This window comes from Dreissena polymorpha, chromosome 2 (genome assembly GCF_020536995.1).
Source record: "Dreissena polymorpha isolate Duluth1 chromosome 2, UMN_Dpol_1.0, whole genome shotgun sequence".
Lineage (NCBI taxonomy): Eukaryota > Metazoa > Mollusca > Bivalvia > Myida > Dreissenidae > Dreissena > Dreissena polymorpha.
Genome location: NC_068356.1, coordinates 89,298,185 through 89,442,363, shown reverse-complemented (window position 1 = coordinate 89,442,363; position 144,179 = coordinate 89,298,185). Strand labels below are relative to the sequence as shown.

The window sequence follows — 144,179 nt, the reverse complement described above, 5'->3', positions numbered from 1 at the left end:
TAATTGGCAATGACAATACAGTGATATACGCTTCAGCATTTTTGGTTTTTCATTATAAATGTAGGCATATCCCCAAAATATGTACATTTCATTGCGTTATCCCTATTGATGTCCACTTCGGCGGCTTTGTATTATTGTTATAAATGTATATATATCGACATATAAAAAAAATACCAATGAATATATGGTCAAATATACCATATGCATGAATAGTTTAATAAGTTAATATCGTCACAATGAACTTAAAAAAGCGTTTAGTTTTTGTTCTTTTGTGATTAATTTATATCTTAAATAATTCCGTGTGCCTAAAATCGGCTTTACTTTAGAGTGAATGTAAAAAAACAACAAATTGAGTTGATTTTATTGACTGAATCTTTATTTCTTTATTTGGAAATAAAATCCTGCAAGACCGCGTTTAAATATCATGGCAGCAAAATTGGAAATTTCTCTTTTCATACAATACCAACACAAATGCCGGTCACTGGTTCCCATTGACAATGTTTCATACGCTCATTTGGACGCAGCCGAATCCAAATGAAGCGATTTTGGGCTGCATAATTTGCCCGAAACTAATGTTTTAAATAAAAGTAGGATTGCTAACATGCACAGTTTTTTTATACAAACATGTAACAAACCCAAAATTGAGTTCACAGATGCGTGTCTTTATATACACAGCTATATAACCACATGATATCAATTCAAATGCAAGTATCCTATAAATTTGAAGAACTAAAGCATTCGTTTAAATAACAGTTGAAACTCCCAACGTAGTCCTGAATTTGTTCTTATATTCGGCAGATTTGCTATGCAGAATAAAAACACGTGTCATGGGTTTACACATTTGATTTAAGTACATGCACTTACCACGAGGTGTCCTGACGTTACCAGATTTCCGTTCTTAACGTTACAATTAAGTTACGATTCTTAAGTATACGGTGTCTACATCATTACGGAACGATAGTTAGCTGGACGCTTTGCATGAATGCACCATGGAGTTAATTAACTTGTAATTAACATATTTTTTGACTGTTATTACTGTTGCATAAAGACATCACGTACTAAAATAGGTCTATGCAACGCAACGCACTCAAAATTTTAAATCTAATAACCATGCTTCGAATTTTTCGGTTAAAAGCCACGTTGCAATGGAGTTGATCTCGTGGTTGTTGGTTGTAATGGAACTCGCCGCCTGTGTCGATAGCAACAAGGTGCTGTTGGTTTCCATGGACGGGTTTCGCTGGGACTATATTCGACAGACCGCGACGCCACATTTCGACGCGTTGGCCGAGAGAGGAACGAGAGCAGACTTCATCAACAACACCTTCATCACTAAGACATTTCCATAGCGACAGGTATTCGTTTTATTAGCGTTTGCAAGACGATTTGTAGGGGGATCGTGCTTTAACTAAAGTAATATTGAAATAGTTTGGACCGTGTTTAAACTGCGGACATATTGTACAACGATTCACTATCAAGCAAGGAACCATTTTACAAGCCATGTAATAAACTTGCCAATAGGAGGAAAAAAAACAAATGATCGTTACTTGATATTGGCCTTTATTCACCTTTTTTTTAACCAGGTCCTAAATTTTAATAAAATCAAATACAACGGCAGGATACATGCCTTTTTAATATAATTTTTTTTAATGGAAAAATATCATGATATATTTTCCATACAGGTCTGTACGAAGAAAGCCACGGCATTATTAATAATGCCATGTACGACTCTATCACGGGGAAACGCTTCAACACGCTTAGTAAGGAGTCCTTCTGGTGGGACGGCGGGGAACCACTATGGGTAACAGTGGAAAAGGCGGGGCTCAAAAGCGCCACCTATTATTGGCCCGGAAGCGAGGCTGAGATAAGGGGACACAGACCGACCGTGTACAGGTTATATTATACTAAATAAGCGATATACTAAATAATCGAGTAATGTAGGCTGCCTACTCTCTTAATAAATCAACATATTTTACTAGAAGGCATGTCGTACACGTTAACAGTTGCCTGGTTTTATCTTTTGGAGATATTGCCATGGTTGGCGTAGGTATACACTACTAAATAACTGAAATAGGACAACGATAGAATATAAATTTAAAAAAATGCACTGAAACGGGTTACATTTCACTAGATAACGACCGAAAAAGAAGATGCAAAAACAGTATATTTTGATTTGTTGTGTCGAGTTCCTTTTTTTTCAAAAAACATGATTGAGCGTTTGTATTGCGTAAAGCAATTACTCGTAGAATAACCTTAAGAAAATATATGGTTTTGTGGTCTGTATTCACAAAATGTTGCATTTATTTTAGCTTAAAGTCGTCGCTAACTACCATTGATTGATATAAGGGAAATATTGTGTATATTGTGACGTAAAGAAGTTATAACAAGAGTGTTGAGTTCAACGCGCGCGTGGACACCGTGGTAGACTGGTTGTCGGACCCGGCAAAAAACATTTGCTTTGCGATGCTGTATTTCCACGAACCAGACAACACCGGTCACGTGTACGGTCCGAATTCGGAGGAGGTTCTAGGTAAGATCACCCTGCTCGCAATTCCCATAGGTTCCAATAATAAAACTGCGTATTTTCAAAGCATTGTTTTTGCCTTTCCTATATATCAAATGCTGCACGCATGGCATCATTATAACCCTATTACCACTGGTAATTGGGGCTATATAGGAGTCACTCTGCCTGTCGGTCTGTCCCGAAAATTTCATTCGATCTTCACCAAACTTGGTCAGAAGTTGTATCTAGATGATGCCTACGTCAAGTTTGAATATGGGTCATGCCGGGTCAAAAATCAAAAACTAGGCCACGGGGTCAATTAGTACGTTTTAAAGTGAACGTTTGTCCGGACCATAACTATGTCATTCATCGTTAAATTTTAAAATGACTTGGTACATTTGTTGACCATCATGGGACGGTGTGTCGTGCGAAAGAAGTACGTTGATATCTCCAAGATCATTGTCAAACTTGGAGTTCAAAGGTCAAATGCTTGTTAGAGACATAACTGTCATTTATTGTCAGACTTTAAAATCATTTGGCACATTTGTTCACCATCATTGGACGGTGTGTCATGCGAAAGAATAACGTCGATAACTGCAATGTCAAGGTCACACTTCAAATGTAAAAAATGGCCATAAATGAGCTTGTCCGGGCAACAACTATGTCGTTCCTTGTGAGATTTTAAAATCATTTGGCACATTTGTTAACCATCATTACACGATGTGTTATGCGAAAGAATTACGTCGATATCTGCAACGTCAAGGTCACGCTTTGAGTTCAAAGGTCAAGAATGGCCATACATGACCTTGTCTGGGCCATAACTATGCCATTCATTGTGCGATTTTAAAATAACTCTGTAAATTGGTTCACAATCACTGGACGGTGTGTCATGCGAAATAATTATGTCGATATCTCCAAGGTCAAGGTTCCCACTTTAAGTTCAAAGGTCAAAAATGGCCATAAATGAGCTTGTCCGGGCCATAACTATTTCGTTCATTGTGAGATTTTTAAATTATTTGGCACATTTATTCACCATCATTGCACGGTGTGTCGCTCAAAGGTCAAAATGGCCATACATGATAATTGCATATTAATTCTTAAAAATCGCCATAAACTGGCTTCTCTTGTTTTGTGAAGACAGCATGCAAATAATTTGGTGTCAATGCAGCATGTGGGGGTATACGTCACGTCTGTGTCAAAGCTCTAGTTTTAAAGATGGATCTGTCCTCTTCTAATCATTGCAATACAAAAGATTCCGTCTCGCAACTTCTTAGAAAGAAAAAAATCAGACATCCTCGGAAAACAGGGTTTCGGCAGTTTGATTTCGATCAAAAGCACAGTAACAGAAAATGAACTTATTAGAAATAGGCATTACTTTCGACAACTGAGGAATACACAATGATTAAGTTGAATGCTACCTTTTTAATTGTAGCTAAAGTTCGAGCGATGGACGAAGTTCTGGGTTACATAGTATCGAGTTTTGACAGCGCTCGCCTCTAGGATATCGTGAATCAGATCGTCACTAGCGATCATGGAATGACGCAAATAGACAGTACGAAGCTGATAGATCTTCTCGATTATGTGAGCAATGATGGATTGATTCAGGTACGTATGCCCATAGGTAATTTGTAATGCAAACCCTGTTTTTGTTGCACACATGTAAAGAATAGGATCTAATTTCTCGATTTTAGTGTAATTCATAATGACATTTGAAGGAAAACCTGGTATACCGGCAAATAACAAAAATGGATGAAACCACGTTGTAATTTAATATACAAATTCTTAAAATAATTATTTACCTTATGGAAAAAGTGATGCAAACAGACTGATATGAAACCAAAATTGCTTCAATGTTCATACGCGAAGAGTGATCGTGTGTAAATATATTTTAACAAAAGCATTGCCCTTTACAGGTACCACCGTCGATGGGTCCCACAGCAAATATCATGGTAGCGGCAGGAAAAGTGGACGAGGTGTTTCGAAACCTTTCCAGGGCGGAACACATGGACGTGTATCGCCGCCACAACGTCCCTGAACGCTTCCACTACAGCAACAATCCTAGGATTCTAGATATAGTGGCGATCGCTCATGAAAACTGGACCATTGTTAGGGTAATGGCTTCAATGTTGAATAAGTATTGATTACGAGATACATGTATTTTCATTTCACATAATGGTGTGTCAAACGTTGAACATTTCAATCTGTGCATATTTAAATGGTCTATTTGTATATATATGTTCTAAAAGTCCATGTTTGTATGGTATATATACCCTTTTAAAATATTTCCCATTATGCAAATTATATAACATATATATGACAATTTAACAACAAATATGTGGAATAAATGCACCCAAATATGAACATTTAGAAAGCACAAATATTTTGAAAATTATACAACACAGATATCAGAATGTCACTATATGTTTATGAAAATATTGCAAAAATATATGATGTCATATCATATATATATGTATAACTATATAGAAATATGGAAACATTGAATGTTCCAACGTTTGACACAACATATCTGATGAGGTATTTTGCAAGCTTTTGTATTGAGACCAAACCAACACGTTTAATGTTTTAAACAGGGGTTTAAAAATGTTTTAAATGTCTGCCATTATTACGAATGTAGCATTATGGAATGCCAAATTTGATTATATAAAAATAAATGCACTACGAGGTGTGCATCGTGTTGCCCTCAGATTACCTGCTATAATATTGCCTGTAGTACATGCACTTGTAACTGAAATTGTCTTTTAACCGTTCGAGCAATCATACAATCATTTCGAATATTTTCAATTTAAAGCGCATAAACCATCAAAATCAACGAATTTTTTTGTACAATATTTCGAAAAAATAAAGTTAACACATACAAACATCAATGTTCCTTATAGCAATTATAGACATTTCGTTGATTTAGAGTATTTGTTGCTTTAAACATCCTACTAAATTACAAATTATGCATGCTGTCATTTGATATCAGTTATGTCCACGGTTCAGTTCGTTCCTCAAGTTTATAACACATTGCGATGGAAAATACTGTTGTAATACGTATCCCTTTTATAATCAGAACGCGTCAACATTTAATGATCGGTCGAAAGGTGCTCACGGTTACGACAACACTCTGATGTCCATGAAACCAATCTTCTACGCCAGGGGTCTCAACATCGCAGCCAATAATGTAACAACCCAGTGCATAGTTCATTATTTAAGTGTTAATCAAAATTTACATTGAAACTAGTTACCTGAATTTCCTTGTCAACAGCATAATTGTTTTCATTGTTCATTCATTCATGTTGCTTTTCCTAGCCTGGTCATATAATTAATAGTGCTGACCAATTTTATATGTTACAGACCAGCCACTAATATCACATGCTTAGGCTAGAATTAGTTTTCCTTCATACTCACGATTTTTACTCCATTGTTATTGTCAAAATGTTCCTACTTCCGGTTTGAAGATGGACATTTGTCTCTTTAAGTTAATGTCATTATTTAAGAATTCATATAAAATAAGTAGCAGCTATCAAATTTTAGTCCTATTGTGCACATTTCTGCCAATTTTTGACAGTTAGAATTGTTTAAATCCATTGCTTTTTGATTTAAAACTCTCACACTTGTTTCTTAGAAATATACGGCAGCCATCTTGATTTTTACCGTGCCCGTTGCTAAGCAACTTCTGTCAAGCCGACTTTTAAAGTCCTTAAACATCATTTTGTGTTTAATAATTTGTTAAAGTGCTGAAATGAATCTAATTCATGGCAGAAAACGTTCCTTTGAGGTATTATTATGTTGTTATATGTTTTTGCATATTTTAAAGTTGTTTTTACATTACAAATAGTCCATACTTATGAACATTCTATTTGAGCACCTGTTAAGAAGGCACATAGAATACTGTGTCAGGCACAATTTTTGTTGTTGCAGACACACTGTGTCATGTGTATGGCACACTGCGTCATGTGCATGACACAGGGCACAGTGTGTTACTGGAAAAGTATAAATACCTAAGATTTTCTGTGCCAAAAATTCCATTCCATTGATAGTACAACTCCATCCTGAATTTTTGTTAATAACTCTGGTGCCAAGTTTAATATTTTAACATATTGTAAGTAAATATGCTCAGTATTACTTTACAGTAAATAATAAAGAATATATTTCATCATATGTGTAACTCTTTTAAGTTCCTTGCTGGACAATATATTAAATCAAATAACTTAAGTCTGGGTTGACTTATTTTTATGGACAAAAATAACCATTATATTGAAAGCGAGCTACTAATTATACCTGATATAAGACATGCGCATACCTAATATAAGACTTGCACCCGAACCAGGGCACAACAATACAGTCGTAGAGCCTTTCAACTCGGTCGACATCTACCCGATGGTGTGCAACATATTGGGGATCCAACCGGCCTCCAATAATGGATCATTTGAGAACATTCGAGGTTTCCTAAAGTTGAGTGCAACCAATGGGGCTTCACAATTGTGTTTGAATTACGCGTTCTTAGTAATGCCTTTATTTTTGCTCTACTTCACATGAGCGATTTTTAGCTAATCCATTAGTCTAATGTTGGCATGGTTGTTATGAATTGGTTTAGCAAATGTATTGATTATTATTATTATTATTATTATTATTATTATTATTATTATTATTATTATTATTATTATTATTATTATTATTATGTTGTTGTTGTTGTTGTTGTTGTTGTTGTTGTTGTTGTTTTTGTATTAAAACCAATATATATAGATTGTCAATGATGTAAACGCCAGAAATTGAACATATTCCAAAAGGCCTACAAGAAGTGGCGTAACTTGTGGCTTGTTTTGATGTCAATGCCTGTATCAAGTAATTAGCAATCGTTATGATTATGTAACGTCTACTTTATTTAACCATTTCCCACTTAGAAGCAAAGTAAACATGGCTATGTGCAAACAAAGTAACTCGCAGTTTGTTAAGGTTTTATGCTGTTTGCTGCACATCAGTATCTAACTAAGAGCCAACGCCTGCGTACGGGCCTGACGATATTTTATCCTTTAGCCGTCCTGAAAATTTAACTTTTTCTGTGTTGTTTACTGTATGACGACATATATCTTGATGACCTGCAAGTAAAGTAATTTTGACATGTCGATATAACTGAAGGAGGGATTGCTTGTTGTATTATTTTCTGAGTCCCGATGACTACGGAAACGTATATGGTACACCCCAATAATGTGGTCATGCCGGAATGATTTATACCGACTTACTGTGAAATAACATGGTATGTCGACATAGTTTTGTAGCTTTTCCCACCTTAATTTTACTCGTCAAAACGACATTAAGTTAAAGTCTCGACGTAAATGTTTCCGGCTTTTCCCGAAAAAATATTTGGTCGACATGATTTAAGTCGACAAATCTACATAATTTTTGAAGTCATGTGAAAATGAATTGCCATCATAGTTTTAGTCGATACGATGAGTTAATTTTTAAGCCATGACACCTTTTTCGATGACAGCTTTCATATAATATGAAGACGAGTCGATATGATTTAAGTTGACAAATATGGAAACGTATATGGTACACCCTGATACTGTGATGATGTCAACATTCTATGACGGCATGATATGAAAAAGGTGTCATGTCGTCAAATATAACTCATCGTGTCGACTATAACTACGATGGCAAGTCGTTTTCAAAAGAGCATGACGCCTAAAACTATGTTGATTTGTCGACATAAGATAAGTTGTCAAGACTTGAACAGCCCGCATGTTGACATATGAGCCTAAATCTCTGACGATATTTTAACCTTTAACCGTCTTGCAAATTTAACTATTTCTGTGTTGTTTACTGTATGACGGCATATATCTTGATGACTTGCAAGAAACATAATGTTGACATTGCGATATAACTGAAGGAGTCGATATAATTTATGTGGACAAAGGTCGTTGTTTAAAAATTATGGAAGCGTATATGGTGCCCAAATAATATGGTCATGCCGGATTAGTTTATATCGGCTTACTGTGAAATAAATTTTTTAGTTCAGTTGTTATTGTGCTATATTGTTTTGTTTTTTTGCTCATCGCAAATGTTCTATTGAGCGTACTTCAGTACTTTCAATACGATTCATCCATACACTAGTGCTGTATGGCTTTTACATAGATAGTGACACTTTTGTTCAGTTCTTTCAGATAAACCAAATTGAGGGACACTTTTTTAAGTTTAAACATGATATGTCTGTTGTTAATCTTGATTTTGTTATCCCCCGTAATAGGCGGAGGGATATTGTTTTGGTGTTGTCCATCCGTCCGTCCTTCGGGCACTTTTGTGTCCGAAGCCATACCTTGGAAGTGCTGTGGCGGATTTTATTGAAACTTGGTATGAGTATATATATATGGATAAGAGGATGATACACGCCAAATGGCATTGTACACCTTCTGTTAATAATGGAGTTATGGCCCTTTATATCTTGAAAAAAAATGCTTTTAAATATAAGCTTAGAGCTTTATCTCCATTAACACATGAGTCAGAGCCATGAAACTTGCCATAGTTGATCTCTTTTCATCTGGGGGTGTTAACATTCAACACGGATAATCATAGGGTCAAAGATCAAGGTCACACATTGAGGGCAAAGGTCACAAATTTGAATCATTATTAGGTTATTCCTTTAATATGCATCAAAGGATTTTGTAATAACTGCATTTTATTGTCTGCAAACCAATCAAATGAGTTATAAAAAATAATTGAGAAAAGGCACAACCCTTCACTTATATCTTTTCTTTTAGTTCTACACCCATCCATAAACACAATTTATTTGGCAGGGATATCAATTCAAGGAATTTGCTTGTCATCTTAATGTTTGTTCGTTTATGATATATTATTCTTCAAATGATGGAGGTCAAATGTTTTTTTTATGCCCCGAAGGAGGGCATATAGTGATCGGACTGTCCGTCATACTTTTTTTTGAAAAATGCTCATTACTTCTATGTCACTTCAGATGTAACCTTCATATTTGGTATGCATGTGTATATGAACAAGGCATTTCCATACGCACACAAATTTTGACCCCTTTGACCTTGACCATTAACTTAGGGTCCGCGTTTGGGTTTTAAAATCTGCGTTAGTGTTTCAAAAAATGCTCATAACTTCTATGTCGCTTCAGATGTAACCTTCATGTTTGGTTCCGCATGCGTATATGAACAAGACCTTACCATACGCACACAATGTTTGACCCCTTTGACCTTGACCTTGAACTTAGGGTCCGCGTTTAGGTTTCAAAATCAGCTTTAAGGTTTCGAAAAATGCTCATAACTTCTATCAAAGCATTTTTCAGGGGCATATGTCATTCCATGGAGACAGCTCTTATTTATTCAATTTTAACCATTTCTATAATTCTCAAAACATTTGAATGAAAGTAAGAACACTGTTGTTCATGCCAATGTAATCATTCTGATTCGATGAGTTATTTCCCGTAATGTTTGTATGTTTATGATATATTTTTCTCCTAATGATGGACGTTCAAATGTTGTTGTTGTTTTTTTTTCAACTTTAACCATTTCTATAATTCTGAAAACATTTGAATGAATCTACAAAACAATGTTATTCATGTCAATGTTAATCATTCTGATTCGATGAGTTATTGCCCGTTGATGCCATAAGCACTATGAGGTATAACCTTTTAGTTTTCTGCACTCAGCAGCCACTTATTGAATTTATATTAAAAATATAGAAGTACCAAGATGCGCATATGGTCACATACACACATACATACATGCATGTATGCATACAAGCATACATACATGCATGCATGCAGCGCTCCGTCCTTCAACAGCTATTGGTCCTTTCAATGCCTATGTCAACAAATAGGCTGCCCAGTGGTTAGCTCACATAAGCACTTAAGTGCTCATGGTGATATTTGATTGACCTGTGTCCGTCGTGAACCTTTGCATCATGAACACTAGAGACCGCATTTCTTGTCCGATCTTCATGAAACTTTGTCAGGACATTTGCCCAAATCATACCTCAACTGAGTTCTAAACAAGTCATGTGGGGTCGAAAACTAGGTCAAAAAAATAAAGACTTTGTGAATACTCTAGAAGTCACATTGACTTTGCAAAAATGTTTGTGTAAAGGATATGTCACTTCTTGAGTTCGAAAATGGTTTTGGTCGGTTGAAAAAACATGGCCGCCAGGGGGCGGGACAGTTTTCCGGACATGGCTATAAAGTGTAGGTTCCAGCTGGTGTCAATGGATTTATGAACACAACAAGAAAATAAGGACTTCCAAAGCCCAAGAAGAAAGTGGTTTATATGGTGAAAACATGTTATTATTTACTTTTTTGAAAGATTTCATTAGAACTGGTTCATGTATCACTGAAGTATATGTTATTTTAATTGTGCACATTGTTCCAAACTTCATAATAGAATGTTAATATATGTAATTACATTACCCCACCCACTTCTGTCCTTTTCATATGTCCTTAACTTTGTTTTCATTTGTCTTACTTTTTCTGAATAAGTACTGAAGAACGGGTTGTAACTCATTAGCTGTTATGTTGTTTTATAACTCATCTTTTTAAATTTGATATTTAGAATAAAAGATTTATTATTTAAATTATCAGCTTCTATGCGAAGATTTGAAGCTCAACTTTTGTTAAATCTGAATAAAGTTTTTATTGAATCGGAGTTTAATGCTCACCATTATAGTATCTGATTGATACTTCACTGTTGCTATTGAAGTGTTATCTTGAACGCGCTTTTCGGTCTTTTAAATGTAAAATGTTTAGTTGTCTCTAGTTGAAAATGTGCATGTTTTTTTGTGAGGAACTAATTTGCATAAAGCCGAATTAAATACCAAAACTAACCTACTTACATCGATGAAGCGAAAAAAGAGCGTTTCAATTCTTATACATGTAATTGCAATATCATTCTGCATGTGCATATTTTTTCAATGGTTTGGCTAAAAGACAATATAATTTGGGATTTATTCGTGCATGAATTTAGTAAGCGCCTCATTTTCCAAGACGCAGTTTCGACTGTGTACATGTCGCAAATGGCAAAATTAATCCAAGTAGTCCCACGCTTGATTTCCTCGTGCGCTTCGTGGAGGCAACTCGCTTCATTGAATAATAAAGCCCAGTCAAATGATATACTATAGCCAATCAGAATAATGTACACCAGTGAAACATAGGGCACTTGTAATAATGTAATCAACTGCAAGAAAAATAAAATGCCATTAAAGTCAAGCGTTACTTTTATATTCGCCGTTCATTTTTGTCGTTTGACAATGATGACTGCACACGTATAATTGGCGATTAAATGCATAATTCGCTTTCAATAACACATTTATAATCCGGTTGAATATATATATATATATATATATATATATATATATATATATATATATATATATATATATATATATATATATATATATATATATATATATATATATATATATGTAGGGTCAGACCATAGACCGATCTAGTCAAAGGGTACGTGTATCACAACTCATACAAAAACTATACCGGCTCGTAAACAAATTTTTCAAATTTTTGAAAATAGTTTAATAAATAATGTGCGATGTGGACATAATATGGAAATAAAAGCAAAATACAACCTTACTAGCTTTAAAGACTATTCATGTTTTGGTATTATTGACACAGCTGAGTAGGTGATTTCGCTTTAGTGAAAATTTTGACGAACGACGAAGAAAGACCGATCACATTAACTAGCCCTAAAATTGATCTACAAATAGCCCAATTTTGTGTCACATTTGAATAATTTTCCATTTCCTCAAAAACGAATTATTTGACCATTCAAAAAAAAGATCGAATTGCAGTATGAACATTTATTTCAAACATGTACATCATACACTAGAGTTTCAGGAACAGCAAATCAAGTAAGAAAATACAAAATAAACATATCATATATCTGCACCCGTGTTAATATTAAATATAAGATTTACAACAGTCGTTTAGTTCAATATATTGAAGTTTGAAATGAAATGTTAATAAATCTTTTGAAAGAACCATATTTTGAAAGGAACATTTCACAATTTATGAGGATTTCATAACTAAATGACCGCCATGTTTTCAAACAATTAGTGACGTTTCATTCATTCTTTTGAAATCTAACAATGAAATGATGAACATGATTAATCTGTTTTTGCCAAGTTCGCAATGTCTGTAAATGTGTACAACAATATGAGTGAATTTATTTTAGCAAAGAAAAAAATCGATTCAGGAATTGGCCGTTGCTCCCGCTGCATTTAACACACATGTTCTAGGACGGGTATGAAGTCATCTTTACATCCAAACTGCGGTTTCTTTACAAAGTATCTGTCTTGAATACGATCAATGGTTTCCAATACGCAAGGAAGCCGAAATGAAAAATCTCGGGTTCCATACGCCTTAGGCTGGTAGGACATTACTATCGGTATCCCATTTCGTGCTTCCACATGTCTTTGCTGCCGAATCCGATGAGAATTCCATAGATGGGTAAAAGATTTCAGATCACGTTGCATTAATGGTATGAAACAGAATCCGAAGCATTCTAAATGCACAGGATCATCAATCCGAAGCAAGCCGCTGTCTACCATATCCTTAAAATAGTTCCTCCAAAACACAGTAAAACTGACTCTTAAATTTACCCAAAAACGTTCAATACTTTGATTGCCAGTGGATCACCCAGTCATGTAACTGTTCATTCAAGACATGTTATCTCTGTCATTAAACCTAAACGCTATCTGCATAGCTCGTACCCAAACGTTTTCTGCCCCTGCATCGCCACGAACCAGACGTAGAAGGCGACCAATACGTTTCACAAAGTTAACAAAGAAGCCCGCGATAAGTCGAGGGTCATTATTCGAATAACATGCCTCCAGCCATAATATGCAATCCATCCACCGCAACGTGTATAGCAATTCCAAAGGCTTTAGCTTATCATACCCATCAATGTGTATAGTAAAGACTAGATAGTATTAGGACATTTATTGGTATAGACTCTGCGTCGCAGGCGATGTGCAGACCTGACAGCAACACCCTCAGGATCAATTACCTTGCATACACACCTTGTTGTTGCTTGGGTTACTTTGACATTTGTGGTTTTGTTCACCAGTTTCCATATAGTTTTATAACCACATACAGCCGTCCCTCTTTTATATACTGAGCGAATAGCTCGTATAACGTCTGGAAGAAGAGATGACGCGTTGCGTCTTTTGAGACCTTCGCAATATCAGTTACAGTTGCTCAAACTGAGAGCAGTGTTGTGTAGGAAAAGCAAAAATCCACATATATCCAGACGCGTATAGCCCTGTTTGTGATAACGTGAAATCCAAACATCCCTTTCTTGATTTGAAAGTACAGCTAACGATGAGTCAACATATATCAGTGCCACTAAGACAAACATCTGCAATATAAAAAAGTTGTGAGTCGTTAAACACACGTTTTGCATGTATTAGTTAAAGAAAAATATCTAAATGAATCAATCGAGATTTAAGCTCTCTAAATGCTCATAAAACCCAACGAACACATTAATATTTATTGTTTGCAAACACTGTATGTTATTTTTACATTTATACCAAGCATTCCTTCTGTAAAAATGGACTGTCTGAGGTCTTGCGTGTTTCGCAAGAATATACCAGAAACTAAAAATCCGTTCGACGCCGGAAGTCATGAATCAATATCGCAATAATGTGATGATGTCAAAGTTCTACAACGACATGATATGAAAAAGGTGTCATGGCGTAAAAAATAACTCATCGTGTCGACTAAAACTATGATAGCAAGTCATTTTCACAAGAGCATGACGCCAAAAGTTATGTAGATTTGTCGACTTAGATCATTTCGACCAAATATATTTTCGGGAAACGCCGGAAACATTTACGTCGAGACTTCAACTTAATGTCGTTATGACGAGTAAAATTAAGGTGGGAAAAGCTACAAAACTATGTCGACATACCATATTATTTAACAGTAAGTCGATATAGATTATTCCGGCATGACCACATTATTGGGGTGTACCATATACGTTTCCGTAGACAAAGGGCTTTGTTTAAAAATGTTTAAATAATATCTGTGTGGATCACTGGATGTCGAAATGAATCATGAAGACATGGATTTAACAAATGGGTATGTCGATATATATATATATATGACGATAAATATCGTCAACATTATATTGGTGAGATACCTAGATTATGTCGACCTAATATTTTTTCGGGCAAAGTCGGAAACATTTACATCGGGATTTCAACTTGATTATGGCGAGTAAAATTAAATGGAAAAACCTACAAAGCTATGATCACATACCTTGTTATTTCGCAGTGAATTGATATAAACTAATCCGGCATGACTATATTACCGGGGTGCACCATATACGTTTCCGTACTTTTAGACTTAACGTAGACAGGTACACTTTATCAATTTTGTAGAATTTATGAAAACAAATGGAATGTTTCCCAAGCTACAGAGAAACGTGTCAAGAATTCATAACAGCTGGCCTGATGTACACGTTATCTGGTAGTTAAGACGTATCTAATTAAATACCCTTGCATAACCATCCACACTTATCTGGCTAGGCGGATTGGAAAGTGGGCATTCGTTCTGGAGGTGTTATTGTTCATGGCTAGCAGGTGACGAAGGGCCATTTTTGCAAAAGATGGTGTGTTCTTGACAGGATTTAAACGGTGAGGATTTCGTTATAGTTTTTAATTGATATATTTTCATGTATAGTTTTTATTTTGTACTCGTCTGTTTGTTTGAACCTGAGTTATATTTACGCTTGCTTAGTTATAGGTTTAAAAAAAGTAAAAGATACACAGTGGTTTCTGCGTTATCAACTAGCTGTACTTTTAATCAAACATTAGTTTAAGTTTAAGATTCGTCATGACTTTCAATCGGCTCAAACCTACATGATTGGCAATGACAATAAAGAGATAAAAGCTTCAGCATTTCTGGGTTTCCATTTTATAATGTAGGCATATTCAAAAAATATGTACATTCTCATTGCGTTATCTCGATTGATGTCTCCATTTCCGTCCAGGAGCTTTTTATTATTGTTAAACATGTATATTTACCGACATATCAACATTTACCAATTAATATAGAGCCAAATATACCTTATATATATAAGTTACTATCGTCAGAATAAACTTCCAAAAAGAGTTTAGTTTTTTATTCTTTTGTAATTAAGGTATATCTTAAATAATTCAGTGTGCCGAAAATCGGCTTCGCTTTAGGTTAACTGTACACAAATATTGAACACTTGAATTTTTAGCTCGACTATTATATATGAAATATATATAGTGGAGCTAACCTACTCACCCCGGCGTCGGCGTGAGCGTCTGCATTATTAGCGTTAGCGTGCAAATGTTAAAGTTTTCGTACTGCCCCAAATATTTTCTTTATCCCTTGACATATTGCTTTCATATTGTGCATACTTGTTAACCAACATGACCCCAACCAATAAACAAGAGCAGACAACTCTATCAAGCATTTTGTCATAATTATGGCCCTTTTTCCACTTAGAATATGCAGCAAATGTTAAAGTTTTCGTATTACCCCATTTATTGTCATTGTCCCTTGACATATTGCTTCATATTTTGCATACTTGTTTACCAACATCACCCCAACCTTTAAACAAGAGCAGACAACTCTATCAAGCATTTTATCATAATTATTGCCCCTTTCATACTTAGAATATGCATATTATTGATAAATCTATGATAAAGTTTGCGTACTACCCCAACTATTTCCTATATCCTTTGACACATTGCTTTTATATGTTGCGTACTTGTTAACCAACATGACCACAACCTATAAACAAGAGCAGACCACTGTATCAAGCACTTTGACATAATTATGGCCCCTTTTACACTTAGATAATTGAACATTTTGCTTAAATTGCCATAACTTCTTTATTTATGACCACATTTTATTATTACTTTGACAAAACAACATTTACCTGAATACCACAATGGATTCCACCCAAACAATACCCCACGCCCCTACACAGAATCCCTCCCCCCCCCAACCCCCCCCCCCCCCCCGAAAAAAAAATAATTATTTTTTAAAAATCATCTAATAAATTACCCCACCCCACATTATACCCGCCTCTCACCCCCTTACCCCCCTACCCCCCCCCCCCCGCAAAAAATAATCTTTTTCCTTTTTCTTTTTTTGAAAGATGGTTATAAATTATTGAATATGAACAATTTCCCCATGATGGCTTAGATTATACTGTCAAGCACTCGAATAGTCGAGCGCGCTGTTCTCTTAATTTAATGATCATGACTATAGTAATTACTTTCTATAGATCTTGTCAGTGCAAGGATATTTCATGAAGATTTGTTGATTTATTTTTGTGCGATTGTGAATAATAAATACTTGTGGTTACTCGACGCAATATACTTCTTAATAAATGAAATAACGTTTTTTGTCTGTAACCTAAGTGTTAAGTTAAATGATTAAAAGATGTAATAAAAAAGAACTATGGAAGTCATCTTTATTGACTGAATCTTTAGTTCTTAATTTGGAAAAAAAACTTGCAAGACCACATTTAAATCCCATGGCAGCAAAATTCGAAATTTCTCTTTTCATATAATACCAACACAAAGTCCGGACTCTGGATCCCATTGACAATGGTTTATACGCTCATTTGGACGCAGCCGAACCCAAATGAAGCGATTTTGGGCTGCACAATTTTCCCGAAACTAATGTTTTAAATTAAAGTAGGATTGCTCGTCGCTAACATGCACAGTTTCTTTATACAAACATGTAACAAACCCAAAATTGAGTTCACAGATGCGTGTCTTTATGTACACAACTATATAACCCCATTATATAAATTTAAATAAAAGTATCTTGTATATTTGAAGCACGAAAGCATTTGTTTATATAACAGTCAAAACTCCCAACGCAGTACTCGATTTGATCTTATGTTTCGCATATTTGCTATGCACAATGCAAACACGTGCCATGGGTTTACAAATTTTATTTAAGTACAGGCATTTACCACAATGTGTCAAAACGTTACCAGATTTCCGTCCGTTGTATTACGATTAAGTTACGATTCTTTAGTGTCCGACGTCTACATTAATACGGAATGATACTTATCTTGAATACTTTTAATTAATGCATGATGGAGTTAATTAACTTGTAATAAACATTTTTTCTGACTGTCATTACTTTTTTCATCACGACTAACATCTAGGTCTATGCAAAGCAACGCACTCACAATTTTAAATCTTATAACCAGGCTTCGAATTCATTGGTTAAAAGCAACGTTGCTATGGAGTTGATCTCGTGGTTGTTGGTTGTAATGGGACTCGCCGCCGGTGTCTATAGCAACAAGGTGCTGTTGGTTTCCATGGACGGGTTTCGCTGGGACTATATTCGACAGACCGCGACGCCACATTTCGACGCGTTGGCCGAGAGAGGAACGAGAGCAGACTTCATCAACAACACCTTCATCACTAAGACCTTTCCATGCCATTATTCCATAGCGACAGGTACTCGTTTCATTAGCGTTTGCAGTGAAGATTTGTAGGAGGTTCGTGCTTTAACTATTTAAATAAATATTGAAAAAGTGTTGACCGTGTTTAAACTAAGGACATATTGTAAAACGATTCACCCTCAAGCAAGGAACCATTTTACGAAGCCATGTAATACACTTGCCAATCGGAAGAAAAAAAACACACACATACATGTCCGTTACTTTATATAAGCCTTTATTCACTTATTTCAACCAGGCCCTTAATTTTAATAAAGTCAAATACACCCGCAGGAAATATGTTTTTTTTTAATTATAAATGGTTGTTTCATTGAGAAATATCATGATATATTTGCCATACAGGTCTGTACGAAGAAAGCCACGGCATTATTAGTAATGCCATGTACGACCCCATCACAGGGCAACGCTTCAACATGGGCAGTAAGGAGACCTTCTGGTGGGACGGCGGGGAACCACTATGGGTTACAGTGGAAAAGGCGGGGCTCAAAAGCGCAACTTACTATTGGCCCGGAAGCGAGTCTGTGATAAGGGGACACAGACCGACCGAGTACAGGTTACATTATACTAAATAATCGAGTATTGTAGGCGCTATACACTCTTAATAAATCAACGTATTTTACTTGAAGGGATGTCTTGCTCGTTAACAGTTTCCTGGTTTTATCTTTTAGAAATATTGTTATGGTTGGCTTAGGTATTCACTACTAAAGAACTGAAATAGGATAACGTTAAAATATATAATAAAAAATGCACTGAAATGGGGTTACATTCCACTAGATAACGACCGAAAAAGAAGGTGCAAATACAGTATATTTTGATGTTTTGTGTCTAGTTCCTTTAAAAAAAACATTATTGAGCGTTTGTATTGCGTAAATAAATTCGGCGTAGAATAGCCTTTAGAAAATGTATGGTTCTGTGGTCTGTATTCGCAAAATGTTGCATTAATTTTAGCTTAAAGTCTTCGCTTACTACCATTGATTGATATAAGGGAAATATTTAGTATATTGTGACTTGCAGGAAATATAACGAGAGTGTTGAGTTCAATGTGCGCGTGGACACCGTTGTAGACTGGTTGACGGACCCGGAAAAAGACATCAGCTTTGCGATGCTGTATTTCCACGAACCAGACCTCACCGGTCACGTGTACGGTCCGGACTCGGAGGAGGTTTTAGGTAAGATTACACTGCTTATAGTTTCCACAGGTTCCATATTTTCCAAACTTTTAGGCTTTCCTATATATCAAATGTTGCACGCATGGTATCGTTTTAGATGGATATGTCCTCTTCTAATAATAGCAATACAACATATATCGTGCAGCAACTTCTAAATAAAGTAAAATTCAAACACCCTCTGAAATCAGGGCTTTGGCAGTAAGATTTCGACAACAGCACAATAAGAGAAAATGAACTTTTAGAAATATGCACTACTTTCGACAACGGAGGGATACACAATGATTAAGTTGAACGTAACCTTAATTGTAGCTAAAGTTCGAGCGATGGACGAAGTTCTGGGTTACATAGTATCGAGTTTTGACAGCGCTCGCCTCTGGGAGAGCGTGAATCTGATCGTCACTAGCGATCATGGAATGACGCAAATCGACAGTTCAAACCTAATAGATCTTCTCCATTATGTGAGCAATGATGTCTTGATTCAGGTACGTATTCCCATAGTTTTTTATGCCAACTCTATATTTGTCACACACCTGTAAAGAATATGAACTAATTTTCACGTTTTAGTGTAATTAATATTGTCATTTGGAAGGAAACCTGGTATGCCGAATATTGACAAAAAATGGATGAAACTACGTTGTAATCAAATATATAAAAATTCGTAAAACAAGTCTTAACCTTGTGGAAAAGGTGATGCAAACAGACTGATATGAAATCGAAAGGACTTTAATGTTAATACGCGAAGAGTGATCGTGAGTAAATATATTTTAACAAAAGCATTGCCCTTTACAGGTACCACCGTCGATGGGTTCCACAGCAAATATCATGGTAGCGGCAGGAAAAGTGGACGAAGTGTTACGAAACCTTTCCAGGGCGGAACACATGGACGTGTATCGCCGCCAAGACGTCCCTGAACGCTTCCACTACAGCAACAATCCTAGGATTCTAGATATAGTGGCGATCGCTGATGAACACTGGACCATTGTTCGGGTAATGGCTTCAATGCTGAATGAGTATTGATTAAATCATAATTTTATTTCCACGTCACAATATTGCGTGTCAAACGTTGAAAAAATCAATCTTTCCATATATATATATATGTTCTTTATTTTCATGTTTTTATGGTATAATATATAGCCATTTAAAATATTTCCCATTATGCAAATTATAAAACATATATATGACTATTTAACAACATATATGTGGATATAATGAACATTTAGAACACACAAATATTTTGAAAAATTATACAACACAAATATCAGAATTGTACCACATGTATATGAAAATATTGCATACATATATGATATATATATAAAGTAATTCTGATGTATTTCACACTGCCGTAAGCATCATAAAAATCTGTGATTTATGGACTAGTTGAAATTTTTAAGAAAAAATGTTAAAAAAATTATTTGAAAAAAAGCTACAATTACCGATGTATTTGCATCCATTAACGTTTAATGTGGATCTTAAAAATGTCAGGTTATCTTGCACCCTGTTACCATACTATATCTAGGGTTGAAATTTCGGCTTTTGTTATAAGCAATATTGATTGTGTATGTGTTAACTTTCTGTTTTCGAAATATTTTACGAAAGGTTCGTTCAATTTGAGTATTTATATTACTTTTAACATCCTACAATAAAAAACAAAAATATGCATGATGTCATTTTATATCAGTAATATCCACGTTTCAGTTGGTTCCTCAAGTTTCTAACACATTGTGATGAAAAATAATGTTGTAATGTGTATCCCTTTTGTTATCAGAACGCGTCAACGTATAAGGATCGGTCGAAAGGGGCTCACGGCTACGACAATACTCTGATGTCTATGAAACCAATCTTCTACGCCAGGGGTCCCAACATCGCAGCCAATACCGTCGTAGAGCCTTTCAACTCGGTCGACATCTACCCGATGGTGTGCAACATATTGGGGATCCAACCGGCCCCCAATAATGGGTCCCTTGAGAACATACGAGGTTTCCTCAAGTTGAGTGCAACCAATGGGGCTTCACAATTGTGTTCGGTGTACGCGTTCTTAGTAATGCCGTTGTTTTTGCACCTGCATATAAGCGCTTTTTTATAAATCCATTAGTCTTATGTTGGTATGGCTGTTATGAATTGGTTTAGCAAGTGTATGATTATTGATTATTGGTTATGTTGTTTTAATTTTAAAAACAACCTACATAAGTTGTCAATTATGACAACGCCAGAAATTGAACATTTCAAAAAAAGTTTACAAGAAGGGGTGTGACTTGTGGTTTGTTTTGATGACAAAGCCTTATCAAGTATTCAGCAATCTTTATGACTTTGTAACGTCTACTTTATTTACAGACCCTGATATAATGTATTCGGTGATGGCTCATTGTGATGCTTATTTTTTATTCTGACGTCGGAGATATTGCTTGGTAACCATTAGTGTATGACTCGCTCTGTGAAAACTTGGCTTCATGAATGTGCGTAAAGTGTCGTCCGATATAAGCCTGTGCAATCCCTTCAAGCTAATCAGAGACGACAATTTCTCGCCTGAACTGGATGTTCGCTTAGAAGAGACTTCATTTAAACAAAAAATACCAGAAAAGAACAACGTGTCGTCCCTGATGAGCGTGGGTTAACAACACTTGGCACCCATACATTAAGTTCCTTTTTTAAGATAACGATTCTCGTATCAATATGTTATTTGAATGCATTTTTGTATTTGAAACTAATTATACATTGTACAACCCATTGTTGCTTTGATGTATCTAAATATAGTATAACTGTGATCTGTTTACGTCATATATTGTCGGAGTCTACGTTGACTAATATACTCTATGCCTCTCGATTGATGTATTGACAACGGAATATATACCGAGGGTTCCGACAATCGTTAGGCATATTGTATAATTGTAATTTATAATGAAATGTTCACCACTTCTAAAAATACCTCAAATTGTAGATATGTTCAGATTGTGCATATTAATTTCCTTAACAGCTATCATAAATTGTAGAATGTGAAATAAACTTTATTATACGGACGTAATCGGATACGCATGTAATATGATATGATGTATACAGTGTGTCTGATGTTAACACAATATTGACACAATTGTCAACCCTATAATTGTGGAAAAATGTGCGCGTTTGCATGTTCATTTCGATCATTAAACGTGCATGTTTGTGTATTGTCAAGAAATAAAGAAATTGAAAAGTACAATGTAATGTTAAGGGCAATCAACGACGCCCGGTGCTTTCGTGAATAGAGAGAGTTTTAGAACAAAATCTCCTTGTAGACGGATACTACGCGTGTTATTTGCCTATTGCGTTCAACGACTTCACTTACTGTCAATGGAACAAGGTATTTATCGTGTCGATGGCTGGGTTCTGATAGGATTACATTGGAAGGGCTGTATCTCCGAATTGTGACGCCCTTGAGCGCTCGGATACCAGAGCGGACTTCGTCAACCTCACTTTAATCCCCAAGACGTTCCCGTCCCATTACTCGATAACCACCGGTAAGATCATATGAGAGATCATATGTCATGCCCATTTTAAAAACCTATCTTTGCGGAAAATGTATGTATCCGCATCAATACATGGATCTGAACAACTATTTACATTTTAAGAATAACATGAAATGTATACTATAAATACATACAAAGCATATACGGGGAGTGCTGAAAGTGTAAGTAGTTTTTACTATCATACATGTTAAATGTTAAATAACTTAACTAACGCCATACTCTGCGAATTCGTAAAAGCTGGGCTAGCTTAACTGTATACGTCAATATCGGAATGGAGTTTAGCTAAAGATGATTTGAAGATACACCACAAATTAAAACTCCCATGCATCAATATTAAGGTTTCACATTATTCTTGTCTAACATTAAATGGCATTAACAGAGTCGCGTTCTGAAAATGATTTACAGTTTGGAACAACCCTATGAAGTTTGGTTATGTCTTTCGATGTTTGAATTTCTCCGAGTATCTCCGAGTATCTACTAATGAGTCTTACAATACGCGAACTATTAAAATAAACATCAAAACGGTTAAGGTTGTGTTTAAAGTTCTGTTCGCGGAAACGCACGGTATTAAGGTTCGTGTAGAGGCTTCATTTTGAAAATGTGGGACCCCTAGCATTGAACTCAAATTTGACTAAATGAAGAGTGCTACATTGAAAATGTATACATATTTGCTTTAAATGATGTTTTTCCTTCAAACTGCTACCAATTTTGTACATCAACGTATCATACCATCCACAAAATCAATCAAAATACAAAGCGATTTTAACACTAAAATATGCATTATTAAAAAAAATCTGAATCATGTTTTTTCCACGTTTTTCGGCGGAAAATTATATAACTAGTGAATAATATCGACATTGACGAGGGCAAGTTACGCTTAAATAGTAAAAAAAGTTTACATATCTAGAAATATCGAAACTCGAACACATGTCATTTCATCACCATGGGGGCAGCCAATTTTAAATTAATAAAATAGAAAGAAACATGCTAAAAACTCACTCATCGCCTAATTGACATTCCAAACGGTTGACAAATGCATTGGATTGTAATCTTTCCGTTGATGTTTGCAAACTGCACGATCAGACCTCATAAACACTCAAAAGAATAAATATATAAGAAGCATTTCACCAATGTTTACAATTGTTGTCGAATCACATGTATTTTATAATTGCGCATAAAATAGTACGCTTACAGACTGACAGAAAGATCGATACGTAACTCCGTTCAATTCATAACGGTATACTATTCTATTGATAAAATTTAATAATAGATCACTTTATCAATCTAAAAGTTGAAATAATTCTTTTAAACGGAGTTTTTAATAACGAAAGTGAAAACAACGGAAGTTGGATGGATATTCTGTGAGATGCACTTCGGCTCCAGAAAAACAATACACATAAACTAAAAAAGACGTGTGGGGGACAATTTTCAGCTGGAAAATATTTGAAATAGGGTAAGTGATGATATCTCTACGTGGTCATTTCTGTTATTTAGTGCGATCTCTTGCTGATTAACGTTAATAGTTGTTTTACTAGTTGCCACCCAGCTGTCAAAATAAGTATGTGTTTTCTCAGGTATGTGTATACACATACCCGGTTTTCTCACCACTGCACGTGGTTTGACCGATTTGTTTTGCACGTTTTTCCACGGAGCACAGCGATGGCCACGCTTTCAAAATGAGTAGAAGGAATCGAAATATAAAATCAATCGGTTGGCCGATTTCTTTATATTCCTTTACAATTTTATATGTCGTCTGCAATCTATTTCAATTTAAGATGGTTTAAAATTTGCAATTTGGTTGAGAGGTAAATAACAAAATTGTTAAGCCTTTGAAATAGAATTGTGACTCTTATTATCCACCATACCTGGATTTTTAAAAAGTAGTTACGTTTTAGTTATTTTTAGAACTTTGTTTAGGAAATTTATCCAAAAAAGGCAGTTTAATAAAAACTCATTTGTTGTTTTATGACAATAATTTTCTGTGAAATGTTGCTAACTTGACCTTGTATATGTATATAGCTTTGTATTTATTCGACTTAAGGTAGTGCATATCCTTCCTAACTTTAGATTGAGATTTTGTAAATTAGTGTAAAAATGTATTGGTTTTAAACCAAAATATGAATAAAGCACACAAATATTGAATGTCAAAAATGTGTTGATATTATTCTATCCGTCTTAAGCTTTAAAATGATATATAGTTTACCATGGTATCGTATTGTACCGCATTGAATGAAGAAAAACCAAAGCGAAGTTTTAATGAATTTTATCCCCCCCCCCATGAACCTTAAGGAAAGAGAGTGTTCGATCCGCTCACAGGGAGGTCATCTAACATGGCCACGACTGACCCAATTTGATGATACGGTGTAGACCCACTATTGGTCATTGTTCAAAGGTTAGAATTGAACAGCGCCGTCTTCTATTTGCCGGGTAGCGAAGCGGAGATCCGAGGACTCCGAGGCCGTATATCTATAGAAAATTCAACGAAAGCGGCGACTTCTCGGTCAGCAGCTGGAGCGTGCGCGTCGCGAACGAGGCGAGAGTCGTCCGCAGAAGATTTTCTCACCTGAGGGGAACTTCTGCGGTGGCTCTGCTAATCCAGCTGAGTCCGTCACCCTCGAGCCGGACGTCTTCCACACTGCTGGGAATGCTGTCTTCTCCAAGATGCAGCTGACTTGTCATCCGCTGTTTATCGTCGAGAGCTCGCTGACCCGGACCTGCCAGAGGTCCCGTCTGTACAGGGACGGGGATAGTGGGACAGCGAGACCACCAGTGTGGGGGAAATACGGGGCGGACCAGAACAGGCTTCTTTCCTGGGGAGGTATTGAAGCATGCCTGGATCTTCGAGGGGGTGGCTTTAAAGAGGGACCCCGGGGCGGCGGGACCTAGTGCGCTCAACGCGCTGGGGACCCGTCTCGAGGATGAAGACGACGGCTGATGACAACAAGTGGGCCATAAAGGCGGAGCTGTGTGCTGCAGCGGTGCTGCGTTCAGACATGAATTTGTCTTTTGAGATTGTCTATCTACCAGTGCACATTAAGGTCTCATTGGCCACCGTGCACTGGTCTATTTGGATCTAAAATTATTTCTTTGGCGAATACCCGGGAAGCCGGGGTAAATTTGACCTACTTTGGCTCTAATTCAATCTTTTTCCCCTGAAAGGTCACAGGGGCAGGGCCATCCCTAATAACTCCGTGAAGGGGCTCGAATGGACCTGTAAATAAACTCTGAACAACAACAAAACAGCGTCGACTTCTACACGCGATTGAACACCGTCTAGGACTGGTTGCGAAATGCATAAAGGGCATTAGCCTTGCCATGATTAATTTTTATGAACCCGACAATACGGATCATTATTACGGACTCCATTCAAAAGAGGTCATATAATAATAATCATAACTTTATTTCACGAAGATAACACATTAAGAAATAACATTTCTTTTTTTATAACGGTAGATATAGCCGAAGAAATGTACAGGAATCTTTCAAGGGCAAACCGTGTGTTTGTTTATCGCAGAGCTGATGTATCCGAACACATTAATTATAACAATAACGCCCGAATTTTAGATAGTTTTTGTAAGATTTGCATTATTGTTTTAATCTAAATCACAGTTAAGAGATTTGAACAGTACGAGTCACATTTCTTTTTTCTAAGCATCTCTTGTAAGCAGATGGGTATATTTAAAAGGATAGTGAGTTTTCAGCCATGATGAATACATGAACATTTGAAGAAACTTTTTAGTTTGGTCATATACATGTTTGTTTGTGGTTCGACCTTAATTGTTTTGCAGTATTGTGTGTGAAAAGTTTTCAGTCGAGTTTGAGTATATTTTCATATGTTTAAGAATAAATGCTGTTGCGAAATACTTGTTATATACCATACACATGCATCTATTTTAAGTTATCCAAATGGGGAATAAAGAGAAGAAAATTACATAATATATAGCTGCGGAACGAAAAACAGACACATATATATGCTCATAACAACGCTGCAACGTACGTCGTCAAGAAAATACAATTTATACCGCCCAAACTGTCAAGAGGTGTTACTCTTAAAATATATTGAATCTAACTCGAGCATATTTATCTCCCTTTCCACAGAGACCTCAATATATCCATTGACAATATCAACCTCCGCGCAGAGATATGACTGGAACCAGCACAGCTGGATCAAATCCCTGCCTTCATAAGCAACCCGTGATGATCGTCAAGCCACGTGGTATAATAATGATACCGTTTTTATTTATTATATTTTTTTAATTTAGGTAATTCATTTTTTATTATGAACCTAAACTACACTATTAAAAAAACACATGAAAATTATACAACTTTTCAAAATAGAAATCTTATACAAAATAACAAAACATCCTATCAAATCTTGTAGGGTTTTCTTGTGATGGCATAGATGGTATGTAAAAGCATGGAACGACAACTCTGCCTGGAGATTGTGACAATTTATTGCAAATAAGAATCAAAGTAAATACACGTCATTTGGATAAAAAAAATGGCGTAGCTGTTTAACCTAGCGTTTTACCTTTGCTGAACTTTGTAACGTCCAATGTAATTTGAATAAAAATACCCCACCCGTAGGCCAGACACTTTTCGAAATCGTAAAAGTGCAATCTACAAACAAATATCACATTTACATTAATAGGTAATTCAATTGGTTTTTAGATGGTCGCTTTAGCGACCGTCTAACATGCTTGATGTAAAATTCAGGCCGGTACGGCCTAGGTATGATTAGCCCAATTCCCGCTTACTACGCGCGAAGAAAGAGTTGTATAATTTATGCAAGAGGTTTGAGTTCTACAATTATGTTTATTCACAAATGGAAACATTATATTAATATCGTGTTAAATGCAATAGTTTCGAATGGTGTTTTATAAAAAAGAATAAAAAAAACAATGATCGTATTGCACGTGTCGCGGAGGAGATTGTTTATGAATGATTAAAATAGTCCACTTTCTGCTGCGTCTGCGTGACGTAGTATTTTCGCTCATCTCATTCATAAATCTGAGGCTGGCGATAAACAAAGGGGAGTCCGGGTGAGAATTACGCACTAGTATGGAATGGGTCAATTAGGTGCTGCGTTTCCTTTGCTTACTTCAGTTAGAGGTCAATTCTTTACGTAAAAGCAATCACAAGGCCCCGGCTTCAGAGGAATTGCGGAGCGTTCTTACATAATTAAAGTCGTAGTCGCATGGTATTTGCGTTTAGCGTCCTATTTGGTCACGTGGTTCTTTTTCGCGGGTGTTTTGGCATTCATGATATGAGGCTATTAATAGATGCGCCTGTCGATAAACAAAGGAAAGTTTACGGGCGATAACAACGCAATAGGTTACGCTCTCACATACAACTCAATGATGTAGTACAGGTCGTAAATTGAGAGATTTGGGAAAAAGTTGACGCTTATTTATATTCTCAATTTATAAAACGTTGAACATAAGTTCAAATAATACGAATGACCTGTTTCATAACCTCGTTCATGCTACTACATCGGGTATTTCTGGAAAGCGTTCTTGGTTCTCAACACATAGCGGCGATCTTTTGTATTTACGGGTGCTAGCAACGCAATAGTAGAAGCTTAGTAGAAGGTTTAGCTTGTTTATATTCACAGTTCTCAATACATTGACAGTTGGATATGAGTTCATCAATTACTCAGGCATACTATAGGCAACCTCGAAAATGCTTTATAATCGCTAAAACCGAAAACAACCAAATATATTATATTAAATATATTTATAACAATACATGTCTTTTAAAAATGTAGTCGGCGTATACGCCGACTTTGAAATAAAGTTAGCAATTTACTTTTCTAAATAATTGAATACAATAAAACAAAAGTTAAACTATTGTGTTGTGTTTTTCACTTGTAAGCTGCATATTCACCGCATGAAATGTGTGTTAGCATTGTCAAACCACACAGTGTGAGTAAATAACAAATATACTACGGGAGAGCACTTCATATGTGTCCTCATATGCCTTGTTATGAGTATCTTTCTTCATTATCGAAATATATCGTATGTTTATATTTGATTTAAACGCAGTTTTCTTTCGTCACATTTAAATCACACGTCAATAGCGCCGTCATGCGAAAATGGGTCTTATGCGTTTCGGCAAGCGTTTGTTAAACCCAACATGTGCTCTTGCGCAGTCAGGCCATAGGCGACGCTGTTCGCTTTAAAATCACTCAATATGTTATGTTTCTCCTTACCAGAAGGAGGGATAGCTGAGTGGGTTATTTATATGATGGGCGCATATGGAATAAGACCCATTTTCGCATGACGAGGGTCATTACAAATCTCATTGCGAATTGAAAATCCCACATTTAAAAACAATGCTTTTTGTTCCAAATAGAATTCAAAATAGCAAACTTGTTAATAATGGCAGCCTATCAACACATTAAGGAATGATTTCCAGACGTGCTGACCAAGTACGGCAAACATTGTGGTATGATATTTAACGATTTTCTCTTATCGTGACACTATACTATTTCGCTAATGATTGTTTTCTCATCTTGGAGGCGAAATTGAAATTCTGCGAGATGGATTGTAACGCGTAATTGTAACAGGGTCACAATTTGTGTCGTTTGAGCATACAGAGAGTAGTCCGGAATTTCTTACACTGAACAGTGCTACATCCTTTGAATTGAGCACATACGCAGTGATGTAGCAAAAATTCAGAGGTTGTATCTCGAATCAGCTTATTAAATATTCGAAAATATTCATGCGTGTCTGTTGGCGTTATGTAAAAGTCACTAAGATGAAAACTGAAACAGCTTCGCCTAAAAGCGCATTAGTGCTCTATACCTATGTTTATGTTAGCGTTGTTGACACCGTGTGAACTGCTCGGGTAACAAGTAAAGCATAAACAGCAATGTTTATATACTTTTATTCCTCCATATACAAGATACGAAGATTATTGTATATTTTGAATTTGTATATGGTGTCAAAAATCAAAAGTTTTGTACACGGAACTTTCATTATGAATTTATATTCTTGGTGAGATAGTCATTTGATATTAGAAAAAATATTCCTTTAATATGATGGTGACTGCAAACCTTCTTTATATTAAGTTCTCATTACCATTTTCATCATACTTTCTTTGCTTTCAGAACTTTCAAAAAAGCATTCTGTTTTTATTTTGTCTTAGTTATTTCAATGAAATAATAAGGATGATAAAAAGTGCGCACAAAACTCGACCCGTGCGCTATGACACACACTTTTTAAAGTTGAATGGCGTGTGTTCATTTCAAACTTGCGATTGATTTTGAAAAATGAATTGCGTGTTAAATTATGCAATAGCGAAGATCTTCAGTGCCTTCAGCGCTTTGATTTATGTTGTGAAGTACACTGCAGTGCGTTTTGCAACGAAGTTAACTGCGTGTTCATAATGATTTAGTTTTTCTCTAATGAACGGGCTTGAAGGATAGAACAGTTTTACACTCAACTCTCGACATCAATACAGTTTGTGTGTGCCAGTTTGTATTTAGAAGATTGTCAGCGCCAAGTCGTTTACAGTACTTACAGGCTCACGTTCTAACATTGAGTAATTACTGCAATATTGCAATATGTGTACTAATTTAATTTAGGTCATAAAAGTATTGGTTTCCCCTATCCTGATATTCGTTTTGACTAAACTATTGTAATTGTTTTCTAAATTTAACGTTAAACATGTAAGTGTAAAGTTTTAATTGAGCCGTCGTTCCAGCAGAGGATATAATTATGGTATGTCCATTATAGATTCTTAATTTGTTTTCAACAAAACATAAATACTATCTTTGATAAATTTAACAATAATTATTCCACCATATTGAACAACCACTAAACCCGGTCTGTTCGTATAAATAATGCAAATAAGTACGGATAATTTTCTTGTGGCCAGTTGACTTAAATGTTTTCATTTCACTTCAATTCTTTTTTTCCTGTTCTGTATCTATAGATATATGATCATAAATATCTAATAATAAGAAATAAGCCACGAAATCTGGCGTAACACCCCGTAATCAATTTGCATGTGATGCAGCTAAGAACTGCGTAGAAAACGACATTCGCTATCATTGATCTCATTGCTATAACTCTTTATCTTTTACCAACACAAACCACAATCAACGCCATATATCTCCATAAATATAGTTCTTGTTTAAATTATAATTTTTCAAGTAAGTCGGATCCAATTTTCACGAACTAAACACGATTGCTCGCTAATAATAGAAATATACGACAAAGTAAAGTGTCTGCACGATAAAGGAAGTATTTTGCTCAAACAATGGAATGATGCATGGAATGATTGTAAATCATACATTGACATGCTATGTGTGTGATATTTTTCTTGACATCGGTTAGAATATTCTTACTATATTCTCATCACAGGACACTTTTATCATCAGGGAATAACTCCACCTACTCACATGGTGTGAACACACAATATGATGCTGATTTTAACCCATGTATGCTTAGTGGACTTTCCCACCCTTCTAAATTGGATCAATTAATTTCCAAAATTAGGAATGTCTAGTATATGTATTTCTACATTAAGAATATTTCTTACAGATATTCCTTTAAGCAAACAGCGCAGACCCAGATGAGACGCCGCATGATGCGGCGTCTCATCTGGGTCTACGCTGTTTGCCAAGGCCTTTTTTCTAGGCGCTAGGCATAAATGGGTTAATTTTGAAAATAAAAATGGCTATGATAGGGTCACCTTTTCAGTGTGCTATGTGTGGAGTACTAGAAAAACGAAATTTAAAATTCTAAAGTCATTTTGATGTACTACGCTTTACAAACGCATATCTAGAGACAAATTTAGGACTAAAAAATTGGTTATTCTGAGCATTTCACATAAAGCCTGTTATTTTTTATCCAGTTTATTTGTACACACTGTATTTTCCATTTAATGTTATTCCGCGCTCAGTTATTTCTGATATTTCCGGCATGAGCGTATAAAATACGACATTATTTGTGGGATTTCTTTTCAGCCTTTTCTATGAGGTCGTAACATTGCGTGGGTCAAATCTCAAAGTGAGGCGTTGAACTGAACAGGGCACAGACAACGTTCTAATTTCATAAAATAATTTTGATTATATTGTTTATCGTTGTGCAACTTGCATTAAAAATCTGCAGCTAGAAGGAACAAATTATTTGAATATCCCTCAATGGCAAACTGCTTTAAATAGCAAACATATGGGACTATAAATAGTGTTGTTCTAAGTATTACACGTCACGCGTTTATACATAAGAGTTCTTTAAGAACATAAACATATTTCAAAATCGCAGAATGACATTTGTACTCAAAAAATACTTAATTGAAAATAACAAAATATGTAGTTGTTAGCAAAATGAGTAAATCACAGAACTTCCATGTTTCACCAGTTCAAATCGGCTACTGGGATTCACTGTTGCCAGTTTAATTCGGAAACTGGGATTCATTGTAACCAGTTAAATTCGGTAACTTTCGGTAACTGGGATTCATTGTAGCCAGTTTGATTCGGTAACTTGGATTAATTATAGCCTCTGTAGCCGCTCTCATTTCCGGAAAACTCAACTGAATTATCCATTCCCAAAGTTAAAAAGCAAACCAAGCAATCTATACATACGAGTTTATTTGAGATAACACTAATCTCTTAACTAAATGTACACAAAGAAACATCTACGCAAGCAACGACGTATAGTCTGCAACATACGAAGTAATTCAAACAAGGACATATATTGTGGGTATTCTCAAATTAATTCAGTATTCATTTACATGATACATAAGTCCGCGTGGCTTAATCAGGTTGCAAGATCAATGGGGTTTTCAGGGGTTAACACACGGATTGGAAAAAATGTAAACGCACCGTTTAGAACTTTATTTTTGCAAATATTTTCAGTTATTGAAATACCTTTACAAATATCATGAGTTCATAACATAAAGTTTTTCTTGCAATTTGTATATATATCTTAAGATTAAATAATAAATCCTTGAATACGTTTAAAATCAGTGCCAACATTTTAAGTTGCGTTCAGCATAACTGTATACATGAATGCAGTATAGATCGAATTTATGGCCAACAACGTAGGCTTATAAAATAAAGTAATTCGGACGTATTTCACATTTTCATAAACAGCTTTAAATACTGTCTTTTATGCACTAGTTGAAATTGTCAAGAAAAATTGTTTTAAAAAGTTATTCAAAATACTGCACCAGTTACCGTTGTGTTTTTTTTCCATTAAAGTTTAATTGTGAACCTCACAAAGTTACGTATTCCTGTACCCTTTTATGGCATCTAATAATAAAGAATAGGTCATGCCCTCGTTTCGATTTTTTACAAAAATATCAATGCATCTGCACTTAGTGAATAAAATAAAAGCAACAAAACATTTCGTTTTGTAAAAAAAATTCAAAACAACATTACAGAGAAAATTTGTTCGTAGGGACGCTTTCTGTCGCCGAATATCTGTATTTAATGTTTAGAGAGCGGAAGTTAAATTTAAAAGGATCAATGAGTTAAAGTTAATACGTTAACCCATTTATGTCTAACGTCTAGAACAAAGGCCTTGGCAAACAGCGTAGATCCAGATGAGACGCCGCATGATGCGTCGTCTCATCTTGGTCTACGCTGTTTGCTTAAATGAATTTCTGTAAGAAATATTCTAAATATAGAAATAAGTTTACTATAAATTCATAATTTTGGAAATAAATTGATCCAATTTAGAAGGATGGGAGAGTCCAATAGGCATACATGGGTTAAAATTTCGATGAGATAACGCGTTTCAGGATACAATATTAAAAAAGAGAAAACACTGTACTAAAAAGCATACCTCCAAGTGGAGCTTAAACAAAAAGACTGGTCGATTTGTCAGAAAAGTACAAGTATGTATGAAGTCAAGGTATATTGATGCAGCGTTTTGTGGAAGCAAAATCGATATAGTTCCTATAATAAACAAATTAACGAGAAAAAACTACACAAATAATACATGTTTATGTAGCTCAAGCATTGACACAAATCTAAAATAGACATCTTCATTGGAAAGAGTTAAAATAACAGCGGGTCATAATTTATTTATGACTGAATTGACGTATCCCTTCTCAACCAGTATGCAACAGCCACGTAACACAACTATGGTCAAATTACCAGTCATTATCATTAAGCTCGTGATCAATTACAATTAAGTTATATTGGCAGGTGTCATCTACGTTGCATCCGTTTCGAGCATATCAATTGCAACCATCAACTGCAAAAACGAAACATCACGGAAGCACACTATGCGGTTTGAACGAGAAGTATTTTGCAACTTTCTAGGAAAATGAAGATAAAAATCACGAACATACATATATCATAATGCCTTTCCCTAAGAATTTGTTTTAAATGCCGACAAAAACAGACACCATTACTGAACGATTTTATAATGATTATAAGCGTTTGCAGTTGCCTTTTATTTTAAGCGTTCCCGACACAAGACATGCAAGCGCATGCGAGAGATAAGATCATCCAGGCTGGTTTTCCTGATATTGCAATTCAATAAAGCCACTAAACATACGTTTGCATAATAATTTGCCACAAGAAAAATGCGTAGATATTTTACTGAAACGATTTGCACATGAGGAACCTTTTTTTGTTTAAATAAAGAAAGTTGCTTTGATGTAAGGTGCGTGTGATATAAGACGGATATATATTGTGAAAATTGAAAATAATATTTGTATCCTTGAAATTTCAACTTTAAGTGAAAATACCTTAAAAATATAATGCGAATTGTTCCGGAATATTAACATTTGCCTGTGACATCAGCAAAAACTTACGAACTGAGAATTATTATATGGATACGTGCCATGAGTGTTTTTACTTGTGTACTTGTGAACTGATCACAAAAGTGATCTACTTACATTCGTTTTAGCTATAAACGACATACATTTCCCGATTAAAGGGATCTTTTCACGGTTTGGTAAATTGACAAAATTGAAAAAAGTTGTTTCAGATTCGCAATTTTTTTTTTAGTTATGATATTTGTGAGGTAACAGTATTACTGAACATTTACCATAGTCCAATATAGCCATTATATGTATCTTTTGACGATTTGAAAACCTAAAAAATATAAAGCGTTGCAGCGCTAAACGATTGAATAATTTGGAGAGTTCTGTTGTTGTCGTTTAAATTTACGAAACTACGAAGATTGCTTATATAACGTATAAAATTATTACATTGTGTAATCACGGCGGAATAGCCAAGAGGGCTAATGCGTTTTTACTTCAGATTAACTCCAGGACTCCGGGGGTCATTGGTTCGAGCCCTGATACCGGCTACTTTTTTTCCTTTGTTAAAATTTTATTCTTGATTTTTTACTGGAGCTTTTAAGATACAATGTTTACATTTATCAATATAAAGCATTTAATGACAAACTTCAAAATATGCCAAAATCTGTGAAAAGGCCACTTTAAAGGGATCTTTTTACGGTTTGATACATTGACAAAATTGAAAAAAGTTGTTTCAGATTCGCAAATTTTCGGTTTAGTTATGATATTTGTGAGGAAACAGTATTACTGAACATTTGCCATGGTCTTATATAGCCATGAGACGCTACTTTTGACGATTTAAAAACCTAAAAAATATAAAGCGTTGCAACGCGAAACGATTGAATAACTTTGAGAGTTCTGTTGTTGTCGTTTAAATTTGTGAAACTACGAAGATTGCTTATAAAACGTATACAATACGCCTCTTATGTATGCTTGGCAGGATAGCTCAGTTTGCTAATGCGTTTTTACTTCATGATTCCGGGGGTCATTGGTTCGAGGCCTGCTGTGGGCTACTTATTTTTTATTTTTTAAATTTTAATTTTGATTTTTTTACTGGAGCTTTAAATTTTAATGTTTACATTAATCAATATAAAGCATTTAATGACAAACTTCAAAACATAACAAAATCTGTGAAAAAGCCCCTTTAATACCTGGTTAGTGACATGAAGGTTTCGTCTTACGTGTTCTGGTGAAAGACCTCTGACTAGAGGCGAAACAAAACATTTGCTGGTCAAATATATTTTCTCGTGAACAATTTACATTTACTGGCGTACGACTTACATTTCCATGTGAACGACTTGCTTTTGCCAGTTAAGTACCTGCATCTACCCGTGGACAAATTTGTCGTCATTATATTGTAAAATAATTGCCTCCGCAGTTTTGTAATAGGTGCATAACAAAAAGAGTCGCTAGCGTATATTTCGAGATTGGGACAAAAAGCTTTTATTTCAAAACCAGACTAACGTAAGTTATTGTACGCGCGTAAAAATGCTGTTGTTCACACCCGAGTTGGTCTATCTCATCGCGGTGGCGTCGCTGGGCAACGCCGATGGTGTCGATGGTAGACGGAGGAATCCAGCCAGGCTGATGCCACGGAATGTATGTAAGAGACTATTTCAGAACCTTTCTGGTAAAATTGGGCTAAAAGGGTGTGCGAAAAGTGACGTCCCAGATTGGCCTGTACTATTCACGGACAGCACTTTCCGTTAAGAACTTGATTCTCCTTTAGAAGAGTTCTCGTTCAGGCGAGAAAATCCTTAAATGCAGATCCCTGATTAGCCACTGCGGACTGCACAGGCTAATATGTGACGACACCTTACGCAAACGAATTAAGCACAATTTTCCCAGAACGCGGCTCATTTAACCCTTTGCATGCTGGGAAATGTGTCGTCTGCTAAAATGTTGTCTGCTGAATTTCTATAATAACCATTTTCTTCGATTTTTTTCAAAGAATACTATCAGAATAGCAAACAGTTTGGATCCTGATGAGACGCCACGTTCTGTGGCGTCTCATCTGGATCCAAACTGTTTGCAAAGGCCTTCAAATTTCGGTTCCAGCACTGAAAGAGTTAAGAAAACAGAAAATCCCACCGAGGCATTACAGTGGCATTACAGGAATTAAAGAACTGAATGTCAATGGAATTATGAAACCTAGTTTCCAGCTGCATGACTGGTCGCTGTAATGCCAGTTTGTTCGAAGTGGTGTTTGCTTTTTATCTTATATCGATACAGTATATGAATGCATGCTTAAAGTAAGTATTGGCACATAAAATATATATTTTGTTAGAACGATAGTAAAATTGGGTAAAAAACTTTATTACCACAACAAAACACTATATTCAATAAGACATTTTCAAAATAAACTCATGTTGAACGTTAGCATTTTGTTTAAATGCTTATGATATGCGATTAATCACAGCGTATTTACCGGTATTGCAATATTAATATATAGCGCATTGATAATATGATTGTCATTCAAATAAAAACGCTGCATGATGTAATTTGTTCCACGTACTAAACAACGTTACAGCCTATATTAATGATTGTCCTATTTCTACCGTGTGCTGTTGGTCTGGTAAAACAGTACACACATAATATTGATAACAAGAACCATATTTTGTATTGGACGTAAACCAAGGCATCAACTGTTTTACTTGTATAACACAATTTTACTATTGAACTTATTTTTACTTGATGAACATATAGAAAAAAGTGAAAAATTCAGTTGTTGTTTTAATAGCTAAGAAAATTATTTATCTTTTGACAAGACGATATTTCTAGCGTTTTATATATTATTATAATTTACGAAGCGCTTACCACCGGAAATAGACGGCCCCTACCGATCGGCGATCGAAGAGAATCACCCAGCTTCCGGCCCCAACCAGGAAGTAGAATCGACAACTCAGCTGACCGGAAACATCTCACATAACGGCATTCAGTCAGACGCAGACCCGGCGCGGGAGTCAGCAGGAAACCAACGGGACCAAGGTAGTCAGGGGCAGCATTTCCTGTTTACAGTTCCTACCATTCCGGCACCACAGGACGTCGACTGTCATATAGAATTACAAACCGTAAGTATCATTAAAAGTGTCCATAACTTTGGATAAATAAATAAATACATATGATATGATTATCTAAGCCTCTGTTACCTAGTGCTTACATGGCAAATCTTGTGTCTCACATGCGTTTTGTTCTAATAGGACACACTATTATATCAGCCTGTTTTTTTTCATACGCTGACATACGTGTTGCCATTAACAATAGTTTAATAGGGTGTTGTGAATGTTGTATGCATGCAGCGAGATGATTGCAACATAACATCAATCATAAACTATATTTTGGTTAATGCAGCAATTTTTACATCAATCGACATATTAATGAGTGTTTTGTGTTGTTAATATATTTTAGAATTTTCCCCGCTTGCCATGACACTACCATATATTTTTTGCATGTCTCAGATTCAGATTCAAGGCGGTAAATGCACGCAGCTGGGCGGCGACAGGAGGCGCCCTTACATCTGTCAGAGTGGCCCGCATATCGTGTTCGAGCCCCGCTGTCGGCAGATCGTCGAAAATCGGCGGCAGCGGAGCCGCCAGCAACTTCCGGTGGAGGGCGCTGATTGACACTCCTTTGATCCTGCGATGATGTGTTTGAAAAGTCAATGACAGAAAACCGAAATGGTGAATGCAGTTGTGGAATAATAATTGAACATAATAAGTTACCAATGTCATTCGTCTGGTTTTAGATCATGTACAATATTTGCTGTATGTAAATGTGTTCTGTAATCTTTAAACCCCAAAATAAATTCAAGCCAAAATTGTATTTAATTATTCGCATTGGATTTTAGCTGATAATGACGAGGTTAAGGGATCGGCATTCGTCCGTCATGCGCTGTCCGTAGTCAACACGTGAACAGACTGCCAACTCTTTTAAATTTTTTCACAAAACATTTTAATCCGTGATGAATTCAAAATTGGGTAATGTGATGTTAAAACCTTGACAGCAAAAGCAATTTAAAGAAACGGTTTGCAACTACCGTAGATGCCAGTTTTTAGTGCCAAACCGATGTTAAACTAGGTAAGCCCTTCGTTTAAGTGGCAATTTTGGCTTTGCGACTCTTTTGCCAAATTAGACACCCAAACTGAACAAAAAAAAATAATACAGCGCCAAGAATATATATGGGCCGTGCTCTGTGAAAAAGGGGTTTAATGCATGTGCGTAAAGTGACGTCCTAGATTAGCCTGTGCACAGTCCGCACAGGCTAATCAGGGACGACACTTTCCGCCTTAACTGGATTGTTGCTAAGAAGATACTTTCTTTCACCATTAAAATATCATTAAAGCGGACTGCACAGGCTAATCTGGGACGACACTTTACGCACATGCAATAAACCCTCTTTTCACAGAGCACTGTCCATACGTAGTCGGATAAGGAATTGTTCATGCATTGTTCATGCATAGGCTCTTATGTCGGACACATGTCGAAATGACGAAATAGCTGCAGGCTAACATATCATGCTTAAATTAACGTAGTTCTTTGAGCGACCGTGTTCAACGAACGTTAAGGTAAACCTAAATAAAAAACACACTAAGTTTTGAATCGCACGTACGAGACTGTATCGAATGTTTTTTGTGAACCTCCTAATGATTTCACAAAACGAGTGAAGTTTACTGTTGAAGAGCATTCATTTGATATTAACATAATATATGTTAATATAATATATGTTTTATATAACATTCACCAAGAACGCATTTATAGTAATGTACTTTAAGGAGAATGGCATAAATCGACGTCGACCAAACGTTATACGTGTAAAGCTTTAATATGAAAGGCTAAAACGTCCTTTGATGAGAGAAACTGATATGCATATTTTTATCCCACTATTACAGCGAATTCGGTTGATTAAAGCCCCGTTTATTAAATTTCATCTATAATCAACGGCAAGGCTATAATCAATGGCACGAAATGACGTCATCAACTGCCGAACCGGGACTACTTTTTCCCACGCACCTCGTCACCTGTGTTTGCCAAGTGCATCAATAATAAAAACAATCTCAAATGTTTGTCAATCTTAATGACCTTAAAACAAAGGAAAGTAGCAAAAAAACGTGTTTTTTTGTCATTTATTTTTATTAAAACCTCAAGTATTAGGTAAATTTAACACTATGCAAATAGTTTCTGTTGATGTTGCTCCCCTTTGAAGAAGTCAGTGCGAGTTGCTCCCCTTTGACCGTAGAAAACAATCGTCTGGACCAAGAAATCCTGTGTTAATTTACAAGCTGTACTCGGATATGCATCCATCTGATTTTTCTTCAAAGCATCTTTTCTACCTGGCAATACGCACAAATGACACTGCATCCCGGTGATTCTTGCGTCAAGCCGTCAACAATTGGGTGTCAACAAGTTAGGTCAGATGCTGAAGGCCATGGCAAAAGACTCCGGCTTTCTCAAGCACAAGAGAATAACGAACCACTCAGTTCGTAAATTCCTGGTCCAAAAATTTCGAAATACAAATATCCACCCACTGAAACCATGGCAATAACAGGGCACAAAAATGTCCAGTCCTTAACCAATCATTCCAACATATCTGTTGAACAGCTGCAAAAGTGTTCATTCTTGCTCAGTCCAGTAAATGTAACAATCCAACAGTTCCTCTTGTACACCTTCACGCACCGAAACTATGGCCGAAATGCAGCCTAGACAACCACTGTCTACCGTCGAACAAGTTGATCTTGATGTTCGCCCCACCCAGTCACTTCACGGTTCACCAGCGTTCGAACAACTTTGCCTCACAATTCTTTGGTGCCACTTTCAACATTCAAAATGTTAATGTATATAATTAGCTTAAATCCAAGTAATCTTTGTTATTTCGTCACGAAATAACCACATATTATAACAAAGAAGCAAATAATGTGCACCTCGTGATCGACTCGATAGTTTGATATCGAAAGTGAATTGTGTGTGGTGTTAGGCTACGTTGTAAACAAATGTAGTTCCTTGTATATAACAACTTAATGTCATATTGATATCATAAAACTTAAAGATTTGCAATTCAATATGATTAAAATTGTAATTAATAACGCTCGACACTTTGTTACAGAACGATATTCTGATTTAAAAAAATGATTATTTGATCAGCGGTTATTTTTGGAACGCGGAGTAATACACTGACCTTGGTTACACTACAGTCATTATCAAAGTACGACAAACACTCGTGAAAACTTATTTTGTTTAAATAAAAAAAGTTTACTGAATAAAAAGTGGGATAAATAGAATAATAGGTCAGTGTTGATTATAGATCAGGTTTATCATGCTCGGCACGAAAACGAAAAAGCACTCGCCAAGGCTCGTGCTTTTTGTTTTCTAAGCCTCGCATGATAAACCTGATCTATAATCAACACTAACCTATTATTCTCTATGTTTAGAATTACGTCGATTTATCGGCTTCATGTTGAGTAAAGATGGCATTAAGTGGAGTCAACGTCGGTTAAAACTGAGTCATGTTGACTTTCTTTTGAGTTGAGTTAATTTGAATTAAGTTTTGGTAAAACACTGATGATGGATGGAAATCGCATTATGTAACGTGAAGATGACTTTAAGTTAGTCAAATTGGTATGTAAACTACGGAAGCGTATGTGGTACACCGCAATAATAAGACAAGCTGAATTAGTTTATATTGACTTGCTGTGAAATAACATGGTATGTCGTCATAGTAAAATAGGAAACGTATATGGTACACTCTGAGGCTGTGATGATGTCAAAATTCTATGACGGCATGATATGAAAAAGGTATCATGGCGTAAAAAATAACTCAACGTGTCCACTAAAACTACGATGATATACACCTCGATAATATGGTCCTGCCGGGTTAGTTTATATCTTCTTATTGTGAAATAACAAGGCATGTCGTCATAGTTTTGTAGGTTTTCCCCACTTAATTTTACTCGCCATAACGGCATTAAGTTAAAGTCTCGACGTACATGTTTCCAGCTTTTCCCGAAAAAATATTTGGTCGACATAATCTAGGTAAAATCTAGGTAAAATATTTTAAAATAACACCCTTTGTCCACTTAAATTATATCGACTTGTCTTCATATGGTATAAAAGCTGTCATCGGGACGCAGACAATAATACAATAAGCAATTCCTCCTTCAGTTATATCTACATGTTAACATTTCGTTACTTGCAAGTCATCAAGATATAGGTCGTCATACAGTAAACAACGCAGAAATAGTTAATATATATACAGGGCGGCTAAAGGATAAAATATCGTTATTGATTTATTTTCTGTTTTACCCAACACAACGCTAATTTAAATAAATGTAATTTCAAATAGACTAAATTTAATGTATAAAAGACGCAATAATATATAAACTGGACTCAACATTATGCCAATTCGACTTATCGTGTTTTCACATTAACTGAACATATAACGCCATCTTTACCCACTATTGTGACGAATCAACTACGCATGATGCCGATTTGACACAACACAATCCCAACTTGACTAAATGTAATACCAACTTGACTCAACATAATGAAGACTGGGCTAAACTTAAATCAAACTTAAATTCTAAAGTTGACACTTTATAATGACAACTTGACTCATACAATACCGGCTCGTCTCAACAAAATGCCTTATAATCAAACATAGTAATTTCTTTCAACAAAAAGCAGTTTTGGCCTTCCATACTGAAACATCAAATCAAACTGCGATCAAATCGGGACAGTTGTTTGAATTTCTGTGATTAATGATTCGCATTCGTATTATACTCGAATTTCAGTGTTCGGCCATTATTAGTAATTAAAATAAATGATAGAGTAGTGTTTACGGCTCCAACTGTGTTTAGCCTTTGGTTACAACGGAAATAGTTACCGCGGTACGCTTGTGGGTGTGCAATAAAAGGTGGCGTTCGCTTATTATTTGGCAAACATTCACAATTCTAAAATATCTGTTGATATCGTGAAACAGGCCAATTGTAAAATTTGTGAATTTATTTTCATTCCACTGAAAAGATAGAGAGATAATTTAGATATGACGTGGACAAAAACTACACATGAAGTTTAACCAAAATAATATTCACGTCATTTATTTTATTTGTGAAAATACACTAAAATCAACTACTTCATCATAACACTATAACTGAACTGCATTTGCTGCTCAACAGTCTAAAGTTTTGATAAAACGAGACAATGCAGATCTCATGAAAGAAAATACAAAGCGCTACTCAGTCATCGATGTCTGCACTGACAACAGGAACGCTGGAATCCATTTCCGGTTGCGCGTTTTGCGTCACGAGCTCTGCCATTCTCTGTTGGTTCCTGAAATGCTCTCGGTGTGAAACTCCTGATGACGAACCCCTCGAGGACGCCACCGGCTCTGATGGCTCACCGGACGCTGCTGCCTCTGCAGCCGCCGACGCTGCAATTTCTGTCTGCGTTTGTCGCATGCGCGCCCTGCAGATGTCGCTGTGGACGTCCAGATACATGCCAGACTGGCAGACGGCCATGCGCCGCTGCCCTCCCAGTCGAACGCACCTTCCGCCGACGCGGTGGACCTGTCGAAAAACGATTACTGTATTATATAAAATTTAGAAGCAATTCATACCGCCGCCTGCATAAAATCATACTTAAAACAGTCGTTTAAACAATTATTTTGTTAACTTTATTTTAGGTCACTCTCGAGTCCTTTTTTTAGTAGAACCAGTACTTTTTGGTGATCGAAAAGACGGTACCACAGCTTAGATTAAACTAGTGACCTTAGAACTGTTTCGTGTTGCCTTTGGGGATATCTTAAGAACGCCCCCACTGTGGGGATTGAACAAATGACCCCCGGTCGCTAAACGAATACAATATGCACTATGGCACGGCAAAAATGCAATTATTTAATAATTGATCATTGCACAATCATACATTCTTACCACTTCAACTTCCACGTAGCAGTCGACTTCGTCGCCTGTAGGTATGTCGGGTATGAACCTCGACCAATCAGATTCGTTCGTTAAAGCGGCGTTTATGTTCCATTGCGGGGGTTGACGACGAGGGTTGTTCAATCTCTGAAGGAAAACGATTGCATATGTTTCAAGAAAAAATGTTTCTCTCTTTTTTCATTCTTGTCGCGAAAACAACGTTTGCATATCCGTATTGGACAATATTATTTAAGATCATACTTTTTACACTAATGTGTGAAACGTAGAATTTATTACATAAATGTGGAAACAGTTTCTTTTACATAATTAAAGTTTAATAAATAAATAAATAAGTTTGTGATCTCAATTAGTGTCTGATATACAATGATGGAATATTTGTGGGAGTCGCGCACCGTTTGAAACCAGTTGCAAATATGTCAAATAAAAACCCATTCTTCAAAAAGTAGAAAAAAATCCCATATCCAACACGCAGTACATAGCATTTATCGGTACGTTATCTTTTTGACGATGCTGCTCGTCTAAGTTATCATACCATGAATAAATTCTTCACAATGGCGACCTATGTAAAAGACCGAGCCAGATTGAGATAGCTCGATTTTTCTAATCGGCATACCTCGCTGATTATCATTGAGAAAGGTATAGGAAGCTCAGCTATAAATAGGACAGCATATTTAGGGAAAAAGTTTTAATAATAGTTTGAAAACGTTTATTTTAAATCAGTTATATTCAATCCATTATAGGTTTATTGATCAATGAAACAACTATGCATTTTCTATATTGTATTTGACATTTGTCGTGATTCAGTAAATAAATTGCGAATTTAAACGTGTATAATTAACTTTCAACGCGATCATGAGTGTAAAGAAAACGAATTCTTTCGAACCTGCCATTTGTAAACGTTGTAGCAACTATGGTATATAAACAGCATAATAGCCGTAAACAAACTCTGAACAACATACGTATTACATCTGTGAAACTCGCTCTTATGCGTGCTTTCTCATTTTGCATATTTAATAAACTTTTCAAACAGAAATTACAGAGCCACATCAGTGCACATACTATGTTTGATAATTCATTCGTTTGTTGGATATTGTTTGCTGTTTTAAACACATATTAGGTCATATCGCGGAGATTTAGTTAACCTTACCATGCGTTCATGGGCGAACTCACATATTCAAGTGCTCTTACGATTATGTGCTCATACCTACTTTCGGGAATCATCATGAAATTATTGCCGAACGTAACGAAAAGACATGCCTAAGCTTATTGAACTAGAGATAAAAACAATAATCAAAAGAGAAAAATTATATGTTCATGCACATGGGCATGTGAAAGTACGTCCGTACACATAGCATCATTAACTTAGGAAAGGAGACAACGAAATATAAAGTTTGGTATGATACACATGTGAAATTAAAGTGCATGGTGTAATAAAAGAGCATGTCAAGTTTTGAATGTATATGCTAAAACGTAATGTTATAATCCACACACGTTTTACTGTAACAGAACGTTTTTTTAAGATAAGTGGTACAGAAAAAACACGTCGAATATATTTTTAAAGATATTTCTTGTTATATTTGATCGAGAATGTAACCCGCCTCCCAGTTCCCCACGGGTACTACTTCCCCGTTCCCCCAATTCTTGTTCGTACCCTACATTTTTCGTGCACATTTTTTTTCGTACCCAATTTTTGTTCGTAGCCAAATTTTTGCTCGTACCCAATTTTTTTTGTACCCAAATTTTTTTCCTACCCAAATTTTTTTCGTAACAAAATCTTTTTTCGTACCCAATTTTTTGGGCATAATTTGTGTACCCCAAATTTTCGTACCCATTTTTTCCGACCCAAAATTTTCGTACCCACATACGCAATTGTGGTGATGTAGATAAACTTAAATAGATGCTTTTATATCAATCCTATTCTAAAGCATCGTCACACCAGTGCTGTAAGTACTTTGATTAAGTACAGCATCATGCTGTTTAGGTTAGATGTAAAACCTTATTCAGTCGTTCTGTAATTGAACAATTCTCAAAATTGTTACCTGGAAATATCGGCCGGACCGTCCCACGTTTCTCTTGCGAATTGTTCCGTGCTCGAACCGCCTGCCCACGGCGTTAGCTGCGTACAGGAACATGGACAGGCAGGCGATCAGGAAAATGGACGTGGGAGACATCGCGAGAACTGTGAATAATGTGAAAAGAATTAATTTAGCTCATATAAAACAAAGCGTCGGATGAGTTCAAGTGATTTCATTCCTCATCGTCATCGTATCGTCATCATCATCATCATCATCATCATCATCATCATCATCATCATCATCAGCAGCATCATCATCATCATCATCATCATCATCATCATCATCATCATCATCATCATCATCATCATCATCATCATCATCATCATAATTATCATCATCATCATCATCTTCGTCATCGTCGTCGTCGTCATCATGACCGTCATCATCATCATCATCATCATCATCATCATCATCATCATCATCAGCATCATCATCATCATCATCATCATCATCATCATAATCAACACCAACAACAACATCATCATCATCATCATCATCATCATCATCATCATCATCATCATCATCATCATCATCATCATCATCATCATCATCATCATAATCAACACCAACAACAACAACATCACCATCATCATCATCATCATCATCATCATCATCACCATCATCATCATCATCATCATCATCATCATCATCATCATCATCATCATCGTCATCGTCATCATCATCATCATCATCATCATCATCATCATCATCATCATCATCATCATCATCATCATCATCATCATGCGTGTTTTTATAGCGGACAGATAAGCTTCTGACCATATTGTAGGGACGCGTAGGCTAGTTTATGTAGTTACGCTTGTCGCATATTGCATAAGACCCTTTTTCGCATGATTCGTCTCATATACTAGTATTTTTTAATGATTGCAATCACTAGCAATTATGTCCATATATTTATTTCGAGCTGGTTGCTCAAAATAATAGTTTTTTTAATTTTAAGTTACACACATTACAGTAATCCAATGAACAATTAAACCAAAAACTTCCGTAAATAAATGAAAACTGCATTTTTGGGATTCTCTTAAAAACATATATAGCTTAACATTCTTTAAAACGCGTATGAATAGTTCTTTAAAGTTTTGATTCTGATTCCAATAGCTTTCGGATTTGTAATATAAAGACACTTATATAGTGCAAAAGGTTTCCATCAAATACTTCATCGATGGCCGTTGTGCCAAAAACATCAAAGCTCATGCAAAAATCCGTTTAAAATATAAAAACAAAAATATTTGTATTTTATGTCTTACCTTTCCGTGTTCACTCAAATTATCCGCCACACAAACACAAATCACTAAAGCAAAAAGAAAACACCAGAAAAAAGGAAGAAGCAACCCCCCAATTACGTTTAGTTTATTGAACAAAAGGATGGTGATATTGACAGAATGATATAACCACTGGGTTCCGTACTCGTTTATGAGAAATGGGCATTTTTGTCAGATCTTATTTCTGGTCGACTTTGTCACAACTATAGGAACGGTCAAATCACAGGCCGCTATGGCCCGATACTCGTGATTAATGAGTCGGCTCCAGTTTGGTAGCGCGGGTTGCACGCTCCGGCCTATACTAGCATTGTTTCATTAGTATAGTTCGTATTCGTTTATCTAAAAGGCTTAAAAATATATGCGCAAGAAATTATCATCACAGAAACGATTTTTTCAGCTGCATTCTTTAGGCGTGTCTTAATTTCTGGTTATATAAAACTTGTGAACAATACTGAACTAAATGCATGTGCGTGTACATTTCGCCTAAACCGAATTTCGATAAGAAATTCCTTTAAACAAAAAATACCATACATGCAAAATGTGTCGTGCATTAAACCCTGTTTTTCCCATAACGAGGCTTATATATGCAATCATCAATCATTGTTTGTTATACAAATATAGTAAAGGCCAATGTTTTACGGTGATACGAATTGTTTCCCCCAAATAATTGCCATTATAAACAAATGGAACAAATAGATGTCGGTCGCTACAAAGAGAAGTCAATCGTCAGATAAAAAGTGCTATTCCATATCAGTCTCCATTTGAACTTAGTGGGAAACAAGACTACAACGTTTAAGTAAAATTATTTTAATGCATGGTTCACCGTTGAGTAAGCTTTAATATCTGTTCGAACCCTCTTCACTGCGATTACTTGTCAAGGGCATAATAAGACCAAGAAAACATCGCCGGAAAAGTTTGATTCGGAAACGTTTATTGCACATGAATTCAGTAAACAGTCGCAGTGACTTAAGCGCATGTGAGTCATACTGTGGGAAAACCGGGCTTAATGCATGTTCGTAAAGTTTCGTCCCAGATAAGCCTATGTAGTCCACAGGGGCTAATAAGGGACGACACTTTTCACTTAAACCGGATTTTCTCTCAACAGAGATCTACTTAAAACGAATAATAACATAAAGTATCGTCCCTGATTACCCTGTTCGAACTGCACAGTCTAATCTGGGACTACACTTAACGAGTATAGTAGATTTAATATGATGTTTGTTGTAAAGTATATCCCTTGCTAAAAGGTGACCTTTGCTTTCAGATAGAAGACAGGGCCACGCACCTATAAGCAGAATATATTGTCACATATAGTCAATGTGCGAGTTACGTTTTTTAAATGAATATATGAGAAATTATTTCTCTATGGCATTGTATGTGGGATTCGTTTATAAATCCAACAGACTTATACGATAAACAGAACGCTTAAAATTGATTACAATAAGTTAATACCGTTTATTCCTTTACGCAATTTGTTCTATATGGGGTTGGTGGGTGACTCAGTATTTCGACTATTACTAGCCAAGAAATGAGGTCATGATGCGCCTAGTGTATGAATTTGCATTAACATGACTCAACGGCGTCCGAGATTGGAAATAGGTCGCGGCAAATTGTATTAAAATTCCCCCATCTAGCAAGTCAATAGTCGGAAACTTACTTACACATAAGTTCAGGCGTATAAGACATGAATCCGGCGACAGAGTTTCGCCAGACTCTCCACAAATCATTTTTGACGTTTCTGATCGTCGATTGACTGCCGCGACGGTAGATTCGAGTCCCGATAGCCCATTATAAACGAGCGGTCACAAACTATTAGCTGCCGCTCAATGGCGGCAATATATTCTGGGAAATTGCAAATAGTAATACGCTGTCAAAAATAAATGATAGATGAAAAATGATCAATGTCCAACTATATTTTCTTATCCAGACGCGAATCAGACATCAATTTAAGTACCAGTGTACCAAAGTCGAAGAAAATGGAAATCCTGGATTTTGTGTTTGCCTTTCATTTTTCCCCGACGTCCCTTTTATGATTAAATGATTGGATAGGATGCCGAAGTCTGTGCAGCTTTGGCAAATACGCCAATACTGCTGAGATATTCTGCAACTGCACACGACTTATCGCTTTGAATCTTTGATTAGAACCATCTTCAGTGCCGCGTTGGTGCCCAATCACTTGATAGCCGCCAGAGTTTGGCAATGGATAAGAGATCATAGAGATATGAACGTGCATAGTTTATACTTAAAGTGGACGTAAATCGGGCCACACGTAAGCACTGAAGAACTTGTTGACAATTTGAAAAACTTGCATCGCGTTGAATGCATTACGGAGTATACATGATTTATTGTGTGTCTATGACGCCGCACTGTCTTTCAAGAAAGGACCAACACTGCATTGTACAATTCATGTGACTAGCATGACTTGCGAAACCATCTAGATTCGGAAATTTAAAAAAAAAGTATTATCAACAGATTTAAGGATTCGCGGGAGAGAAACAAATAGAGCTTCGGTTGCAATTGTGCTTGTAGCAACAGTTGATAGCAACGGTAATAACTGTAAACTCCCGTCAGTCATGCGCTACCGGAAGTCCATCGCTCTGCGTCACGCGCCAATCGTGGTGTTCATCGCGCTAGAGCTTCTTATGTGGGAAGTCGACGCCCAACGTCGACCACGTGTACGAAACTCGCCGCGGTTAGGGGCCAGGGTAAGTAAGATGCACATATAGATGTGCGTGGTGAAATTTTAGTGGTCGAGCGCTATTTTGTAAGTTAACTCTTAACCACTTAGATACGTATTTTGATTGCGAGTGACTCGCAGGCTGTTCTGGTTTTATGCTGTTTGCACATAGCCATTTTCACTTTGCTTCTGAGTGAGAAAGAGTTAATGTCCAACCATTATTTTTGTTTCAGGTATGATTTCTCAGTCAATGTTTGAAGGCATTCGGTTTTATTTGTTGTAATAAGTGCTAAACAATAATTGAAACAAATCCGCTGTACTCGATTTAGTATCTTGCGTATCAGTGACACTACGACACAAAATGTAGAATGTTTTTAGTAGTATGCATATTATTTTGCTTGTATAAAATACGTATATATTGCTTTTGCGTTGGCCGACGTCGTTATGAACCGAATAGCCTAATGAATAGAAAGTTCTCAAAGGTATTCTAATAAGTCTTGTATGCAGATATATTTATTAATAAAATTACGGTTTTAAACGCCACGAAATACTGACATTGGATGCATGAAAGAATTTAAATATACACGTTGCCTTTAAATCGGATTAATAATATAATTAGAAAAAAATGCCATATTAGCTGTTTCTTTCATTGAAAATGCACGAGTGTACAATTCTAAATCTAATTATTGAAAAATGGTAAATTACATTAAAAATTAGCCATTGCTTATAAAGCAAACCGATGAAGTAAATAACGTCTGGACTCGTATTCACCAAACAACTCTTAGACTAGAGTTTAAGAATGAAGAATATTCTTTAAATTGGAATATTCAAGACTTGCTTTAATTTTTAGTCAAATTTGGCATTAACTACCTCTATCTACATCATTCTACATGTAAAAAAGACATTTAATATTCTCAAACTCTGAACGTATTTTGTTTGGTTTTTAATCTATTCTTTATTCTTACTATGAATGGGTTGGTGAATAAGAGCCCTGCTGCTGATGTTTCAGCTTCCAGAGCATCTTCAATCCGCGTACCTCAGCGCCGTCAACTCCAACGCTAACGGTCAGTCTGTAAATCCGGATGTGACGACGCAGGCGCCCCAGGGAGGCCAGGGTGGCGGCGGTGGTGGCAGCGGTCCAGAGTTTCAGTTAGGTCTAGCTGGTCGTGAGTGGAGCTCGCTGGCGCCCACTGTGCCGGCCGCTGCCGATATCGAGTGCATGGTGGAGGTCCAAGTGGTAAATAGCTCCTGTTAATGCTATATTAGCATCGCTCTGGGAATACGGGGTTTAATGCATGAGCGTAAATGTTGGCATAACTTGTTTTCCCCGTAAAAAGACTTCATTTAAGCGTTTGTTCTTGTATGTAACGTCACATTGGTTTGTTCGCGCTGCGTCTGAAACGTTAATAACGACCCATTATGTCTTATAAATCATTGACAAAAGTCATTATAGACATTTTTTTTTATTTTGACACAAGTAATTAAGTAGAAAACGAACATTGACTGTAATTTTTTAACGTTGGTATAGTTGAATGCCGGTAAGTTTTGAATACAAATCAAAAGAGAAAGATCACGAAACGAAGTTCGTATAAACCATATGTAAAAAGGAGTTACAGTAAACGCTCCAATAACAGCGCAATTATTATAATGGTCAACACACTGCACTCTAGGATAACGAAGCATAATGCACGAGCGTAAAGTGTCATCCCAGACTAGCCTGTGCAGTCCGAACAGGCTAATATGAGACGACACTTCATGCACATTTATTGAGCCCATGTTTTCCGGATCAATGCTCAATTATAATGTATTCGTATTGTCTCTTTTCAAGACGCAGATAAGGGGCGGCCGGTGCACGCGCCTGGCTGGCCGCCATCGCCCCTACATTTGTCAGAGCGGGCAGCACTTCTCGTTCGCGCCGCATTGCGAGGCTCGCATGAACCAACGGGCCGCGAGGACGCAGGAAGCGGAGCCGGAGGGGTAACTGCAACCGGAAGTTAGGTCGCTGCAGAGCAATATTTGTGCAACCCTGTGGGAAATACATTTTAACTGAATTGATTTTTTTTCTAGCGGATTGCTGAAGTTTTTTTCTTCTGGTTACGTCACGGGAGTTTTGTTATTTATATATTAAATATTCAATTTGGTCACTTGTCCTAAATAAAAGACAAACAGGTGAATAAACTAGGTTCTTTCCAGCTGATGCTTAAAGTAAGAGTTTCGTTGTTTCTAACGATGTTTACTTGAATGAAAATCCCGATGAGCATAACGGTCTAGAAAACATGATTCTATATTAATTTTATCAAATGTATTTAAATGAGCATGTCAATGACAGTATGGAAAATACTTAAACATCTGTATTTGATGTATTTATACTTATTTTTCAGATATTAATTATAAATGAAAATAAAAGCTTCTATAATAAGATAATACTGCAATCTACACATTTTTGGCGATCCTCTCGACATGCCTTCACAATAATTGGGAAATGATGTGATGGAAAATTTTGCCGAATAACGCCCCCTTAATGTCCATAGACGGAGGTCAAATATAACGTTGTTAAAGGTCAAATACAAACAACCAATGGTCGATCTTTTACCAAGCTAACGCAATAATGTAATCGCTACGGAACCAAACTAAAAATCGTTGTCCATTGGCCTATAGACAGCGGACACTTCTTAAAACCAGCAAGCATTACTATCGTTAAATAAAAAGAAATATTTCTAAACGTTAATAACATCTTTTGAAGAATTATTTTTACGATAAAGAACACATATATCTCCTGAAGAATCTTTGGTAATCGGGAACAAGTGAAATATGATTTTTCCGATACACGAGCCTTGTTCTAATAAAACTGGGCCACATGCATATGCGTAGTACGCAGCCGACATCAGCCTGTGCAGTCCACACAGACTAATCAGGGACAACGATTTTCGCTTTTATGAAATATTTCAATTAAAAGGAAGTCTCATTTTTAAAATTCTTAATGGGCGGAAAGTATAATCTCTGATGAGCCCGTGCATACTGCACAGGCTTGTCTGGGACGACACTCTACGCACATGCATTAAGAGCCGTTTTCTAAGAAAGCGAAGTATCATTGTTGATATTTGTGTGCTTATTATGGCTGTAGATATTTTATTGTTGATGTTTTTGTGCTTATTATGGCTGTAGATATTTTATTGTTGATGTTTTGTGCTTATTATTGCTGTACATATATCTATATTGTTATAGAAATAAACCGCATATATGCGCACAACTGTTTTTTTTTCGTGTACTGTGTATGCAATTATACAAACTGTATTATCACTTTATTTGAGCTTTGGCCGAAAAGTGGACATTGACCTTAACAGTCGTATGGCAATGACATCACCGATGTACGTACATTTGATATATAATGTTATTTTTATATTTACTTTAAATGTTTCAACGTAAATACGTAAGCTTAAATCTATACAGAACACATACACATTCTATAAAAACATACACATTCTATATAAAAAAAAGAATTTGTGTTAATATATTAATTGTCAACTCGATAAGTCAGCAACCTGAATAAAACACATGGCACGTTATATACCAACATTATGTAATAATCAATAAATGCTCAAAATCATGAAAATAGTTAATCTACAACAATTTTTATAAACGAAATAAATATAAGAATCGAATCTTAATTAAGCCCATATACGTTTTTCCCCACTATCAACTTCAACAATTAAGATATCTAAATATTTTTCCATTAACTTTTTTTATTATACTCAATTATAAATGTTCCTTTCGTACAAAGCGGAACGGTTAAATTCATCAAGGCATTATTAATATTAGATAACATCTTGTTTTATTTAAAAACGTACGCGACTAAAATGTGCTGATAGATTTAACAATTTAAGAAGTAAACATACAAATACAAATATAAGTCCTGTAAACATAATACGTCTTAACAGTTAGTTAAAGTATCTCACTTTAAAATAGCTATTAATGTGCATTTGCGCCACCTTTTCTTATCGCCACCCTATGGAATTGGCCGTATCTCTTTAAATAAAGCAAAATCATCCATTAGATCGGAATGAGCCGATGTTTGTGCATGCATAAGCGTGTATATGTTAAATAAAAGGTAAACGATAACTATACGGACGTGAAGACAGACGGACAGTTGAATTGCTTAATGCCTTCCCTTTGTGGGGTGTTTCAGTTAACTCGACCTACCGCAAATTGCACATCGTGATGAGTTTGGTAACCGGTACATTCCGCTAACACTTCTTTCATCAACAGCTATATAAATAAACTTTATGTTAACGGAAAAGTTTAATTAAATTGCATATAGTTTAATTCGCGTTTAAACGATTATCTTAAGTTAGGATAAGTTTTTATTGATTAAAATAATTTCTTTAAAACTTGAGTTACTATACCTTTAAGTGTGAAAAACAGTATAACTCGTTTGAACCTTCTTAATGACGATCGCGTGCATATTGTACCTTAGTTTAAGACCCGCGTCATGCGAAAACGGGTATTATGCCATATGCGGCCAGTGTAGTTACAGACAAGCCTGCACGATCGTGCAGTCTGGTTAGGAGCTACTCTGTCCGCTAATTAGACAACGAAACGTTACGTGACTGTGTAGTGCATAACGTAGCTCCTCATCAGACTTTGCAAGTGCGCAGGCTGGTCTGGAGCTACCTTGACGCCCATGCAATAAGACCAATTTTCGCATGACGCGGGTAAAACGATCCAGTAATCTTTACAAATAAACATCAACAGCACATTGTGTGTTTTATATAAAAGGCTTGCAACACATTTTGACAATATCAATGTTAATTGATCGCCAACGGACATTCTGAGAAACACTACTAACTAACTATAACAATCAAGGAGACACTTTCCTTTTATTTTCAATAGAATATTATTTCTTGTAACAGAAAAACACACCAAAGCATATAAATATCTGCAATAAATAACTTAAAAATCCTAAGCTTAAGACACATTTTAATTCATTAATGAATAAGTAAGTTCATCAAGCACAATGTTGCATAAAATAACATTCCGAGATAAACAAACATACATAACACAAATAAATAATGTCTCAAAGGAATTTGTTTCTGATATAATGTATATTCACACTTGATTGCTTACACACCATAAGTTAAAACATTAATAAACAAACAACAGGATGAAATGGTGAGAGATAAGGGCAACTGTAAGCCCATCTGCAACAGCTCTTTTTCAAAGAAATGCAACCATTTTAGAACTTCCCCCCCTTGCATGAGAAAAAAATGTCCTGAAAAAACTATGACTTAGCTAAGATAGACTTATAGAGTGTTCACAACATTTTACTATAGCCCATCGTCGGTTACAGCACGACTAATTCATTCCGTTACTCTAATGCTGGAGAGTAACGGAATTAATTAGTCGTGGGTATCCGACGATGACTATAGCCATATACCTTAAACTGTGCCGTCCTCTGAAAGCCAGGTGTTTCAAGACCAAAACTATTTTGAACTGTGACAATTTCATTAGAACAAATGATCCATATAAGTTTGATGCATATTGTAAGAAAGATGCAACTTTGAGTGTTACCAAGGTTTCACTTTATATTGGCCATGTTAATCAACCGACCAGGAACAATTTTCGAAATAATGACCTAGTTTATTTTACCTCATGTGACCCATCACCTTGAATTTCTCAGGGAATTTAAAAAGAAAATACATGTATGGGGAATTAAAACAAGAGCTGTCAGAGGACAGCGCGCTCGACTATTCGAGTGCTTGACAGTATAACGTAAGCCATCATGGAGAGGGGGTATAATGTGGGTGTGTGGTCATTTAATAATGATATTTAAAAAAAAAAAATTTTTTTTTTTTGGGGGGGGGGGTTCTGGGGTGGGGCTTGGGGGATGGTATGGGTGGAGTCCATAGTGGTATGTCAGGTAAGTGTTGTTTTGTCAAAGTATGATTCAAATATGATCATAAATAAAGAAGTTATGGCAATTTAAGCAAAATTTATTAATTTGACCTTGAGAGTCAAGGTCATTCAAAGGTCAAGGTCAAATTCAACTTGCAAGGTACAGTAACATCATGATACAAAGAAAGTATTAGAAGTTTGAAAGCAATAGCATTGATTCTTTAAAAGAAAAGTGGATCTAAACACAAAATTTAACAAGATATTCAAAGTTAGAAAGACAAAAAAGGGCCATAATTTCGTTAAAAAACCAACCAGGGTTATGCAACTTGCCCTGTACAGTCTCCTTACGACAGTTAGCGAGTTTTCCAAGTCTAAAAAGCAATAGCTACGATACTTTAGGAGTAAAATGGACCAAAACACAAAACTTAACCAAATGTTCAATTATCTAAGTATAAAAAAGGGGCCATAATTCTGTCAAAATGCTTGATACAGTTGTCTGCTCTTGTTTACACATTGGGGTCATGTTGGTAAAGAAGTATGCAAAATATGAAAGCAATATGTCAAAGGACCTAGGAAATATTTGAGGTGGTACGGAAACTTTAACATAGATTTATCAATAATATGCATATTCTGAGTGAAACAAGATGTGTTTGTGAAACACAATGTCCCCCTATATGACGTTTGACCTTGAAGGATGACCTTGACCTTTCACCACTCAAAATGTGCAGCTCCATGAGATACACATGCATTTCAAATATAAAATTGCTAGCTTCAATATTGCAGAAGTGACATTACATGAGCAATTTTGACCCATATATTTGACCTTGAAGGATGACCTTGATCTTTCACCACTTAAAATGTGCAGCTCCATGAGATACACATGCATGCCAAATATCAAGTTGCTATCTTCAATATTGCAAAAGTATTCATAAAATAAGCGATTTGGGCCACATATATTTGACCTCTGACATTGAAGGATGACCTTGACCTTTCACCAATCGAAATGTGCAGCTCCATGAGATACACATGCATGCCAAATATCAAGTTGCTATCTTCAATATTGCAAAAGTACTCATAAAATGAGCGATTTTGTCCACATAATTTTGACCTCTGACCTTGAAGGATGACCTTGACCTTGACCTTTCACCACTCAAAATGTGCAGCTCCATGAGATACACATGCATGCCAAATATCAAGTTGCTATTTGAATATTGAAATACTGCAAAAGTGTACATTAAATGAGCGATTTTGACCCATATATTTGACCTATGACCTTGAAGGATGACCTTAACCTTGACTTTTCATCACTCAAAATGTGCAGCTCCATGAGATACATATGCATGCCAAATATCAAGTTGCTATTTTCAATATTGCAAAAGTTATTGCAAATGTTAAAGTTGGCGCAAACCAACCAACAGACCAACCAACCAACCAACAGACCAACAGACAGGGCAAAAACAATATGTCCCCCACTACTATAGTGGGGGACATAAAAAGGGCCATATTTCTTACAAAATGCTTGATAAAGTCGTCTGCTCTTGTTTATAGATTGGGGTTATGTTGGTAAAGAAGTTTTGCAAGGTATGAAAGCAATATGCCAAGGGATATAGGAAATATTTGGGGTGGTACGTAAACTTTAACATAGAGTTATCAATAATATGTATATTATAAGTGGAAAAAGGGCCATAATTCTTATAAAATGCTTGATACAGTTGTCTGCTCTTGTTTATAGGTTGGGGTCATGTTGGTAAAGAAGTATGCAAAATATGAAAGCAATATGTCAAGGGACATAGGAAATACTTGGACGCTAACGCTAACGGGAACGCTAACGCCGACGCTGGGGTGAGTAGGATAGCTCCACTTTAGAGAGACAATGCATTGTTTTTTTGTACTTGTACTCTATTCAAAAATATTGTAACAGAATCAATGCAAAAAGTGATATGCAAACAATTTCATTTCCATGAAATGCTAATCAGTTTTAGATTAACATCATTGTTGACACATCAACACCTAAAAAAAAACATACAGACGATAAGATTAAAGAATTTCTTACTGCCTAACCAAAATCTTTATTTGCTGAGAGCAGCTGTAATATTAAAAGAATCTTTACATGTTTTGGTAAATTGAAAAAAAAATGAAAATAATTATTTCAAGATTTGCAAATTTTCATTGTAGTTATGCTAATTTTTTAGGAAACAGTAATACTGATCATTTACCATGCTCATAAATATCCATTATATGCATCTTTTGACGATAAAAAAACCCTGACAATTATAAAGCATTACAAACCTAAAATGATTTAATAATTTGGAGACTTCTGTCGTTACACACATATACATATGGTCATATATTGTGACATTAAGAGGATTGTTCATACATAGTATAAAATACGTAACAAATTATCTCAGTAAACATGGCTGAATGGTTTAAGCGCTGGACTTTAACTCCAAGGATCAGTGGTGGAGTCCAGTTGTGGATTACCTATTTTCTTGCATTAATTTTTCTCTTGTTTAATACTGGAGCTTTTTAGTTAAATGTTTACATTTATCAAATTTAAGCATCTAATGACAAACTTGAAACATGACATAATCTGTTAGTCTTAAGTTTAAATCAAGTGTACACCTACAGGTACATATGTTCACAGTGTATTTAGAAATCACTGCCTTGCAATAAAATTATTCAAAAGCACTCACAAATGCATAATTTATAAATTTGCATATGAAGACAAAACGCATACACTGTTTGTTGAATTATCACAAAAGGGCAAGTTGTCTCAGGGTTGGTTCTGTACCAAGTCCTTATTAGTAAAATCCATGCATGTGAGCCATTGTTTAACTTTAACAAGCCATTAAACTGCATTTGAACAAAGTAAAAATCTTAGGACCAGTTACAAGTATTTGCTCTATGTCTCAAGCCTTTCAACATCCTAAAGTTGTTCATTGTGTGTTCAATTGCTTATTACAGTAAGCAATCACTAATGAATTATGGATTTTTGTAAACAAGCTTTAAAATCATCCCAAAACAACTGACTTTCTATCATGAATTGTTAACCCTTTGCATGCTGGGTAATTTGTCTTCTGCTAAAATGTCGTCTGCTGAATTTCTAAAATAAGCATTTTCTTCATTTTTTTTCAAAGAATACTATCAGAATAGCAAACAGTTTGGATCCAGATGAGACGCCACGTTCTGTGGCGTCTCATCTGGATCCAAACTGTTTGCAAAGGCCTTTAAAATTCGGCTCCAGCGCTGAAAGGGTTAAGAAAAGTGCACACACTTTTCAGGTTCATAAGTTTCTATTATGAATTTCAGAATGAACTTTTTCTAGATCATGCTTATACTCACACACACACACACTGACATAACATGATTCACAGATATCGATACACAAAATATTTAAGAGGCTTGTTCTTAAACAAAAATGGACATGTGTGTAAAGTGTCATCCCAGATAGGCATGCGCAGTGTGCTATACTATCGCTATTTTTAAATCACATTTGGGTTTTTCCAAAAATAGGAGATTCTGTTTTTGTCAACAACGGTAGAACAATTAAAAAATCTTCAAAAAATGCCAGATTTGATAATTATTAATTGAAATAATAGTGGAAATAATAGGATAAATAGAATATTATGAGAGTTTGCCATGCATGATAAACTTGATCTTTATCCAAAACTCACATAATATTCTCTATTTACACACATGCATTAAGTCCAAAAGCAGGCTCATTAAAGATCATACTCTGATGCAAGCAAACTAATGACATGGCTGCTACACCACAGGACTGCCCACACAGGTAGGATTTTACACCAGCAAGGAATAAATGCTTGGGTGTTCAAAGTCCCTGGCAATGTCGACTGGAGTCAGGTCTCCCATTCTGAGTGACTTGTCAGCCCCCGCCTTCAAAAGTAGTTCCACTAGCTCCTTTTGACCTAAATATGTGGAATACATAGGTGAGCCTTGTGCTGGGGAAACTGGGCTTAATGCTTGTGCGTTAAGTCTCATCCCTTATACGCCTGTGTGGACTGCAACCGCCAATTTGGGATGACACTTTACACACATGCATGCATTAAGCCCAGTTTTTCCATGAGGCTCAAAAGAAGTTCCACTATCTCCTTTTGACCTTAATACATGGGTGAAAATAAATAGCTTGTCATTGTTTTTGTATGAGACTTTTAACGCAGGATGAACACACAGGACTTCCATGTATGTTGTTAAGTGTAGGACAACACCTTCAGACAAGTTTGGTGCAGAGGACAGACAGACAGACAGAGGGACAGACAGATATATGTCCAATGTAAATTCAGCAAACTCCCCATTACTTAATTACAGGGGGTATAAAATAATCATCGTTAAGTGTGTAGATGAATAATCATGAAGTAATAGAAAGTCTTAGTTGGAAAAGGGGGATAACTTTTGTAATGTTTAATGTAGGAAATAAGAAATTGCACATGAAGAATTTGATACCACAAGGAACAATGCCTGCATGTTTGAATGGTGTACTTTGAAAAGTGTTGCAGAATGCCTGCAGACAATTTTGTGTCTACAAACCAACAAACAATTGGACATACATTAACAGCACTGCTATTTTACCCCTTTACTTTGTTAAGGGGGTCGGGAAGTTTATTTAAAAAATGAATACCATGGTTATAATAAATGTAATGAAATGGTACTGTGAACTTTGAGTAGAACTTAAAAGCTTAATTAGATCTTTAAGAAACAATTTTTTTAACATTCTCAATTGATTTAAAATTGGAGCATGTTAATATGACTAGTTTATGACCGCATACATTTTACTATTTTTTTACCATTTCAATAAAAACACCAGCAACTTTTAATAAATGATTTCCCACGCCCAAAATAAAATTTGTAACATATGGATGAACGGACGCACAGACAGACGGACAGACAATGCCAATTCTTTATCCCTTGGTCTTAAAAAAAAAGCTCTCACTGCGCACCACATATTAACAAGAGGGAATAAAGGTCTTAAGCTGCTCACCTCAAACCTGTAGAAACTAAAACGTTATGTGTAGACTTTGTGATGTTTGTGTAATAAATGTAGTTTTGATCTATGTTTTTACTCTGTATGACACAGACATCATGCGGTCTGAAACAGTATATACTTGAATATATTTGTTTTAAGAAAATCCTTACATGGTGCCAATTCTTACCCCAGGTGCATGAATTGTACAAATTGAGTTCAATACTACCATACGATGTTGATGTCCCATACCAAATATTAAACCCCAGACCCTTGAGTTTTCAGATAATAAGATTTTTAACATCATTTACCATATCTATATAAATCATGTCACATAGGCGTGGTTAGTTTTGACCGAAGGCACATGATTTGCACAAAGTTATAAGAGGAAAACGATAACAAGGACTGAGGACAACAAGGTGTCCTAAAAGCTTCCCATGAGCACAACGTTCTCAAGAGAGCCAACAAAATTCATTGAAACAAATGGAAAACTTAATGTATGCTTGAATAGTCACTTTTTTTTTCTTCAAAATTTCTCTTTATTAAATTTTAACATATACTATTTGTATTACTTTACCAGAAAAAACAAATATTTTCCTAGTTAAAGAATATCCAGAAAACAGCATGGTAGTAATCACATAATTATTTACCATGCATGACAGCAAGGTGAAGTGGTGTGGCATTTTCGCACTGTGAGTTGAGGCAATTCACGTCGATTGCATGCCCCTTGAGTAAGATGCTGACTAGCTGAGTGTTACCACTGTTGACTGCCGCATGCAATGCTGTGTTACCGGTGTCAGATACATGGTTGATGTTAATGGGCGGTTTTACCTGCAAAATTTAATAATGCATTAAACATGATAGAATGCCATATGGTCAAAACAATATGATCAGTTCCATGTGATGATAGCTATAATATTTGGTGGAAAATTCTGTCTCCTGTTGATGTTATACTTTTTTTTAGAAACACTCTTTTGAGTTTAACTCATAGAAGAAATTGCAATATGTCATGCAAGACTCATAAACAATGTATACAAATACATAATTTTAACAATATTGATGTCCGAAGAAATAGCATGCCTCATAATTCTTGTAAAAATATCAATAAGTGTTAAAAAAGGATATACATGTATGTTATTGATGCAAATTTCATGACAATTAATTGTTCAGAGCCCAGTTGCTTAAACCTTTAACGTCCAGTTCATAGGCCTTTTCCTGGCAATTAAAGGAAAAAATGCAATTTTGGGAATAGGTTTTTTTCTGTGAAATGTCCACTGACTTAGGAAAACTAAATTTAAACTAGAGCTTTGTCACAGACGTGACGTATACCCCCATGTGCCGTATTGACACAGACTATTTTGCATGCTGTCTCACAAAACAAGAGAATCAAATTTATGGCAATTTTTAAGAATTATAATGCCATTATCATTTATGGCCATTTCGACCTTTGAACTCTTGAATTCTTTCGCATGACATGCCGTCAAAATTTATGGCAATTTTTTTACTTTTGAACTCCGAGTGTGACCTAAACCTTAAGAGTTATCGACATAATTCTTTCGCATGACACATCGTCCAATGATTGTGAACAAATGTACCAGGTATTTTTAAAATCTCACAATAAATGACATAGTTATGGCCCGGACAAGATTATTTATGGCCATTTTTGAGCTTTGAACTCAGTGTAACTTTGACGTTGCAGATATCGACGTAATTCTTTCGCGCGACACACCGTCCAATAATGGTGAACAAATGTGCCAAATGATTTTAAAATCTCACAATGAACAACATAGTTATGACCCGGACAAGCTCATTTATGGCCATTTTTTACCTTTTAACTCAAAGTGTGACCTTGACCTTGGAGATATCGACGTAATTCTTTCGCGCGACACACCGCCCAATGATGGTGAACAAATATGTCAAGTGATTTTAAAATCTTACAATGAATTACATAGTTATGGCCCGGACAAGCTCATTTATGGCCATTTTTGACCTTTGAACTCAAAGTGTGACCTTGACCTTGGAGATATCAACGTAATTCTTTCGCGCGACACACCGTCCAATGATGGTGAACAATTGTGCCAAATGATTTTAAAATCTCACAATGAACGACATAGTTATTGCCCAGACAAGCTCATTTATGTTCATTTTTAATCTTTGAACTCAAAGTGTGACCTTGACCTTCGAGATATTGACGTAATTCTTTCGCGCAACACACCGTCCCATGATGGTGAACAAATTTGCCACATGATTTTAAAATCCCACAATAAATGATAAAGTTATGGCCCGGACAAGCATTTGACCCTTGAACTCCAAGTGTGACCTTGACCTTGAAGATATCGACGTACTTTTTTCACGCGACACACCGTCCCATGATGATGAACAAATGTACCAAGTTATTTTAAAATCTAACGATAAATGACATAGTTATGGTCCGGACAAACTTTCGGTTAAAAACACACTAAGTGACCCCGTGACCTAGTTTTTGACCCGGCATGACCCATATTCAAACTTGACCTATACATCATCCAGATACAACTTGTGACCAAGTTTGGTGAAGATCTGATGAAATTTCGGGACAGACCGACCGACTGACCGACAAAGTGACTCCTATATAGCCCCCATTACCAATGGTAAATTGGTAATGGGGGTATAATGGTTATGGGGGTATAATAACTCTTTTTTTAAATAAGAAAACCAAAATCATATTAATTATATTTATATATCTTGTTAGATGTAATTGAAATACAATTGAGATATAATAAATACTAGACGTGTATTAAATAATTTCTACATGTATTTAAAAAAACATTTTTTTAGGGAAATTGTTTTGTTATTTTCAATTCTGTAATTATTTTTTACATTTTGCTTTGGAAATAAATTGTATGTTGGTTTAACGGACCTGTAGATGTGCCAGGAAAAAGACTGGTTCAAGTCTGGTTACTTCAAAACTAAACAAAACTTATTTTAAAAGGAATGTTTTTATCAAACATTTTTCAAATTATTTCTGCAAATAAATTTGTTTACAATTTATAAATATATTTAAGCAATTTATGCCTAGCGTCTAGAAAAAGGCTTTGGCAAACAGCGTAGACCCAGATGAGACGCAGCATGATGCGGCATCTCATCAGGGTCTGCACTGTTTGCTTAAAGGAATTTCTGTTAGACATATTCTAAATATAGAAATAAATATACATGTACTAGGCATCCCTTATTTTGGAAATAAATTCATCCAATTTAGAAGGATGGGAGAGTCCACTAGGCATAAATGGGTTAAGGGTCAACACTAACGCACATAAATAATTGATCGCAAAAAATAAGCAGCTGTTACCTAAACTGGCCATTAAAGTTTTGAGCAGCCAGGCCAAGAAAAGCAGAAAGAGCATCAAACCTTGAGGACAAGATACTGCAGGATTTTCGGCTGATTATGCATCACAGCAGTGAAGATCAGTGTCCTCTCATGGCTGTCCACCATGTGGAGATCAACATATTTCCCGATGTGAAGGTAATGAACAACATCCACAAACCCTCGCCGGAAACCCTGGAACAGCCTTCTCTCATACACAGTCCTGTAGCTGGACGGAACCTCTGGCACACGGCATTTTGAGTTGCCATGACGTCCGAGTAGGTTTCTATAGAAATTTACTATTGCGCACCAAATACTGACTAAGGCAAACGAGCGTGTTGCAAGCAGCCATTGAGCGTATTGCCTGTTTTTAGTTGAGCATTTAACGTCAGAGAGGAGCTGCTTGTATTTTTCCGTCCGCCCTGAAGTGACAATGTCCAAGTAGTCCAAGAACAGGAATGTCCCTCGCGAACTCAAGAGTTTTACCGGATATTCTCTAAATATAGCACCAATTAGGTTTGAGATGTCTCTTTGAGAAACTTTGCCCTCTTCTCTGCCCACTGCGAAGGCAAAACCTATTTCCTCTCTTAATATCTCAATCTCCAGCTCAAAGATCTCACGTTTCTGTGAATCCGGGAAATCTGAGAGCCAAAAATGAGCGAACTGCACAAAATGATCATCGGCAGTTATATAGGAAGCAATCTCGGAAACACTTTTGTTAGCTTTAGTTAACCAGCTCGATACCACAGTAGCGTCCATAAAACTCAACATCTCATCATAATTTCCAGATTCTGCATCGCTAGCTTTTACCCTTGAAGTGGTTACAACTGGAGTTTTGGCTCGCACAGGCTCAGATTCCACATCAAACAAATCTGCTTTATCTTCAGTTTTTTCATTTGATTCTTTTAGTGTACTTGTTTTCTGTTCTGCTTTCCCTTCATGTTTTGAACTTGGTTCCCTCAATTTACCTGTTTTCTGAGACTCTGATTGCACTGGTTTGGAACCAACGTACCGAGCGATGTGCACAGTTTGTTTGAGCTTACAATCAGCAGGTGGTGGTGCTGGAACCAAAAATGTTTCTCTTTGGAGGCCACTCTCTGATGAACCAGATTTCACTGGCGGTAATGGTGGTGCCTTAGGAAATGGAATTTTAGCAGGGCCTATAACCATTACTTTCTTTTTCTTCTTTTTTGCTTTTTTCTTATTTTTATGCAATGATGACAAGTCTAATTTTAACTCTGTGTCTTTTACACTGCCAGAATCTAACGGCGACCCACCATTTGTTATGCATCCAGAATCGGGGGACTGAGCTTTTGTTTGATTTGCTGATGCCAAATCCTGGCGACTGTCACATGACCCAGAGCTACCCACTGAGATTTCATTCCAGTCACCGTTAAATTTATCATCGTCACTGGACACTTCGTCATCACTTTTTCGAAATGTAAGTCGCGAAACACAAATCAGGTCACGTAAATCTCTGGGTCCGCGGCTCATTTCTTATATTTTACGATCCTTTATGTAATTAATGGACGGAATTATAACTGATAAAGGATAGAAGAAAATCTCATGCTACATAACTTCACAGTTTCTCTTACATGTCTTCAGTTATAATCATAGTTACACCAGTGTGAAGTCGCTTACTGAAACAGGTTTATGTCTATATTGATTCTGATACGCACATTAAACAAAAGCAATGTTGCAAGGTGGAAGTATGGAAAATATCCATGAATGTTCCATGCAAACTTAAAGAAAAATAATAAAACCTTTGAGAAAAAGCCACTACTATTTACAATGCTTGACATTGTATCTTGTTTTAATGCAAATCTCTGCGATGAGCAGCATAAAAAGCTGTAGCAGACGATGAAATAATAAGAGCGTGGTAGAAATGATCAGCCCAAATAGACGCCAGACGAAACAGAAACATCAAACTTCTGCGAAGCACCTGATGACAATCTGCATGCTTGTTGTTCGTCTCAGTGTGTTTTTGTTGAAAACCTGAAAAAATCCGCATTATGATTCTATAACAATATAACAAGTCCCTTATGAATAACTTCAAGAAAAAAAATTCCATTGTTTCCTTACTATATGCTCATTTACCATTAATTTATGTTTATCAATTAGCGATGTATGAACTAGTAGTTATGTATATATGGATAGTAAATAAGTCCATATCTTTGATTCCTTGCTGTTTCTTGCTGATAAAGTCCCTCTGATACATCTTGCTAGATTCCAGAAAAGGATGCAATTTTACAATAAATTTATCTGACCTATTTAAAGGGATCTTTTCACGCTTTGGTAAATTGACAAAATTGAAAAAAGTTGTTTCAGATTCGCAAATTTTCGTGTCAGTTATGATATTTGTGAGGAAACAGTAATACTGAACATTTACCATACTTTAATATAGCCATTATATGCATCTTTTGACGATTATAAAACCTAAAAATTATAAAGCGTTGCAACGCGAAACGATTGAATAATTTGGAGAGTTCTGTTTTTGTCGTTAAATTTTGTATAACTACGAAGATTGCTTAAATAAGGTATAAAATACATACAGTATGTGTACTCGGCGGAATAGCTCAGTAGGCTAAAGCGTTTTTACTTCAGGACTCTGGCAGGACTCCAGGGGTTACTGGTTCGAAACCTGCTGCGGGCAATGTTCTTTTCCTTTTTTTAATTTTATTCTTGATTTTTTACTGGAGCTTTTACGATCCAATGTTTACATTTATCAATATAAAGCATTTAATGAATAAGTTAAAAAATGCCAAAATCTGTGAAAAGGCCCCTTTAAGTTAAATCACAATTTAACTATAGTCTGAATCTTGTTCATCCCCTTAATTATTTGACCTTAAGTATTGAATTTCATAACAAAAAAAAGATTTAGGCAAAGACAACTGCTAAATGGTGTACACTGTACTTTAATAAAGCTAACTCTGCCTTTAACGTTAATCTTAAAAAAATGTTGCTTAGTATTGGTTCAGGCAAATATTTTATAAATCTATGATTAAATATTCCTATATCATCACTTAATCACTTTAATTTATTAAAGCTAAAATAAATATTGAAATATCAAAACTGTATTTTATATTTCATTATTTTGTTTTCGATTGTTCTGTGCGCCATCATAATCATGCTTATTGGAAACAAGCAGACAAACACCCTCAAGTCTCTCGTGAAAACGCCAGATAACCGAGTGGCAAGATAACCCAAAATCTCCTGCAGTCTTGCATTGATGTTTCCAATCTTAGATGATTAATAGATCTGTGATTCAACTAAAAAGTTGGAAGATTTATCGAAAGTGCAGTGTACTCAAGGCTTGACATTAACTTTTGAAGCCACTTGCCCGGTCGGACAAGTAGACCAAAATTTCACTTGTCCTGACCAAAAAGTAATTCGTCCTGATCATTATATCTTATTCTGCTCAGTACTTTGCAAAATAATGAAATAATACAAAATGTTTAAATCATAAACTTTAATCATTCAAAATACATGTTATCATAAATGTAGGCAATTTCAATACAAAAAGAACTGACTAGAATAACAAGAAAACTAGAGATTATTGATTTTTAAAAATTGATACAAAGCCATAATACCTAAAAAAAACTTGTGTTTTGCCACCATAAAGCAGAAAATGTTCAAAGTGATGTATATGTACAGTACGGAACTGATATTTTTAACAACATACATAGAGATGACGTCACTACATTAATTGTCTGTAAGATCGGTGTGTATCGGTGTCATAAAATGCATATTCTTTACAAGGAGAATATACTTGTTATCTTGGCAAAGAAAAATGTTAAGGGTTGCTTCTCTTGTGAACAGTACAATGTAGTATCACATGGAACTATAGGAATTTCTCGCTCTTTGTCATTTAAACGTAAAGAAACATTAATGTTATTGTAAAAGTTTGGTGGTAACTCTACAGAAATAACGGATTTAAAGGCATTTTTCTAGGTAGTTAAATTATAACGACCACTGGTCCCGTCGGACTAGCAAATTCTTTATTTACTTGTCCAAACAAACAATACCGTTAATGTCTAGCCCTGGTACTCACTCTGCTTTATTTCTTTTGACTCTTTGGCTAATAATACAAAAAATAAACCATCAACATTCATAGTAAGAGAAAAATTAACACCTTCAAAAACCTAGCCCTATTCAACAATTTCACAAGTAAAAATGACACATTCAGTTTGTAACACTTTGTAACAATTACTCTCCACCTAACACATTTAATAAGCACTGTCTTTAATGATGGAGATGTCTTGTTAAAGAACATAATACTGAGAACTTAAAAAATTACAACAACCCAACAATGACAAGCATACCATAATTACACAATTATATTGTGGTTTCCAGTAATAACTGGCCAGCAGTTACTATTTCAATTGACCTTACTGCATATATGGGGTCTATATGTTGGGTCATTTTGAGCGAATATTTGACCTTCGCAAAAAATTGAAACTAGCTGACTTGTTATGGGTTTACGTATTTTGGTCACCATTTCTTTTGTTATATACACCATTAATAATAGTACATTAATTGTTTGAAAGCATTGTAATTGTAGTCAGGTGTAATTACTATAATTGAAAGATAACTCTTCTACTGTACAATCAAATGTTCCTGCACCATTATTTTCTTTGATCAGGTATACATGTTTTAACGTTATTGTAACCAGTGTTTTTGCAAACCAGTAAGTGCGCATGTGCAGAAAATCCCAAATGTAAACAATAACATTCAACTGGTCTATAATCCAATGTTCCCAGAACAATAATGACTGCATCATGTGCGAACGTTCTATCAAGCGATTTCGCGTGATCTCTATACCCACGATGCAACAAGAACCACCTACCATATAGTTGACGCATTTATCCAGTAAGATTTTGGTAATTAATTTGTGCTATCAGTAAATAAAGTAACATGGAATCAGCTCTTAGTAATAACAAGTCACATCCTGATTGAAAATTGTATGCCATATATTTTCAACTTAACTGAAATGATACAGTCAAGTTACCATTACCGGATCAGTAGCGTAATAAAGTTGTTCTGGTGAAAAGCAATAATTGTTTTGAAACTTCTTTTACACCAGTTTGATTAAATATTACCTGTGCTTACTGATTCAGCACATAGTATTATTTTTAAACGCAGGCAAAATGTAGTTGTGCTACCTATTTTTATGCCGCAGAATTAATGCATTAACAGATCAGTTGTAGCCATAACGGATTACGTGATAGAAACCACTCAGGGGGCATCTAACACGCTATTTGATCTGTCGAAACACGCACTGTGTTGTTTATAATGATCCAGTTACATTTCCAGTTATAAATTATATTCTTTTTTTTGTTATTTATTGTTTTCTATATGTGATCTTGTATCTACATTTTACGCATGGTGTTCTTGTGTGAATTATCTGTTGAAAATCCTAAAATGATTGAAAAGATATGGGCATCTTATAAACCATGTAAATTGTTTGAATCATATCTAATCATCGATATTGAACATGGAACATAAATAAAATATTTAGATTGAGATCATTTATTGTAAGAATCAACAAGATTTGCATATATTTTAATACTATATATTATCAAATAGTATATTATCACGCTTGATCTGTTATTGCCCAAATTCTTCATTTCATTTAAGGTGTTGCAAAACACGAATCAAAACTGAAATGGACTTTTGCAGGCAAAAATACTACTGAATGGCCTTTAAATTAATGCATAAACTTCTTTTTTTCCAACAGAGTTATAGCATGTGGCAGCAAAAAATGTTCAACCTCGATTTGGAAACGAGACGGATTCACGGAAGTAAACAAAGTTGTATCTACATGTCAGCAAAACATGCCGAAATGTTTGACACAGATTTACTCCGATTACGACTCAATCAAAACGTTTTAAGAACAAGCTTTGAAGATGCTGTGTGCAAAATATCATCTAAAAATGTCAACTATTTATCGCGATACACAGTCTTGAACATCAAAATGATCCGCTATGGGTAATGATCCGGTAATGGTAACTTGACTGTATAATCATACTAAAAACGCAAAATGATAAATAGTTCCAATCATTTAATACAAGTTTTCAGTAGAAACATGTTGAAGAAAGATCATAAAGTTTGGAATTGTAGTGAAATAAGGACATGAAGCCATCGAAGGGGATTTTTCACTTTACAATAACAGATGAAAATAAACAATTTAAAAAGAATATACGCTAGCTATATATTTACACACACCACGATTGATCTTCACATTCTTCTTACCGATCTTAGTTTTGGTTAAGAAGGGTTTCAGCAGCATGTTAAACAAGAGTTTGTGGCATGACTTATTTTCAGTTTGTTGACACAACTTGTCCCTACTCTACGAGTAAACGACATAAAATGTTAAAAAGCCAATCGTTGGTTACACGCCTGGGAGAGGAACCAATAGCATCCGTTGTAACAGTGTGATCCTCGGGCAGTAGACATACGAACCTTCAAAATACAGGTTACAGTATACTAAATACTTGTGGTGCTATACCCTCTAAAAATGGAACGTCATTTATTTTAAGACACAATTCTCACTATGGGCACTTGCCATGACTTTATTTTTGGATATTTCTGTGTGAATGTGGTAGAGAAAACATTGTTGTATATGCTATAGTCTGGTTGAGTCGTGGGTAATTTTCATAAAGTTGTTACGATGCTGTCCGGTAATCTTGCGCAGTTAAGGATCAATTGGTTTTAAAAAAACACGTTCTTTTATAAATTGGCAACAAAATATCTAAATTTATTATAAAAATAATAAGTTCATGTGCTTATTAACACAAAAATATCTAGTTAATTCAGTGAAGAACTGTCCGATTTGATTTCAAAACAAACATGACTCACCTCATTTTCAAACTATCAGAGTGTCCGGTAATCTTGCGCACTTTGTATAATGACCTCATTTAGGCAAAATTTCCAAAATTGTATGGTGTCCAATTATTGACAAAAAACATTCCATAAAAATATTTTTAAAATCAGTTTGTAAAACCATTGAAATTACATGTGGATTTCTAGTGCAGTTTTTGTTCACTACAAATCAATAAATAATATAGTCACTAATAATAGTGTACAATTAATAAAAAAAGTACCGGTATGCGTGAAAAAAATGCATAACAGGTTTGATACCACGATCATGCTTCCATAGTTTACAGAAAATATAAAAACTAGGCCATTGCGCATGCGGAGATCATACCAAAATGGTTTGACAGAATCGCGGTAAATGATGACTATGTCGTCTGATGCGATATATTTTTATGGCAAAAAATACCAAAACTGATCGGATATTGTGCAATGGAATAATAAATTACACGTTGGATTTATGAATTCATAATTTAAAGTATGAAAACGCTAAAGACTGCAGGGAATTTGTGATTCATTTTGAATTTTTCGTAAGGAGGCCAGTGTTTACGATGTATAGGGATGACGCAACCGGTGTTTAAATGAAATGATCGAAATTAATTTGGCATGGAATACGTAACTTTTAAATCCGTTAATTCTTTAAAATGTGAAATGCCATCTTTCATCACTAAAGAAAACCATTCGTCGTCTGCGAGATTCGCAAATGCGAAGTGCGCAAGATTACCGGACGCGCAAGATTACCGGACTTAACTGTACATCACAAATATTTTATAAATATATGACCATGAATCATAATTAAAATAATTATTAACCTTTCTTCTTTAAGATGTGTTGCTTTTTTCCAAATGTTTATCGTCTTTAAACATCAAAATAATCGACTGTGTTGATAGTGTCAAACTACCATCATGAAAATAAGCTTCTGGTTGATTCGTGGGTTCTGATTGGCTGCCAGAATTTCAAGATTTGCATACTATAAATAGCCTTGAAACTGACCTTGCAGGACAGGTTAATTTCTTGTGAAAAAATGTCAACAGACGATGTAGCATGGTAAATACTCATAAATAAACAATGTTGTGTTACTTTGAAACACTGTATGAACAATACATAAATGAGGAAATACTTCAGGACCTATCAAGTTATGATGAATTACACTATTTACTTGTTTTTGACGCATTTTTGACCGGAAAAAATGGTGACCGTGTCAAAACATTTTTCCGTAACGAACTGCATCTTGTGCGAACGTTCTATCGCGAGATTTTACGCGATTTCTATACCCACGAATCAAACAGAACCCACGACTCAACCAGTAACAACCATACTACAGACTTTGACAGATGGCGGGAAACCATCATCACCTGGAGTTAAGCCGGTAAAAAGATGGCCTTAAAACAGTGACCGTTGATTCGCGTCGAGTTCTTTCTTACATACTGCATGACCTATCTTTTTTATTGTTTAAATCAATTTGGCTCGGAATCCTTTTTAAGAAAAGGTTATGAGGGTGTCTACGCTCAAAAGTTTGACTTTATTTTTCGTTGAAGTTGTTGGCTATAGGGAAATCTTTTGGTATATTGTGACCTACAAGAACGTTCAAGGGAAAACCCCAAGGGAGAGAAGTATTATTTGTGGTCAAAATTTAGCTCGAAGAATGGATAATAAACAGTTTCAAGGAAAAAAGGCACTTGTAACGGGAGCTGGCAAAGGTTTAACCGATGGATATCATGAGTATTAAATAAATACATTACTATATTTAGCAATAAAATAAGTTGTGCTTTAGTAATATTATTATATATGTAAATGCATTGCGCGCAAGCCACGCCCCCTTAATGGCCTTAGCCTATTATTTTGTTGACGTTCAATAGTGTTCAATTGATGTCAACTATGTAGTACGTAAATGATGTATCCTCGAATTTCAAGCTCAATCTTTGTATAAGAATTAATACATTTTGACATAGTCAAAGCATGCATCAATATATAGCGGTACATCGAAGTACCGGTAGATCCATGTACAATGTGTCTGGGATTTTATTATGACCATTATGTAAATCATTGACAATTACTTTGCATTACTGAGACATCCAATACAGCGTGTGCAAAATATGTCTGATTTGATACAAATTTATGTTTGAATGGATCTCGGACTGCAATGTGGTGTGCGTTATCTTCTGAATTACACTTCACTTACAATTTTCATTCTTGCACCATTGGACAACTATTTTTGTTGCTGTTACACTTTTCACAGATTCCTTTATGCTTTGGTACCAGGCTGCATGAAAAGTGTTATATTTAAAAACTAGTGAGCGATTTCCTGCATAGCTTTACAATAAACTCCGATATATGCACATTATTTTGAGTGATTGATTTTTAAGTCGTCATCAACTTTGTTAAATGATTTAACAGTTAATTAGTGTATAATTGGCAAATGTCATACTTGTATGTGCGTTACCATAGTTGTTTTAAGTGGTGTCAATACTGTCGGAATGGCTTTCTGCATAAATGGGATCTTTTGCATTTATGTATTGTAAATTATTTTTGTAAAACGTACACATGCACGCATGCAAAATACAGGTATAACTGGTGCTGGAAATAAGTCGCATACGAACAAAACGTTGGCCTGAATGAGACCCGTACAAACTAGATCATGTTTAGATTGTTATAGCACCGAAGGAGAGCATATAGTGATCGCACTGTCCGTCCGGTTTTCCGTCCGTCTGCCCGTCACACTTTGCGTTTAGGTTTCGAAAAATGCTCATAACTTCTATGTCGCTTCAGATGTAACATTCATATTTGGTTTGCATGTGTATATGGACAAGGCCTTTCCATACGCACACAAATTGTGACCCCTTTGACCTTGACCCTGAACTTAGGGTCCGCGTTTAGGTTTCGAAAAATGCGTTAGGTTTCGAAAAATGCTCATAATTTCTATCAAAGCGTTTATCGGGGGCATATGTCATCCTATGGAGACAGCTCTTGTTTATGTATTTCTTTTCTCAGGAATCGGCCGCGAAACTGCAAAAAGACTTGCACAGCTTGGTACACACGTGGTCGCACTAAGCAGGACCCAAGAAGACCTGGACTCTCTCAAATTTGAGGTACTACATCATCTTTGAGTAAATCTAAATGCATGTACAATGTACGTTTATTTAAAGCATAAGTTCGGAACATAAATGATGCTTCCGTAAGATTTTCCTGTACTTTACCAGCAATGAGTCACAGAGATAACTCCATAGAAACTTGAATAGATACCATTTACTCTACATGATTGATTTAGAATTTTTCATAATCCATCCCAAGAAATATTGCAATGTAAGTAATAATTGGTTTATGACATGCATGGTTTGATGATTTGAGCTTGGATTAACACAAACAATACTGTAAGTGCAGTTCGTATTATGTACACTATTACAATGGCATTATGTGGTTTCTGTAGATTCCATCGATAGAAATAGTGCAGTGTGAACTACAAGATTGGGATTGCACCCGCCGGAAAGTGCAAGAAATCGGCGCCGTGGATTTTCTGGTCAACAACGCCGGAGTTAACAAGCTGGACAGGTTCCTTGATGTGAAAAAGGAAGATTTGGATTGGTAACACGCTGTTTTTGTTTAAATTGTTGCGTTGTATAATTGGAATATATGAATATGTTTTGAGGAAAAATACAAGTTGTTTCAAAGTTAGCACTGAATCACTACATACTATTGTGACTCTGCGTTTTTTTCATATCCTATGAAAATGAAATGTAAGAGACGAATCACTGATTGCTTGATTGAAAATTGAAACGTCCAGTTGATTTATTTCAGCAATTTACCGCAAGCGATCATTCTTCCTTTTCGTCGTTATTCATTTATGTACCACTCATTAGATCCCCTGTTCTTTCGTATGTCCGTCTGTTTCTTCGTTCTTTCTCCCAGCCCACGCGTCAGTTGTTCCCACATTGTTGTTCTATATTTCAGTATAATGAACGTTAACTTCAAGGCGGTATTCAACGTTGCTCAGGTAAATATTCACATTGATACATAACATATTGAGATGCTTCGGAAAAGGAATCCCAAGAATACAAAAGCTTGTGGACAAAGCGCTCTCTCTGAAGATCAAATTTTGATGGTCTCTTATTATCCTGTACCATGGTTATCGCCTTTGGAAAGACACTTCGTTACCATGGTTACTCCATTAAAAACGTTCTTTGCACATGAATGGTAATTATCTGTTTTAAAACTGCTTGAACAAAGCATTAGTACGATATTTACAGATGTTTCTTCAGACTGTTGCCTTCTGGATATTTGCGTTTATGAATAGCTTGTTCATTAGAATATGCGAGATAATTATAAAGATAAACTAAATCTTATTCACTTGTATATGTTAACAAAGGATCATTTATATTGTTACGTTATATATGTCATAAGGAAATTGATACGCGCGTCATATTAGTTAATTAATTCCAAACCGTTTATACAACATTTCAAGAGAGACCGATGCGTAAAGAGTTAGAAAACATTCGCGCCACAATCGAACACTTATCTCCCTTTCGCAGGTTGTCGCCGCCGGCATGGTGGACCGGAAGTGTGGGGGTGCCATCGTGAACGTCTCGAGTACGGCCTCCATGCGCGGACTCGAGGAACACGCCGTGTACTGCGCGTCAAAGGCCGCCGTCGACAAGCTGACGCACGTAATGGCGCTCGAACTCGGGAAACATAAGGTATGTGTCGCCAAAATTAACACATGAGCCTCGCTCTGAGAAAACTGGGCGTAATGCATGTGCCTAAATCGTCGTTCCATATAAGTCTGCAGTCTGCTTATGCTTATCAGGGACGACACTCTCTTACTATTTTCGTTTGGAAGAGACGCACATGCAGTCAGCCCCGTTTTCGCAGAGCGAAGCTTATTTATATTCACTATTGGGTTCATTTGTTCACATGTATCACAAGATGAATTTCAACGTAACCGTCAGTTTGTCCGACGTTCTTTTATTTATTAAATAAGATTCCAGTGTTGAAAATATTTTATACATTCACGAAAAATTCACGTCAGTTTTATGTTTATGTCGAAGAGCTGTACAAGGATTGTTTATGCATTGGACGACTTTAACCAGATTTTCAATTGACCTTATTCGGAACTCAATTAATTACTCAGTACAAACCAAGTTCTACTGTAATGTGAATTTGTGTCACATGAATATTCACAAATGGACTAGAAGATTGGAGGTCATGTTAATTTTATAAACGATGCATAATTTATAGGTCACTTTTGAGTGTACCACATGTAAATTTGCGACAAAAAAACGGGTTTCGGTGAGTTTCGAAAAACAACGATTACATTACTATGCCGCATTGATATTATTTGCCTCCATGTTATGGTGCCAGGCTGGGACTCAAACTCACGAGGGTCTATTTTCCCAGTTTAACAAATCATCGTTGGTTTTACAGATTCGTGTGAACTCGGTGAATCCCACTGTTGCCCTCACGGAGCTTGGTCGAATGGCATGGAGCGACCCGGCAAAAGCGGACCCTATGCTGGCCCGAATACCAATGGGACGTTTTCTCGGTAAGGCACCATTGTGTTGTACCATTTGTTACATAATTGATTCTCAGGGAACTATTGATTATTTTTAGTTTTGGTATAATAAGTTATGTATGCAAGACTGTGACGATTACAACATAATGTATAGAAATAAGTTATTTGATAGTCGATTACACTTGCGGTAATTTTATAACGTATCCTCCTTTCAATAAGAGAAATAATGTTTAATTTAAGTTAACCATGAGTTACATTAAAGTACGAACTTGCACATGTATATGTACATCTTAAAAATATTGTTTTATCTATTTGAATTGTATTGATTGTAGAGGTTTCGGAAATTGTCGATGCCATCGTGTTTTTACTGAGTGACCAGGCGTCCATGATTCACGGAGTCAATTTACCTGTAGAAGGCGGCCTTCTGACGAGTTAACGCCACATGTCCGTCTCACAACGATCGAAAGATTTGAATTAGTTTTGATCTAGGGTTAGCCCAAGTGATTTGTGCGGTGCTTTGTTAATGTTTGAAGAATTATTACGGTTAAAACTTCAACCATCGTTCTATTGATACGAGCCTTGCTATGGGTTAAATTGTGCATAAGGTGTCGTCCCAGATTAGCCTGTGCGGACTGCACATGCTCATCAGTGACGAAACTTTCCATCTTAACTGGAATTTTGCTAAGAAGGCATTTCTTATAAACGCAAATTTCCTTAAAAGCAAAAAGTGTCGTCCCTGACAGGCTAATCTGGGACGGTTCTTTACGCACAAACATTAAGACCCGTTTTCCCAGAGCGAGGCTTATTTATTATCACGAATGTGTGGTGTGCCAGAAGGCGCTGTCTCTGATGTCTTTCATTCGAATAGTTCGTAGAGGTTGTACATTGAAAAAAGTGTTACACGATCCTAATAATTTCCATATTGTTTTAAACGCAAACAGACGACTCATGAATAATTTTGTATTAGTAATTTTGATGAATGAACACGGGGACACATGGCAAGTCAATCCTCGCGACCATTATGCAATGTATTTGTCTGCGATAATGTTATTTGTTAATAAATTGTGCATCAAATAATCATTTATGCTTGTTTTCAAGCACAAAGTATATGCCGTGGGACTTTATATTTTAATCATTATAGTTAATGTTATACATTTTTCAAGTTATATAGGCATTTCAAGAGATGAGATAAATTACAGCTCTTATGGATCTATTGCTCGCAATGCAGGAGTCCCCTACCGGTCGGGTGAAACCCCTATCAATTAAAACATGTTCTTTACCTTCTGCACTTTTTGGACCATGTAAATGCTTTATAATGAAATCCGCTCTTCATTTATCACACAGGCTTATCAGGTGAAACACTTAAGAAGAGTCTTCATGTACACGAAAATATCCTCAAAAGCGGGAAGTTTCGTCCCCGATTAGCCTGTGCGGACTGCACAGGCGAAGCTTTGACGACACTTTGAGCAGATACATTAAGACATGTTTACCCAGAACTTGCGTCATATTTGTTTTGTTTTTACATTCACCAGACAATTTACCTGTGAGGAAAACATTGAATGTAGCCGTCACATTGTTATTCATGCGTATATCAATTTTAGTGGTTATTTCTTATTAATAAACCGTTTGAGAAGTAACGTTACTCCATGGTATTTTATTTTATTAACCGCCATCTGACATTTGACACTTTTACAAATGAAAGGAGACGCAGAGACAACGCATCACTTGTAATATGCATTCCAAATTACATTGACACGATCGTATTGTAGTTCTAAGTGCATATGAGTTATTTCATTTTTATGCGGATGGACAGGTAGACTTGCGGGTGATCATGGGAATGGGTTGACAGACATACAAAAGGTACATGCAGCCAAATGTTATACCAAGTTTCAAAAATTTCTTGCGAAGTTTTTCAGTAATTACAATATTGTTCCATGTTTTAATGACAGTGACCTTAACTATGACCGCCGTTGGAAAGCGAAAGGTTTTTCATACTACTCATTTGGTCATTTTTAACTGCGCCAAGTTTTATAATGGAATCTTCAGTACTTTTTAAAAATTGCAGGATCGAGCCTCATGATAGGTACTTTTCTAGTTATTTAAAGGCTGTATGGACGGAAAGACAGACGTTTGGATGAACAAAGAATAACATATGGAGAACCTTGATGAATGTTATAGCTAATTACATGTTAATTTCTTATGCTGTGGCAAAAAAAATGTTATTTTTGTCTAGTTTTAGTAACAGTTATACTAGTATTTCTTTTTAAATATTGTGTTTAAAAGTGTTTGACATAATCCACATAATGCCCCCTGTAAATTCACTTTAATTCATTTAAGTTTATTCAGTACTTTTTTAGAAATCTCGGAAACACATTCTTAGGACGCATGGACAGACAGACATGACGGGCTGAGTGTACACCTTTAGTCCCATCCGGTGAAAGCGGAAGTGGACTTATAACTTAGCGGATTAGAAATCTAGTTTTGGCAATGTCGCCAGTTAGCTAGTAGACGTCATCGTAGCGCCACGTGTGTCGGTCGCGTGAGTCAAGAGTAACGGAAGTATCAGCTACCGCGGTTAAGCCAAGAGCGGCTAAAACATCGCAGTATTCATCTCTCTTGTAACATCAAATAGTTGTAATAATAAGATCAAAGATCGATCTTAACGAAACAATAGAAATAGTTGTTAGATCAACCTGCTTTCTTCGACACGGTTTGAAGGTTTGCTTTATGTTCTACCCTGATCTGTACAGTTCAACGTGTCTAAACGTAATACTTTAATTCTTGAAATGATTTACTTAGCTAGACAATTTGCTATGACGTAATGAATAGGAATCAAACTGCATGTTTGTTAAACGCGTACTTTGGGACGACACATTTTTATATAATGTACGTACCGTACATATAATTTTGTGTTTCTTTAATTAGAGCAAATATCACCAAATGCACATTTACGCGCATTAATGACTAAAATGGATGAAATTACCGAAATAAAACAATGCAACTAGCATGAAACAGGCGCCTATAGCTAAAATTGAACTTAGCGATCGCTTTACTGTTTACCGTCGTTATATTTTTTAACATATACACTAATTTTATAAAAATAATAATGTTTGTTTCCGAGTATGAAGAAATCTTTGACAGCGAAGTAAACCACACGATGTTCGGAGTAAGAGACTGAGCATGTTTACACATTTACTTATCAAAATTGTATGTTATTTTTGCAATGAAGCGATGCTGTAGGGTTTGTATTTGCTGCAAACACAATTGCAGCATCCAAATAGTTCACAAGGAGGTTTTAGGCGCAGTAACTTACACCAACATCACCGTTGAACTCTTAAAGAATAGGAAAAATAGGAACTGTAAAAGTGTTAATCATTATTGTAATAACGGTAGAAATATATCGTTTTCAAGCGATCTTACGCATTCATAATCGTTTAGTGACAACTAAATAAAGTACACAATTTTTAATTGTATTTCTCAGACTAGTTCAATAACTATTTTAAACTTATCTTTAAACAGAGAACCCTGTTGGAACTCAAATTTACACTTATGTAATGTTACACCAATTTACATATTTGAATAAATGATAATTATCAAAACCTGGCTGATTCTCTTTATAATGATTTGTTGAAAAGACTAAAACACAAATCGACTTAGAGAACATTATTGATACGCTTAAACCATGTTCCACAAGGAAATGAGCATTAAGTAAATCGTCTTACGACACAACATTGATCTACTAGAGTTTGTTGCCAGACTCAGACTCTAGTCAGCCGTACGTCCCTGACTAAAATGGTATAGCCGTCGTAATAGTCATCGATAACCACATAATAAATTACAACTTCTATAAATCGAAAAAAAACATTAACTTTTTAGCACATCTTGAGGATTTTTCGCTTAAAGGGGCCTTTCACGTTTTGGTGAATTGAAAAAAATAAAAAAAGTTGTTTCAGATTTGCACATTTTCGTTTCAGTTATGATATTTGTGAGGAAACAGTAATACTGAACATTAACCATGCTTTAAAATATCCATTATATGCATCTTTTGACAATTTAAAAACATGAAAATTATAAAGCGTTGCAACGCGAAACGATTGAACAATTTGGAAAGTTCTGTTGTTTTCGTTTTATTTTTTGAAACTACGAGGATTACTTATATAAAGTGAAAAATACAGTACCTCATATCATGAGCACGGATGGCCGAGTGGTCTAAGCGGACAACTTTTACATCCAGGACTCCAGGGGTCAGTGGTTCGAGCCCAGTTGAGGTTTACTTTTTTTAAATTGTATTCTTGTTTTTTTTTTACTGGAGATTTTAAAAAATTAATTGCAAACTTCAATACATGCCAACATTTGTGAAAAGGCCCCTTTAAGTCACGATATACTAGGAGGAGGGCCGATACTATGAAAATAAGGGATAAGGACCTTACGGACCACATTCCATACGGGCAGATTTGCGGACCATATGTTTAATGGCAAAAATACAATGCCATATGACTCGTTGAGCGTTTCCATATTAATGTGGCTTACAATACGGTAATATGGTTCACATTGTGTAATGCTGTTTAAGGTGTGGTAGTTTTTAACCTTTGGTGGTATTATATACATTTAGTGGCAAGTAACCTTAAACTCGAAATATTTATAAAGACAAACGATGCTACGATGGCAAATGTAGCAGATAATGAACTAAATTTTCTTCCTTACATTTACGACATAATTAAAAGGTATGTAACGAGAAATATGATTGTCAAATCGTAATCAAACAGGTTAATAAACCACCTGTTTAGTCTTTTACAATATAATTTCGCGACACTTCGTTATTTTTTTAATATCGGAATAATTTCGTGAACTTGGTTTTTGAAATTCGCAGCTATGAACAAACCATTCAGAATGACTGAAATATGAAAAGCATTAAACATGATCCAGTCTTTAGATTACTACAGTGAGCTAAGTCTAGCCAGTATACAATCAGATTTAAATGCAGTTTTCGTTGTATGTACAAAAATACACATTTAACTATAGATTGACATATAACACACGCGTGTTTTTGAATTTATTAACTTCCAAAGTTTGTTTGTATTCATTAAGAGGGACAATATTACGGATAGAAATGCTATATTTTTCACCATGACTGACTTAAGCTCCCAATTTAAGGTTTCCTAAACCATTTTTATGCCCCCCGGTAGGGTGGCATATAGCAGTTGAACTCTACGTCAGTCAGCATGTCGGTGTGTATGTCAGTCTGTCCGTTAGTTGCAATAATAGACGAGTTAACGCGTGACGTCACACGCACTTGCAAAGTTAAGACTCCGCCCACTGGTTGGCAAAAAGAGGTGGAATTCATATAAGCGCATATAGAGAAGGTTGACATTATCATCGTTTTTACTGATAATCATGAACTGTATCAAATATAATTTTACTATTTATGTCTGAATAAAACATAAGCATGCGTGGAAATTCATTTTTTTTGAACGATTATATTGTTGTTCTTATTTGTTTTTACTAAAAACGAGCTCTGGAGTGGAACGTACACTATCTACGAGCTCGGTATGTGGTTACCACAAAAATCTCTACTAACCGCATTTTCACGTCCATTTTAGATACAAAATTTCAGAAATGTAAATTCGTTTAGAATAAATTAAATTTAATGAAAGAACACAAATAAGGATGGAAACAAACAACAAGTAGATCGCTTTTTGTTCGCAACATATAGTAACTGATTTTAATCTTAATATATCTGTACAAACTTACCTTGTTACACAACAAATACATTCATAAATCTAATTGTTTTATTTAATTGTGCACACCAATTTTGACACTTGTTTCAGCATTTCTAACCTGGTGTTTAATTGAACCGTTGTTCGTCACAAGCATATTATCTCGTTATGATCGGAGACTGCCCAGACAATTACACAGAAAACATGCCGGCGTCATAAACATAGGGACCTATACTTTAATTGGGTCCTTGCATAGACCACATGTGGCAGACTTTATGATACTTCCATGTCATCTCTTGGCATATTGAGTAGTCATATTGAGCAAGCCAAATATTAAAGCCAAAATACGTAACATTTGCTTTAATAAATAATTTAACATATTAAAAAAAGAAGATATTTGTCCGAAACGGATTAACAGGAACATGTGTATTTATTTGTTAGCCAGTTTAATCATAATAATACAGTGCTTTATGTCTTTAAAGTTAAAATATTGTTCAATATTACTGCTACACAATTGATGTATTTACCGCGGGTACCGGCAAATGTAAACTCGTCAATTTAGTGTAAAGATTATACGTTCTTGCATTGCACGTAACACCATCATGAAAACAAGCAATCACAATGGATAAACAGTATTTGCGTAAAATAAATTAAATAAATACATATATTTATCATAAAATGCTAGATTGTTAAATGTATCACTCCTTATTACTTGTTAAGAGATTTCAATATACATGCAAAGACAGTTCAATTTGCACAAGATGCAGGTTTTATTTTCATTTGTATATTAAAATGTATTAATATTGTTATTCAATGGAAACGAAACGAAAATTCATTCTATGGAAAAGAAAATTACAACAACATTTAACGATTGTTAATGTATTCCGTTTTTTATGGCTTTGTTTTATAATTGATTAAATGCGCCTCTTATAATACACTTTCGGTCGCTGATGAGCAATAACAATATCCACACCGTTTATAGTTATAATCAAATTAATATATGTTTTATAAGTTTTGAAATATCATTTTTTAAAGTCTTACTATAAAAAAGAATACGGCTAATGTATTGTTTTGTTGTGTGGTATTGTCAGTATTTAGTCTTCCGACCACGTTTACTCTGATACTAATAACTAATTTGTATTTTTATAAAGAGGAAATTATATATATGATGATACATTTATTAGTACTAAATATGATATATTTGCACTATTGTTTAAGACTTGTAATGTTTATTTCGGATTTTTTATCGTTTAATTGACTAAACAAAAGCCCTTTATACATGTTTTACGTGACTGTAACCAGTGTTTTTGCCAACCAGTCAGTGCGCATGCGCGGAAAATCCCGAATGTAAACAATAACAATTAACTCGTCTATACAACTCTCAGCTTTATACCCCAATGGGCTGCTGAGAGTTGCAATGCGCTCTCTCTTGTCCATGGGTGCAAAATGTTATCAACAATGCAAGGGTTAAGGAACACTGAAACTGCAAGAACTTATTAAAGTTTACTTGTCTAAACCACAAACTCATCCAACTGGTACCATTAAAGCAAGAAATAATTCTTTTTTATTGACTTAGTTTTTCTTTCGTACGCTGTATCCGCCAAATTGGAAAATTGACCTTATATTTGTTAGGTCGCAGTACACCAATATTTTGCACATCGGGTTATGTGTTGGAGCCTATTAAAGTCGATAACGATGTGGTATTCAATACAGAATACACTGATTCAAATTTAAACATAAACATGTCAGCGAGAAAAGTGTGTTGAAACATCGTCGTGTTTTTATAGGGTGCATGCAAAGGATAACATCGGTAGGTTTCCATTCAGGTAAATTTAACATGTTTATGAAGTTTATTCATTATTTTCCTCAATTTGTCTCGACAGCGTCTGTTTAGTTATGCACACAAAATCTGTGCGCAGATTTGCTCTTGTCTTTATGAACGAGTGAATATGGACTCCCAGAGCCGCCATAGCAAAAATTATCAAAGGCTCTGTAAGTCCGTTTATATGGACTATCTGTCCGTCCGTCGGAAAAAAAAACTTTAACGTTGGCCAAAACTTTTGCATTATTGAAGATAGATACTTGATATTTGGCGTGCATGTGTATCTCATGAAGCTGCACATTTTGAGTGGTGGAAGTTGAAGGTCAAGGTCATCCTTCAAGGTCAAAGGTCACAAAAAAAAAAAAAAAAAATCAAAGCGGCGTTCTCATGAAGCTGCACATTTTGAGTGGTGGAAGTTCAAGGTCAAGGTCATCCTTCAAGGTCAAAGGTCATAATTTTATTTTTATTTTTTTTAAAGCGGCGCAATAGAGGGCATTGTGTTTCTGACGAACACATCTCTTGTTTTATAACAACATGCAGTTTATGTACCATGCCTTTTTTCACTAGTTAGATATTTGGAAAATGTAGTGCTTACACAACAAAAAAGTGTTTAATAGCTGATTTTTTAGACTGACTGCCCATTAAGCTTTTCTTTAATTTTTGGCAAGGGAGTGCACTATTTTAACCAGTTTTTAGATAACATAATGCATTTCGTTGTAATTAAATAGCTTAATAAGAACAGTGCCCCATGCATTTATGATTACCTGATTTGCCCTTATTCAGTGGAAATACCCCAGTTTTGATGTCAAATAAAAACACATCCGATACTTAATTTTATAATGACTAGCGCTTAGTGTTCTTGCGGGGTTTACTTCCAAAAAATGACCATGTTTGTGTTTTGGACATTTTTTAACAAATTAACTTTATTCCTGTTGAGAATTGCTGTTAAAACTGGATGTTGTTTGTGGTAATTATGCATTACCTAAAATTCGAAATGAAGTGAAATATTTTTTGTGTCGTAATATCACGAGGTCAAATGTCCTCACAATTTTGATGAAATATCCTGATTTTTAGCTTGACTATTATATATGAAATATATATAGTGGAGCTATCCTACTCACCCCGGCGTCGGCGATAGTGTTCGCGTTAGCGTGCAAATGTTAAAGTTTGCGTACCACCCCAAATATTTCCTATGTCCCTTGACATATTGCTTTCATATTTGGCATACTTCTTTACCAACATGACCCCAACCTATAAACAAGAGCAGACAACTGTATCAAGCATTTTGTAATAATTATGGCCCTTTTTCCACTTAGAATATGCATATTATTGATAACTCTATGTTAAAGTTTGCGTACCACCCCAAATATTTCCTATGTCCCTTGACAAATTGCTTTAATATTTGGCATACTTCTTTACCAACATGACCCAAACCTATAAACAAGAGCAGACAACTGTATCAAGCATTTTGTTATAATTATGGCCCTTTTTCCACTTAGAATATGCATATTATTGATAACTGTATGTTAAAGTTTGCGTACCACCCCAAATAATTCCTATGTCCCTTGACATATTGCTTTAATATTTTGCATACTTCTTAACCAACATGACCCCAACCTATAAACAAGAGCAGACAACTGTATCAAGCATTTTGTAAGAATTATGGCCCTTTTTCCACTTAGAGTTATCAATTTTGCGTACCACCTCAAATATTTTCAATGTCCCTGACCCTTGACATATTGCTTTCATATCTTGCAAACTTCTTAACCAACATGACCCCAATCTATAAACAAGAGCAGATAACTGTATCAAGCATTTTGTAAGAATTATGGCCCTTTTTTGTCTTTGTAACTTTGATTTTTTTGTTAAATTATGTGTTTAGATCCACTTTACTTCTAAAGTATCAAGGCTATTGCTTTCAAACTTCAAATACTTTCTTACTATCATGATGTTACTGTACCTGGCAAGTTGAATTTGACCTTGACCTTTGAATGACCTTGACTCTCAAGGTCAGATTAATAAATTTTGCTTAAATTGCCATAACTTCTTTATTGAAGATCAGATTTGATTCATACTTTGACAAAACAGCACTTACCTGACATACCACAATGGACTCCACCCATACATTCCCCCACGCCTCACCCCAGAATCCCCCCCCACCCCCCACCCCACCAAAAAAAATAAATAAATAATTTCTTTTTTTTCTTTTTTTTGAAAGATCATCTATTAAATGACCACACACCCACATTATAACCCCCTCTCCATGATGGCTTGCGTTATACTGTCAAGCACTTGATAGTCGAGCGCGCTGTCCTCTGACAGCTCTTGTTATCTTAACAATTACATGTACAAGAATTTGGCCTGAAAAAGTCCTTTGAAATATACTTCACTGAAGCTTCTTTTAGACTTTTACACACATTTATATAGTTATAAAAAAATTATACTGTAAATATTTTATTCACAGCATCGATAGGGACTCCAGAGACGTTAACCAAAAGATCATAGATTTTCGGAACCAGCTTCTGAAAGCCCGAGAATGTGTTGAAAAGATGCCTGGAATACAATACAGTCGTCAAGATCAGAGAAAACAGATCGAAATCTTACAAAAACAGCTGACGCAGAAAACTCATTTGATCCAAAAATACAAATCACTCCAGCCTTTCCAAGAGCAAGTTGAAACGCCAATGCATCAGTAGACATTGGTCCTGCTGCATAATTTTTGTGTTATCAAGTTAAACTGTTTATTACAGAATCTGTTAATTATTTATTAACAAACTAGGTGTTTTTAAGACAGCATAACATCCACTGAATCAAAGACATCTATCGTGAAATGGAAGAGCTACACCCCATATTTACCAAAGACCCAGATGATTGGATGCAGTATGTGTATAAAAAGGTATAATTTACAGGATGGTTCATCATTTCTATAATCATAAAAAGACAATTCTGTTTGTATATTTCCCTCAAACTTTGAAAGCTGTCCGAATGAACCTGATGAAATGATGATGGTCAAGAATGAAATTTTTGCACTGATCAGTTTTAAGCTCACCTGAGCACAACGTGCTCATGGTGAGCTTTTGTTATCGCCTTTTGTCCGTCGTCCGATGTCTGTTGTGCACCGTCAACATTTGCCTTGTTAACTCTCTAGAGGTCACATTTGTCCAATCTTCATGAAATTTGGTGAGAAGATTGGTCTCAATGATATCTTGGATGAGTTCGAAAATGGTTACGTTTGCATGAAAAACATGGCTGCCAAGGCGGGGCATTTTTTCTTATATGGCTATATATGGCTATAGTAAAATCTTGTTAACACTCTAGAGGCCACATTTATTGTCTGATCTTCATGAAACTTGGTCAGAAGATTTATCCCAATAATATCTTGGACAAGTTCGAAAATGATGCCAGTTGGTTAAAAAACATGGCCGCCAGGGGGCGGGGCATTTTTCCTTATATGGCTATAGAAAAACCTTGTTAACACTCTAGAGGCCACATTTATTTTCCGATCTTTATGAAACTTGCTCAGAAGATTTGTCCCAATGATATCTTGGATGTGTTTAAAAATGGTAACCTTTGCTTGAAAAACATGGCTGCCAAGGGGCGGGGCATTTTTCCTTATATGGCTATATATGGCTATAGTAAAATCTTGTTAACACTCTAGAGGCCACATTTATTGTCCATTCTTCATGAAACTTGGTCAGAAGATTCATCCCAATAATATCTTGGACGAGTTTGAAAATTATGCCGGTTCGTTGAAAAACATGGCCGCCATGGGGCGGGGCATTTTTCCTAATATGGCTATAGTAAAACCTTGTTAACACTCTAGAGGCAACATTTATTTTCCGATCTTCATGACACTTGGTCAGAAGATTTGTCCCAATGATATCTTGGATGAGTTTGAAAATGGAAACTTTTGCTTGAAAAACATGGCTGCCAAGGGGCGGGGCATTTTTCCTTATATGGCTATAGTAAAATCTTGTTAACACTCTAGAGGCCACATTTATAGTCCGATCTTCATGAAACTCGGTTAGAAGATTCATCCCAATAATATATTGGACGAGTTAAAAAATGATGCCGGTTGGTTGAAAAACATGGCCACTATGGGGGCGGGGCATTTTTCCTTATATGGCTATAGTAAAACATTGTTAACACTCTAGAGGCCACATTTATTTTCCGATCTTCATGAAACTTGGTCAGAAGATTTGTCCCAATGATATCTGGGATGAGTTAAAAAATGGTAACCTTTGCTTGAAAAACATGGCTGCCAAGGGGCGGGGCATTTTTTCTAATATGGCTCTTTATGACTATAGTAAAATCTTGTTAACACTCTAGAGGCCACATTTATTGTCCAATCTTCATGAAACTTGGTTAGAAGATTCATCCCAATAATATCTTGGACGAGTTCGAAAATTATGCCGGTTCGTTGAAAAACATGGCCGCCATGGGGCGGGGCATTTTTCCTTATATGGCTATAGTAAAACCTTGTTATCACTCTAGAGGCCACATTTATTTTCCGATCTTCATGACACTTGGTCAGAAGATTTGTCCCAATGATATCTTGGATTAGTTTGAAAATGAAAACCTTTGCTTGAAAAACATGGCTGCCAAGGGGCGGGGCATTTTTTCTTATATGGCTATAGTAAAATCTTGTTAACACTCTAGAGGCCACATTTATAGTCCGATCTTCATGAACCTCGGTCAGAAGATTCATCCCAATAATATATTGGACGAGTTAAAAAATGATGCCGGTTGGTTGAAAAACATGGCCACCACGGTTTGGGCATTTTTCCTTATATGGCTATAGTAAAACCTTGTTAACACTCTAGAGGTCACATTTATTTTCCGAGCATCATGAAACTTGGTCAGAAGATTTGCCCCAATGATATCTTGGATGAGTTCAAAAATGGTTATGGTTGCTTTAAAAACATGGCCACCAGGGGCGGGGCATTTTTCCTTATATGGCTATAGTAAAACCTTGTTAACACTCTAGAGGCCACATTTATTATCCAATCTTCATGAAATTTGGTCAGAAGATTGGTCTCAATCATATCTTGGATGAGTTCGAAAATAATTATGTTTGCTTAAAAAACATGGCTTCCAAGGGGCGGGGCATTTTTCCTTATATGGCTATAGTAAAATCTTGTTAACACTCTAGAGGCCACATTTACTGTCCGATCTTCATGAAACTTGGTCAGAAGATTCATCCTGATAATATCTTGAATGAGTTCAAAAATGATGCCAGTTGGTTGAAAAACATGGCTGCCAGGGGGCGGGGCATTTTTCCTTATATGGCTATAGTAAAACTTGTTAACACTCTAGAGGCCAGATTTATTTTCCGATCTTCATGAATCCTGGTCAGGAGATTTGTCCCAATATCTTGTTATCTCAGGTGAGCGACTTTGGGCCTTTTAGGTCCTCTTGTTTATTAATCATGGCCCTTTGTTTATTTTTATTCTGGGCGTTGGAATATGTAGTCCCAGAAACGGTGTGTATGCAACTCCTCTTTTATGACTGGGTGGGTCTTGATAAAACTTTCAAGGCTGTATATAAATGTGTAGATGATAATACTGTAAGGAATTTCTAGTGCAACCAGTAGGCTTTTTTTCACTGTAGAATCTCTGGTGGATTTGTCTGTGACACATTAGTAGTTTAATTTTAAATGCATTTTTAAGGGAGATAATTTTTACGGCAAATATTGCTTTGTGGTGAGAGTAGTTTACCTTTTGTTCTTTGTTTATCATCATATAATAAAGTGTTCTTGATTGAGTGACAAGGAATGTCTCCAATTTAACGCTTATTAAACAAAATTTGGTACAAGTAATTCTTTTGTCAGACTCTTAATGAAACCAATTTACTAGATCCAAAAACATTATTGGCTATGTCTGTTCTGTATTTCTAAGGTAGAATCTAAGGATTTTAAGTAAATTTATTACTGCAAAATTATTTATTGTCATCTAAATAAAATTTGTCCAAAATAACTTTTGTGGACATGTAAATAATTGTATACAATTCTGACTATGGAAAAAAATGTGAATTTGCCTCAGTCAATTTCTTAAGTTTAATGTTATATTAGTGGATTGGTCATCCTAAAGAATCAAACAAAATTAATGTCCCACAAATATTAACGATATTTAATTTTTCAGTATGCACACATGATATGCTTTTGCTTACTAACCATTGTTATATAAATGGGAGTCATTTATTAGTGGACTCAATCCTTGTTTGAAATTTGTATGTTGCCAATGGTCAATAAAGCTAATCAAGCAGTTACCCACTTTTCAGGTTCAAAGATATTTTATATATTTTAGATGTTTTCATTATGACATACATAAATAATCAATTGATATTTTTTAGGTGAGCATTCTCACAGACGATGACGTTGAACATGTTGGTCTTGTCTTCACAGTCGATCCAGTCTCTGAAACGTTTGTGCTCGTGAACTTTGAAGACAGCAAAACCACGGTGGACCTCATTACCAGCCACTGTATCTCAGCCGTAAGAATACTGAGCGAAGATATTGAGACGTACAAGTCACAGTTGGACACTCTTTTTCGACCAAAGAGTGAGAAAGAGTTGACATTCGAGGAAATGAAGCAACGACAGAACATTGTAAGGATGTGGCTTCTAAAGAACAGGTTGCCGGTGGAAATTACTGGCGCCAACGAGGAGTTCTTGACCATTGCTGATGCTCTTGTTATTCAGCCTCCGTACGGGGCAGGCAACTGTGTCAGCACGAATGAAATCATCTTAGGCAAGATTCAGGGTCTCATTAAAAACATGCCTGCTGACCAGCAAGAATGGTAGATTGCTGAGTGAAGTTTATAAAGTTGGACTTTAGGTGTGAGTCTTTCAACTAAAGTTGTTGAACTCTGAATTGAAGTAATGGTGTGTCAAGCATGTGAAGATTGTACACAAATACATTTCAATAGTCATACGCTGATTGGTAGTGTTAAGTTTTATTGAGAATATCTGAGTGTATGTGAGTTGTTTTGGATATGTGGACATGGGCTTTAAGTTCCTTATAACGTGAAGGTTGCACATAAAGAAAGAGCTTGTTATAAAATGAAGATGTGTATCATGTATGCAGTGTAAGAATCATTTCATTAATTATATGTTAGACATATATTTGGCTTTCAAGAAGTAACAAAGACAGTCTGCTTTATTGCTATTAAGGAACAGCGTTTAAACTTAGACTTTCAAGTTATTAGAACTAGGTTCAAAATTTTGTTCAATCTATTGTTAGTCATTTTATTTAACGTCAAAGTTGGGTACAATTTTCTTGTTTAAGTGTGGCCCTATGGTAATTTTGAAAAAGTTCATTTATAGTGAACAAGATGACTTCAATCTCGCAAATACTCTTGATGTTGGATATATCTGCAGTTGTATTGTAAACACACACATGTTTATGCAAGTAGTCTGAAAATTGTTGAAATGCGATTAGGATATTTCTGCCCAAAAATTTATCAATTAACAGCATATTTGCTTATCATTTTGAAATAATAATGAAATTTATATGCATGGAGAGATAAAACAGTTTGCTTTACATAATAAAATAATTGTTAAATTGATCATTAAGTCAATAAGTGAGAGTGGTATTGTTTTTTCTGCTTTTCTCCCATTGAACTGATAAGGAATCGGTGGTTGTCAGGTTTGCTTCTTTTCTTTCAGTAACAACAATCTTCAATAACAATACCTGTTGATTGAAAATTTTCTTAATATTAGTTTGTAGTGTTCTCCGTATGTGTTGTAGATAATGTCCCAAATAAATGTGAATACAACTTGATTGATTCCATAAAAAAAATAAACATCTGTCTGTGCATATTTTCTGGTCTGATAGTTCATTTAAAGATTGCACGCTTGCACCTTGGGAAGATAATGCTGCCCTCTGAACATGGAGTATTAATACTCCATGCAGAGAAATAGAGAGGCTTTACAGTATTCCCAGTGTCTGTCTGTCCGTCCGTCCCTAAGCACAAACTTGTTGGAAGCAATGATACAATTTTCAATGTAAATGCGTTTTTTCATTATGATATGAAGGTGTGCTTTTGCAATTATTATCCTATTATACAAATTTCTCATGGTATAACTTAGCATTTCTATACCCTGATTATGCCCCACTTCGAACAAGAGGGGGTATATTGTTTTGCACGTCGGTTGGTCCGTCCGTCCACCGAATGGTTTCCGGATGATAACTCAAGAACGATTATGCCTAGGATCATGAAACTTTATGGGTACATTGATCATGACTCGCAGATGACCCCTATTGATTTTCAGGTCACCAGGTCAAGGTCACGGGGACCTTCGAAGAAGAGGGGGTATATTGTTTTGCACATGTCGATCTGTCCGTCCACCGAATGGTTTCCAGATGATAACTCAAGAACGCTTTCGCCTAGGGTCATGAAACATTGATCATTACTCGCAGATGACCCCTATTGATTTTCACTAGGTCAAGGTCACAGTGACTAGAACCAGTAAAATGGTTTCAGGATGACAACTCAAGAACGCTTACGCCTAGGATCATGACACTTTATAGGTACATTGATAATGACTTGCAGATGACCCCTATAGATTTTCAGGTCACTAGGTCAAAGGTTACGGTGACTTGACACAGAAAAATGGTTTCCGGATGATAACTCAAGAACACTTACGCCTAGGATCATGAAACTTCATAGGTACATTGATCATGACTCGCAGATGACCCCTATTGATTTTCAGGTCACTAGGTCAAAGGTCAAGGTCACAGTGACTCGAAACAGTAAAATGGTTTCCGGATGATAACTCAAGAACGCTTACGCCTAGGATCATGAAACTTCATAGGTACATTGATCATGACTGGCAGATGACCCCTATTGATTTTCAGGTCACTAGGTAAAAGGTCAAGGTGACAGTGACTCAAAATAGTAAAATGGTTTCCGGATGATAACTCAAGAACACTTACGCCTAGGATCATGAAACTTCATAGGTACATTGATCATAACTCGTAGATGACCCCTATTGATTTTCAGGTCACTAGGTCAAGGTCACGGTTACCCGAAATAGTAAAATGGTTTCCAGTTGATATCTCAAGAACGCTTATGCCTAGGATCATGAAACTTTATAGGTACAATGATCATCACTCGCAGATGACCCCTATTGATTTTCAGGTCACTAGGTCAAAGGTCAAGGTCGCAGTGACGCGACACAGAAAAATGGTTTCCAGATGATAACTCAAGAATGCTTACGCCTAGGGTCATGAAACTTCATAGGTATATTGATCATGACTCGAAGATGACCCCTATTGATTCAGGTCACTAGGTCAATGGTCAAGGTCACTGTGCCAAATAACGTATTCACACAATGGCTGTCAAGGTCATGGTGACTCAACTTAGAAAAATGGGTTCTGGATGATAACTCAAGAATGCTTACGCCAAGGATCATGAAACTTCTTAGGGATATTGATCATGACTCGCAGATGAAATAATGATGAAACTTGACCAGGATGTTTGTCTGGACAATATCTAGGTCAAGTTTGACATTTGGTAAAGATTGAATGAACCGACTCCTCTCAGGTGAGCGAACTAGGGCCATCATGACCCTCTTGTTCTTAAATTAGACTCAACTGAAAACTGAGAGGTGGAGGGTCGCACGATTTTAGCAAAATCATCCGATTAAAATACACGATCAATCATAAAAACTTCCTCAATGCGATATATGTTTCTGAAAAAAGGGACAAATACCAGTTATTATTAAGCAGGGGTTTAATTCTAATATAAGTCTTTTGTACGACATGGGTCTGATTTAGACCAAAGATAAAAATGAAAAACATTTTATTGAAATCTTTAATATTTTTTTTCTTCGGTTATTCCAAATTACAGAATCCAAAATGAACATTTTTATCAACGATTAAATTCGAATGGGTTTTGAAAAAACGCCTCATGCTGACGGCCGTGACTAATTATTAGATGGTCATGATAACGACTACGAAAATAAAATTATGCTCAAGTATTCGGCTGAGACCATGGAAAATGACATGAGTTGTGGACGTTATTGCCTACTCAGAACTGTTAAATTGGCAATTTTAACTATATATGTAGACTAACAGTTATCCAAACATTCTGTATATCCTATATCAGTCAATGGAAATGTTTTATTAACAACCAAATCACAAAACTTGTCAAACGTTTTCAATGGCCACTTTCTTTCAAGTTTTGTAAAACTTCGGACATACATTCGTTTAATATAGAAAAGTCCCCATTGTCGTCGTTCTCATCTTTAATTCGCTCCATTTCCATTTATTGAAGGTACGTTTTTCTACGCTTTTGTGATCGCCTTTTGTCCGTCTTTCGTCGTCCGTCGTGCGGCGTCAACATTTGCCTTGCTAACACCAGAGGCGACATTTATTGTCCAATCTTCATGAACTTTGGTCAGAAGATAGGTCTAAATGATATCTCGGATTACTTCGAAAATGGTTACGTTTGATTGAAAAAGATGGCTGCCAAGGGGCGGGGCATTTTTCCTTATATGGCTATATATGGTTATAGTAAAATGTTGTTTAAACTCTAGAGGCCACATTTATGGTCCGATCTTCATAAAACTTGGTCGGACGATTCATCCCAATAATATCTTGGAAGAGTTAAAAAAAGACGCGGGTTGGTTGAAAAACATGGCCGCCAGGGGGCGGGGCATTTTTCCTAATATAGCTATAGTAAAACCTTATTAACACTCTGGAGGCCACATTTATTTTCCGATCTTCATTAAACTTGGTCAGAAGATTTGTCCCAATAAAATCTTGGACGAGTTCGAAAATGGTTTCGGTTGCTTTAAAACCATGACCACCAGGATGCGGGGCTATATATGGCTTTAGTAAAACCTTGTTAACGCGCTTGAGGTCACATTTATTGTCCAATCTTCATGAAATTTTGTCAGAAGATTGGTCTCAATGATATCTTGGATGACTTCTAAAATTGTTTCGTTTGCTTGAAAAACATGACTGCCAAGGGCCGGGGCATTTTTTCTAATAGGGCTATATATGGCTATAGTAAAATATTGTTAACACTCTAGATGCCACATTTATTGTCCGATCTTCATGAAACTTGGTCAAACGATTTACCCCATAATATCTTGGGTGAGTGCGAAAATGGTTCCGGTTGGTGGAAAAACATGGCCGCCAATGGGGCATGGCTTTTTCCTTATTTTGCTATAGTTTAACCTTGTTAACACTCTAGAAGCCACATTTATTGTCCGATCATCATGAAACTTGGTCAGAAGATTTGTCCAAGTGACATATTGGACCAGTTTGAAAATGGTACTAGTTGCTTGAAAAACATGACCACCAGGGGTGGGGGATTTTTTCCTTATATGACTTCATGAATCTTCATGAAACTTTGTCAGAATATTTGTTGAAAAGATATTTTGGATGTGTATGAAAATGGTTCTGGTCTGTTGAAAAACGTGGCTGACAGGGTGTTGACTAGTCATGAAAGTTGGTTAGAACATTTGTTCAAATGACATCTTGGGCTGCACAGAACAGGTCAGTTCTTTTGAATCTCAGTTGAGCGACTTAGGGCCTTTCAGGCCCTCTTGTTCTTATCAGTACATGCTGTGTGTGGTATAAACGAATCACTTTACTGGAGTGTTAATTTTCGTCTTTTAACAAATTTAGATTTCGCCCTCTAAATATACCAAATTTGTTGTCGCCGGTCACATAGATTTCTCCGTCATCCGGAATTATGTTCGGATATGCCTTTGTCCGATAACCAAAGGCCCCAGTTGTATTGTCAAGTTCATATTCTCTGTATTTTAGACACAGTGAGTTGTGGTGTTCAACTTAATGGGTTATAATAACCGGGAACAATGCAGCTGTAGCGATGCAATAGTAGCACTTAAAGGGGTCCATTATAAGTTAATAGTGTACCTTAAATACATCATGTGTTGTATTTTTAAATAGCTTAAGCAGTATATCATACAAGAGATATCGGCGAGAGATTTGTACTTTGTTTGAAATCAGACAGCTGCGTGAAAATTTAACGTTTAACTTGTTAATTTATTTAAATGTGTTAGTTTTATACAGTTTCAACTATTTTCAGTCATACCACGACAAATCACATATGCATTGTCCATGTTCAGTAAATTCCAAATATAACTACCTTGAAAGAAAGCCGCAACCGATATGGATCAAAAGTTAGCTCGTAATAAGAGTATTGACATAATCATCGATATTTAAGAAAAGGATAGAAGATAACCATAAAGTACAACGTAGGCCACACACATTTTACAACCTCCTTCGATGTACAGTGGAATCTCGAAATGTCGAAGTTCATAAATCATGCATATAATTTCGTGATGAAAGATATTCGATTAACCCGATTTATACGATGTACACTTATGACTAGTTATAACAAGATACAGGTGAAAAACGATGATTAAAGGTCTCCAGTAGGAGATTCCAGCATTACTTTCAACCTGCATGTAGCTGTCTTTAAGTTTGTAAATGCATTTATGCGTTTTCAATTAATCAAAACCTTGTGTCTCAAATCTGAGAAGGGCATGAACTTTTATTTTCGAAATTTTCATTAGCTCGATATATCTGACTTCGGCATAATGACAGTCAACTGTACTCTACATGATGTGCACGGCCGTTAATCACGCGCGCCACATTCTTAAGGAGATGCATTACTAAATGAGCCAATGCTACTTCCGAGGTGGCGGTCAGACCAGGATGTTTTGAAATTTAACGGATAATTTTACAGGGTGATTAAGTTTTATACGTTTTTTCAACATGTTTCGAATTATTTTTAAAAAATCGGCCAATGTAGTGCGATTCAGCGATTATAAATTCACATAAACATACGATCACAATCCAAAGTTGTGGCATGGTAAAATTCGTAAAATCAAATCGATGTCTTTGTGACGAGCACATTCCCAGCAAATTAAATCGCTAATTACATAAAACGATTGCTTTGAACCTGTACTAGTTAATGCGTGCACAAAAACATCGGCTTCTAGACGCTCTAATGGATAAATTTGCATTTTTCAAAAAGAGATGGGGCCAATGCCAAGGAGGAAGCGCTCAGTTTAAGAGGTGGCACAAATGTACATTTATAGCTAAATTAAAGAGAACTATTTTATGTAATGGTTTCTATTATGTTTACAAGACTTACATGATTTTGTGTAAGTTGACTACTTCAGCACATTTGAGTCAAGTGCGTTTTTAATTAGAAAAAGTAGTTTTATAATAATGTTTTGAAGGATTTAAATGTTCGTCTTTGTAAGAAAAGAACATTTAACATGTATTATTCAAAAAGGTTAACATTAAAATACCGAGATATCTTCATTTTTTGGAGTTGATAAAAGTTGGGAATAACAACATATATGAGCCTAATTAAGATTCGTTGACCTTGGCCTTTAAAGGGATCTTTTCACGCTTTGGTAAATTGACAAAATTGAAAAAAGTTGTTTCAGATTCGTAAGTTTTCGTTTTAGTTATGATATTTGTGAGGAAACAGTAATACTGAACATTAACCATGCTCTAATATAGCCATTATATGCATCTTTTGACGATTTTAAAACCTAAAAATTATAAAGCGTTGCAACGCGAAACGATTGAATAATTTGGAGAGTTCTGTTTTTGTCGTTAAATTTTGTGAAACTACGAAGATTGCTTATATAAGGTATAAAATACGTCAAGAATGTGTACTCGGCGGAATAGCTCAGTAGGCTAAAGCGTTTTTACTTCAGGACTCTGGCAGGACTCCAGGGGTCACTGGTTCGAAACCTGCTCCGGGCAATGTTCTTTTCCTTTTTTAAATTTTTTTCTTGATTTTTTACTGGAGCTTTTATGATCCAATGTTTACATTTATCAATATAAAGCATTTAATGAATAAGTTAAAAAAATGCCAAAATCTGTGAAAAGGCCCCTTTAAGTAAATTATGCATTTGGATTAAGGGACACAAATCATCGTTATAAGAAGTATTATATTATCTTTATTTCGTGAATTAAGAATGTATGTTAAATATTATAATGCATAATATGTTTAAAAAATATATAAAACCTAATCGCCCTGTAAAATTATCCATGAAATTTAGAAACATCTCAAAAAAGAGGTGGCGCGCATGATTGACGGCCGTGTGTCCTATTATGATAATGCACCCAGTCCGAGTATGATGCACCCAGTCCGAGTATGATGCACCCAGTCCGAGTATGATGCATCCAGTCCGAGTATGATGCACCCAGTCCAAGTATGATACACCTAGTTCGAGTATGATGCACCCAGTCCGAGTATAATGCACCCAGTCCGAGTATGATGCACCCAGTTCGAGTATAACGCACCCAGTCCGAGTATGATGCACCCAGTCCAAGTATGATGCACCCAGCCCGAGTATGATGCACCCAGTCCGAGTATGATGCACACAAGCCGAGTATGATGCACCCAGTCCGAGTATGATGCACCCAGTCCAAGTATGATGCACCCAGTCCAAGTATGATGCACCCAATCCGAGTATGATGCACCAGTCCGAGTATGATGCACCCAGTCCGAGTATGTTGCACCCAGTCCGAGTATGATGCACCCAGTCCTAGTATGATGCACCCAGTCCGAGTATGATGCACCCAGTCCGAGTATGATGCACCCAGTCCGAGTATAATGCACCCAGTTCGAGTATGATGCACCCAGTTCGAGTATAACGCACCCAGTCCGAGTATGGTTCACCCAGTCCGAGTATGATGCACCCAGTCCGAGTATAATGCACCCAGTCCGAGATGATGCACCCAGTCCGAGTATGATGCACCCAGTCCGAGTATGATGCACCCAGTCCGAGTATAACGCACCCAGTCCGAGTATGACGCACCCAGTCCGAGTATGACGCACCCAGTCCGAGTATGAAGCACCCAGTCCGAATATAACGCACCCAGTCCGAGTATGACGCACCCAGTCCGAGTATAATGCACCCAGTCCGAGTATGATGCACCCAGTCCGAGTATAACGCACCCAGTCCGAGTATGACGCACCCAGTCCGAGTATGATGCACCCAGTCCGAGTATGATGCACCCAGTCCGAGAATGATGCACCCAGTCCAAGTATGATGCACCCAGTCCGAGTATGATGCACCAGTCCGAGTATGCTGCACCCAGTCCGAGTATGATGCACCCAGTCCGAGTATGATGCACCCAGTCCGAGTATAACGCACCCAGTCCGAGTATGATGCACCCAGTCCGAGTATGATGCACCCAGTCCGAATATGATGCACCCAGTCCGAGTATGATGCACCCAGTCCGAGTATGATGCACCCAGTCCGAGTATAATGCACCCAGTCCGAGTATAATGCACCCAGTTCGAGTATAACGCACCCAGTCCGAGTATGATGCACCCAGTCCGAGTATGATGCACCCAGTCCGAGTATGATGCACCCAGTCCGAGTATGATGCACCCAGTCCGAGTATGATGCACCCAGTCCGAGTATGATGCACCCAGTTCGAGTATAACGCACCCAGTCCGAGTATGATGCACCCAGTCCGAGTATGATGCACCCAGTCCGAGTATGATGCACCCAGTCCGAGTATGATGCACCCAGTCCGAGTATAATGCACCCAGTCCGAGTATGATGCACCCAGTTCGAGTATAACGCACCCAGTCCGAGTATGGTTCACCCAGTCCGAGTATGATGCACCCAGTCCGAGTATAATGCACCCAGTCGGAGATGATGCACCCAGTCCGAGTATGACGCACCCAGTCCGAGTATGATGCACCCAGTTCGAGTATAACGCACCCAGTCCGAGTATGATGCACCCAGTCCGAGTATGATGCACACAAGCCGAGTATGATGCACACAAGCCGAGTATAATGCACCCAGTCCGAGTATGATGCACCCAGTTCGAGTATAACGCACCCAGTCCGAGTATGGTTCACCCAGTCCGAGTATGATGCACCCAGTCCGAGTATAATGCACCCAGTCCGAGATGATGCACCCAGTCCGAGTATGACGCACCCAGTCCGAGTATGATGCACCCAGTCCGAGTATGATGCACCCAGTCCGAGTATAACGCACCCAGTCCGAGTATGACGCACCCAGTCCGAGTATGACGCACCCAGACCGAGTATAATGCACCCAGTCCGAGTATGAAGCACCCAGTCCGAGTATAACGCACCCAGTCCGAGTATGACGCACCCAGTCCGAGTATAATGCACCCAGTCCGAGTATGATGCACCCAGTCCGAGTATAACGCACCCAGTCCGAGTATGACGCACCCAGTCCGAGTATGACGCACCCAGTCCGAGTATAATGCACCCAGTCCGAGTATGAAGCACCCAGTCCGAGTATAACGCACCCAGTCCGAGTATGATGCACCCAGTCCGAGTATGATGCACCCAGTCCGAGTATGATGCACCCAGTCCGAGTATGATGCACCCAGTCCGAGTATTATGCACCCAGTCCGAGTATGATGCACCCAGTTCGAGTATAACGCACCCAGTCCGAGTATGGTTCACCCAGTCCGAGTATGATGCACCCAGTCCGAGTATAATGCACCCAGTCCGAGATGATGCACCCAGTCCGAGTATGACGCACCCAGTCCGAGTATGATGCACCCAGTCCGAGTATGATGCACCCAGTCCGAGTATAACGCACCCAGTTCGAGTATGACGCACCCAGTCCGAGTATGACGCACCCAGTCCGAGTATAATGCACCCAGTCCGAGTATGAAGCACCCAGTCCGAGTATAACGCACCCAGTCCGAGTATGACGCACCCAGTCCGAGTATAATGCACCCAGTCCGAGTATGATGCACCCAGTCCGAGTATGATGCACCCAGTCCGAGTATAACGCTGACATTCCTAATTTAGTGAATCCAATTCGAGTAAAATGCAACCAGTCCGATTAATTAGATTCCTAATATTTTAATAAACTGGCGGCAAAAATGTCTTAAGAATAACCTATGTTCTGAATTTTTCCAGGGTTTAAATGAACTTGAGTTAATTATGAAATGGTATTTACAAATACTCATAGACCGGCAAATGTGTTACTAGTCGTGTGCGATAATGCATATTATTTTTCCAAAAAATATATTACATTTAAAAGAGCTAGTCTAATTTACCGAGTTTGAATTCCTGCGAAAAGTGCAACCTCTCTACGCTTATGCCTAGGTTATATGTAACTTGTATTACGTGCTTTATTATATAAATATACATTCATTCATTTATTAATTTCTTTTCAACTAATCCAGTTTGTTTGTTCAGTAAAACTCCTATGCGCTCCACACCAGTTAATGTATCATATAGCTTTACACAACTTAATGTGTGTCTTATATTCACCGAATAGCATTGCAATTAACAAAATAACTGACAATAATAAGACATATGCTATTTCACAGTACAATCCATAAAGGAACACCAACCTACGATTAACTCACTGAGCAAAGTATAAAGTGTACACAAGCAACCACAACGATTACAAATTTAAGATTCGTAAATTCAGTTAGTTAGTAGCTGTACATTGTCACTTATTATGCCTTTGAACGAATAAATTAAACATCTTATGTTGAGTATTAAATTTCATTTAAGTTGACGGTTTGTGCTTTACAAGTATGATGCAATATATTCCTTCTTAATCAGTTATGTTCTCCGTATTTTCATTTCCGTACTTGCTAACGTCTTCAAATAGCCAAGCCAATGAACCCAAATTAGTCCTCTACGCCATCCCGTAAAGGGCCCATAAGGCCCATTTAAAGGGGCCTTTTCACAGATTTTGGCATTTTTTAACTTATTCATTAAATGCTTTATATCGATAAATGTAAACATTGGATCGTAAAAGCTCCAGGAAAAAATCAAGAATAAAATTTAAAAAAGGAAAAGAACATTGCCCGGACCAGGTTTCGAACCAGTGACCCCTGGAGTCCTGCCAGAGTCCTGAAGTAAAAACGCTTTAGCCTACTGAGCTATTCCGCCGAGTACATATACTTAAAGTATTTTATACCTTATATAAGCAATCTTCGTAGTTTCACAAAATTTAACGACAAAAACAGAACTCTCCAAATTATTCAATCGTTTCGCGTTGCAACGCTTTATAATTTTTAGGTTTTAAAATCGTCAAAAGATGCATATAATGGCTATATTAGACCATGGTAAATGTTCAGTATTACTGTTTCCTCACAAATATCATAACTAAAACGAAAATTTGCGAATCTGAAACAACTTTTTTCAATTTTGTCAATTTACCAAAGCGTGAAAAGATCCCTTTAAATCTGCGTCGCTGCAATAGTTGAACCACCACGCGCTTCGATAAAACGCAGCGCAGTTAATCAGAATACAAATCATTATCACGATCTTTAACGGTGAACGCCATGTTGTTCGAAATCGACAGACTATCGTCCGCAGTTCCACTATGATTTGTGACCGACAATCTGTACATATCATTCTCCCCCGCAACTGCAAACTGTTGATATGACGCAAACCTGGTTTCCCCTCCTACTCTTGTTGAATCAACTCGTAGTCTGTAGCCCCCTGAGCCTGTCAGTGCAAAGATGTTCTTATTGCCGAGCCAGAAGTTCTGTTCATCGCCGAACCCGGCCTTGTATTCGGCCCAAGATTTGTAGAAGTCGCTGTCGAACACCCGTCTCTGTATTACCGTCCACCCTCCTCCATCCGTCTCCATGTCACACCTGACCTGTACGTACAAGAGATGCATAAACACGTTAAATGGACTCCGGAATCTCCATGGAATAAAGTTTATTCACTATGCACAATACTGACAATTTAGTTTGAGGCATTTATATCCCGCGTCAGATTCGTTGATATATGCAAGATAAATTTAACATGTTAATTCATGTATACAAACATGCATATGCCCGCGTATAGTCTTAATGTCGGCAGTTCCTTGGTTTTTGCTTTATAAAACAGTCTTCTTTTGCGTTCATGTTTTCATTACCAGTCAGTAAATGGTAGATATTGTCAGGCGTTTAAACAACATTTATTAATTTGTGACTTACCTGTAATGTTAATCCCGGGCTCGGATAGATGGTATAAACCCTGGTATCACGAAACCCCGAAGTGTACCAGTCCTGGCAGTCATCTGGTGTAGCGGAAAAGTTCTGATGTTGCTTTACTCGATATAAAAAAACTACTTTTCCTATTTCCAACTATCACTTGTGAAGGAAGGTCTGGTACTTTTAAGTAAAGACAATAAACTAACGTTGTATGTACGAAATTGGGAGATTCGGTATTTAAAATGACTGCTCTTGTTTTTCAATAAATCGTAGCGATGACGTTTTGTTAATGTTCTGTCTATGTACACACTTTTGCGTGAAACCAACGGTCAACTTTTTTAGAAGAGCATCGTTCGCTTATTCATAATCGGTTATGGGAGGAGTAACAGTGGCGCGATGATTAATGGCACGGGTTGCAGTAAATGTTGCGTTATTCCGTACGTTATATACAATTTATACCATGCCCAGCATACTTTGTACTATTATACTTCCATATTTAATCATTTTGTGTTCGGTAATATGTGTATGTAGATATCTGGCCATAAACTATGAATATGGTGATATGAGAATGCCGCCATCATGATCATTGTAGTTGTTTAGATTGTGAGAATAATTGGTAAAATCCACATTTAGTTTCTTTTATTGAAAGGAGAGCTGTGATGTTCGTGATTTTCTATAACCATGTATAGCATAGCAATATTGAATATGTCAATCTTTCTTAAAACATGTAGATATATGAGCTACTCTAGGTTTCTACAATAAAATTAGCTAATAGCTTAACCAAACGCAGTCCACATATCGTCGAAAGTTCTTAAAAATGAGCAAAGCAGACAGTTAATGATATAAATTGTTGTTAGTTAATTACTTGACATCTTAGCAAATAAATAACAAAATATAGCTTTAAGATAATAAACTATTATGTTCCACTTACCTTTTATAACACATGAGATAGACAATCGTGATACATCGGCTATCTCGGATTCCTCCGTAAGATAGGCCTCGTGGATAACGGTCGCCATATTGCCTTGTATTACTACTTTACTACCCAAAAGGTTGTCAGTCTATTGTTATGAGGCTGTATACATGCGCGTTGAACTAGCGCCAAACTTTTTACCGAAACTTTGATATTAAGAGCACTATTAACGTTCATTTGTGTTGCATTTTGACCTATTATCCAAGTGATTTACTTTTCCAGTATTATTTAATCACCCTATCATCCACTTTTTAAGATGTAAACGGTGTTTACAAAACCAACCAAACCGAAAGTGAAACTGGATGCATCACGTTTCGCGATGTAAACATTAAATATTTGTTCAGTTTGACGAAGCGAATCGATAATAGACGTAGGAATATGTATGCAATACAGACTATCATTGCCGATTGTAGTACTGGCTAAAAAATACCTTTTATGACAGGTCATGTATAGAACGTTAATCAAATAGTGACCATAAATCACTACAAATGTCTGGGTTGTTCATTAACCCATTTATGCCCAGTGGACTCTCCCATCCTTCTAAATTGGATCAATTTATTTCCAAAAGTAGGGGTGTCTGGTATATTTATTTCTATATTTAGAATATTTCTTACAGAAATTTCTTTAAGCAAACAGCGCAGACCCAGATGAGACGCCGCATTATGCGGTGTCTCATCTGGGTCTACGCTGTTTGCAATGTCCTTTTTTTCAGGACGCTAGGCATGAATGGGTTAATATAATTAATGCACGTTTCGGATCTAATTGCCTGTATCTAGTTGTAATTACCATGATATTGATAAAATTACAACGTTTTTTTCATAAATTAACATTACATGTTTTATTTTTATCATTTAGGGAATATATAATTATATCATTATCATCATTAAATATTCTGAAAATGATCTAAATTATCATGATTACTTTAAAGTAGAATTTTTAAATTTTACTCATTATTTTTAATGAATTTGCACATTTGCTTGATTCAAAATAAAATGTATTAATAAGGGTTTCAGTTGTTAGTTTTAACCCATTTTTAGTTCGATTAAATTTAAAGTACTAACTACGTACATGTATGTGAAATGCTCTTGAGTTCGTTTCCTGGGCCTAGAACCAGTACTTGGGTGTCTCTTGGAGATTTCTTAAGAATGCTCCCACACTGGGGATCAAACCAGTGACCTCCAGATCATTAGGTGGACACCACATCCATTACACATCAGCGACCTTTAATTAGTAAATTACTTTAGTATTGCAACATTTTCGACAAGAAGATTTTTAAAGATTTCACAAAATAGGCGCTTTAAAAGCGTTTATTCAATTTTGTGACCCCCCGGGGCAGGGTCAAAGTTGACCCCAGAGGCATTATTTGAACAAATTTGGTAGAGGTTTAATAGATGTCACTACATACCAAATTTGGTAGCCCTAGGCCCAATGGTTATGGACAACAAGATTTTTTAAAGTTTTCACAAAATAGGCCCCATATAAGCGTATGTTCAGTTTTGTGACCCCGGGCAGGGTCAAATTTGACCAAAGGGGCATAATTTGAACAAACTTGGTAGAGAACTATAACATGTCACTACATACCAAATTTGGTAGCCCTATGCCTTATGGTTAAGTACAAGAAGAGTTTTAAAATTTTCACAAAATAGGCACTATATAAGCATATAATTGATTTTGTGGCCACCGGGGCAGGGTCAAATTTGACCCCTGGGGCATAATTTGAACAAACTAAGTAGAGGACTATACAATGTCACTACATACCAAATTGTGTAGCCCTAGGCCTAATGGTTATGGACAAGATTTTTTTTAAGTTATCACAAAATAGGCATTATATAAGCATATGTTCAATTTTGTGACCCCCGGGGCAGGGTCAAATTTGACCCTAGGGATTAAATTTGAACAAATTTGGTAGAGGACTATTAGATGTCACTATATACCAAATTTGATAGCCCTAGGCCGGATTGTTATTGACAAGAAATTTTTTGAAGTTTTCACAAAATAGGCCTTATATAAGCATATGTTCAATTTTGTGACCCTCGGGGCAGGGTCAAACTTGACCCCAGGGGCATAATTTGAACAAACTTGGTAGAGGACTATAAGATGCCACTACATACCAAATTTGGTAGCCCAATGGTTATGGACGAGAAGATTTGTAAAGTTTTCACAAAATATACCCTATATAAGCATATGTTCAATTTTGTGACCCCCGGGGCAGGGTCAAATTTGACCCCAGGGGTATAATTTGAACAAATTTGGTAGAGGACTATTAGATGTCTCTACATACCAAATTTGATAGCCCTAGGCCCAATGGTTATGGACGGGAGATTTTGAAAGTTTTCACAAAATAGGCCTTACATTGTATTTAAGCAAATTTTCAATTTTGTGACCCCCAGGGCAGAGTCAAATTTGACCCCAGGGGCATAATTTGAACAAATTTGAAAGAGGTACACCCCAGGAACATTCCTAAGAAATTTCATCAGAATTGGACCAGTAGTTTAGGAGAAGATGTTTAAAGGAAAAGTTTATGCATGGATGCACGATGGACACAGAACCTTTGGCCAGTGGAGCTAAAAATCAAATTAAACATTTAGTTTTGATTTAAAATCAGTTTTTATATGCAAGTGTCTATTTCACTTATAAATTAAAACAGCATATTATTCATTATTGAAAAGATTATTCCAAGCTTGATGTCATATTTCAACTTCGCATAGTGTAGTTAATTGAACATTGTATTGAACTGTATGGGCAGCTATATTTTTTAATTTATGTATGTTGTATTATACAAAATGCATTATTTCTACCACAAGTAGACCATATAAAGCCTACTGCTACTAAATAGGCACTGGTATGAATTTGACACTGTTTTTGATGCTCATACAAAACTTTAATTATTACTACACTTTAGTATATTAAATATTTTCAAGTTTTTGTTCAACATTTTTTGCAAAAGAAAAGAGTGTCTTAATGCATTTGAAAATATACTTAAAACAAACTAAAAATGCATTTTAACATACCTTTTTCTTGGTAAAGTGTATTTGGGATGATAAAAAATACACTTGAAGAGTATTAATGCTGGAAAAATGCAGAAAAAAATACATTTGTTTCTGTTAGAAGTGTGTCTTGTCTGCATTTTTAAGTGTATTAAATGCACATCAAATGCAGATAAATACAATGCCAATACTGTTACATGTATTGTAATGGACATAAAATGCACTTGTTCGTGTAATTAAATGCTTTAGTGAATTGAAATAACCTTTTATAATGTTTTAACAATTAATAATACCTTTTTATATAAATTTTCTTTTGAAATGTGACACTTAAATGATTTTTGCACTACTAGTAAGAGATATAATTTGTGCTCATAATGCTTTATCATTACACTACATAATATCATTTGTTGTATGAAAATTACCCGTAAAATTCATGTGAAAGCTCAAGAGATCAATAGCAGCGTGCTATACCCTGCTCCTTTTTACATGACTTGATGGTATTTAGTCCCCAATTCTACATGGCTAAGGGAAAATTAATGTGCAGATTTGACAAATAAGTCTTTACTGGGATCCAATAGGCAGACTTTCATATTACTTGTATTTAATTTAAATCATGATCTGAATTGCTCTTTGGCAAATCTTTGTTGGTCACAGTATTCAAATGAATTTTGTTCACTTTGTAGTGATTATATTTCCTATATTTATCAGAAAACATCTTTCTTCAAAAGTTTAACATGATTGGTTGGTTAATTTAGAAACAAGATCAATGCATCATAACATAAAATGAAAAAATGTGTAATAGTAAAAATGGCAGCAAAAAAGCACTAGATTATCTGCCTTAAATCTGAGACGATATGTTGATGTATTGGAATTTCTCATAAATAATGTGCTCCATAGTTGTATAATTGTATAGTCGCATGCATGAGTGGTGTCAATGTCACAATACCAATTAAAGCCTATAATTTACTAAAACAATTTGAAGTTTGATGTGAGTGTTTTTCAAGATCTGTTATATATAGTTATATATACATGTATATATATATTGTTGAAAAGTTAACATGCAATAAGTTTACTGTAATTAAGTGACAAATAGTTTTACTGATTTGGTTGGATGCATATATGCAGATATATCATGGTTTGTGCAGAGGACAGTAGCAAAATCAAGAGCTGTCTCCGTAGGATGACATACGCCCCCGATAAACGCTTTAATAGAAGTTATGAGCATTTTTCAAAACCTAAAAGCCGACCCTAAGTTCAAGGTCAAAGGGGTCGAAATTTGTGTGTGTATGGGAAGGCCTTGTCCATATACACATGCATACCAAATATGAATGTTACATCTGAAGCGACATAGAAGTTATGAGCATTTTTTCGAAACCTAAATGCAAAGTGTGACGGATAGACAGATGGACAATGCGATCACTATATGCCCTCCTTTGGGTGCATAAAAATGTGTTTCACATTGTTTTGGTAAATTAGTAATGTAGTTAAAAGAACAGAATCATCAATTATAAAGTTATTGATTATAAAGTGTTGCTGGCATATTTTATGCATTCATCTAGCTATAAGAAGGTCCCTGTTTTATCCCCACTGGCACCGAGTGAGGGTTCTCAAAATCTTTAAACAATATGAATAACTACATATAGGGTCGAGAGCCTTGTTGATATGGGGGCTAAACACCTGAAATCAAAGCGACCCAGGTTAAAGACCGAGGCCAAATAAATAAACCAGGGCAGAGGCCGCATGAGCCTGCTATACTCTGAACAAGTATTGTTTCTTCTCAGAAAACTGGCTTAAGTGTCTTACTAAGCTTTAGACTTTGAGTTTCAGTGCATTTATCAATCTTAAATAAATTGGTCAAATTATAGCTAAAGAAACTTCAGCGTACAGTTTATATAGTATTGACAGACCTGTAAAGTCGCGCCAGTCAAAAATCATAAAAAGCGACATTTAAAGTTATGGTAGCCAGAACTAGTCAAATTAAATAATAATTTGTAAAAAATAAACATTCTGCACAAATTCAATTATTTACTTTACCTGTGTGCATGAATCATTTCAGTCTTGATGGTTAGTGAACTATGTCAAAAGCACCATATCCATGAAACACTTGTTTTTTGAATAGTGCAATGTTCCACAGAAATGATGCTGATGATTATTCTAAACGATGATGAATTATTAGATATATTTCTAAATTCCATTTCCACCAACAATTCGGTTATTCAACTACCAGTTCACATGCTTCATACACAGTTGAAAATAACACTATTTCACTCAACGACCGTGACACATGTACTCAATTTTTCTACTTTTCGCAATTAAAATTGTCTTCTACTGTTATTGTTGTTGTTGTACTTTTGAAAGTAGTTCGAAACATGGCGACCATTAGGTTACAATACACTAAATGATCGCTTCATGTAGGGCTGTACTCTCTAAAAAAATATCATTGTTGACAGGAAGGCATGTTTTACACTTTTTACCATTATTCAGGTGTTATCTTGCGGAGATAATGGTAGGGCATGAATAGGTGTTCACTACTGAATCCCTAAAATATGATACACTTGAAGACTATAGTAAACCATTGCACTAGAAAAGGTTACATTCCACTAAGAAACGGCCGAAAAAAAAGTTGCAAAAACAGTCGATTTTGATTTGTGTCAAGTTCTTTCTTGCATTGTACATGACATATCTTTTTTATTGCATTAATCGATTCCGCTTAGAATGGCCTTTAAGAAAAGGTATGGTTATGGGGGTCTCTATGTGCAAAATGTTGCATTTATTTTCGCTCAAAGTTGTCGCTTTTACATTGAATTATATAGGGAAACTATTTTGTGTATTATGACCTAAACGCAAAACCAGGCCTAGTCACAAAGAAGCTGTATTTACAGAAAATCATCATTTTTTTAGTGAGATATGATGCGTTTTGGCAAATTTCACGGAATAAATGCGTTTGTTTCACGAATTTAAGGAGCATCGTGAGTTTTTAAGAAAAAAATACGTTTTCAGAGGAAAATAAGAAAAAAAATGTACAAAAACTCGTCTTGAGCATCTCAAATCGCAACAATTTGTGCTGAAAGAGCTTATGAACACGTTTTAATAGTTGTTTACTTCTTTTTCCACATAGCTTGTAACAATATTCCAGTATTTTGACCGATTGTAATTATTTAGGGTAATCGTTTTACGCCTGAACGCCCGTTATAAATCAAAGCTCCGAACGCGAAAGCCACATGGCTTATCAGGCGTTATAATAAAATGAATTTTCAAGCATTTCTACGTGAAAGATCGGTCTGAAAATTGGCATGCACATAGAAAATAGGTTTATAAGTATCGAGAAGTGCTTATTTTTCGCGATGTTAACAGTAAACGTTGTCTTATAGGTTACAATACACTAAATGATCGCTTCATGTAGGGCTGTACTCTCTAAAAAAATATCATAGTTGACAGGAAGGCATGTTTTACACTTTTTACCATTATTCAGGTGTTATCTTGCGGAGATAATGGTAGGGCATGAATAGGTGTTCACTACTGAATCCCTAAAATATGATACACTTGAAGACTATAGTAAACCATTGCACTAGAAAAGGTTACATTCCACTAAGAAACGGCCGAAAAAAAAGTTGCAAAAACAGTCGATTTTGATTTGTGTCAAGTTCTTTCTTGCATTGTACATGACATATCTTTTTTATTGCATTAATCGATTCCGCTTAGAATGGCCTTTAAGAAAAGGTATGGTTATGGGGGTCTCTATGTGCAAAATGTTGCATTTATTTTCGCTCAAAGTTGTCGCTTTTACATTGAATTATATAGGGAAACTATTTTGTGTATTATGACCTAAACGCAAAACCAGGCCTAGTCACAAAGAAGCTGTATTTACAGAAAATCATCATTTTTTTAGTGAGATATGATGCGTTTTGGCAAATTTCACGGAATAAATGCGTTTGTTTCACGAATTTAAGGAGCATCGTGAGTTTTTAAGAAAAAAATACGTTTTCAGAGGAAAATAAGAAAAAAAATGTACAAAAACTCGTCTTGAGCATCTCAAATCGCAACAATTTGTGCTGAAAGAGCTTATGAACACGTTTTAATAGTTGTTTACTTCTTTTTCCACATAGCTTGTAACAATATTCCAGTATTTTGACCGATTGTAATTATTTAGGGTAATCGTTTTACGCCTGAACGCCCGTTATAAATCAAAGCTCCGAACGCGAAAGCCACATGGCTTATCAGGCGTTATAATAAAATGAATTTTCAAGCATTTCTACGTGAAAGATCGGTCTGAAAATTGGCATGCACATAGAAAATAGGTTTATAAGTATCGAGAAGTGCTTATTTTTCGCGATGTTAACAGTAAACGTTGTCTTATAGGTTACAATACACTAAATGATCGCTTCATGTAGGGCTGTACTCTCTAAAAAAATATCATAGTTGACAGGAAGGCATGTTTTACACTTTTTACCATTATTCAGGTGTTATCTTGCGGAGATAATGGTAGGGCATGAATAGGTGTTCACTACTGAATCCCTAAAATATGATACACTTGAAGACTATAGTAAACCATTGCACTAGAAAAGGTTACATTCCACTAAGAAACGGCCGAAAAAAAAGTTGCAAAAACAGTCGATTTTGATTTGTGTCAAGTTCTTTCTTGCATTGTACATGACATATCTTTTTTATTGCATTAATCGATTCCGCTTAGAATGGCCTTTAAGAAAAGGTATGGTTATGGGGGTCTCTATGTGCAAAATGTTGCATTTATTTTCGCTCAAAGTTGTCGCTTTTACATTGAATTATATAGGGAAACTATTTTGTGTATTATGACCTAAACGCAAAACCAGGCCTAGTCACAAAGAAGCTGTATTTACAGAAAATCATCATTTTTTAGTGAGATATGATGCGTTTTGGCAAATTTCACGGAATAAATGCGTTTGTTTCACGAATTTAAGGAGCATCGTGAGTTTTTAAGAAAAAAATACGTTTTCAGAGGAAAATAAGAAAAAAAATGTACAAAAACTCGTCTTGAGCATCTCAAAATCGCAACAATTTGTGCTGAAAGAGCTTATGAACACGTTTTAATAGTTGTTTACTTCTTTTTCCACATAGCTTGTAACAATATTCCAGTATTTTGACCGATTGTAATTATTTAGGGTAATCGTTTTACGCCTGAACGCCCGTTATAAATCAAAGCTCCGAACGCGAAAGCCACATGGCTTATCAGGCGTTATAATAAAATGAATTTTCAAGCATTTCTACGTGAAAGATCGGTCTGAAAATTGGCATGCACATAGAAAATAGGTTTATAAGTATCGAGAAGTGCTTATTTTTCGCGATGTTAACAGTAAACGTTGTCTTATAGGTTACAATACACTAAATGATCGCTTCATGTAGGGCTGTACTCTCTAAAAAAATATCATAGTTGACAGGAAGGCATGTTTTACACTTTTTACCATTATTCAGGTGTTACCTTGCGGAGATAATGGTAGGGCATGAATAGGTGTTCACTACTGAATCCCTAAAATATGATACACTTGAAGACTATAGTAAACCATTGCACAAGAAAAGGTTACATTCCACTAAGAAACGGCCGAAAAAAAAGTTGCAAAAACAGTCGATTTTGATTTGTGTCAAGTTCTTTCTTGCATTGTACATGACATATCTTTTTTATTGCATAAATCGATTCCGCTTAGAATGGCCTTTAAGAAAAGGTATGGTTATGGGGGTCTCTATGTGCAAAATGTTGCATTTATTTTCGCTCAAAGTTGTCGCTTTAACATTGAATTATATAGGGAAACTATTTGGTGTATTATGACCATTAACCCAGAGATTGACATTCGGTACCCCTCGCAGATTATCTTAATCGGTCTTCCATGATGGAATTAAGTGGTGCAACCACTATTGTACTCCTATAAATATGAGGTCGATTTACATCGACCTCATATCGTTTAACGTTATTTTGCAATAGCATCGTTCCGACATGAATTCATGTCGGAAGCTTTAACGGCATCAAATTCATATAACAGCACAGAATAATCATGCAATAAATTATTAAACATAAAATATAAACATTATTTTACTAATTGCATTAGAAAAATGTTTATACAAACTTACAAGTAATGATAGTCCAGACCTTAAAACACTACCACTGTTCAAATTCCATATTGTTGCCATATAGCACTGTGTAAATTGAAAGTTGCATAATGTTACCTCATTGGTCGGTTATAAATACATTGTTTCTCTATATATAGTATTCGATTTAGACGAAAATAATAATTTACGTGGAATGTCATATTAGTTTTCCATTAAAACTTTGATCTTGCCGTGTGTGTTTATGGACGTTATTAATTATGTTATACTTATTTTTGTATTTCATTAAGAATTAGAACGTGTAGCCCTTTTTGTTAACTGTTTTTAGCAAACGATTCGCGGCTAAATAAGACACGGAAAATGGTTAAAGCGACACTTTCATTTAAAGGTTTAATGTGAACAATATTAAATGAAGCCTTTTTTGGTATTAATATATTTTATTGACATGTTAAATTCGATACTTGAAAAGGTGTTTAGTCTTTAAAAAGATGTCGCTGATATTGTTAATTTCAATAACTGTTAATATGCTTAATGTTGTATAAGAAATTGAATAGTTTCACTGAGTTGTATTCCCGCCTAAAATCCGATATCGTAAAACGCGCAACGGTTAAGAATAAGGTCTGAATAAGTTTAGGTATTCAAATCCGAATATCTGCAGCTGTGCCAGCTGGGAAGCCCCGTTTTAGCTTTAACAACCGCAAGCGAAACAACATACTTTTTTAAGTCTTGCACTAAGACTCCATGATCACAAGTATAGGTCCCTGCTGTGGCGTATGACACCATAGTGCTATTTAGTATTGGTCGGCACAGTATCTGATCATAAAGAGATAATTGGTTTGTGCTGAACACAGGGGCAATAAAACCACAGATCTATCGATAAACAAGATTATTGAGATATCTTTTATTGAACACCGCGATAAAAATGCTCAAACCACGGACTCTAGATTACACGGATAAGAAACATGGCAACATTCTCAGAATCATCACTGCTATATGTGTAATCACCTTACAATTCGTCTAAAAATAATTTATATATTTGAGTTGAAGACGATGTACTGTTGTATAAGTCTGAATAAACTATCTGTCTGCCTGTCTAAATCTAAGCCGTCATCGTCCCAGTGAAAAAAAAATATGATTTTGAATAGTTGGACATGATGTCCTGATGTCAAAATACGAAATGCGTAACACCGACCGTGATATTCAAGAATCTTTAATAAATTGATAATTTAAGGTAAATAACATTTCATATAATTATACATAAGTCCCTCGTTGATAATTAACAGCAAACGATGAATGTTTTTGAGACCCATTTTATTTCAAGTATGCATGCAAAGCCGAATAAAATCGAGAGGATCCGCTATATACGCTGTTTCATCATAAAGTTATCACCCTTTCTGTGTTATAAACAAGAGCTGAAATCGTTAATTTGTTAAGATTTATTTATAATAAGCTTTATTGATATGTTTCGTGAACAAAATACCACAATATATTCCATCAAAAATATAATAATCATGGCAAAGGAAATTCAATGGCCGGTTTCTAAACAAAAGCATAATCGCCAAGATCGTAGCATCAGTTCAGTGCGTTAGGAACGCGCGCTACTTTCTTCCGCCTTCATTCCTTAATTACTTTCGTTTTTTTAAACAATTTTTTTCTATCGTATACAGAATTCTATTCTCCTAAGCAAGATGTAATTTTTAAAACTGAACTCCAAATATAAACGCTACAAATTGGTATTAAGTACGAACATGTCAACCGTAAATCTAGATTCTAAAACTCCAATACGGTATGATATTTGCAAAAGTTAAAGTTATAACTCGCCGGGCTGTCGAAATCAGAAGAAACACTTAATATATGTTTATATATCTGTTTACTATGGAACGTAAGCTTTCTAATGATATATAATTTGTCAAAATCGGCCTAGAAATGAAACTATAATTCAACAAAGACGTGAGTGGGTACATCAAAATGTATAACCTCGGCGCTTCGCTTTACGCTAATTGTACAAAATCGATAGCCACAACACGGTAAAACGCGCGGTGGTAAAACATAAAACATAAAATGTGTATTTCTTGTGTTTATCTCGCTATAAATCCATTAATAGCAACGGGAGTATACTAAAACGTATATTTTTTTAAAGAGGAATTAATAAGCAACAAGATAACGTATAAACCAATAAAATCGAATGAATAGTTTTTGCATAAGATTGAATTTACTACAGTAAGGGTCAAATACTCGAATCATCTCCTATCAATATACACTCCGTGATACAACTGGTAGTTTTAACACACACATATAGGTTTCATTTAATTAAAAAGTACAGAAAGCTAAAAAGTGATGTGGTTTGTTGTACAACAACAATTGGTTATGTGTAACCTATTCAAAAAATAATTTCGTTCAAGATAATTCAATGTAATTCTATAAACGACAAACACACTTCGTGTGTTGTGTATGTTTATTTTTAAAAATGTACATAAGTGGTTTAAAAGCACAATTTTTACACATTTAAGAGGTAATCGCTCACATTTATGTCTAATTAATGATAATTTTATGCATTAGCAAAGATTTAACGAGAAAAACTGAAGTTTAAGTTGAACTCAATTTGCTATAGGAAAACGACGGTAGCCGTTTAGACGTAAGCGGGGTAGCTTACGTCTAATTATTTGGACTACCACTATTGCTATCATAGGTTCAGCTGCACCTGTTTTCTTCTGAATTAAATACGGCAGAAGTTGATATATAATACTCTTGCCGAAGCCGGTTGGTAATATCGCCACGGTATCAATCCCATTCCATAATTCCTGTAGAGTTTGTACTTGCTCTGGCTTCAGAGCATAGAAAATCCCCATTTTCATCTTTGCAAAATGTAAACAACGCGCAAAGTCGGCCATGTTTGTTTTTACTATGTAATTTTGATTCGCGTAGGCCCGCGTAGGTAGACCGCAATACCGCTTCCGAAATGTGTATTCATACTATCTCCTTCGAGGTACTTATCCGATGTTTGACGGAAAGGGCCGAGAATGTGCGATTGAGAGATTGATTTATGAAATAAATCGTCTGCTGATCCAGAGTGATGAGATAGAGAGTAATTCCAGCCGGTTGCATTGCACTCTATCACTGACGAGCCGTTTAGTGTGTAGCCTGGGTTACACTTCATAGTTGCCTGCTTCTGGTAAGTAGTGCCATTGTGGGCGGTGGCCACACCATGTTATGGAACAGCACTTCCACAGTCTTAATTAAAATTATATTGCAAGGATTATGTTAAACAAAACAAAAAATGAATGGCTTATAAACTAAAGTAGATTCAAATTGATACACTTCTAAGTTGTTTTGGGGAAATAATTATTTAGTTTGTGAAGATACACATATTGGCCTTTGGGACCGAAATGAATGTAATAAATTCAAAATAAATCGTAATAAAGGGATGTAAACTATCGGTTGACAACTAGAAATAAATTCCTTAAATGTTTGCTATGGCACAAAGATTTTTAGAGAAAACTCAAATGTCTTCTGGATAATTTTTTAAAAATGAAAATGTGGAGCATCATGAACAACATTTTAGTTTATACCCTGGTTGATAGCACACTTACAGGTCTCTATAGTTTACAATATTCCTGAGCTCTGCTCTGAAAATGTGTCGAAAAACGACACAAGTGTAGAGAAGTAGTAAGTTACTGGAATAAGTATGTACTGGTACAACCAACCAATCCAGGAATAATCAAACTAAAGAAACAAGCACAACGTTTCAGAAATTAGAATGTGTACCATGACTAAAGAATAGCTTGTAATTTCTTACCATATGGGTAACACGTGGCTGATGCAGACCAGACAGAGTCAGCGTTGCATTTGACGATGTTCTCTCCCCACAATTCGTAACCGTGATTGCAGGATATTTTAACAACAGTTCCATACTTTGTTACTGTGGTGTTTACTGTACCATGGTCTTGTGTAAGGTTACCACAATCTGAAGAAGAAACTTGTTTCAATAATGTATCGTGATTGATGGAGTCTGAGCTGGTTCTTATGGGTCAGAATCTACAAAAACACATCTAAAATGTAATGCCTATTTCCTGTAGCGACATATGTACATGAATTAATCTTTGTTGGCTATACTAAATATATCAATAGCAAAATGCAAATAATGATGTTATAAATCCATACCGTACTGTAGAAGAAATCGGCACCTTTGACAAAATGTACATGCACGTATTTACTGGCCACATGAGGATAGGTCTTTCAATAAAAATGTAAAATCCAATTATGGTGATGATGATGATTATGATGATGATGATGATGATGATGATGATGATGATGGTGATGATGATACTGGTTATGCGTTAAGAAATATGAACAGAAACCCAAATTTCTATTGTTCTTGAAATACATATATAAAATATTTAGATTACCTCTGCTTATTAGGTTTGATTTTTCAGAGAAACACATAGAAGCAAACCAAGGGAAAACCACAAAAACTGTTTGATTTGAATCTTTTTACCTTTCATCCAATACACATTATCAGTCAGTACATGTAATTGGCAATTTTTCCTTTAATCGCTAAATAATTCATTCTTGACCTATTGTACTTTGTAAAGATAGCCTCTTTTGCAAAACAGACAACTAGTAACTGGCTATAATTTTTCCCTATACAAATAAACTTAAGTTTAAATATATATGTATATATACGTTCAGGATTAGAAATATTTTTCATTATAAACCATTTGTCATTAAAATAAGCATAAAATTAATTATTCATGTTCTATAACGTTATATTATTAATCTTAACTCTACCTCGTCAATATATATTTATGTTCTCACGTGTCTCCGGTGATCAAATTTGAACCCATATTCTTATAGTTTTTATCTTGTTATCTTAAAACATGGATAGATTTTATATCACATTTCCTATAACATTTTATTATACTTTTGGACTAAATTTATGTCACGGATTTAACGTGTTGGCTCAGCAGTGTAGACTTGAATAGTTAAAATCTGTCGACGGATACTATGGTTACCGATTAAAGTCATGTTAAGCGATTCATTGTGTATTTTTTGTACGTAGAGCGTCCTCTCTAAATGCAATACATGCCTCAGATTATAAAACAATACCACATCTCTATTTTCTTCGGTAAGACTATAAGTTTGTGATCATAATTATTCATCTAAATTATATTTACGTGATATTGCATATGTTTTTGTTAATTAATTGTAATATTATCACGTTGATATAATCCGATCTATTCACACTGTTAGCTTAAATCATTTATTATTCTTAGCCAGGTTGCTAATTCCAAAAGTTTATATTTTCTTTGCAACAACTATTATAACCCTAAATTTGATTTACTTGAAAACGATAGTCGCCATTGCTCTTGAACCCGGCTTAGCAGTGAATTACACTGACAGAGCCAGGCACAGAATCATCCAATCAACAACAACAAGGACGCTTTGACAAATGTAAATAAATGAACAATACTTACCAATAATGATTGTATTTAAATTAGGTTTTAGGGGTAAGTGGTTGCATTTGCATGCATTATGTGACATGCCTCGTTGTTTTAAAGGAATAGGACGCGAGCTATCGATATAGCGGAGAAACCTAAACAATATAGTTTGACAGTCTGTTCTAGATTTGGCTGGACAGATTTCTTTGAACTATTTTTCTTAAAGGTTGTCCCATTGCCCGTTAGAGTACCAAGGGATGCTTTGGATTCAAGCTATTTTTTTTAATTATTGCGGCCCGCAAAGACAGTCTATCATAAATGTTAGTTAATGACCTTGTTATGATCCCAATATCAGAGGGTGGGGATTGTTTTTCATGGCTCTTTGTAATTGTTCTCTTATTAAACATGATTTTATATATTTATTTGAATATATTGGGCTTCTGAGCCTATCCAGGGAACGTTACTTCCACCTGTGATGAAATAATTATCAACCTTATGTAGCTATCTCAAATAAATCCTTTTTAATCAATAAGTCATGCATATACAATAGTTTATTTAATGGGGAAGAATGTATTTGTGGGTGATACTTGTTCCATAAATTATGTTGTTCTTGGATTCCCGATATATTCTTTGCAGTGTCGGCAAATGACTACGGTCATATTTTTGAAGTATATGACGTTTCGTTATCAGTACAATAATAACCCCACTTACCTATGCAGCACTTGTCAGTCCTCGTTTTAAGCTCTTCAATCCCTCTCGAAATGCCATCCAGGGTGTTCAATCCACCATCCAGTCTTACGATGTTCGCATCTGCTTGGTTTATCCTCACACTCAGTTTGTTTTGTTCGGTGATCAACGACTTGGACAGAGTTTTCATTTGGACGGAAATTTGCGTTTCCAGATCTTTGTAACCTGCCAAATTCTCCGTTATGGATTGTTCAGACCTGTTTTGAATAGCGTTGACTCTGTCGTCGCATTTCGTCATTGCGTTCAACTGGAGAAGTTCAGCTGTTAAGTTATTGATAATTTCGTTTCTTTCCTTTTTCTTGACCAATTCGTTGACTTCGAGCTTACTCACTTCACCATCCAGTCTAATGATGTTTACATCTGCCTGGTCAATCCTCGTACTCAGTTGTTTTTTTTCAAAGATCAACGACATGGAAAGATTTTTCAATTGAACGGACACGTGCGTCTCCAGATTCAATCTGCTTCATTCAATGCTGCGGTTTCGTCCTTTGTAGCGCGTTGACTTTGTCGTCGCATCTCATTTCAACACCCGCGTTCAACTGGAAAATTTCAGCTTTTAAGTTATTGATCAATTCGTTTCTTTCCTTGTTCTCGACCAATTTGTTGACTTCGAGCTTGTTCACTTCACCATCCAGTCTAACGATCTTCTCATCTGTCTGGTCAATCCTCGTACTCAGTTTGTTTTGTTCGGAGATAACGGACTGGGAAAGGTTATGTATTTGATCGAACAGAGAGACTTTGACATTCACGTGCGTTTTTAGTTCATTGTAACCTTTCATCATAGCCGCTGCGGTTTCTTCAAACTTTTTTTGGATTGCGTTAAATCTGTCGTCACATTTTATTTCAATGTCGGTTTTAGCTGTTCTTTTAGGAGATGAGTTTTTTTACCTCATTAATCTCATTAACTGTACTGAATAATCGATTCAGTCGGCTTTCATGTTCATTCAATTTATTTTTGAGATCTGTAATCTCCGTTTGATTAACACCTGCCATTTCTTGACCTATCGATAAAAGTAAAGAAAGAAAACTTTACTTGAGTTTATTCAATTCTCTAGCTGCATTCTGATTATGTGAAAACTATTGCTTTAATATATTATTCTTTTATGAAATTCATTACTTTAAGTTACACTATCAGCTTTATTTGGGTCATTATCAAACTCGGCTTTGATGCCATACTTTTCATGTGATCAAACCCTGATGATTAGCGACATATACAACTTTATTTGTATAATTTTATTTATTTATTCATATTATGACCAAACTGTAAATACATGTTTTTATATGTGTAATTAATAATGTGTATATTATACTACCCCATTAACTAGTTTTTTTTATTGTAATGAGATTAGCTATTCTGGCATGATTATTACTTTCTTTTATATCCACCCACGTCGCTATCTGCCTTATAAACCGAATTTCAGCATTACATGTATTTCTTTAACCATAACATATTATGTTTCAGCGTATTTTACACATCGGAATCTTCTTTAGTTAATCTTTTAGTCGTTATAATTGCAAGATTGGCTAAGGAACACATCCGGGGAACGATTTTTTAAATATTGAACGTAAATATTTAATAACCGGAGACGCTTTTCATTAAAATACTTTGATATATGATTACAATATTTTCTTCAAATTCATTCCGATTTTTTCCTCACTCTGCCACTAGTCGTACTCACCATAGTTAATGAACCGTCCGCCAATAATGGACCCATCGCTAGCGTTCTCTGATCGACCACCATCTGCTCGATAGTCGTTTTCAGTTCTGATCTGAAACCGGATGTCGCTGGACGTCAATTTTTTGTCCAGCTGTGCCACGTCATGCGCCTGTCCGGTCACGTGACGGGACGTCATCAGGACGATGACGAAGAAGACAACAATGGTCATATGTCGCGACATGGCGCCTTTTTTATTTCGTTTTTTTTTTATTCCTGATATATATATTTCTGAGTTATGTACACACTGTTATCCGTAAAGTACAGTTATGTTGATTTTGATATCAACACTCCTAACCCACACGATTCAAATGATGATTTAAATCAAGCTCACACTGGATGTACAGTAATGACTTTCTATTTAATGATTCCAAAAACAAGTGTTATTACGCAGCTTCAGTCCGGATTTCTCTAATTCAAACTGAAGTGTTGCACTTCATAAGCATGCATTGGGCATATATAATGCTTCAACCTCTTGGAATAATTGTGGAGAACAAAATAATAAGATACGAATGTTGCATTAAAACGCCAGCAATGAATTGGACAGAAAAACCGAACAAAAGTTATTTGTTTTCACTGATATATAAAAAAATCGGATTGTGAGATCGGCTTATCTTTTAAAAATTATTATTTTGTTTCAATTGTCTACTTAAATAAGTAATGCAAATGCATAAATAAATCTTCAAAATTTCAATTTAACATTTCTAAAGTTACGTTTAGTTCTATACAAGATAATTCATGGAGTATAAAAAATGCAAAAGAACTATCGCACGCTTAACATTTAATTTAGTACATAGTATTACTTTAAGCCAAATTGATCGACAATTCATCATAGAATACCAAAACCAAGTTAAATGGGCTTTTCCACAGATTTTGGCATGTATTGAAGCTCGTCATTACATTGTATATGCTTTATATTGATACATTAAAACATTGGACCTAAAAATCTCCAGTAAAACAACACGGAAAACAAAGTAACCCGAAATATGGCTCGAACTTTGACCCCTGGAGTCCTGGAGTAACAAATCTCCCTCTTAGACCACTCGACCATCCGTACTTATGTTATACGCGGATGTATTTTTTACTTATATAAGCAATCTTCGGAGTTTTCCAAAATATAACGACAACAACAGAACTTTCCAAATTATTCAATCGTTTCGTGTTGCAACGCTTTAAACTTTTCAGGTTTTCAAATCTTCAAAAGATGCATATGATGGATATTTTAGAGCTTGGTAAATGTTCACGGGTGGTATTCCAGAAACATCTCAAGTCATTTCTTAAATTAAGTCACTTAAGTTCAAAATAGTTTAGTACTTCTTTACTTGATAAGGAATCACATGTTTCTTTTGGTATTCCTAAAATAACATTCACATAATTATATTATTTTGATGTAATTCTTGACGCCAAACTATTGCGATAGAACAAATATTCCAGTCGTGTTATTTTAATCAATATAAACTAATAATTGTAAAAAATACGGTATGTTAGAACTTTTCATTTTTCGTCATCTGGTTGACGGTCCCTTTAAAGTCAGCTCAATAATCGGTAAACGTTTATGTTTCTGGTATAATCATATCTAATGTTTGACAAACGCTATTAATCGAAAATAGTCAATACAAATAGTCAATTCACGACTATTATGGTCTTTATTATTTTCAGAAATACTAGTATATTATGTGTGTGTCTACAAATTAAAAACCAGATATTACAAACCTCGAGTAGGATAATATATTTATCACAATTCATGATCAAAGGATTTTCATTTGAAAACAATTTTAAACAAAGCTCTTTTCTTAGCGGTTTTTAAGTTCGTTAAATTCACAAACATAGAAAACCCCACTGAGATCTCCATGACATACTAGTAGCCTTCCAGACACCTTCACATTGTATATGGACCGAAGCGTACGGCTGAGGTAAAACAAACAGTTTGGAGCAGCCTGGTCGGTTTATGATTATGGCAGTAACTTATTCGGTTATTACTTTTCTCCTTTCGTCTATGTTTAGCACGTGCGCCCAATAAAAAAAATAAAGTCCGTTGCTTATACACGTGATTGCCTCTATGGCATTGTATTGACTTCTTATAGACAACAAGTACACATGTATGTAAGGTACTATATTCCCAAATGGAGGGCATTCAATAACCATTCACGTGATCACCCTCAAAGTTTATATCGAGAAACTATTTCCAGCGTTTTATTATTTATTAAAATACGAATGTGAAAACAGGTTTACATATGTTTCTAATACTTTTTTCCGCCTTACTTATTCAGAAAAATACACTAACGACATGTTTCGCTCATTTACACGTGCTCTTGTCGATTAATAAAACAACTTTGTATACCAAACACGTGATAGCAAATTGCTTAATTTTTGTACTAGCACCTGTTGACTAAAATATGATTGCTTGGCGTAGACGTTCCATTTTTCAGGCTTGTGTATTGTTCATTGTCTACACACATCTTCCACGTGTGATTTGTAAAAGGTTATGTCCAGAAAATTGAATACACATTTACAAAAAATAACACATTTAAATACAATTTTGTGTTTTATAAGGCGGTTGCCAAATCAAAATCTTCCAGTTTGTTCAAATTCATAAATGAAGATTATTTTTTATATTATTATAAAGCAAGGTTCTGTTGTTTATGCTCTCTTCCACGCAGTTCATGCAAACTTGCAAACGTTTAAACGTAGATATAGATTTCGTGAAAATTAATCCGGGAACCAAACAGCTGGTTTTGTTAATACTTTTCGTAATCTCGGTCTTGTCTTATCAAGTATATCACGACAAGTTAAACTTTAATTCTTTCACTTGTTTCTTTACCCGCTTGATAAACGGTAATCGTATGATAATATTGATTAAAGTAAGTTAAATACATCAATTCCACTTAAGTGTGTTTGTTTATATTTTTATGTCTTTTCCCATAACTGCCACCGATGCGATTAAATGTTCCCTCCCAAACCAGGTTTTCACGGAACGTTTTGCCCTTTGTGCCTAAACTGCGCGTTTAAAATGCCCTTTTAGAATGCATAGCGCTATGCCCATTTGCCCTCTTCGGAATAACAATAGTTCAAGTTATAATATAGAGCAGGTTATACAAAGTTAGATATTTTTTTAATTGAAGGATGTTTAAATTATACTAAGTGCATGAAAGCATACTGCAGTTTAGTATCCATTGCTGTAAGTGCCTATATAACAAGTATGTGTGTTTTTTTAAGTGTATAAAAGGCCTTTAAGTTGGGACTCTCATTTGTCGCTCCGTCTGCAAACTTTTTGAGTCCGTTCCTTGGGTAGATGCAGATGTAAGTTTCTCAGAGAACGCTGAATGTGTAAGGCAACCCCCTTTTAAAAGTTGATAGTTCATCACAACTAGTGTTTCATAAAAATAATTGTACAAGTACTTGATTTCATACCGAGTATCTTTTTAGAGAGTTTTCACAGGTCTCACCGATTTAATTCCCTTATTTTTCGACACTCTTTCAAGTCGGTCTTAAGTCTACAGTATTGAGTTGTTTTCGATCAGGCAGACGTCATGTTGTTTTTTTTACCAATACGGTACCGTGTTCACAAAACTTTTAACTGACATCAAAAATCAATTTTGCATGACAATGAAAATCGTTGTCAAGTGACATCGATGACAAAGTTCGTGTTCAAAAGCTATTTAAAATTGATGTCGTTCAACATCGATTTTAACGACATCGATTTTTTCGACTTGCTGTGGACGTACGCGGTAAAGCGGAAACAGAATTGTTTTTTGTTTACTATCGTTCGTCTGCTGCAATGACTGTTCAGGTATTTACGTGGACAAAGTCAGAAAAAAACGTTTATGGTGGAACTAACCAAAGATCGGTACGATCAGTTGTATAGTCGGTTTAAAGGTGCTATACTAGGTGGCAAGAACAAGGAGCAAAGCTGGTAAGAGGTGGCTGTTACATTCAATAGTAGTCTTATTTAGAATACGCGCAAAGAATTAAGAGATACTTTTTATATGGGCTAAATTCTTTGGAACTCCAAATATTACCAATATAAAAAGTAGCTTAATATTTGAGAGCGTCAACAAGTTGGACTACCTTCACAAGGTGTGTCGTTATTAACTGGTTGTTGTGAAATGTCATCTTAATGTTAGTGAAATTAGTCTGTAGATAAAAAATTCATTTGTTTTGGTCGAAACTAACACATGCCAGTATAACCGAAAGTAATGAAATTCGGCATTAATTTATTCATTGTGTTGCAATACTTTATGTTCACACAAACAAATTATGATCTATGAACAAAAACAATGTCTTAAAAGTTTTGGCAGCTTTATGTTTGCAACTGAAATTATGTTATTTAAAATCTGGATCCGTTTGCCATAATTCTTGTTGGTTCCAAGGTCTTATCGCTCTTTGCATGTTTTCCGTGGTCTGTCCTCCCTAAATCTATTAGAAGATTATGTGAAATGATGAATAGAGGTTACACAGTAGATTTTAGATAGTGTGATTAGACACAAAGTGTGAAATATGCCATGAGTACACATGAACTTGATTGGGGACAAGGGTTGCCAAGTTTCCATCAACCTGGTGATTTGGGTCAGCCTACTATATGTCCTGTTACTCTAGGCAATTATTGTTTCTCTACCATACACACACTATGCACTAACAACTGACCGAAATGCAATTGTCAGGAACTTCATGAACTACTGTGAAGTTTCAATTATTCAAACCATGACTGTTTATAATGTATATGCAATGAAAGGGAAAAGCCTTTACAATCTGAAAGTCTCAACATATTTCAGATTAAACTTAAAACAGTTTCCACACAATCCTATAACCAAGAGCAAGTAGTCATTCCTACCCAGGTCTGAACCGATCCGTTATAAAATGTGCACACAATTTATAGATACTTTTTTTATATTGGCGCTAAATTCTTAATCTTTGCGACATCTTATCGACGAAGGAACATTTGAATTTAAATTTATATTTTTTACTGTTTTGAGATAAATGGCCACACATTAATAGGATCAAATTTAATAGAAAATGGAAATTATTTTTTTATATATAAATTTATATTCAGTTGTCTGTATAAATGCAGTTCTATCTCAAATATCTTTTTTCACAAATTTAATTGCATAGAATGGGAAAAAATGAGAATTTTGACAGAAATAGTGCTACTCAGAGTAAACAAAATAGTTAAATACAATTTTCAAGTGATGCACTGTTGTGTATTTGTTAATTAAAGAATGTTTCTAATGAATAATGGATTTTGTTTTACAAAATGTGAATGTTTTCTCATCAAAACAAAGACTGAACAACATATTAATAAGACAGATCTAGCAAATTCATGTGTTCTAGGGTGCTTTTATAGACATTCATGTCTTTATATTTGTCATATATTTCTTCAGATGCTCATCACTAATATGAAATTTGTACTTCTATAATATCTATTCAACGTCGGTACTATGTTTTCATTTCAGCTCCAGTGTCGCATAATGCACTCGAACAGTGCGACAAATTAAGGACATGTACGCACAGTTGAAATGTCGAGGTACTTAACACTTTGCATTTATATCTAGTTCGTTTGTACATGTCTTAATGGAATTTATAAATGAAACAAAAGTATGCATTCTTATCACGTAATTAAGTGAAATGTTTTCCATGATTGCACTGTTTGCAAAAACTGTATAATATAACATATATAATTATTATATGTATAATAACAGTTTTATAAAGTATTTGTTGATTATTATGACCTCATTACATATGTTTTGAGCGACAGTAATCTTTTGCCAGATTTTTAATCATGCTCTTTATTCATGCTTGTTGATTTATTTTAATTCTTTGGCAAACTTGTAGTTAAAGCAGTGTTCGACACTAACGCGAGTCCGGTGGTCCGAGACTCCAGGAAATGAGACACGGACCCCTTGTTTTTTGTCTAAGATGTCCGTCGGACTCCTTCAAAATCATCTTTGTATTATAAAAAATCCCTTCGTTTTGCAAAATCAGAATGTCTGTTAAAAATATCTTACTCAGAAATAGTCATTGTCTGCGTGAGAACTGTAAGTGTTCCTCTGAACAAGAAAGATAATAGACAGCTGGTCTATTAATAGTGAGAAGTGTTCAATTAAAACTTAGTGATGTCGAAAGCACATACAAAACCAGAACAATACCATCATCGTGTCTATGCAATTTAAAGTATTTTTCTTTAATCCCATGAAAACCCCTGTCTGGTCTACACGTTTGTTTTCAGACGATGCATTGTTTATACTTATAATTGTATTATAATGATGACACAACTTTTATTGTCTATTGTATAGTTTATGTAAGCAAAAAAATGAAATTCCATTTACCAGTTTTAGTGAAACGAATTGAAACGCACAGGACCCCAGTCTGTTAACCAAATTTTTAAATAAAAACGCTGTTCACAGTACTCTGTCATATCTTAACACATATTCACCTAGCAAGAGTCCTTATTCGATCTAATGAGCACACCTTACGTACAGTGAGCTTTTGTGATTTCATTTTGCACATTTTTAATCATCGTTCCGACATGATCCGTTATCAAAATATACATTGTTTACACTAGAGATTATATTTATTTCCAATTCATAAAAAAACTTTGTTAAAAGATTGGTCTAAATGACAATTGGGTAAATTACAAAACTGCATTCAAAAACTTGGAGACCATGTCAAACTTAAATGAAAAATGTCTTAACATTCCCGAAGTAAAATTTTAACCAAATCCTCATGACACCTACGAATGCTTTTTACACGGTATATCTGCTGAGTTTATAAAGAGTTAAGATCTACTGAAAAATATGAGTGCCAGTGTGCTTAGACGTTTTCCTTATGCGAGTGAAATTTTGAACAATCTAAAAGCCAAATGTTCTGTTAAAGGGGCCTTTTCACAGATTTTGGCATGTTTTGAAGTATGTCATTAAATGCTTTTTCTTGATAAATGTAAACATTGGTTATAAAAAGCTCCGGTAAAAAAATCAAGAATAAAATGAAAAAAAAGAAAACAAAGGTAACCCTCAGCAGGACTCGAACCACTGACATCTGGAGTCTTGGAGTTACGACTTAGACTTCTTGACTATCATTCCGGATACAATATTAGACGTATTTTATACTTTATAAAGGCAATCCACGTAGTTTCCTAAAATATACTGGCAACAACAGAACTGTCCAAACTATTAATTCGTTTCGCGTTGCAACGCTTAATAATTTTCGGGTTTTTAAATCGTCAATAGATGCATATAATGGCTATTTTAGAGCATGGTAAATGTTCAGTATTACTGTTTCCTCACAAATATCATAACTTAAACTAAAATTTGCGGATCTGAAACAACTTTATTGAATTTTGTCAATTTACCCAAACGTGAAATGGCCTCTTTAAATCATAATGAAACAATCAGAACCTATGATATTTCAACTGAATACGAAATTGATTCTATCCGTTCCAAAATACGACTTAAGGTGAAAGTAGTTTAGGGAGGGATTATTTAGAAGTTACTGTTGTTAATAGTTCGGTTCGTCCGAAGTGTTTAAACGTTTTTTTAAATAATACCATAGGGTGAAAATTTGCCCCTCTCTGTGGGTTACTTGCTTTATATGTATGGAGCAAACACTTAAGGAATGTCTTCTCTGAAACCGCAAGGCTAAGAAGTTTGGTTTTTAGCAGGTATCATTTTATTGTGGTCCTCTGACAAGTTTAAAAAAACATCTCTCGGGTAAAAACTGGCCACGCCAAATGATGAAGACATATTTTAAGTCTTACATATTAAACAAGTTTTCTGGCAAAAAGTTAGGGCAGGGATTTATTTTTTGTTTAACATCACATTCTGGCCCTGTAACAACTTTTTAAAAATCATCCCTCTTGGGTTAAAATTGACCCAGCCCTATGGGTTACTTGTTTAAGTATATGCATAAGTGAACACTTTGAACATCTTTTCTGAAGCAGCAGGGCCCAGAGGCTTGTTTTTTGGCATGTAACGTCTTATAATAGTCCACTGCTACAGTTATTCAAATCATGACCCCTGGGGTCAAAACTTGCCACATCCAGGGACTCAAATGATTTATAAAGATCTGTATAGTAAATATCGATAACTTCAAAAATAATTTTCTTTAAAACAGCAAAGGTCAGGGGTTTGATATTTTGTGTGTAACTTAAAATAAGTTTCGTCTATTCTTCTTATAGGTTTTCTCAAATAATGTGTCTGGGTTCAAAACTAACAACATCGGAATCATCTTTGACTTATGGAAAAAACCCGTATCGCGAGATCAGAATGTCCGCACCTTTTAACATCCGATAAAAAGCCACTCATCATTCTGCTTAAACACATTGACAAAAAAAACAATCCGAAATTATGTTTTTGGTTCCTGGTCGCAGTGATTGCGAGTAGCAATAAAAGAAACTCTCTACTGTGAATCAATCCAATCTTGGTCATTTTTTACTAAGATATTTTGGATTGTAAAACGATTGTAGAACAGCATCTAATCACTATAAACATCATCACCGTAATTGTTTACACAAGGCATGTTTAAACGATCCCAAGGCACTGAGGATGGAAACGACTGTGAATCAGTTGTGCGTAAATAACCCCATGTCACTATCAATACATAATTTCAGGGGCTTTGTGGCGGTTAGTTGGCTTTGTTATTACGTTATTTATTATAGGGAACATGAATAAAGCAATTAGCTGTTACAACAAATCCCGAAGCTCAACAAGCAAGCACATATCAATGCATTATATAAAATTATATTATTTTAAATTAATATAATAAGCTAAAATATTACTGGCATGTGTGAAATAATTTTGCAATATGAGATAACAAATGACAACAAAGATTGAAAAGCAGTCACGTTGAACTTCGATCTGAAACCAAACGAGAAACAGAATTGAACAATTTATGGTTAGGATGTGTCATAAACCTAAAAATACGGTATAAAAATTGTAATAATTTATGAAGTATGGTCGAATTCAAAATTTTCGGAAAAAGGGAGTAAAATAAAATACTTACTCAGAATAGTTAGTATTGTATTTTTTATGATAAAAATAAATTTCTGAGTATTAAAAAATTGTAATCGCATAAGTAAGTTCCTTTGTCACATGAAAAGTTAACTAGTAATCTTTTATCTATATTACATATTCCCCAATCCTTGTTTTTTTGTCAACATATTGATTTTTTTGTTATTATATCATGATTTATGCCCTTAAAATACATTGGTATATGTGCTGAGTGTTTTATCTCTAGTTAATACAAATGTTGAATTGTTTAATTCAATAGTTGAGTATTCTAATCGTACAGAGGTTTTTTGAAACAAAACATACATGAAGCATTTATAGTGAAATTTAATATATAAAACAAATAATCCCCCGTTTATAATCTATGTCAACACGCGGTTTTTCACCACAAAATAGGCTCTGACCCTCTTCCCCCCCCAAAAAAAATGAACACTTATCACTGCCAATTATTATTTCACCTCAAATATCAATATTCATAGTTCAAATTTGTAACATGCTATGAATATGAATGGAATATTTAGATCCACCACTGACCTTTTGTAGCAATATATTTGACCAGATTAATTTTGAAACATTAAACAATTAACCATACACACTGGCTCTGTTTCAATTTCTTTGTCTTGTGTAATATTTACCCATTATATACATTCCAGGCCATAAGGTTCTGTGGATTTTAAGTTGGTTTTATTATGCCCTGTCATTCGAGAAATGGTGAAGGGGCATTAAAAGTAACCTGTCCGTCTGTCTGAAGTTGTGACCAGTGCCAATTAGTGGTGCATCAGTGTCTTATTGACACATTTCTAGTTTATTCTTATGTGGTATAATTTTTTGTATTGAAGGAGTGGCTTATGTTGCTTAGATTGCAAACACTGATAAAGCCTCAGCCAAGTGTACAGTTGCTGAGTGTACATACAATATAAAGAAGTGAAACTCCAGCTGCTGGAGCAGTATTGAATTCTCATTATATACAATTAGTTGGTCCTTTATTTACGGCAAGTGACCAATTGCCAAAACAGTACAAACAGCACAAAACAGCACAATACAAAACAAAATACACAACACAGAAAAGAATAAAGCTGAGGTCACCGCCTTGGGGCGGGCAATGCAAAGCATTGGGGGTTTAAACCGGTTTTAGAGCGCTCAATCTCACACTTAGCCCTGCAATATTCATTATACATTAAGTGTAAATAAAATTTAACCTCATATCATTGCAACTCAAATTAAACAAAAATAAAAGGGAATTAAAACGCATTCAATTTAATTACCATTTAATTACTCCATGGTAGGAAAGAGACCAGAGGAACAGAGCTACAACATTTTGAGGAACGATGAAATGAAACTACGAGCAAGTGTCAACTACAACTACAAACCTTCCACTGCCTTGAATGCAGCTTCTTCTTCTACATTAAGACCGTCAAAAGGTATATTTCAATATTTCAGTATTTCAAGACTAAAAATCTTTTGACATGATCTGAATCTGGAACCAGACGGATACATGTACATCACACTATTCTTAACTTGAGTATTGATATAATGTATAAAAGTCATATTGTCATATTGTCTTATAAACAATAAACCAATACTCAAATAAACCAATACCCAAAACCTATACATATATAGATAATATACTATTTCTTCGTTTCTCAGCCTCGCATGATAAACTAGATCTCTAACCGACATTCACATTATATTCTGTATATCCCATTATTTTCTGGTCGTTTATCATTCAAAAAAGAATAAACATACTTAAAAATTCAAAGAAACATTGAGGTTTTCCTATTCTGCCCCGAGTAGCTTGTTTACTTCAAACGTCATCTCTTGCTATGCCGTCGCTTTGAAACATATAGTGTTCTAAAAATAGAGATCGGAAAACCATGGTCTAAAAATGTCGATAGCATAGAGCTCATAATTATACGATCGCTTGTTATTCTATCGGTTTTCGTCTGGTAATAGGATAAAAAACATGCACATAACTGAACGAATTTTTAAAACTTTAAGAACTGAATCATTTTAAACTTCACTGATGTATGAAGGTACTTTTATGCATATAAACTGAATCGTAATTAAACATGTTTCCAGGGGCATATTGGCGGCTAACGGACATGTAAAATAACTCTTATTTTCAGCAACAGCTTCATAGGACTGATTTATGCTTGCTGTATTTATTAAATGTATTAATAATGTGTGGCACTCAAATATTAAGAAGTGAAACTCCAGTTGACCAGCAGTATAGTACTGTCATCATTTACCACACTTGGTCATTTATTCCCAGTGGGCATCCAACTTTGCTGCAACGTTGTATTTAGGTTGCATTTGAACGTTGCAGTTTGGTTGTACCAATGGTCTATATGAAAGTTTTCCCGACGTTTTTTCCAAACGTTGCTGCGACGTTTTTTCCCAACGTTGCTGCAACGTTGTATTTAGGTCGCATTAAAACGCAGTATTTTTAAAATCTATTATTTTAATAATATAAAATTAAAAACAAAATATTTACTGTCAACCGCTCTTTCGATTAGTATCGGCAGTTATGGACATTTTCGAGTTAGTTTCTTAGAAAGAACCATTATTTGATGTCTATAGACGAGTAAATGAAACGGTCCCCGAGTGGGAATCGAACCAGGTAACTCCCGATCGCTAGGAGGACACCTCATCCACTACACCACGGCGACTGTTGAAAGTTGCAGACAAAAATGTTGACTATTTATTTTTGGTTGAAACTTTGAAACTAGACCATTTTAATGCAAAACACAACTTAAACAATATATTTCAATATATTTTATCCGGCAATTTTGAGTTAAAGTTCATTTTAGCATCTTTAAGTTTAAGCAACTGATTTGTAAAATTTAAAAAATTGAATTTCTAAAATTTACAAGAAATCATATTTTCATTGATGCTATGCATGAACTGTATTATTATAAAGTACGATTCCTACACGGGGAGCGTTTCATAATCCCCTCTATAGACACTTAGTACTTGTTCTTTCTAGGAAACGGATTCGACAGTGTGCATATCTGCCAATAATACTCGAAAGGGCGGTTGGCAGTAAATAGTTTTTATTTTTATATTATTAAAAAAAATACTACGTTTGAATGCAGCCAAAATACAACGTTGCAGCAACGTTGGAAAAAACGTCGGGAAAACTTTCATAAACACCATTGTGACACAACCAAACTGCAACGTTTGAATGCAACCTAAATACAACGTTGCAGCAACGTTGGAAAAAAACGTCGGAAAAACTTGCATATATACCATTGTGACAACCAAACTGCAACGTTTGAATGCAACCTAAATGCAACGTTGCAGCAACGTTGGAAAAAAAACGTCGGGAAAACTTGCATATACACCATTGTAACAACCAAACCGCAACGTTTGAATGCAACCTAAATACAACGTTGCATCAACGTTGGAAAAAAAACGTCGGGAAAACTTTCATATACACCATTGTGACAACCAAACTGCAACGTTTGAATGCAACCTAAATACAACGTTGCAGTAACGTTGGAAAAAAACGTCGGGAAAACTTTTATATATACCATTGTGACAACCAAACTGCAACGTTTGAATGCAACCTAAATACAACGTTGCAGCAACGTTGGAAAAAAACGTCGCAGCAACGATGGGAAAAAACGTCGGGAAAACTTTCATATGCACCATTGTGACAACCAAACTGCAACGTTTGATGAAACGTCCGGGTAATGTTTTGTATGCAACGTTGTGGCAACGTTCGGTAATGGTTGCCGACGTTGCGACCTAAATATTTCGTTGCAGCAACGTTCGCAAAACGTTTGATGCCCACTGGGTTTATGGCAAATGACCAATTGACTCAAGATATGTTTGTGTCCGATGAAAGATTGAGAATGCATTTGTCTTTTGGACACATTTCTAGTTTAAAATATACCTGTTTAAATGGAAAATGCAGTCGATATGTCTCTTTAATAGCTTTTCACAATTACAGCATCATAACAGTTTGCCATTTATTGTTATATCTTGTCTTTCTTGATCTGCAGCCTCTGTGATCCTTCTCTATCTGTTTGCTATTGCTGTTAATACTTTGTGAGTTTATGTAAATGACATCATAATTGTTTATTTAACTCAATTCAACAAATGTAAGAATCTGAAATGTTCTCAATAATTTATTTTCGAGTACAGCAAACTTAGAATATAATTTGCATGAATAATAATGAATAATAACAATTATATTAATTTGAAATGCCTTATATAAAATACATTTTCCTAATTGTCTTGCAAATGTCATACTTGTATGCATGTGGAATAACTCTATTTAAACAAGTGCTATTGAGTTATGGGCCTGTATTCATCAACGTTTTAAGTCTATACAATACTTATATTTTCCAAAACAATCGGTTTTCTAGAGGTAGTAAATCATGTAAAATTAATGAAAAGTGATCTTTGTGTACTTCTCTTCAAATTGAATGTGAACTTTATGTTCTTAAAAAAAACGCTTCTGCGACGTGGTCTCTGTAACTGTTTCCAGACCCATCTCCTTCATGTGGCTGATCCTTATCATCGTCACATGTCCGTGAAAACACGGCTGGCCTCTCTAATCCAATGTTATGGAGAATGACACGCGACTGTTAGTTTGGCCGCTCTGTCAGGTTTCACTCCAAGTCCATAATGTAGACATGGAAACCTACGCTTGAGAACGCCAAAAGCTTGTTCGATCACCACTCTTGTTCGACATTAGGATATGTTAAATCGTTAATGTAGGTCAAACAACATCCTAAAAATATAGCAATGTTTAAACATTCAACTAAATGTTAAGAACTGATTCTATTAAGGTGACATTGCTTTATGTCTGTAAATATTGAACGTTTTCATGATAATTAGCATTTATATATATATATATATATATATATATATATATATATATATATATATATATATATATATATATATATATATATATATATATATATATATATATTATGAATTTTAGCATTGTGTGTATTTTCCATAAGTTTAGATTAAAAATACTAGTAAAAGATATTAATATATTAGATTATTATCTATTATTGTTTGCTAGCAAATATTGAAATGTTCTGGCTATTTGTATAACCAAAAAATAACTTTTTTACTTATTTTTTAATCTAGGGGAAACAAACTTTAATTTTGAATATATGTTACATTGTTTTAAATATCCATGTTATAACCATACATTTCAAGGACTGTCGGTGTTTTGATAAGGTGTCATAAGATACCTCTTGCGTCCATTGCCCGAATCACCAAAACAGAAGACTGTCGATTTCACCTGTTATAATAAAAAGAACAAGATAACTATTGATGCAAAGCATCAAAGGGCGTCGGGAATTTCAGTGTAAAAGGCACTCAATGAAGTTACATGGAACGATTGTTTTTCTATTGTAAATATTATTATATTAGCCGATTATTTTAAACAAAATAAAAAAAGATACTGGTATAACCATTATCTATGATTTTATGTTATAACCCCCAAATAACTATTATCTATGATGTTGTGTTATAACCCCCAAATAACCATTATCTATGATTTTGTGTTGTAACCCCCAAATATTTCATAGTTCATTTTAATTTATATTGGTTTCCTTTTTTTTACTGGCATCCGTGTGCAGTTTTCATTAATGGAACAGAACTGTGTAGGTTTTAAAAAATCTTCTTTATCTTGTAAGCGTAATTTAATATTTTTCTCAACTTCAAGGGGTGATGATTCTGAACTTATTTTTACGTTGCTCATTTATGATAGGGGTTGAGTACTCATTGACATGAAAACACTGTAAAAGTTTGTATGTGTTTACGACCCCCCCCCCAACCCTCTCACACATATATTTCATCGGCATAATAAAAACAAAAAATGGTTATAACAAAACAGCATATTTATTTAAACTAAAATGTCTACATCAAAACAAAAAGTTAACATAGAACACAAATAAAATAATTTGATTCTACTGGGGCTCGAACCTTAGGCCTCTCACATGTGAAGCGAGCGTGTAACCACAACACTACGGCACCGCTTGAAAAATCACCTTCTAACTAAGATATTAATAAGTGACTGTAGTGTAACGATTATCAATAAAGCAATAAACCGTGTCATCGCTGTCGTCTTGTAAAATTGAAGAAAATACGCAATAACCAAAACTCTAACAGCAAAAGTCTGCGCTATGGCTACAAAAAAAACACAAAATAAATATATTTTGATTATGTTTTGTTTTTATACAAAACCAGAAAGTTTCACCGGTTCGCGTATTTGCACAGTCCCTGTGATCTTTTATCATTGTCTAGTCCCTATGATCAGTTATTAATTAAAAGAAAAAGCTTTGCAGTTTTGGCAATAAATGTTGTCGTAAATGTAAAAGGCACACACGCAGTACTTATTTACACTAATTTACACAAAAAATCACCACTATGCAAGATATTCTGACAACAAAAATATATACATTGATCCGTAAAATAACTTCTCCTCCCATAAGCGAAAAAAAACTTACATACGAGTCGCCGCAATTTAGTGCGACGTCAATGATCATTTTGCAGCAAGGTTACGTTTAACAACGATATAAAGCACTGTGTTGTTAATGCATGCACGTTTATGACATAGTTATAACGTTATTGTTGTAATATGTTGTTGTTTATGTTTCATATAATTGTGATATTAGTAACTATGATCGTTTTGAATGATGTGATATAAATGAAGTTCAATCTTTGTTGTTTGTATGAATTATTTATTGGGCTGCTGAGACTCTTATTCAATTGTGTCATTGCGTAAAAAAAGTGGTGTTTTAAGTTACTTTCATTTGTCAAATGTGATAATAATACATGTGACCGTTTTAAAAGCTGTTATATAAATGAAAATCAGTCGTCATATATATATATATATATATATATATATATATATATATATATATATATATATATATATATATATATATATATATATATACATAATTTCATTTGGTTACCTGTATTGATCTTTATTTCCCCTTCATTTGTTCATTAAATCAGGTAGAAACTAGTATTCACACGTATATATGTAATATTATATATATACATATATTAGCATAAACTTTGCGCGAAGTATTATTTAAGATTAGTAGGTTTATTAATAGTATTATATATGCGTTGTTAAACTCGAACAAATTGTGATCTAGATGTTGGAATACCATTTCCATCATTGCTTATCAACTTGGGCGAAATATTATGAGAATGGGAGTGTAAATTGGGAGTTGGTATTATATACAGGATTACTAATAATCAAACGCATGCAGCCGAACAATTTCTTGGAAACCAAATCAAAATAATTGTATCTAAACTTATATATAGGACATCTCAAGGTTAAGAGTCTTACGTGTTAATGCAATATTATCATTGAGTGTATTGACCCGAAACTTAGAACATAAAAGAGACTCGTAATTACCAATTACAGATACAAGAACTTTCACATAAGCTATTTACCAACATTAATGAATAGTTAAGTGCATTGTTACGAGTCTTTGCATACTCTTTTGTAACATAAACTGAACAACGCATGAGGTAATAAATTAACCGAATGTGTTTTATAAAAATATATCAAAGATTTGTTAGACTGATATATATCAACGTCATTAGTATAATAACGATTGATGTAAGATGTTTGAAACCAACGGATGTTGAAAAGACGATCAAAGAAACGTTAATTGATGTTCCTGTAACGCATGCACACACAAATATAAATATTCACTTAGCAACACGATATTTCTTTTATAGTCTTGAATTTGCTAAATAAAACGTCTGCACATGCTCGGCAACAATGACACACTAATTTAAAAACGTCATTGCAAACAAAATGTTTACCAGCGTTTCATTTTAAAGTGTTTGCGATTTTTTAAGCTTTTGTGCGACAAAAAATGTTTTGCTGTTGAAAGAAATCAAGTTAATGAAATAACGTTCACACTATTACAGTAAACAGGACTTGGTGTTATCAAGATGTACTATTAAAGGGACCTTTTCACAGATTTTGCCTGTATTGAAGTTTGTCATTAAATGCTTTATATTGATAAAAGTAAACATTGGATCTAAAAAGCTCCAGTAAAAAATAAAAAAAATAATTGAAGAAAAAAGCAACCCTCTACTGGGCTCGAACCACTGACCTCTGAAGTAAAAGTTTAACGCTTACTCCACTCGGCCATCCGTGCTCATATAGTGAATGATGTTTTTATACTTTATATAAGCAATCCTCGTAGTGTCACAAAATATAAGGACGACAATAGAACTCTCCAAATTATTCAATCGTTTTGCGTTGCAACGCTTTATAATTTGCAGGTTTTCGAATCGGCAAAAGATGCATAAAGTGGATATTTTAGAGCATGGTAAATGTTCAGTATTATTGTTTCCTCACAAATATCATAACTTAAACGAAAATTTGCGAATCTGATACAATTTTTTTAATAATTTTGCCAATTTACCAAAACGTAAAAATGCCCCTTTAAATGGTTTATGTGAAATTTAAGATTGTGTTTGAAATGTCAAAAACTGAATATGTGTGACCGATTGAGACGATAAATGCGTTTCTATCAGCATACGTATAGTTACAAATTACCGTTATAAGAATAAATCATATATAAGAGTTTATCCAATAAATCAATCCTTAGAATTAGATCTGCTCCAATTCAACGTTTCAACGTTTCGCGCTTATTTGTGTATCCTGCTTTTATTCTTTAATACCTGTATATTGTGTTGTTTTTGTAGTTTCGTAACTGAGCCTTTCCTAGTCCGCTGATCATAAATCAAAGTATATTTGTTAAAAAAAATTGTGTGAGACATATGTTAGCTTGTTTACAAAGGTCAAATAATTTTACTACATTTTATTTAATGTAAAATAAAATAAAAAGAAATAGGCAAACGATGAAGTGATTCCCTAATGGTTTAATTCAACAAAGCTAAAGAACAATGTCGGTGAAACTGTTCACACCTTTTATTGTCAAATTATGCTTCAAAATGCAATTGCAATGCTCACATAGCGTATCGTTTATGAATAAATACACATGCGACAGAAAAGACTTCATTTAAACAACACGAACAATTCCATAAAAGCGGAATGTGTTGTCAAAGATGTGTCAATAAAGACTGCACGTGACAATCTTGGAAGATACTTTAATTTTATGAGTATACAGTAGGTCCTGATATTCCAGACTCCAGCTTAAATACAACACATCGACACATATTATAATTGGTATAATTCTGTTACAGTGAGAACATTGAACTCATACTACATTTGGTGAACTCAATAAACCTGACATGTTTATGGTTTGTTCTGGTATTTGAAATAATTTATGTCTGTAAAGGAAATTCAAAGAACTTTCTTACGTTATCGATAAATCAGTACCTCGTGTACAGACACATTCTATTATTCGCAGGGTTGCTCATGATTTCAAACACATCGCAGTTTTATTTTCAACACCGATCTGCTTTAAAGTCATTTACGAAAACGAAATAACGTAAATTGAACATACATATATTTGCATTGCATACATATTGTTCAATTTGAATTGCACACAATAAAGTACTGTTTATTCTAAATGCTTTACTCATTCCGTTTTTTCACTTTCATGATATTAAATTAAAACAAGTGTGCTAGCTACGGTGTTCAGTTCTTTTAATGATTCGTTCCATCGACTTCCTATGTAGTTTGAACGAGTTAGCTTTGTCGTTCCCGCAACTTACTAAACAATTCCCTGACGTACTAAGTTAGTAAGTCATCATTTTATGCCATAATATGTCGTTAGAACGAGTCGTCAAGTTGTGGTAAAGAAATACAGAATCATGCATAAGTAACAGCAGTATCATCTATTCTTAGTGATGTTGATCCTTTGTTCAAATCAAATGTATGCATTATTGTGCGCAGTGCACACTTGTCCCTGGCTTTTTAATCCAATAACTTCACAGTGCTAACACACGGTTTAGATTTGTTGTTTGTTTTATAACGTTAAAGAAGATTACAAAATAACCGTTAATGCGAGTTATTTATATTGCGTTTGAACAAATAATATATTATTTATATATAATAATATATATAATATATAGTTTAAAATTGCAGAAAACCTAGAAATATAAATTGTCGTCAGTTGGATTTGCATTGATACATTCATTATTTTCGGTTCAAAAGTCATTAACTGATTTACTGATTTTCCTGTGTTGACGTGCGTGTAATCATACCACATTAATGACAACAACATGAAGGCCGAGTTTGGATAAGAGAGTCAAATAATTTAAAGATGTAGGTTGTGAGTGCAAATAAAACTAAGTTTATTTGAATATGCCATTTTTCAGTTCTTGGACATTTACACGCCGTTTCCTATAATTAACAAACAATTATTTGTTTTATAATTTAATAAGTTTTATTGCAGTTGATTTATTCATAAAATATAAATATATTTTTCATTTTTGCTTTATAAAATCAAACATGAGTAATTGACATTTATTTTTAGTAAACATGTTGTAATCTGTCATCGACCATTATTCTAATACAGTGTTAAATGCCCAGAGGCTTTCAACAATAGAGTGGTTGACGGTACACTGATACATATATGCGTATGTAATGAAACTACCTAGATTTCCATACACAATCGTCTTAATTTACGTTAAAAGAGACTAAAAAAAAGCGAGGTATATGAACTGTTTCAAGTAAAAGGAAACGTTTAAACACTCGTGAAATATGTATATATTTTCTTGGTTAGCAATCAATGCAATTCAGACAATATAGCTTTAGCTGAACACCATTAATTCTCATGTTTGCATATCGTATTTCGTAAACAACTGGGTCCTGAACACCATTGAACGCCCAGCTGAAAATAATGTAATTAAGTGGCATATTACTCGCTGTATAATATTTGGGGCTACTTGTAACAACAGGGGCGTGAGATGTAAACATTAAGTGGGTGGCGACGTTAAGACTTACATACTAACACGAACAAATGTGGACATTTTCCTGTTATATATATGTTTAGTTATGTTACGATATCAAATTATGTAAATGATGTGACCCCTAGGTAGTGGCAAGTTTTGACCCCATAGTTCATAACGTGAACATAATGTATAGAGAACAACGATACGACGTAACACATCAAGTACATAAAATCTGAGCCTTGCGGTTTAGGGAAAGAATATGTTTGGATGTTTTATATGTAAAATATATATGGGGCTTGACCGCAACGATTTTAATCAGTTTCATAGAGAACCTCTCAATGAACCTTTTTAAAACGACAAAGGGTCATCATCATAACCATCCCTATCACCATTATCATCTTATACGTATAGGTCAAAATGAACATAACTGGCACATTAGGATAAAGTTACACAGCGAGATTTAATTACCAAAATAAAACATTCATTGTCCGTTGAACAATCAATAGTGATTGAAAAAAGGCACCGACTATAGGAAAACGAACGGCGTTGATTTCACTTAAACATTTAATTTGTAAGACATGCATTTAATTATTTTTTTATTTGAAAGTTTGTTGCTCGAATTAAGTGCTACTTTACTGATCGCTTTGTACAAATGTTTCATTTTTACGTTATTTACACCATGTTCATGAACCAATAATGCATGTGCAGAGGCTCTATCAACAATTAACAATTAACTCCATCCTCTCTAAATTGTTATGGTTGTAGTGCGGTAAGGGTTAAACTGCATTTCTGTGTAGCATAGCGACGCTGATTTGTATGTCTTGTAGACGGAATAATCCGGGTTCAATTCCCACTGTAATCGGGGATTTGTTATAAATGGGTTACATCGGCGCCCAATATAAATATTTCACATATGATTGTTTGTCTGTACGATGTCCAACATATGACATTTCAGAATGAACTTCGTTGAGGAATGTCAAAAATAGAGAGGATGTTTGTAGTAAGGGGAGTTTTTATAGCGTCTCGTTGGTGTCAGTGGTCGAACCATGAGAACCCGGGTGCAGTCCCAATTATGGTCGTTTTTTTTCCTAGCTTGTGTATATAATTCCAATGCATATTTATAATCTTTCGTCGTAAAAACAACCGTCAGAGGTAATGCTGGCATATTTTATTATGTTCAGGTATTTGTGGACTACGGCTTTTAGGTCAAAGTATGGAGAAATCAGGTGCATCATCCTTTTACTTTTATCTGGATAATTTCATATAATGATTTACAAAACTGCCGCATACGTTTAATGAAACAACAACTTATTGTGATATCAATATAATTATGACGATGACTATGCAATGCATGTAGTTAAGCATTTTCTGGTGTAGCTTTATACGAACAAAGCTATTTTAAGGGTGGTATAAAATATCATTTATATTATCTGATCCTACTCGCGTAGAATAATTTCTTCAGATTTTGATTAAGATGACAAAACTTGCTGTAAAATAGTTTTATTTCAACTTGCAAAGAAGAGGTGTAAATATAGTATGTCAATTAACATAAAACTACTTGAAATTTTTTAAACGGATGGTATAGTTATGTTCTATTCACAATTGTTCTCATTGTTTTAACACTATAAATCTATATATGAGACACGGACTCTAGATTACACGGATAAGAAACGGGACCGTTACGTCAAATATCTTGTTGTGTCTAAGTCACGTGACCGTGTCGTAACTATCGATCTTTTATCGAAGCGCCGAGGTTATACAGTTGATGTACCCACTCACGAATTTTGTTAAATTATAGTTTCATTTCTAGGCCGATTTTGACAAATTATATATCATTAGAAAGCTTACGTAACGTTGTTTTCAGGTATATAAATATATATTAAGTTTTTCTTCTGATTTCGGCAGCCCGGCGAGTTATAACTTTTGCAAATATCATACCATTTTGGAGTTTTAGAATCTAGATTTACGGTTGACATGTTCGTACTTTATACCGATTTGTAGCGTTTATATTTGGAGTTCAGTTTTAAAAATAACATCTTGCTTAGGAGAATAGAATTCTGTATATGACAGAAAAAAAATGGTTTAAAAATGAAAGCAAGTAAGGAATGAAGGCGGAAGAAAGTAGCGCGCGTAACACAATCGTCTTATTTAACGCTAAAAGAGACTAAAGAAACAAGCGAGGTATATGAACTGTTTCAAGTAAAAGGAAACGTTTCAACACTCGTGAAATATGTATAAATTTTCTTGGTTAGCAATCAATGCAATTCAGACAATATAGCTTTAGCTGAACATCATTAATTCTCATGTTTGCATATCGTATTTCGTAAACAACTGGGTCCTGAACACCATTGAACGCCCAGCTGAAAATAATGTAATTTAGTGGCATATTACTCGATGTACAACGTTAAGACTTCCATACTAACACGAACACATGTGGACATTTTCGTGTTAGATATGTGTTAAGTTATGTTACGATATCAAATTATGTAAATGATGTGACCCCTAGGTAGTGGCAAGTTTTGACCCCATAGTTCATAACGTGAACATAATGTATAGAGAACAACGATACGACGTAACACATCAAGTACATACAATCTGAGTCTTGCGGTTTAGGAAAAGAATATGTTTGGATGTTTTATATTTAAAATATATATGGGGCTTGACCGCAACGATTTTAATCAGTTTCATAGAGAACCTCTCAATGAACCTTTTTAAAACGACAAAGGATCATCATCATAACCATCCCTATCACCATTATCATCTTATACGTATAGGTCAAAATGAACATAACTGGCACATTAGGATAAAGTTACACAGCGAGATTTAATTACCAAAATAAAACATTCATTGTCCGTTGAGCAATCAATAGTGATTGAAAAAAGGCACCGAATATAGGAAAACGAACGGCGTTGATTTCACAAACATTTAATTTGTAAGACATGCATTTAATTATTTTTTTATTTGAAAGTTTGATGCTCGAATTAAGTGCTACTTTACTGATCGCTTTGTACAAATGTTTCATTTTTACGTTATTTACACCATGTGCATGAACCAATAATGCATGTGCAGAGGCTCTATCAACAATTAACAATTAACTCCACCCTCTCTAAATTGTTATGGTTGTAGTGCGGTTAGGGTTAAACTGCATTTCTGTGTAGCATAGCGACGCTGATTTGTATGTCTTGTAGAGGGAATAATCCGGGTTCAATTCCCAATGTAATCGGGGATTTGTTATACATGGGTTACATCGGCGCCCAATATAAACATTTCACATATGATTGTTTGTCTGTACGATGTCCAACATATGACATTTCAGAATGAACTTCGTTGAGGAATGTCAAAAATAGAGAGGATGTTTGTAGTAGGGGGAGTTTTTATAGCGTCTCGTTGGTGTCAGTGGTCGAACCATGAGAACCCGGGTGCAGTCCCAATTATGGTCGTTTTTTTCCTAGCTTGTGTACATAATTCCAATGCATATTTATAATCTTTCGTCCTAAAAAAAACCGTCAGAGATAATGCTGGCATATTTTATTATGTTCAGGTATTTGTGGACTACGGCTTTTAGGTCAAAGTATGGAAAAATCAGGTGCATCATCCTTTTACTTCTATCTGGATAATTTCATATAATGTTTTACAAAACTGCCGTATACGTTTAATGAAACAACAACTTATTGTGATATCAATATAATTATGACGATGACTATGCAATGCATGTAGTTAAGCATTTTCTGGTGTAGCTTTATATGAACAAAGCTATTTTAAGGGTGGTATAAAATATCATTTATATTATCTGATCCTACTCGCGTAGAATAATTTCTTCAGATTTTGATTAAGATGACAAAACTTGCTGTAAAATAGTTTTATTTCAACTTGCAAAGAAGAGGTGTAAATATAGTATGTCAATT

General features: G+C 35.4%; 8 protein-coding genes, 1 long non-coding RNA gene and 1 pseudogene across 17 annotated transcripts; 6 read left to right on the top strand and 4 right to left on the bottom strand.

Annotated features, from left to right (window-relative positions):
* The first annotated feature begins 1,145 nt into the window (after positions 1–1,145).
* Positions 1,146–7,042, top strand: LOC127869892 (ectonucleotide pyrophosphatase/phosphodiesterase family member 5-like; annotated as a pseudogene).
* Positions 7,043–15,003: 7,961 nt separating this feature from the next.
* On the top strand, positions 15,004–21,919 carry LOC127867999 (ectonucleotide pyrophosphatase/phosphodiesterase family member 5-like). The gene is made up of 7 exons (XM_052409546.1): positions 15,004–15,163; positions 17,734–17,986; positions 18,331–18,541; positions 19,003–19,157; positions 19,467–19,639; positions 19,947–20,144; positions 20,923–21,919. The coding sequence occupies exons 2-7, from the start codon at positions 17,767–17,769 to the stop codon at positions 21,238–21,240; spliced, it is 1,275 nt and encodes a 424-aa protein (XP_052265506.1). The 5' UTR covers positions 15,004–15,163; positions 17,734–17,766; the 3' UTR covers positions 21,241–21,919.
* A 12,228-nt stretch (positions 21,920–34,147) lies between these two features.
* On the top strand, positions 34,148–38,245 carry LOC127867997 (uncharacterized). Of its 6 annotated transcripts, none has more exons than XM_052409544.1 (4): positions 34,148–34,644; positions 35,593–36,026; positions 37,234–37,494; positions 37,882–38,245. In XM_052409544.1, the coding sequence occupies exons 2-4, from the start codon at positions 36,021–36,023 to the stop codon at positions 38,044–38,046; spliced, it is 432 nt and encodes a 143-aa protein (XP_052265504.1). In that variant the 5' UTR covers positions 34,148–34,644; positions 35,593–36,020; the 3' UTR covers positions 38,047–38,245. The 6 variants fall into 6 exon arrangements, with proteins under 6 accessions (XP_052265504.1, XP_052265502.1, XP_052265500.1 ...); XM_052409542.1 differs by having other exon boundaries at positions 34,150–34,570; positions 35,583–36,022; XM_052409540.1 differs by having other exon boundaries at positions 34,150–34,575; positions 35,583–36,022.
* A 4,273-nt stretch (positions 38,246–42,518) lies between these two features.
* On the bottom strand, positions 42,519–46,896 carry LOC127865480 (uncharacterized). The gene is made up of 4 exons (XM_052405336.1): positions 46,694–46,896; positions 45,393–45,532; positions 43,345–43,479; positions 42,519–42,981 (listed from the first exon to the last, which is right to left on the bottom strand). The coding sequence occupies exons 2-4, from the start codon at positions 45,522–45,524 to the stop codon at positions 42,652–42,654; spliced, it is 597 nt and encodes a 198-aa protein (XP_052261296.1). The 5' UTR covers positions 45,525–45,532; positions 46,694–46,896; the 3' UTR covers positions 42,519–42,651.
* Positions 46,897–48,795: 1,899 nt separating this feature from the next.
* LOC127867996 (uncharacterized) lies at positions 48,796–52,606 on the top strand. Its single transcript, XM_052409538.1, has 3 exons — positions 48,796–49,413; positions 50,395–50,622; positions 51,214–52,606. Exons 1-3 carry the CDS (start codon positions 49,282–49,284, stop codon positions 51,364–51,366), a joined length of 513 nt encoding a protein of 170 aa, XP_052265498.1. The 5' UTR covers positions 48,796–49,281; the 3' UTR covers positions 51,367–52,606.
* A 1,642-nt stretch (positions 52,607–54,248) lies between these two features.
* Positions 54,249–58,408, bottom strand: LOC127867995 (uncharacterized). Its single transcript, XR_008043846.1, has 2 exons — positions 56,412–58,408; positions 54,249–56,265 (listed from the first exon to the last, which is right to left on the bottom strand). It is a non-coding gene; the product is annotated as an uncharacterized LOC127867995 (long non-coding RNA).
* A 97-nt stretch (positions 58,409–58,505) lies between these two features.
* Positions 58,506–65,236, bottom strand: LOC127867994 (uncharacterized). 2 transcript variants are annotated; one of them, XM_052409536.1, is made up of 3 exons: positions 63,644–65,236; positions 60,906–61,086; positions 58,506–59,203 (listed from the first exon to the last, which is right to left on the bottom strand). In XM_052409536.1, exons 1-3 carry the CDS (start codon positions 65,090–65,092, stop codon positions 59,076–59,078), a joined length of 1,758 nt encoding a protein of 585 aa, XP_052265496.1. In that variant the 5' UTR covers positions 65,093–65,236; the 3' UTR covers positions 58,506–59,075. The 2 variants fall into 2 exon arrangements, with proteins under 2 accessions (XP_052265496.1, XP_052265497.1); XM_052409537.1 differs by lacking the exon at positions 58,506–59,203 and adding an exon at positions 59,309–59,394.
* Positions 65,237–71,870: 6,634 nt separating this feature from the next.
* On the top strand, positions 71,871–77,614 carry LOC127867993 (L-xylulose reductase-like). 3 transcript variants are annotated; one of them, XR_008043844.1, is made up of 8 exons: positions 71,881–72,171; positions 73,463–73,560; positions 73,899–74,053; positions 74,420–74,462; positions 74,998–75,162; positions 75,890–76,007; positions 76,310–76,467; positions 77,322–77,614. XR_008043844.1 is itself a non-coding variant. In XM_052409534.1 (7 exons), the coding sequence occupies exons 1-7, from the start codon at positions 71,964–71,966 to the stop codon at positions 77,441–77,443; spliced, it is 909 nt and encodes a 302-aa protein (XP_052265494.1). In that variant the 5' UTR covers positions 71,871–71,963; the 3' UTR covers positions 77,444–77,614. The 3 variants fall into 3 exon arrangements, 2 of the variants coding, with proteins under 2 accessions (XP_052265494.1, XP_052265495.1); XM_052409534.1 differs by lacking the exon at positions 76,310–76,467 and having other exon boundaries at positions 71,871–72,171; XM_052409535.1 differs by lacking the exon at positions 77,322–77,614 and having other exon boundaries at positions 71,882–72,171; positions 76,310–77,054.
* Positions 77,615–80,551: 2,937 nt separating this feature from the next.
* LOC127867990 (gem-associated protein 6-like) lies at positions 80,552–91,334 on the top strand. The gene is made up of 3 exons (XM_052409533.1): positions 80,552–80,701; positions 85,981–86,412; positions 89,868–91,334. Exons 2-3 carry the CDS (start codon positions 86,347–86,349, stop codon positions 90,315–90,317), a joined length of 516 nt encoding a protein of 171 aa, XP_052265493.1. The 5' UTR covers positions 80,552–80,701; positions 85,981–86,346; the 3' UTR covers positions 90,318–91,334.
* Positions 91,335–101,780: 10,446 nt separating this feature from the next.
* LOC127869891 (ryncolin-1-like) lies at positions 101,781–118,926 on the bottom strand. The gene is made up of 4 exons (XM_052412550.1): positions 118,653–118,926; positions 116,300–116,467; positions 102,472–102,554; positions 101,781–102,149 (listed from the first exon to the last, which is right to left on the bottom strand). The coding sequence occupies exons 1-4, from the start codon at positions 118,924–118,926 to the stop codon at positions 101,781–101,783; spliced, it is 894 nt and encodes a 297-aa protein (XP_052268510.1).
* Between the last annotated feature and the right edge of the window lie 25,253 nt (positions 118,927–144,179).

What these genes read in the sequence shown, in the direction of transcription:
- LOC127867996 (XM_052409538.1), top strand. Translation starts at nt 49,282, where the DNA reads ATGCGCTACCGGAAGTCCATCGCTCTGCGTCACGCGCCAATCGTGGTG. An exon ending in CGCCGCGGTTAGGGGCCAGG is followed by an intron (nt 49,414 to 50,394) that starts GTAAGTAAGATG and finishes CTGATGTTTCAG; the next exon opens with CTTCCAGAGCATCTTCAATC. An exon ending in GCATGGTGGAGGTCCAAGTG is followed by an intron (nt 50,623 to 51,213) that starts GTAAATAGCTCC and finishes TCTCTTTTCAAG; the next exon opens with ACGCAGATAAGGGGCGGCCG.
- LOC127867990 (XM_052409533.1), top strand. Translation starts at nt 86,347, where the DNA reads ATGGAAGAGCTACACCCCATATTTACCAAAGACCCAGATGATTGGATG. An exon ending in TGCAGTATGTGTATAAAAAG is followed by an intron (nt 86,413 to 89,867) that starts GTATAATTTACA and finishes GATATTTTTTAG; the next exon opens with GTGAGCATTCTCACAGACGA.
- LOC127865480 (XM_052405336.1), bottom strand. Translation starts at nt 45,524, where the DNA reads ATGTCTCCCACGTCCATTTTCCTGATCGCCTGCCTGTCCATGTTCCTG. An exon ending in GGTCCGGCCGATATTTCCAG is followed by an intron (nt 43,480 to 45,392) that starts GTAACAATTTTG and finishes GTTTTCCTTCAG; the next exon opens with AGATTGAACAACCCTCGTCG. An exon ending in GCTACGTGGAAGTTGAAGTG is followed by an intron (nt 42,982 to 43,344) that starts GTAAGAATGTAT and finishes GTTTTTCGACAG; the next exon opens with GTCCACCGCGTCGGCGGAAG.
- LOC127869891 (XM_052412550.1), bottom strand. Translation starts at nt 118,926, where the DNA reads ATGACGAAATGCGACGACAGAGTCAACGCTATTCAAAACAGGTCTGAA. An exon ending in AGCCACGTGTTACCCATATG is followed by an intron (nt 102,555 to 116,299) that starts GTAAGAAATTAC and finishes CCGCTACACCAG; the next exon opens with ATGACTGCCAGGACTGGTAC. An exon ending in GCCCGGGATTAACATTACAG is followed by an intron (nt 102,150 to 102,471) that starts GTAAGTCACAAA and finishes TTGTACGTACAG; the next exon opens with GTCAGGTGTGACATGGAGAC.
- LOC127867993 (XM_052409534.1), top strand. Translation starts at nt 71,964, where the DNA reads ATGAGGGTGTCTACGCTCAAAAGTTTGACTTTATTTTTCGTTGAAGTT. An exon ending in AAAAAGGAAGATTTGGATTG is followed by an intron (nt 74,054 to 74,419) that starts GTAACACGCTGT and finishes TCTATATTTCAG; the next exon opens with TATAATGAACGTTAACTTCA. An exon ending in ACCAATGGGACGTTTTCTCG is followed by an intron (nt 76,008 to 77,321) that starts GTAAGGCACCAT and finishes TTTATCACACAG; the next exon opens with GCTTATCAGGTGAAACACTT.
- LOC127867999 (XM_052409546.1), top strand. Translation starts at nt 17,767, where the DNA reads ATGGAGTTGATCTCGTGGTTGTTGGTTGTAATGGGACTCGCCGCCGGT. An exon ending in CCATTATTCCATAGCGACAG is followed by an intron (nt 17,987 to 18,330) that starts GTACTCGTTTCA and finishes TTTGCCATACAG; the next exon opens with GTCTGTACGAAGAAAGCCAC. An exon ending in AACACTGGACCATTGTTCGG is followed by an intron (nt 20,145 to 20,922) that starts GTAATGGCTTCA and finishes TTTTGTTATCAG; the next exon opens with AACGCGTCAACGTATAAGGA.
- LOC127867997 (XM_052409542.1), top strand. Translation starts at nt 35,912, where the DNA reads ATGCTGTTGTTCACACCCGAGTTGGTCTATCTCATCGCGGTGGCGTCG. An exon ending in CCAGGCTGATGCCACGGAAT is followed by an intron (nt 36,023 to 37,233) that starts GTATGTAAGAGA and finishes TAATTTACGAAG; the next exon opens with CGCTTACCACCGGAAATAGA. An exon ending in GTCATATAGAATTACAAACC is followed by an intron (nt 37,495 to 37,881) that starts GTAAGTATCATT and finishes TGCATGTCTCAG; the next exon opens with ATTCAGATTCAAGGCGGTAA.
- LOC127867994 (XM_052409536.1), bottom strand. Translation starts at nt 65,092, where the DNA reads ATGAGCCGCGGACCCAGAGATTTACGTGACCTGATTTGTGTTTCGCGA. An exon ending in TGCAGTATCTTGTCCTCAAG is followed by an intron (nt 61,087 to 63,643) that starts GTTTGATGCTCT and finishes TAAATTTTGCAG; the next exon opens with GTAAAACCGCCCATTAACAT. An exon ending in TCACCTTGCTGTCATGCATG is followed by an intron (nt 59,204 to 60,905) that starts GTAAATAATTAT and finishes CCACATATTTAG; the next exon opens with GTCAAAAGGAGCTAGTGGAA.